This window comes from Balaenoptera ricei, chromosome 7, assembly GCF_028023285.1.
Source record: "Balaenoptera ricei isolate mBalRic1 chromosome 7, mBalRic1.hap2, whole genome shotgun sequence".
NCBI classification, from domain to species: domain Eukaryota; kingdom Metazoa; phylum Chordata; class Mammalia; order Artiodactyla; family Balaenopteridae; genus Balaenoptera; species Balaenoptera ricei.
In genome coordinates, this window is record NC_082645.1 from 110,660,317 (window position 1) to 110,804,495 (window position 144,179).

Sequence of the window (144,179 nt, forward strand, 5' to 3'; positions counted from 1 at the left end):
GAGATCCCAGATAAAACACAGTAAACACTAAAGGAGTAGGATTTTAAACAGCTAGAACTATGAAGACAATACAACACAGCCATTTCATGGAGAGTGACTTTCCAGGAACGTGGAAATATTCACAGGGAAATCCTGCACTTTCCAGGCTGCATGGCTGCATCATGGATGCCGTGGCCTTCCACGTGTAGCAGTGGTCCTCGGCCCCGTTGATTTCACTTCCCTCTATCATCGCTCCACATACGGCAACGTCAGGGGAGTTTTGGTTGCCACAGCTGTGGGAGGGATGGGGAGGTCGTTCTGGCATCTAGTGGATAAAGGCCAGGGATGACGCTCAATATCCTAACACCGCACAGGATAGCCTCCACACCAAAAAATTAACTAGTCCAAAACGTCAACAGTGGCATGGTTGAGAAACCCCGCTGTAGAGAGAACAGCAAGGATCAAGGGTCCTGAGTCAGGAGGGAGCTTGCTGGGTTCGGGATACATATGGAAATCCATTGAGGCTGAATAAACCAGGATGAAGTGAGAGAGGGAGGCTGGGCTAGATGATGGAGCGCTGTTTAGGGCACACGGTGAGGAACTTGGAATTATCCCCAAAGCAGTGGGCAGCCCTTGGAGAGCTTTAGGCAGCGGGGGAAGGCAACCCAAGTAATGCGCTTAGCCCTGTAAGCGTGGCCGCAGTAACTCCTCCTGGCCAGCAGAGGGCGCCGGCCGACACTTGGCCTCCGGCCGCCCGGGGCGGGCTTTCTCTTGCCGTCCTCCTTCCTCGTCTTTTCCCCTCAGGAGAAGTCGGGAAGGTGGCGGCGGCGGCGGAGGCGGCGGCGGTTGTCCCAGCCGGGCCGGTTGGTGTGGCCCGTCAGCCCACGCTCCGCAGCGTCCGCGCCGCGCCCAGCCCAGTCGAGTCCCGCCGCGGCGGCCGGGTCCGGCGCGGGCGGCGCGCGCTGACGGAAGGCGGCGGCCGCGGCCAGGGCGGCCGGTGGGACCGCGGGTCCCCGGCGCAGCGCCGCCCGGCTCCCGGCCCTGCCGGCCTCCTCTCTCAGCGCCGCAGCCATGGCGGCCAGCGCGAAGCGGAAGCAGGAGGAGAAGCACCTGAAGATGCTGCGGGACATGACCGGCCTCCCGCACAACCGAAAGTGCTTCGACTGCGACCAGCGCGGCCCCACCTACGTGAACATGACGGTCGGCTCCTTCGTCTGTACCTCCTGTTCCGGCAGCCTGTGAGTGCGGGGCCGCCGGGCGGGCGGGGGGCCCTTCCCCGGGCGTGGGGAGCGGGCGGCTGGGTGGGGGTCCTGCGGGGGTCCGGCCGGCGGCGGCGGTTGGGGCGCGGGCTCGCGGGGCGGGGCGGTTGAGGCCAGGGGCCGGGATGCGCTGGGCCCGGGCCGCCGGGCTGGGGATGCGCTTTCGATTTCGCCGGGCGAGGGTCCAGGCCTGGGGCAGCCTTTGTGGGTGGGGCGTGGGCGGGGTTGGGGTCCGGAGGGGGCGCCCGGCGTGAGCATCTCTGGTCCCCGCGGAGCCGGCGCCGCCTCCCTCGGGCCTCGGCTCTCCCGGGCGCTGACCCGACGGGGCTGCAGGGGAAAGACGGGAGGAGGCTGGGGAGGGCCGTGTGGGTCCTTTGTGTGCCCCGCCTCTCCGCCGGGGCGCGGCGGTCCCGAGCGATACACCTGCCGGGCGCCGTTGCGGGGTGGGGGGGCGAAGCTGGGGTGGGAGAGAGCAGGGACGCTTAGCTTGGGCTTTTTTCCCTCGGGTCGAGAGTACCTAGGTCAGTGCGAGGAAGCCGGCACTTAGGAATAGTAGCGGGATTAAAATGTCTTGATGGCAGAGATGCGATTCCCAAGGGAAAAGTTAGCTAAGCTTAATTGCGGGAGAGGGAGGCAGAGAAAGCAGACGTGAGGTTGCGGGGCTTTAGCTTTATGGTCCAAAGAGAGTCTTGAGGAGTTTGGGGGAAGTTTTAGTGGAAATAAGGTATTGACTCGGAGCTGTGTCATTGTAAATATGGTGGTGGTATCTGTGAGATTTCTCTGTCAATAGCTAAGTGTCCTGGCTGTGTACAGAAATGAGGAGACATGGAAAGACGCATTGTTTCAGAAAAAGGGAGACCACCGTCTTGAATTACTGGGATGGTTTGTATTTCTTCCTCTTTGCTCCATTAAGCTGCGTTTTCATAAGACTTTTGTTGCTGTGATTGAAGGTTTCTTTTGGAGAGTTTGCAGATGATTTTGGAACCGAATAAGTTGCTTTTATATGCTGAATTATTTTGTATTAAGTTATTGATGAAGTGGTAGTTAACTAAATGTTCGTAAAACCTTTGGTTTACCAAACATCTGCTTAAGTTCTTTCACTTGTACCATTCTTTGAAATAAAGTAATTTGGTACCCCACCTCTCCCCCCAAAAACTTTGTAAGAGTAATACTGAGGCAATGGATATATGAGAAAACTCATTCTTGGAAAATGCAAGGTATGCTTAGTAGTGTACGATTTGTTTTTGTTTTGTTTTCTTCTTAAGTTGGGCAAAGAAGCATTATTACTCTTCCATGACTACTATTTCTTCAACAGACATTTATTGGGTGCCTACTAGGTTCTTTGTAAAGCCTTGGGCTGTGCTGATGATTAGAGCAAAATCCTTGTTCTCTTGGTGCTTATGTTCGAGTGGAGGAGATGGGAACACATAATAAGTAATCAAATGAGAAAAATGTCAGGGGCAAGTATGCACTAAAATAGTATGATAGGAGAGACCTTCTCAGAGAGGTCACTTTTATTTTATATATATATATATTTTTTAAATTTATTTCATCTTATTTTTGGCTGCGTTGGGTCTTCGTTGCTGCACGCGGGCTTTCTTTAGTTGCGGCGAGCGGGGTCTACTCTTGGTTGCAGTTCGTGGGCTTCTCATTGCGGTGGCTTCTCTTGTTGCAGAGCACGGGCTCTAGGCCTGCGGGCTTCAGTAGTTGTGGCACGCGGGCTCAGTAGTGGCGCACAGGCTCAGGAGTTGTGGTGCACGGGCTTAGTTGCTCCGCGGCATGTGGGATCTTCCCGGACCAGGGCTTGAACCTGTTTCTCCTGCATTGGCAGGTGGATTCTTAACCACTGGGCCACCAGGGAAGCCGCAGAGGTTACTTTTAGATTGTAGAGTCAAGAAAGCACTCTGAGAAGTTGATAATTAGTGATGTTATTGAAGTACAACACAATCCTAGAGCTAGGTGGCATTTAGGAGATAGTCTGGTTCATTCTTTTCATTTACAAATAAAGACTTAGTTTGTGGGTAACTTTTGGTTTTAAAATGAAGCCAGTAGTCCAGTTTGTTTTGAGTATACTTTTATTATGTGCATAATAAGTATGCCAGTGTTTTTACTAAACACAAGGTCCTTTGATACATTTAAAGTATTTAGTTTGAAAAGTATGTATATATTTACTCTTCTGGATTTCTGACATTTCTGTGTAGCTATTTGCAAGTATAAATTTACTTTATTGCAGCAAATGTGTAGTATGAAAAATATTTACAAATTTCTTCCTAGAGGTCACATTTCCGAAACATTATATATGAAAGGATATCTCGTTATACATGACAATTGTTTATTTTATTGGAATTTAATCTGTAACAGATAGGACTCCATATCTCTGTTCAGTGGTGATTCTACAAATATTTATTGCTCACTTGGCGTCTGTCATGTACTGTGGGAGGCACTGGTCCTCCTTGGATCCCACTATCCTTAAGGAGCTTGCATTCTAAGTATGTAAACATAGTTATGATACACTGTAATATTTCATATCTTTGAGCTATCCCTGAAATATGTAAATGTATAGGGAAAGCTTCACAGAAGATTTGATGCCTGAGCAAAGACCTTTAAAGACAAGATCCACATGGCAGGTGGCTTCATGTAGTTGAAAGAACAAGTACTTATGAGTTAGATAAACCTCGTTTTGAATCCTGGCTCCAGTTATTAACTGTGTGGTACTGAGAATGTTAGTCTCTTTGAGTTTGAAGTTTCTCATCTATGAAAAGGTGAGGATAAGGTTTACCTTATACATTTGGGATGTAGATTAGTTTTCAATATTAGAGATATTGTATGTTTGACATCTCACATGATGCCTGGGATATATAATATCAATAGCTCCCCAGTATATGAGGGGCATTATTAACAAGGGGGACAGGATATTCCATGAGTAGGGAACAGTATGTGAAAGATGCTGAAATGAGAAGCAGCTTTATAAAAAAATCTATCAGTTTGGATTCTTTAGATGTAACTCAAAACCTGACTCAAGTTCGTTTAAAAATATGAGCGGAGGGACTTCCCTGGCGGTCCAGTGGTTAAGACTTCGCCTTCCGGTGTAGCGGGTGCACGTTCCATCACTGCTCAGGGAGCTAAGATCCCACATGCCTCCAGGCCAAAAAACCAAAAAGCGGAAGCAATATTGTAGCAGATTCAATAAAGACTTTAAAAAATGGTCCACATCAAAAAGTCTTTAAAAATATGAGGGGAATTTATTGTTTGTTTTAAAATAAGACTTTATCCAGCGGTTAATGATGTTGCCTCGATTTTCCCCATCCAAAGATGGCTGCTCCCAGCTCCTGGGGCTACGTACTGCCTTAATTTATTTCATTGTTACAACTTTTCCAGAAGTTGTGATTCCGTCTGGGTTAGCTTAGGTCATATGGCTAAGTAGAACCAGTGCCCTCATTGGATGCGTTCTATGATGACGTTATTGGACCAACAAGAATCTCCAAATAGAGTTCCCAAATCAGAAATCTGGGATCCTTGTGAAGGAAAGAATGGATCCTGGATCAAATGTCTGTTGCAGAAATATTGAAAGGACAGTAATTCCTGAGGAGTTTTTTCTTTGGAAAGCAATAATACAGGAAAATACTTTAAGAATAATATAACTATTGGATTTAATAATAACGTCTTTGCTATTTAGATGACATGGTATAATTGAAAGAATATGAATTTTGAAGCCACATTTTGACACTGCCACTAGCTTTGTGACTTAGGGCAAAGTATTAAGGCCACTATGTGTAGGTTGGCCTGGACCCATCCTCTCAGCCTCAGTTTCTTTATTTGTGATAAAAGATGATAATATATAGCTTAAGGTTGTTCTGAGGATTAAATGGTACAATTCATTGAATATTTATTGAACATATATTATTTTTGAGTATGGGGCTAAGCAGTGGATATACATATATGAACTGAGTCATGTTAGCTGCCGGTCAGAAACCTTGATGTGCCTAAAAAATGCTGATACACAGTAAAGAGTATCTACTATCATGAATTTAAAATTTTAGAGGATAGTCACATGCCTTTTATCATTTATTTAGCAGTATCTTTGTTTAAATAAATCGAACAAGTATCTTATTGTTAATGTTACTAGACTCAGCTGATCTTTTATTTCCTTTTTTTTTTTTCAGATGACTGCACTCTTTGCTTGTATGATGCTTATTTAGAATATGTAACTGAATTCCGATTGTGAAACTTTAAAATAGACTTGAGATAGATGTATTAAACTGTTTGTCACTGAGGTAGAATGGGGTTGTTCTAACAGATTGATTTGTCACTCTTTCTGCTTCTGTCTACAGAAATATTTAGAATTATGAATGGCATTCTGTTACAGCCAACATAAAATATTACCTTCATGTTAAAGAACTTACAGTTGATTTAAAGACTACGTTTAGACCAAATTATTTATTTTGTGGAGAGTTTTAGCATTTGTGTAATCAGTAAATAATATGAGAATTGTTCTATCCTTTAAAAATGATTCATAAACTTTTCAGAGAGAGTTTAGATAAAAATGAAAAATTTGAGAAACACCGTGTCCCACTTAATACCAGCCCTTTTATGTGAACAGTGCGTTTAAACTTGGAATTTCACCGGAGGATAAATGTAGACAGATAGTAACTTATACTCTATTAATTTTGTGTGCATTTTGAGTCTTTTGGTGAATCTTATAAGAATTTTGACTTTAAAGTTGGACAGATGAAAAGAGGCATTTGTTTTTATACACTCATTAGCATTTGAGTGGATTGCAATCAAATACCCTTTTGGAACTCTGTTTATAATATTCAGTACCACATGAGCTCACAGTTGGCGGTGATTTATATCCTTAATTCACTTTTCACTTTTTTTAGTACTCTAACCTGGCTACATTCAGTGAGATATTTTGACAACTTCCATTTAGTGTGAGTGGGAAAACTGATACTTTTTCAGTTGTGAAGGGCAGAGGTTTTTTTTCTTTTTTAAACAAATATTCATTAAGTCCAGGCACCAGTACATGTGTTGGGGATACAAAAATTAAAGAAATGAAAAATAAGATAATAATAACTACTAGTTAGAATTACTGAGTGCTCACTCTGTGTCAGGCATTATTCTAGTAACAATCATATAAGGAAAGTACTGTTATTCTCCACAACTTTAAATTGTAAAATGTAGCTTACACTCTTAATGTATAAGAACTTACAGTTGATTTAAATGTTCTTTAAATTTAAAGAACTTACAGCTTGATGTAAATTGTTGTGAATTCTATATTTGAGGGATTTAAATGGTGGATTTTACTTCATTGGATTTTAAAAGGCAGAACAGGTACTTTACGGATGTATCATGCATTTTTGTTTTATAGTTAGGTCATGCTTTTCTTTAAATAGTTTTAGTTAGCTTCAAATGTCTGTTCATTGACTTATTTAGAAACTGTTGCTGTGTATTGTGAGTGTAATGGGATATGGTGCTGCCTGGTTCTGATACTGAGTGTTTTGAGTTTGGCACATAGGTACCAAGGCACTTTTATATCAAGTTCGTATCTGTTCTTCTCTCATTTGTCTGTGAATTTGGATCAGTGTGATTGTAAACACTTTGACCTTTAGTCAGTTTCAAAGTAGTGGTTGTACAATTTATCTAGATTAAATCTATATTAAAATTTTGTGAGTTGGATTACAAATAAAAAGAATTAAAACATTCTTTTAAGGAACTTGCTGATCTCTGGACCTCAATTTAAAATTTATTGCCTCTTTAGAAACCTCTGTATCTAATTTCAGTACACTCTTTGGAAAATAAGCAAATCCCCAGGCTGATAATTTTCAGTCTTCTCTATGCAACATGCATAATGCTTACATTCTTGAGAAGCTTCTGTGGAGATATTCAGGACTAGGTGCCATTACCCTTCCTGTGTTTTCCTCCACTCAGTAATGCATTTCCCAGTCTACATGGTCAAATCGATGATTATCTAGGAATATAAACCTTGGATTCTTCTAATGTATATTAAAAAAGTAAATCATTCATAACTTTGGGTACTTTGTTGATAGGTTCCTCGTGACATTCTTTACAGCCTCACACATTAGAGCTGTTGCCCTAAAGACACCTGATTGGACATGATTAGAATGAAATTTATTAACTTATAGGAGGGATAGGAACCTTATTTGAATTGTTCTATGTATGGGGAATGAGTTTTTGTTTGTTTTTAAGTTAGAACATATTTTTCCAAAGACTCCTGAGTAAGACATGGTCTCTTTTTGATTGGTACCATAACTGCTTTTTAGAGGGAGGGAAGTCATAGTTACACTTTGCTTTTATTCTAGTTGCTTATTTTAAGAGATGAATTAACAAACTGGAGCATGGTGTAAGGAAGTTGATTAGGATAAGGAGATTTGAAATTCTGTATGAGAGGAATATTTGCAGGGACCAGAAGTGTTATTAGCTTAAAGAAGAAAAAACTAGAGAGTGAGGGTGGGGCGCTGTTCATGTAGTCACTGTCTTTGGGTAAATTAAGGCCTTTATGTGGAAAAGGTAATAGGTTTATTCTGTAGGGGGAGATACAAGACCAGGTATGGAAGTTACAGAGAAACATACATGTTTAGAAAAGGAAGAGGAATTTTCCTTGTAGTGTCAGATTCTAAAAATTCTTGTTCTTCCCCCATTTTTTGGTTAAATTTTGCAAGATCTTTGATGGGGGAAGTATGAAAATCAGCAGAACTAATAATGTGGGAAGATGTGAAAACTTCCTCATTTCTCTCTTCTAACCTTTATCTCTTACTCTGTGAATCTTGGTGGCTCTAACTTGGAACAGTTGTGTTCAGTAGGTACTTCTATAAAAAGATGGCTAGTGTCTAGTAAAGAGACCTGATATTTTTGAAATAGGAGGGATTTAAAATTTTAAAAATTCCTCATGTTTTCTAGGAATGTTTTTTCATCAAAGAAACCAGCCTACGTATATGTCAGTTAAATTTGATTTTGAAGGGAAAGAACCATTTATTTTCCATTCTTTTTTATGTTTAGTTTTTTTTTTTTAATTTTATTTATTTATTTATTTATTTATTTATTTTTGGCTGTGTTGGATCTTCGTTTCTGTGTGAGGGCTTTCTCTAGTTGCGGCAAGTGGGGGCCACTCTTCATCGCGGTGCGCGGGCCTCTCACTATCGCGGCCTCTCTTGTTGCGGAGCGCAGGCTCCAGACGCGCAGGCTTAGTAATTGTGGCTCACGGGCCTAGTTGCTCCGCGGCATGTGGGATCCTCCCAGACCAGGGCTCGAACCCGCGTCCCCCGCACCGACAGGCAGATTCTCAACCACTGCGCCACCAGGGAAGCCCCTATGTTTAGTTTTCAATTGAATTTTAATTTTTATCAGAAGAATATATGCACATAGTTTAAAAAGGCCAAGACTTACAGCGAGCAGCAGCAGTCGCCTCTTCCCTTTTCTCTGTTTCTGATTACCATAGACAGTCGGTTCTTTTGTTCTTTATTTACCTTGGTATTTCTAGCTAACATGCTTACAGCTATTTTTTGATTTTTCAATTTTTGCTTTTATCTGTTGACTTCTCTACTGTACAAGAGGGAAGATAAGGCTTTGGCCCTCTTAACACTCCTCTCACTCTCCACCTATACTCTGCATCTACTCCTTCAGTATAACATCACAATTTTTGGTTAAATCACTGTTTAGTATTTACCTTATTGCATCATGTACATACTGTTCTCAGCTAAGTCGTACAGTATATTACTACTGCATTTTCTTTCTTGTACAGCCTTTTCCCCCTGAAGTTTGTAATTGTCTAGGTTTCTTCGCTTGCATTGTTTTCCATGTGTGTATCATTAATATATCCCCAGATAAATTATCTCTGGCTGAGGTATATAACTGTTTTCAATATGACCAGATATGTCAGGTACTTTTTCTTTTTTTCCTGGGTACTTCTGTCATCCTCTGGTCTGGAAATGCTGCTCTCTAGGCCTGCTCCGCAGCTGTCATCCTGGGACTTTCTCCTGCCTTCATTGTGGAAATTCCCTTCATGCCTAACCTGTGTTGAAACCTCTTTTTCCAGGACCCCCGCATTTCCATCAGCCTCCTGATTCAAGGTTAATGCGAGATCAGTTCTGAGAGCTACATGGCTGAAAATGTCTTATTCTGCCCTCACATTCACAAAGGTGAAAATACTTTACCCTTGGAATTTTTAAGGCATCGCTTAATTGTCTTTAATTAATTAATTAATTAATTTTTGGCTGCATTGGGTCTTTGTTGCGGTGCGCAGGCTTCTCATTGCGGTGGCTTCTCTTGTTGTGGAGCACAGGCTCTAGAGCGCAGGCTCAGTAGCTGTGGCGCACGGGCTTAGTTGCTCCGCGGCATGTGGGATCTTCCCAGACCAGGACTCGAACCTGTGTCCCCTGCATTGGCAGGCGGATTGTTAACCACTGCTCTTAGCAGGGAAGTCCCGCTTAATTGTCTTTAATCCTTCAGTACTGCTATTGAGAAGTTTGATTCTATTCTTATTCCTCATTCTTTGTGCCCTATTTTCCACTCCCTCTTTGGGAGTATATATGATCTTTTTATCCCTGCTATTCTGAACCTATATTGAAGTATTTTGGTATAGGTCTTTCTGTTCAATGTCTTGGGCTTTATTTTGGACTTGTCGGATTGGAAACTTACGCTTGGCTAGTTTATAGATATTTTTTCTCCAGTCTTCTTACTGGGGAATAAAAAAAACCTGGCTGTCATTCTTCTAGGCGCAAGTTGAGGGAGGGAACTGGGGGCATAGAACCTATTATCATTCAGTGTGTAGAGTCTCAGATAAGCCTCCATTTTTTAGCATAGTACCCAGTAGTGATCCTCAGCTGTGCCTGAGTCCAGAGTCTGTTTGGTTTAGCCTCTCCAGATCAGATTTTCCTTCAGACTTCTGCCTAGGATTTCTTAGGGGTAGTCTTATGGAAGTAGGGAAACTGGGAATCTATTTTTGACCCTATGTAAATCCCCCAACTTGTGGCTTGATTCCTTTCATGAATCTTCCAGGGGTTCTGTGGTGGGAATCATCTTTAGTTGGCTTCTCCCGCCTCTACAGGAGCATCTGTTTTGGCTTTCTTTAGTTTGCACAGTCAGTTACTGCTGGTAATTTTCTAGATTTTGGTATGCCTTTGGGTTCCTTCTTTGTTCTCTGTTCTTCTCTTTGTGGGTTAATGCCTTTTTATTACTTTGCTATCATTTCAGTAGAGTTTAGAGAGGTAGTAAAGACATTCTTGGGTTTTGTCCACTTTTAGCAAGAATACCTTAATTAGGTTTAAATTGTTGCTTGGTATTATTTTTTAGGTGCTTGCCCTAAATGTTACAAGGACCTTACAGTGTAGTGTTTCTGGCTTTGAAAAACAAAAACCTGAAATAACAATTATAGTTTGCACCATGGGTGTGTGTGTGTGTGTGTGTGTGTGTGTGTGTGTATTTTCAGTGTTTTAAAGTTGGGTTCTGGATAAACTAATATTCTGGACTATCTAATACATACATATCTTGGTATCAAAAATCTGTAGATTTTTGATAACCTGTTAAAGGCATCTTCCATTTGTTGTAGATTTTAAATGTATAATTTTTATAATATGAAACATTGTATGTAATATTTTTACTAAATAACTAAGATTGGAATAGATTTAAATGTCAGATTAGCTTTATTACTTTATGCCAGCATTAACAACCACCTAAATTTCCACAGCCTAGTAAAATATTTTAACCAGCTTTTCCCTCAGCAGGAGAAAAACAATTAATAAAACTAGCTAAATAAGCTTTCTTACCTATTCATCTAGCACACATTGTAATTTGAGTTGAACAAATGGCTATTTGGAAGATTGTTTGAGGCGTAGTTAAGAGTAGCATACTGGTGGACATATGGAATGAGTCACACCATCTGGTTGCAGTCATACCTGGGTGGTGGTCGTTAAAACTAAAACTCCTGGGAATCTGCATATGACTTAATTATACTGCAGAAGCATATTGGGCTCCACCAGTAGATAACTTTGGAACTTCTTGAAACCAATTAAGTGACAAACATGCTTTCAAAATATTAATACTGCTGTTATTAAATGAGCCATTAAAAAAAATTTTTTTTGCACTAAACTGGAGACTTAAAACGTGTATTTTAGGATCCAGAATTGGTGGTACTTCAATATTGGCACAGTAAAAATGATGTGGTTTACTTGCCTAACACTTTCATCCAATAGTTATGACTAATGTCATTACAGTAAAGTGTTTTATAAACACTGGATTCACATGATAGCTAAACTTGGCTTAGCAAAAAAGGGGAAGTGGCACCAGCTTCCAGGAATATATCTTGAAAATAACTAGATAAATGAATAATTCAGTTTTTTTTTTTTTTAAATTATTTATTTTTAATTATTTATTTATTTATTTATGACTGTGTTGGGTCTTCGTTTCTGTGCGAGGGCTTTCTCCAGTTGCGGCAAGCAGGGGCCACTCTTCATCGCGGTGCGCGGGCCTCTCACTATCGCGGCCTCTCTTGTTGCGGAGCACAGGCTCCAGACGCGCAGGCTCAGTAGTTGTGGCGCACGGGCTTAGTTGCTCCGCGGCATGTGGGATCCTCCCAGACCAGGGCTCGAACCCGTGTCCCCTGCATTGGCAGGCAGATTCTCAACCACTGCACCACCAGGGAAGCCCGAATAATTCAGTTTTGATTGAGGATTTCATTCATTTAAGTGATCAAATTTGGTAGATGGAGAAGGTAGTCTGCCAATGAAAAAAATTTAGTTTGTGTAAAAATTGTGGTTCTATAGATAGTAACATGGACTCTTAAGTTGACATACGTTAAAACCAACTTTTTTGTTGTGTAGTTTTCGGAGTCTTAACATCTGTATAGATTCATGTAACTACTACCACAATCAGAACATGGAATGGACCTGTTCAGTTACCCCTCAAGACTCTCTAACCCTTGTCTTTCCTTAACCCCTGGCCTCTACTGATCTATTCTCCAACAACTATAGTTTTTCTTTCTGAGAATGTCATTTATACAGTATATAACCTTTTTAGATTGCCTTCTTCACTCAGCATAATACCTTTAAGATTAATTCAGGTTAGTTGTTATTGGATGGGCCAAAAGGTTTGTTCCATTTTTTCTGTAAGATGGCTTTAGTAGCACTTAGTTGTCTTTAACTTCATTTGAAACAATTTTGTTAGATTGTATGTGGCAGCTGTCATATCAGCATGCATTTAAAAAGACTTACCAAAATTGGCCATTTTAATATTGAAGATGGAAGAAAAAAAAGCAACATTTTCGGCATATTATGCTTTATTATTTTGAGAATGATAAAAATGCAACTGAAACACACGAAAAGATTTGTGCAGTGTATGGAGAAGGTGCTGTGACTGATCGAACGTGTCAAAAGTGGTTTGCAAAGTTTCATGCTGGAGATTTCTCCGTTGGATGATGCTCCATGGTCAGGTAGACCAGTTGAAGTTGATAGTGATCAAATCAAAACAATAAATGAGAACAGTCTACGTTATACCGTGCAGGAGATGGCTGACATACTCAAAATATCCACATCAAGCGTTGAAAATCATATGCACCAGCCTTGGTTATGTGAATCACTTTGATGTTTTGATTGCACATAAGTTAAGTGAAAAAAACCTTCTTGACCGTATTTCCGCATGCGATTCTCTACTGAAATGTAACGAAAACATTCCGTTTTTAAAACACATTGTGACTGGTGATTCTCTACTGAAATGTAACGAAAACATTCCGTTTTTAAAACACATTGTGACTGGTGATGAAAATTGGATACTGTACAACAATGTGGAATGGAAGAGATCGTGAGGCAAGCGAAATGAACCACCACCAACCACACCGAAGGCCGGTCTTCATTCCAGAGAAGGTGACGTTGTGTATACGGTGGGATTGGAAGGGAGTCCTCTGTTATGAGCTCCTTCTGGAAAACCAAACGGTTAATTCCAACAAGTACTGCTCCCAGTTAGACCAACTGAAAGCGGCACTCGACAAAAGGCGTCCAGAATTAGTCAACAGAAAACGCGTAATCTTTCATCAGGATAACACAAGACCGCATGTTTCTTTGATGACCAGGCAAAAACTGTTCTAGCTTGGCTGGGAAGTTCTGATTCATCCATCGTATTCAGCAGACATTGCACCTTCGGATTTCCATTTATTTCGGTCTTTACAAAATTATCTTAATGGAAAATATTTCAATTCCTTGGAAGACTGTAAAAGGCACCTGGAACAGTTCTTTGCTCAAAAAGATAAAAAGTTTTGGGAAGATGGAATTACGAAGTTGCCTGAAAAATGGCAGAAGGTAGTGGAACAAAAGGGTGAATACGTTGTTCAATAAAGTTCTTGGTGAAAATGAAAAATGTGTCTTCTATTTTTACTTAAAAAACTGAAGGCACTTTTTGGCCCACCCAATACATATTCCAGTAGTCAATTTCTCCTTATTGCTGAGTAGTATGTCATTGCTTGGGAGTTTACCCATTCCTCATTTGAGGGACACTTGGGTTGTTTCCAGTTTTTGATACATATGAAACAACCCAGTTGTTTCATACAGATATTTATATACAGATTTTTTGGTGAACACAAGTTTTCATTTCACCTGGGTAAATCTCTAGGAGTAGAATTGTTAGGTCTTATGGTAAGTGTATGTTTAATTTTTTTTAAAAAAAAGACTGTTTTTGTTTGTTTTGATTTGATTTCCCCTTTATACTGGTTAGGAAGCTGTAAATTCTATGTTATTTTATGTTCACTGTTGAAATTTTATTATCCATCCTAACATTCTAGAGTTAATCAGTATTTTAACCTTCCCCTAATAATACAAAGGCTTTAAAAATACAAAGTACTCTCACTTAGGTGTTATTTTTGGTAAAATGTTAAATTTGCCCCCTCCCCTCCACCATACATAGGACATTTTGAAATCAGATGCTATTTGTTTAGATTTGCCAATGTGTTTCCCAGTTGTTTTGCTCACCCCTTTGCATCCCACGACCTTCTTGGGGTTATTTTTCTTCTTAAAGTGTATACAGTCATCCCTTAGTATCCATGGGGGATTGGTTCCAGGATGCCCCACAGATACCAAAATCTGACGATGCTCAAGTCCTTTATATAAGATGCATATGACCTATACACATCCTCCTGTTTACTTTAAATCATCTCTAATTACTTATAATACCTAATAAAATGTAAACGCTATGTAAATGGTCGTAAGTACAATGTAAATGCTATGTAAATAGGTGTAAATACAATGTGAATACTGTGTAAATAGTTGCTGGGCACATGGCAAATTCCAATTTTGCTTTTTGGAACTTTCTGGAATTTTTTTCCCCCAGTGGTTCTGATCTGCAGTTGGTTGAATTCCTGGATGTAGAACCCAGGGACACAGAGAGCCAACTGTATGTTTCTTTCGTGAAGATCTCCTGGGGTAAACTCTGGTTTTTGTTTATCTGGAAATGTCATTTTGATCTTAGACTTCAAAGATATTTTTGCTGAGTTCACAACTTTTTTTTTTTAACTACTTAAAGATAATAATATTCCACTATTTTCTGGTTTCCATTGAAAAATCTTTCAGTCAGATTTTGTTTCCTTTGTCTTTTCTTTCTGAGTGCTTTTAAGATATGCTGTTTATCTTTGAAGTTTCACCCAAATGTTTCTAAGTGTGAATTTTATTTGTCCTGATTTTGATAAGCTGTGCTTCCTATATCTGTAGACGCATGACTTTCATTGGATTTTAAAAAATCTCAGCCATTAGCTCTTCAAATATTGCCTCTCCTTCATTCTTTCAATTCTGTCTCTCAAAAGCAAGAATAACCCCCCCACCCCCGTTTTTTTTTCCTTTTCTAAAAACGCTTGCTTTTTCTGTCTCCTTAAGTGTCTGTGCTGCCTTCTGGGTTATTTCTTATTTCTGTTTTCTAATTCACCAAATCTCTCTGGTGTGTCTTATCTGCTCTTTAACTAATCGGTTGAATTTTTAATTTCCACATTTATAATTTTTCATTTCTGAAAGTTCTGACTTTTAAATTTAATGGTTATTCTGATAATTACACATTTCCTCTTCATTTTTATTCCATCTTTTGTTCGTTTTAACGTTTCCTACATGCTATATTTACTTTGTATTTTGTATTTGATAAATCCAATGGCTAAAGTCTTGGGAAGAGGTGGCATAAAGCTTTTGTTTCTACTGACTCAAGCTCAGTGATTTGTTGTTGTGTGATGATTTTTATTATAATCTCATCTTTTATTGAAATTAATATTTCCAAATCCTGATAGCATAATTTATAAATTAGAAATGCATTTCTCCTGAGAGGATTTGTATATTCTTCTGCGATCTAGGGATACTGCCACCCTGAAGCTACTTAATTCTCCATCCAGGGTCTTGGGTTTAACAGGGATATCTCAGGTTTACCTCTCATCTTGTCTTAGTTATTGTTGGTATTTGCCTTCTGAGCAACACTGAATTTTCTTGTATGACATGGGCCATTCTTCTGGTTTCAGCTCACTCTTTTTTTTTTTTTTTTTTTGGTCTTTTTTTTTGGGGGGGAAGGGGGAATTCTTTGAGAGCCCCCTTACTTTCTAGAAATGTTAACAATTAGGGTTTTTTTTTTCTTTTAAATAATTTATGGGGTATCATGTTTTAGCAGAGGAACCTTTCAAAATATCTAGTCTGCTATACTATTGTAAGTAGAAATTAATGAGATTAGATATGCAAAGTGCCAGTCTAGGTTACTTTACAAATATTAATTTCTTTCTGTCTTATTAAATTATATTTTGTCTACCAATTTGTATAAGTGTGCTTGACATCATATGGTTACTTTTTGTGGACACTTTCTTTAATCTCTTCTAAGGGTTTCTATTTTCTTTTATTCTGGAAATAGTAAATTTATGGGAAAATTTAAGTTTTTTGTTGTATATGAGGTAAATGTGTAGAATGTTCTATAGAAGATTGAACCTAGGTAGAATTTATATCTCAGTAGTGATCCAAAGGAATTCTGCTTCTTTCTTCACTTGGTAGTTAACATATTTGGTATATTTAGAGCGGTGGTTCTCAAGTAGAAGGTCTCTGCTGTCCCACCCCACACCCCTGAGGGACATTTATCAGTATCTTGAAGCATTTTTCATTATTCCTACTGGGTTGGGCATGCTTCTGGCATTTAGTGGGTAGAGGCCAGGGATACTGCCCTATCTCCTGCAGTGCACAGGACAACCCCCTCATGGTAAAGAATTCTCTGGCCCAGTATGTCAGTAGTGCCTGATTTAGAGCAATGAGGTAAAGATAAATTGTTGATGCTGGTGGCTATATTTGGGAGGAAAGTTTTCCAGGTTTTTTAGAAAAACTGAAAGAAAGCCTTAAGAACTGTTCTTTCATTTTCTTTCTGTAATTCTTCAGCACAGACATTCACATCCATAAAGCCAGGACTAAAAGTTCAAATTTTTTGACTACTACTAGTTAATTGAATTGTTTATTATTTCTTGCAGTTTTTTTTTTCTGTTACAGAATAAGTAACAAGTTTTCATTGTGGAAAACTTGGAGAGAATAGAAAATTATAAGTAGAAAAAAAAATCAATCAGTTCCATAATCTATAAGCAAAGACTGTTAACATTTTGGGGTATTTAGTTTGTGTGTTTTCTTTGAAGATATTTTTAATATAGCTTTAGTATTTAGTATAAGCTTTAGCTTATAGTATAGAATACTATATAATTTTCGTCTTAAAAAAAAACAAGCGTAAGTATGCATAGTTGTACAGTTTTATTGTCACTTAACCACTTCCCCTTTCATAATGAAGTGTTTATGTTATTTATTTTTTTTTAGTATGAGTGATGTTTGATGAACAACTTGTACATAGTTAAGTTTCAGATTCCTCCTTTAGAATAGATTCCTAAAATGTTATTACTGGGTCAAAACGCATGAATAAGATTATTCAAATGTTAGTGAATTTATCCTACTGTCATCAGTGTATGAGACTACATTTTTTACTACAGCCTCATCAGTCTGCATTCTTCTTAAGAAATTGATAGAGTCAGCCTTCTATTTTTTTACCAAACTATTTTTTTTTAATTAATTAATTAATTTATTTTTGGCTGTGTTGGGTCTTTGTTTCTGTGCGAGGGCTTTCTCTAGTTGCCGCAAGCGGGGGCCACTCTTCATTGCGATGCGCGGGCCTCTCACTATCGCGGCCTCTCTTGTTGCGGAGCACAGGCTCCAGATGCGCAGGCTCAGTAGTTGTGGCTCACGGGCCCAGTTGCTGCACGGCATGTGGGATCCTCCCAGACCAGGGCTCGAACCCGTGTCCCCTGCATTGGCAGGCAGATTCTCAACTGCTGCACCACCAGGGAAGCCCACCAAACTATTTTATAGTCATGTTATATCCACATACAAAGCTTTTGGAAGCTAAAAAAGGAAAAATTTTTGCACTGAAAATACAGTTAATCTATCAGAATTAATGGAATATAAAAGTAACTAGAGAAACCAATATGAACAAATGTAAAATTTCCTTGGAGTTACTCAATTTATGTAAGTAATCTGGCCTTGCAAAATTGTGTCTACCAGTTTTGTAAATTGAATCTTACTTTAAATGCACTGAGAGAGCGCATTTAAAGAAGCTCTGTAATAGGTCTTCTTGTTAAATGGGAAAATGTCCTGTCATATTTTGGTTATGAGTATGTTATGGTTTTGTTTGTTTCATAAGTGAGAAATTTTGTTCACTTATTTAAGTAATATGAATACCTTCTTTATGCAAAAATGGACATTGTGGTATGGTAGGGCCTTGAGATGTATGAGAGAATAAGCTATACAGTTCAGTGCTTTCATGAGATTACATCTGTATGTAACTTTTAAGAGTCAGGGGGTTCCCTCATTTGATGATTTGAGAAGTAGAGGGATATAATTCATTGCTCCAACTTTCTTATTCAAAACATACACCCTTGTAGCAGTGTTTGACATTACCTTGTTAAAAGTTATTACTTTCCTTTTTTTATTGAAAGGATACTATAAGGGAGATGGAAGGGTAGAGGGTTGGCTGGAACAAGGAGGCAGTATTAGGGAATAAGGAGAGACAAAGATGCTAACTGAGGGAGGGAGCAGAGGAATTTGAGAGAACAATAATAAGTCAATTCCTTTTTAAATTGTTTTGGAACAAGATAGGACTTGTTAGGATAAATATCATAAATGAATAAGCTGTGAATATGATGAATTTAGTCTTATTCTCATAATACAGATGAATTTGTAAAACAAAATGTCCTGCTTTAAAGGAATAATAATGACTTTGCTAAATTTTCACTTTTGGAAATTTAGATGATATCGTTAAAGCCTTAATTTGTGATTGCTAGTTGTAAAGGTACTTGAAAGTAATTCATATGGTAGTTGTTTCTTCATAGTTAAGTTTGGAAGTTTTACTAGGGTGAAATTGCTGTGTTCAGTTTTTCCTACTGTGCAATCTTCATTTCTGTATTTTATGACTTACCAAGAGCTGGAAGGAAAGTAATTTATTAGTTTAAAACTTCAAGCAAAACAACAAAACCTAACTTAACGTTTCTCTACTTCGAAATGTGAAACAGATAACGTCCAAACCTGATATATCATTGTCATTTTCTTAGGAAATATGAAAATATTTAATAATTAATAACTGAATTCTTTACCATTTAGCCCGTTGTATATATATTATTCTCCTTCCATCAGATATACACTAAAGCAATATTTGTGTTTCCAAGAAGCTCATGTGTTACAGGTACTGTTTGCTTCTAACTAGGTGGTTACTTGAATTTATCTTTAAATATATTATTTAGTGTGGGTCTGACTAAATTTACATTGACATATCTATTGTGGGGATTAATAGTTTAAGATAATTTTTAAATATTTGTAGTTTATGGAATGAAAACACTGTTCCAAGTTTAAATGTGCTAATTAAAAATGTTTTGAATTATCTGATACATAATTTTTAAAATACTATAGTTTGTAATAGTAAATCTGTAAAATATTTTATCTTTCAGGCGAGGGTTAAATCCACCACACAGGGTGAAATCCATCTCCATGACAACATTCACACAACAGGAAATTGAATTCCTTCAAAAACATGGAAATGAAGTAAGTGTTTTTTACAATTTTCAACTTTTCTGTTGGTAGTCATTTTAATAAGATTTAATAAGTTGTTTAGAATGGTGAATTTTCACTGTCTAAAAAGTTATTTTTGTATCGTATATTTAGATGTTGTAGAAAGTACTCATTTAATAATGTGTTTAGAATTAATGTCTACTACATAAATACTTTGCCTTAAACCTGAGATGAAACCTGTGTGTAAACTTTGTCAGTATTGAATGTAAAAGGCATTTTTGGAGGACATCTAGTATTGGAGTAACTGTTAGTTTTTGCTTTAAAAGACAAAAAAAAGAGAGGGAGAAAGGGAATTCACATTATGGTATTGTAGTAAACTTTTGTTAGGCTGTTGTATGATCAGCTTTCACTTAAGGACCCCTGTTTCCTTTTTATGTTTTTAACTTTAGATGTATGTGTGATGTTTAATATTGAGCAGGTGCTCAGTAGGGAGGAGGTTAGTAGTCCTGAGGGGGCAGCCTAGCGTCGTGAGGAACTCAGTAGAGCAGGTGCTCAGTAGGGAGGAGGTTAGTAGTCCTGAGGGGGCAGCCGAGCGTCGTGAGGAACTCAGTAGAGCAGGTGCTCAGTAGGGAGGAGGTTAGTAGTTCTGAGGGGGCAGCCTAGCGTCGTGAGGGACTCAGTAGAGCAGGTGCTCAGTAGGGAGGAGGTTAGTAGTTCTGAGGGGGCAGCCTAGCGTCGTGAGGGACTCAGTAGAGCAGGTGCTCAGTAGGGAGGAGGTTAGTAGTCCTGAGGGGGCAGCCGAGCGTCGTGAGGGACTCAGTAGAGCAGGTGCTCAGTAGGGAGGAGGTTAGTAGTCCTGAGGGGGCAGCCGAGCGTCGTGAGGGACTCAGTAGAGCAGGTGCTCAGTAGGGAGGAGGTTAGTAGTCCTGAGGGGGCAGCCGAGCGTCGTGAGGAACTCAGTAGAGCAGGTGCTCAGTAGGGAGGAGGTTAGTAGCCCTGAGGGGGCAGCCGAGCGTCGTGAGGGACTCAGTAGAGCAGGTGCTCAGTAGGGAGGAGGTTAGTAGCCCTGAGGGGGCAGCCTAGCGTCGTGAGGGACTCAGTAGAGCAGGTGCTCAGTAGGGAGGAGGTTAGTAGCCCTGAGGGGGCAGCCGAGCGTCGTGAGGGACTCAGTAGAGCAGGTGCTCAGTAGGGAGGAGGTTAGTAGCCCTGAGGGGGCAGCCTAGCGTCGTGAGGGACTCAGTAGAGCAGGTGCTCAGTAGGGAGGAGGTTAGTAGTCCTGAGGGGGCAGCCGAGCGTCGTGAGGGACTCAGTAGAGCAGGTGCTCAGTAGGGAGGAGGTTAGTAGTTCTGAGGGGGCAGCCTAGCGTCGTGAGGAACTCAGTAGAGCAGGTGCTCAGTAGGGAGGAGGTTAGTAGCCCTGAGGGGGCAGCCGAGCGTCGTGAGGGACTCAGTAGAGCAGGTGCTCAGTAGGGAGGAGGTTAGTAGTTCTGAGGGGGGCAGCGGAGCGTCGTGAGGGACTCAGTAGAGCAGGTGCTCAGTAGGGAGGAGGTTAGTAGTCCTGAGGGGGCAGCCTAGCGTCGTGAGGGACTCAGTAGAGCAGGTGCTCAGTAGGGAGGAGGTTAGTAGTTCTGAGGGGGCAGCCTAGCGTCGTGAGGGACTCAGTAGAGCAGGTGCTCAGTAGGGAGGAGGTTAGTAGTCCTGAGGGGGCAGCCGAGCGTCGTGAGGGACTCAGTAGAGCAGGTGCTCAGTAGGGAGGAGGTTAGTAGTTCTGAGGGGGCAGCCTAGCGTCGTGAGGAACTCAGTAGAGCAGGTGCTCAGTAGGGAGGAGGTTAGTAGCCCTGAGGGGGCAGCCTAGCGTCGTGAGGGACTCAGTAGAGCAGGTGCTCAGTAGGGAGGAGGTTAGTAGTCCTGAGGGGGCAGCCTAGCGTCGTGAGGGACTCAGTAGAGCAGGTGCTCAGTAGGGAGGAGGTTAGTAGTTCTGAGGGGGGCAGCGGAGCGTCGTGAGGAACTCAGTAGAGTAAAGGTTTGCAGGGGAGCCTTTTCTTTCTACTCTGCTTTAATGGGCTTCCAGGAATTCCATTCTGTTTGTTTGCTTTCTTATTTTAGTTCCATGTTTTTTTATTAGTAAAAGTGGTGGTCTACTATTTTTTTAAAAATCTATAAAATTAACAGCGAAAGCAAGCATGTTTTATATTTTATAATCTTGGGGCAAGGATGAGCCAGTCAACCCAATTGATCAGTAATAGCCATTATTATTTAATAGACACTTTAATCACTTCCTAGAAAGGAAATATTACTTTAGTTGTACTACAGTGGTTGCATGTTTTTGTTTTTGGGGGGTTTTTTTGCACGTTTTTGATATGACACAGAAAAGAATTTAAGTCTTAAGATTTTATTAATTTCAATCTTCTTTTTCACCCTCAGAAGATATGTGCAAGCGTTTTGTACTCTTCCTCTTTTTTTCCCTAACACTTTGATAGTAGCGTCTTGAACTTGCTTGTCTACTTGTGATTCATGTGTGTATATGGTTCTAAAGTAGTAAAGAAGTGTAAATTTAAGATTATGAAATATTTTTAAATACACGATTTAGAGAATTGAGCACACACTTTGAAGTTTCCAGATTTTGCCGATAAAAAATTATCTTGAGTAATCAAGTTCCAGACTGATGTAGGTACATTACAGGAAAATCTAAAGCAAGATGAAAGGGCAGAAGGTGTGTAATGACAGTGAGTGTAGAAATGTATTTTTGGATTAAAGGACAATTTGAACTATTTGTATAAAGTTTGGGATTAGCCTAGCAGTGCATATTTTAAATTACTTTCTTAGAATTTTGGCCTTCTATACAAAATTTTGGACATCAGAATGGAGTCAGAAATGAAAAAATATTATCTGTTCTTAGATTAAAAATCTATTGACAGTAGATAAAGTCAGAGTAGTAGAACTGGAAAGGTAACAAACAATGCATTGGAGAAGTAAGTAAAAAACATTCAAACCTGTCAGTAGATAAGATTAGGTGGAGACTGGTTCCCGAATACTACGATTGAAGGACCTTTTTTTCCTGAAATTGTGGGAAGTACAGTTGACATGAGATTTACTCTCTTAAAAAATTTTTAAGTGTAAAATGTAGTATTGTTAACTATAGGCAAAGTGTTGTAAATGGATCTTTAGAACTTACTCATCTTGCATAACTAAACTTTATATACATTGAATAGCAACCACCATTCTATTTTCTGCTTCTGTGAGTTTGACTGTTTTAGTTGCCTCATTTAAGTGGAGTCACGTAGTACTGTTCTTCTGTGACTGGCTTATTTCACTTGGCATAATGTTCTCAAGGTTCAGCCATGCTGTTGCATATGACAGGATTTCTGAAGGAACAGTTATTAAGACTGTAATATCAAAATAAATTTAGAATATATGAAAAGAAATTTTAGGTAACTCATTATATCAAATAGTAGAAACAAAATACAAACAATAGAGATGACTGGAATGGATTTATGAATCTTAAATCCTAAAAGGAGTCATGCAAATTAATAGGCCATTTAAAGCCCTCACCATGGCAGTCACTGTACTAGGTACTTGGATACAGTTATAGAAATGTCACATAGGCTTAGCTGACATAGAGCTCATGGTCTAGTTAGGGAGACAGGTATGTAACAAATAATTACAACAATGTGTTAGATAATTAATGATAAAGAATAAGAAGTTTCAGAAGTAATGTGGAAGGAGGGACTCAATCTGTTGGTGAAAAGGAGAGGATTGGGAAAATCTCACAGAGGGGGCTGAACATTTGCTGGCTTTTGAGGGTGACTAGGACTTAGGCTGGCAGGAAAAGATATTGCAGGCAGAGCAAACACAGTGCACAAAGAAAAAGAGAAATTTGCAATGGTTCTTACTGCTAGAAAGTGTACCAACCATTTAATTACTTGTTAAGGGAGAAAAACATACTTTCTTGTGTCCCTAAGGACATCTTAGAACCAAAATATTGGACTAGGTATATTTGATTCTTTACAATATTAGCAACATCTGTGTTCTTAAAATTTCAAGAGATGTATAGAAGGTGAGGATTGATATCATGAAATGCAGGATAATTGGTACAACTTAATAAAAAACTATAGACTTGAAGTGCAAGCGCTTTATTATCAGTTTATCTTATTTAAACATTTAAATCTTAAGTATAACATGCATAGAGAAAAAATACAGTTCTTTATTTTTTGTTTCAAATTATGTTGCCATATTTGCACTGTGTGTTATCTCTCAGTAGTCTGGAAGGGACCATACTCAATCATATAAATTTTGGATTAAAAAGAAGGTACTGTCATACATCTTGTGCATGAATGGGTTCATGCCTGAAGTTAAAAGATCAAAAAGTATATTAACTGGCAGAAGTCTTGGATCTTCTACCCCCATGAGGAAGTTTTAACGTTGTGAGGGGCATGTTTGGTTTTCACGATTAGGAAATGTTGCTGGCTTAAGCAGGCAAGCACCATGGTTGCTGGATGATTCACAAGGTGTTGAATAGAGTTAACCTATATTCCACATGCTTTGGATGTTCCTCCAGACCTTTATAAGTGGGAAAAACCTTCTTACAGTCGGTCTGCATGTATAACTTAAATCTGTTTTATATGCTTTCATTAATAGTCGTGAACAACTTATTGCCAGAAGTCATGCTGCCAAGTCCAGAATCAAGTGTGGGAGGGGACTACCAAGTTACAGGGCAGAGGGCTTGGATACAGGAAGCCATTAATTGAGACCGTTGATGCAGTGACTTGACACATTTGTATATCTGGGAAAGATTTCACTTTTCATTGAGAACTTTACTAAGAATTGTTCACTGTTTTTGGCAAGTCACAAAACTGATGGCAGCACTACTCACGATATTTGAGTCATTAATAAAGTACATCTGAATTGGTCTGAGTTGGTAGCTGTGGTAAGCAGATGATGTTATTAGTATTTATAAATATGTATCACGGACACCCTTGATGTTTATAACATATCATTAGTATCTACAGATATAGTTTATAAGTTACTTGAATATTACTTTAGAATTCTTAGACTCCTACAGTGTGTTCATTGGAGGAGATATGTACATTATCAGGTTTTAGAACATACCTGCCAGATGTTAGTAAAATATTTTATAGCAAAGCACTTTGTGTTTATTGGTGTTGACATTTTTTCCAAAAGTCAAATATTTCACAAAAAATTTTCACGTATTTATCTTGTAATGTTTTCTTTTGTATCATGATGTTACTTTAAAAAAATCTTTAGTGGTTTGCTCCATATGTCCTCTTTTATGATGTTGTGGGTCAACCATGGTCCTCTAGTTGAAGGAATTTCACTATTGGGTTAACTTCTCATTATCAAACTTAATGGAAGGAAGGCTGGCTAACAGTGCTATAGATAATTCAGTAAAAGGAAAATGTAGAAGTAATTTTATTTTGAACCATACAGTTTTTCTTTTCTAGTAATAAATTAATCTTCCTAATTATGTTTCAGGACTGAGAGTAAAAGGGTTACTGCTGATGCTCTACAGGCATAAAATCTACATGTAGAAATAAAATCATGCATTGATTGACAGTATTTGATCATCTTTATGCTAGATGAAAAAAAATAAGCCCCAACCCAGAAGCTAAAGCTTTAAAAAAATCCTTCTTAAACAGTAGACCCATAAGGTAAGGTGTGCTTTTCCCTGGTTAACATTCATGATTGATTCATTCTTCATTCTTGAAGCAGAGATTTATTAATCATCTACCATGTGCCAGGGATTGTCCTTGGGTGCTAGGGATACTGTCCATGATTCGTGCCCTCAGGTAAAGCTTACAGTCTAGTAGGGGAGAGAGACAGTAAAAATCATTTTTTTCAGTTCCATTTTGGTATAAGAGTGAGAAAGGGCTTCAGTTTAGAGTTTGTAAATGCTTGGGATTATGCAGATAGTTTTTTTCAAGAAGTTATACTTATGGCTTAAATAGGCTTTATTTTATGAGACAGCTCTTTAGGGCTTTTGTGTAGTTAAATTGAATCTTCGGGAAGATTAGAGCTATTTTATAATCAGAAACAAGCATCGCCACAAAGAAAAATATTTTGATATCTAAAAAATTTAAAATTCCAAATCCACATGCTGTGACAGTTTTGCTGGAATATTCAGGTATCATTTTATGATATGTTATACTCAATCTATTATGCTGTTAAACAGGACACTAGTGGTTATTTCCTAAATCATCCTGTCTTATAAACTATAATAAGTGATGGTCATTCTCAGTACAGAACAGTGGACTCTGTAAAATAGAAGGCCAATATCAGAAAGAGCCCGTAGGCCATTATCATAGTAAAGACAATGAGCTTTTGAATTAATCCTGAATCAGGGCATGGAACTGTCAGGGAGTTTCGAAGTGTTGTATTCATTTCTTCTAAGTTTGATTAAAAACTAAACAATCTAACCCAAACTGCAGCTCTGTAGGGAAATTGATAAAATTTGGGCTGGGCCTATTAAAAGAGTCCTTGAAGTGCAGTGGTCTTGTGCAGAAAGGATTGGATTTGGACTTGGCAGGTTGAGAACAATGGACAAGATGCCTCTGAGCCTCAGTTTCTATAAGTGTAAAATAATAACAGTATCTTAACATAGAAAGGCTAGAATAATTTGAGCGCAAGCAACCTGTGAAAGTTCCCAGCATATTTCTTATAGAATAATATAGATATTCAGATTTTTGTTGAATCAGAATCTAAGATAGTAGAAGGTATAGAAGGATTATCAATATTATTTTTTTTTTGACTTTTTGCTCAGAGTGGTTTCATTAGGGGAATTTTTCACTTTTCTTAGACTACAGTAGCATTTACATTAATATTTAGGTTATGTATTTAAACTCTTGGAGCATTTTAATTATATGCTGAGCTTAAATAATATTAGTAAAATTTGGCAGTTATTTTAGTAACAGCATATTAAATGTCATTATTGAGTGGCAGAGTTAAGTTACATACTCATTACTCCAGGGTCTACAATTACCTTGCTGTCTGTACAGAGGTTGGCAAAACTGTTTCTGTAAATGGCCAGGTGGTAAATATTGAAGGCCACCTACGTACAGTCTCTGTTGTATATTCTTGTTAGAAAAAATCTTAAAAAAAGTAACCCTTTAAATATGCATAAACCAAATGATCAGGGGCAGTACAAAAATAGGCCAGTGACCCAAATTTGATCTGCAGGTGGTTGGTTATAGACTCCTGGTCTATGGAATTCCAAAGTTTTCAGTTCTCAATATAAATTCTTTTATAACCTTGCTTCTTTTCCTAGTTAATCTTTTTCTTGCTTCATTACCAATAGAAATGTTTGAACGCCAGTGGTTTCTGGTTTGTTTTCTCTATATGCTGTCTGTATCCCACTTTTCTTGCCATTTTGCTCAAGCTGAATCATTTATCCTGAATCTTTTTTTCAAGACCTATCAAAGTTTTTACCCTTCCATCAAGTCTTTCAGGAGTATTTTAGCCCACAGGGACTAACACCGCCCCCCCCCCCCATACTTTAAACTTTTTTTTTTTTAATATAGCATTGACTGTAAGATTTTACACAGATTTTTTTTATTGCTCTCATAGTTTCTTCTGTATTGGTCTTATTACCCTCAAAACATTATAGACATTTCCAAGGCATAATCTTGTATACTTCTTCATTATACCTAGAGCAGTGAGAATGATGAATGTGTGTTTGTGTTTGTGTGTGTGTGTACATATATGTATATGTAAATGTGTGTGTTTTTATTTTATTTTATTTTTAATTTTATTTTTAGTTTGTTTTATTTTATTTTATTTTATTTTATTATTATTATATTTGTAAAAATTCCTGGGCTTTACTCCTCAGAGATTCTGACCTTGGGTGTGGGGTGAGGCAGAGGAGTGTCTGTCTGCATTTTCAGCCAGAAGCCCCATGTGATTCTGTTGCTGATGGCTACAGACCACCTTTTGAGAGAACCAGTATGGTAACTAAAGGCTCCATCCAGTCTAGACTCAAAATAATCTGTGGTCTAGTTTCGGCACCACTAACTGATAAGCCTTGTTACCTTGGGGAAACTACTTTTCCCTGAGCTTCATTTTCCTTTGTACTCTATGGGAAGTACCTGTCCTGCCTCTATTTGATGAGGTTGATTTGAAGGTAGTATATGTGAAAACATTTTGAAAACTGATGTATTATGTAGATGTAAGATGTCAGTTTTAAGTGCAGATGTACTTTTTCATTGACTTCTAAGCTCAGGGGGAAAAAAGTATCATATAGGAAAATGGTGTGCTTTGAACTGAATTTAGTTTAGGGAGATTTTTGCAGAATTACAGTCAATATGATGGTATTAATCAGTATGAAAAGTTATTTCAATAATAATAGTAACATTTCAAAAAATTTTAACTAAAAATATGTAATTATTTGAGAGACTAGCTTCCTAGTGAGATATTTGAGGTTTAAAACCATCTAGCTAAAATATCGAAGCATGTTCTGTATTAAAGAGGCTATTTGTTCAACTTATGCATATTTATGAAGAAAGACATACTTTAAAGTCTGGCCTCTATTTTGAAAGAAAGGCGAGTGTTAAGAGTTTCTAAAAATTCTGCTGAATCAAATCAGTAATGACATAGTAATCTTTAAAATATTCAGAGTGCATTCTTTGATATTAGTTGTTGGCTTTCAGAGAAATATCTAATAATACTAATTAACAAAAAGAATGTTGGAAATGTTATCTTTGTTTTGTACATATTGTAGCATGTGGATCTTTCTGAATGATGACTGAAAACTCAAGAGTATTGTAGAAGGAGCTGGAAGGTAGTTTGTAACTACTCTGAGCATTTATTTAACTTTTTATTGCATTTGTATCCCAGGTCACATTATTTATTTCCTTCTAACTCCTTGCTTCAGCCATTCTAGCTTCCTCTTATCTGTCAGCTTTTGTTTCTTTCTTTCTTGCCATTAAGTATGTTATCTTTTTTTAAAAAAAAAAAAAATCTTACTTGAATCTAATTAAAAATAAAATTATTCATTCTTTTTGTTCTTCTTAAAACTTTTTGTTGTGGAGCTGCTCATATATCTACACAGTAGACAGAATAATGTACCAAACTCCTGTCCCTTTTTTATTATGTGAAGCAGATCTGAGACATACAATTTTCCTCTGTAAATTCAGGAACTAGATGTTATCTCTAAAAAAGGACTCTAAAAGAATATATAACTCCATATCATTTTCATATCCATAGAAATTAATAGTAATCTAATTACATAGCTAGTGTTCAAGTTTCCTTTTATTTCATAAATTTCCTTTTTTCTCTTCCCTTAAGCATATGTTTGAATACAGATGCAAGCAAGGCTCACATGTTATGAGTGGTTAATATGGGTTTTGAAACTCTGACAAAGGATTGGAGGCTAGATGGGTCAGACTTTGGCCTGCCTAGGCCTGGCTGGGACCAGGCAACTTCCTGGGGCCTGTACCACTTGGTCTATGGGATAGAGTCAGGTTTGTGCCAGGACAGTTGGGGGCCTCAGACCAGGTGGTTACTCTGGGGCTGGATAACCTGTAACTGGGGGCCCTGCCAGCTCAAGTCCCTGGGAAACATAGCAGTTGAGGTGAATTCCAAGCTTTGCAGTGAAACTCGTAGTACAAGTTCCCCCGGTACGTATCTGAGTTGTAGTCTTTCACGTGTGTCTTCCATTGCTCCAGCATCACCTGCTACTAGGCTGCTGAAAATCAATGTTGGGTTCTTATTATAGAGCAGGAATGCTAGTTGGTTGCTAGGACCAACCAACAACCAACAACTGGCATTCATCTTGGCAACAGAAGATTCCATCTGGATGCAGGGTGCTTTATGATCTGGTAAGAAGGAACTTAAGACAAGCTCTGGGGCCATAGATTTTTGAGGAATTGGTGATGATATCGAAGGTTTTTTGGTTCTGTTTCATGAAATTCAAGCCATCCTGCACAGGCAAGATAATCTTTGGGTAGTAGTAGCCATAGGCCATGCCTGGCAGGAACTTCTTAGAGATTTAGATGGTATCTTTTGTCAGTTTTCTCCTAGACGATGGGCTCCACCAGTTCGCCAGGGATGATCTCTTACTGGCCTGTGATGCTAGGATTTTTCCAAGGATGGGGTGGCTGTGAGCAGTCATCTTCTGGCACCAGAACCTGTCCTGCTTTGTGCCACCTAACTGCAGTATGGTGCCATAAGTCTTACTGAAGGTGAGCAAGGTCTCCTGGTAGTGTGAGTGCTGTAGCTGCTCTGCTTGAGGCGGGCCTGGTTGGGTTATCTGCTAAGTTGTCTCTACCCCCCTCTCATGGATGGCCATAGCTAGATCTTGTCCCCGGCGGAGGCTGCTCAAAGCCACAGCACAATGGCCACATTTGGCTGTCTTCTGCCCCGCACCTCTCAACATTTTATTATGAGAAATACATAAAACTTTAAAAATTATGCAGGTACATTAAACACGGTGCTGTATTTGCACTAGCAAATATCTGTGTGTGTCTGCATTTGATCATCCACCTTATATTTTTCTTGCATTTCAAAGTAATTTGCAAACATTAGTTCATATCACCCCTAAAATCTTTTGTATATCATTAATTAGAATTCGATATTTGTTAAGATTTTTTTGAGGTATAATTTATGCACAGTGAATGTAAAAGTCTTAAGTGTACCTGTGGAAGAGTTTTGATAAATGTATCCAGTTTGGTAACCCAGAGTCCTATAAAGATACAGAACATGACCATCATTCCCCCAGAGTCCCCCTAACATCTCTTCCTGTTCAATCCCTCCCCTTTCCAGAGGCAACCACTGTTTTGATTTTTATTCATACTCGTATAAAGAAAATAATTAAGAATGTGCTTTTTTTGTTCTACAAATAACAAATACTGGAAAGGGTATGGAGAAAAGGGACCCTTCCTACACTCTTGGTGGAAAGGTAAATTGGTGCAGCTACTATGGAAAACAGTATGGAGGTTCCTCAAAAAACTAAAAATAGAGTTGCCCTATGATCCAGCAATTCCTCTCCTCGACATATATCCGGACAAAACTATAATTCAGAAAGATAGATGCATCTCTGTGTTCATAGAAGCACTATTCACAATAGCAAAGACATGAAAACAACGTAAGTGTCCATCAGCAGATGAATGAATAAAGATGTGGTACATATACACAATGGAATACTACTCAGCCATAAAAAGGAATGAAATAATGCCATTTACAGCAAACATGGGGGACCTAGAGATTATTGTACTATGTGAAGTAAGTCAGAAGACTTATTGTATGATGTCAAGTATATGTAGAATCTAAAAAAATGTTACAAATGAATTTACTTACAAAGCAGAAACAGACTTAGAAAACAAATTTATGGTTACCAAAGGGGAAAGGTGAGGGGGAAGGATAAATTAGGAGCTTGGGATTAACACATACACACTGCAATATATAAAATAGATAATCAACAAGGACCTACAGATTGCCTTTTCTTTTGATTATGGATCACGCTCTCTTGTTTCTTTTTGTGTATCTAGTGATTTTGGATTATATCTAGAGCATCGGCAAATGGTAGGTTGTAGAGCCTCTGGGTTCTGTTTTGTTTGTCCAGAAAGTATTGATTTTGTTTGTTTGTTTTGTTCACTTTTTACTTTAGCAAACTCTGCCTCTCCTGGTGGGAGCCAGTTGAAATCTCTGTTCAGTTCTTTTAGTCCTTAATTGAACTGCTTTGAATTGTCCCTGTACACGCCTCGATCAAGGGTGAGCCAGAGATTTGTGCAAAGTTGTTATGCAAGTTTTGCAGCTCTCCCTTCTTGGACATACCCTTCACTTTCCAGTTGCTGTGGTTGTGAACTCTGTCTTTAAGCTTTTAGATTTGTGGATTTCTCTTTGAGTTTTGGCAGCTCTGCTTGGCAGAGGTCTGCTTTCAAATGATGATCCTTAAAAAAAGAGTAGATACTTAGTGCTGTTTCTTTCTTACAGGTGTTGACTCTTCCCCAGAATCTGTTTACCTTGTGGTTGCTTTCTAGTGTCTTCCGATAATTCTTATAATGTGTGCTGAGTTTATAGTTGTTAATTTCTGGGAGCTGGGTTTTAATTTGAGCTATACTGACGTTACTGGAAGTGGAACCTGCTCTGCTTGTCTTTTAAGTTTTTTTTTATTCTATAAGTTTCCCCTTCAGTTATTTACTCCTATTCTCTCTCCCCCTCCCTTTTTCCCTCTCTCAGCTCAGTCATTTTTCAGTAGTGTCCCACTATCACGATTTTGCTGATTCCATCCATGCAGTGTCAGTGTTCCTCTGTCATCTCAGTTCCCTATAAATTGATAGTCAGATCTAGTAGCTTCCTAAGATTCACATTTAATTGAGGGAAGAGGGAAGACTGAGTGTTTCATAGGGTGGGTGGTGTGTTCTTTTGTGGAGAAACACATTTTCGTGTTTCTGTCTGTGTTGAGAGGGGGCGGCTAATACTCTGTGCCTACGTCCATTAGTAGGGATTGTAAAAGGGTGATAACTTAGTCTGGGAACCTGTACGGGGATCCTTAAGGCCTTTACAGGGGTTCTCTGAGGTCAAAAAAATTTTTAATAATAATTCTAAGACTTGATTTGCTGTATTTACTCCCAGTCTCATGAGTATACAGTGGAGTTTTCCAGAAGCTACATAACATAATGCAGAAGCTGATCAGAAATCAGCTGTCTTCTATTTAAACAGGTATTAATGAAATTTGCAAAAATCTAAAGCAGTGCCACCCTTCTCACTAATTTTTGCTTTAGAAAATATAGCTATTTTTACGATTAAAAGTTAGTTACATTAACATACAACACTTTTATTGTGTTAAAAGTACATTAATATTGCCTAGGATGTGGGAGTAGGGGTAATGTAGAGCGACTGCTAATGGATATGGGATTTCTTTAGACTATAATAAAAATGTTCTAAAATTGAGCTGTGCTGGTGGCACAACTCTTGAATATACTAAAAACATTAAATTGTACACTTTAAATAGGTGAATTATATGTTATACAAATTATATCTCAATAAAGCTTCTAAAAAGTCAAAAAAAAGTACATTAAAACTGTTTTTCATAAATATCAGTAGATAGAGTGCACATAAACAAAGCCATTTATGATCCTCAACATTTAACTGTTTTCAAAATGAGTTAGTTCTGTAGCATCTCCCACAGTGACCAATCAGGGTGTGTGTATACAATAAATTGGTCATATATATATCATTGTGAAATTGTTTATTTGACTTATTTCAGTCAGTAGCAGTTATTCTTGTTGATGTTCAGTTGTCCCCTTTGGACAGTTAGATAATCTGTTTTGGAAACCTACTATAACTTACCACTTCTGCAAATCTCATTTTTACTTAGAAGAGCTTTCCCTAAATATTCCTTTTCCTCTTTTTATATTAACCTGTGAGCCATCTGTCTATTTGCAAATATTCAAAGAAAACTAAATGTTTCTTCTCATGATTGATTTATGTAGAATATGGTACAGATCACGTTTACTTCAGAGACTTGTTTTGCATTTGGGCCAGTTAATCTCTCTGTTCCTTTGCCAAGGGCTACATTCCCAACCTTAGTCAACTGCCTGGCAAATGCATGCCTTCAGTCACCAGGACAACCAGACAATAGAGTGTCAGTCCAAATCAATCACTATTATTGAGCCTTAGATGAAGCTAAACAGTGGATGAGTAGTGTTCATGCTGGAGGTGGTGCTCTGGTATTGATGCTATCCCTAAACATTGATAATCCACGAACAGTTCTTACTTCATATCAAGACAAGTAAATAAAACTTCTTAATATTCAGTTCTAAATGAAGTATCAGACCAACTTGCCCATTCTCCTCCCTTTCTCACCTCTGTGTTTATTCTTGTTATATTCTGAAAAATGTAAAAAATGTAAAACTTGCCCTGTAGGGAGAGAAACATAAACCTTTGGTAATTTTTCCTTCTTGGCAAGCTTGCTTATCAGATTCATACTGTCTTAGGGAATGAGAATGCTTTGCTTTAAGAGACTTCACAAATTAAGTTTAGAACAAATGGAACCAAAACGGTGGTGGGAATTTTTTTTTTTAATACCATTTTAGAAAATGGTTCTAAAGTTTATCCAAAAGCTCAAAAAAAGTAAAACTAGCTGGAAAGAATTTATAAAGCAAAGAGTAAATAGGATTGGCTCTGGTAGATACTAAATGTGTCTCTATGTTTATAGGCAATAATTTGCAATGCAAACTTGAAGTAATTAATTACAGTAATCTGAAGCTAGTGCAGGGCCTAGTAGACTAGATCTGTAGAATAGATCCTGAGATATACTATAATCCTTATGTATATTAAATATGTATATGAAGTTATTATAAAATAAATTAAGTTCAGCAGTCTGCTGTGGAAGGAATTTGTTATTCAGTAAATGGAGAGTCAATTAGAATGTTAACTGACATGGTATGCCAAAATAAATTTCAGAAAAATTTTAGAGTTAGGAAGCCATAAAAATATAGAAAATAGTCTCAAAGTATTTCCCTACAAGATACTTATTAATCTTAAGGGGAAAAATAGTGACTTTACTGTGGAGAAGTCTGGCCTGTATTGTTTTAACCAAGTGATTAAAGTTAACATCACCAGGAATGGGACAAACTGACATCATGTGCTTCCTGATATGATGCACTGGGAAGGATACAACATCACTTATGTGGTATTCCTTCCCAAAATGCATAACAAATTTAATTATGAGGAAACCTAAATTAAGGAACATACTATAAAATAACTGACTTGTACTCTTCAGAGATGTCAAGGTCATTAAAGACAAAAACAGACTAAGGAATGGTTCCCGATTAAAGGAGACAAGACAGTTATGGATACTGTACCAGGAGAACTTTTTCCATTTGCTGTTAAGGATACTGTTAAGATAATGGTTAGTCTGTAGATTAGATAGTAATAGTATAAAGTGTTAATTTCCTGATTTTGATAATTGTGTTACGGTTATAGGAAAGAATGTCCTCATTTTTAGGAGATACACATTTAGAGGTAAAAGGTTCATGTCTGTAATTTAAATGGTTCCAAAACTTTTTTTGGAGAGAGAATGATAAAGTAAATGTTAATCTTAGAGACTCTAGGTAAACAGTACATGGGACTTCTTTCCACTACAATTGCAACTTTTCTGTAAAACAGATTATTTCATAACTAAAAGGCAGGCAAAACTAAATGGTAATGTTTAAGGTTAGCTGGCTACATATTTAACATTTAAATGTGTGGAGACTTTATAGACTAAAAGCAATGGAAGAAATCACAAAAGTAAAAATTGGCAAATTTAGCTAAAACATGGAAACTTATTAAAGACATAGCATACAAAATTGAAAGAGCAATACAGGGTACAGGGTAATTTACATATGTCATCTTAGTTTGATAAAATAGGGCAGTTGATAATCTTTCTCCAAACTACTTGCCCCTTTGCTAATATACTAAATCTTACATTTATAAAGCTGTTTATAATTTATAAAGCACATTCATGAATAAACGTGTGTTTAGGAGGTGGGGGGGGCAGCTTACCAAGCTCATGCTCCTTACTGAAGAAAGGGGGGAAGGCCCCCTCTCCTGGGAAAACCACAAAACACACACAGAACACACAGAACACACAGCTGTTTGGAGTAAGAATGGATGCCTAACCCTAGGGGCCAGGGACTAATCAGATCCTCTCTCTTTTACGAAATTGAATTAAGGTTCACAGAGGCTGGACTGAAAAGATGAATCACTTAACCGAAAAGGCAGTCTGTAGTTGGGCCATGTGCAGTCTTAACAAGTAAACAGGAAAAAACAAATTGTACTAAGATAAGCAAGAGCAGGGATTAGACATAGTATGAGAAGCAAAAGCGATAAACTATGTGTTTGCAGGGGGTGGGTTGTGGAGAAGGGCTTTGGAAACAGGTTATCAGACTGCCTAGGTCCCAGATGGCTTCCTGTTTGCAGCACAGGTTCCCATGTTTTAAGTGTTACTGTTCACTTTGCATAGACTTGTTTTATCTGATCAAATGTGGCTGAGTTTTGGTTCTTTGCAGCCTACCTGGAATGCAATTCTGACATTAGAGACATTAAATGAAACAAGGCATGGGAGTGTGCTGTGAGTCGTATATACTGACTTTTACCGTAGGTGTCTGAATTAGATCTGCTGGTCTCCTTCACAACTCACAAACACTTGAAATTAAGATTTATTGCTATTTCCACTTCATTTAATTTCTGTCTAGTATCCTAAATATTTTCTTCTTTTATCTTTTCTATTTCTTTGTAATTATCAGTTATTTTGAAAAGTGTTACTCTCTCCCTGAAACTTAAACTCTGGTACTTTTCTCCTTTATTCTCAAGTGAATGGGTATGTATTATAAATTGGCCCTTAGATAGTCCTCACTCTTGGAAAGTTCTTCCTGCAGGGAAAGGCTTCTTTCATTTTATGTTCATCTCTCTGTTGTTATTCCCCATGCACATTATAACACACACCTCAAAAACAGGCTTTTATTTATTATACTATTTAAATCATTATTATTCTTGGATGCTGGGATGGTATCATAGTAAGTCCACGTTGCATGTAATTCAGGCATCAGCAAGCGTTTTCTATAAAGAGCCAGATAGTAAATATTAGGCTTTTGTATCATACAGTCTCTGTTGCAACTACCTAGCAAAGCAGCCCTAGACAATAGATAAACAAGCGGACATGGCTGTGTTCCAGTGAAACTTCAGCTATAAACACAGGCTGTAGGCCAGATTTAGCCTGGGAGGTATAATTTGCTAACCTCTGGCCTAAATTTGATTTGAGAATTTGGATCAGTGAATTTATTACTTCTGCGTAAGTTGGTAAGCTGAATGTTCTAGGTCAGCATGTATATTTTAGATGGAACGAAGGGGGAAAAAAGATAATTTCTACTGTACATATATTTCAGGGCTGTTAGGAAGTTGCTTCCACTCATGCACCAGATATTTATTTAGTGTCTGCTCTATGTTTGGCAGGCACTGAGAATACAGATAGTGGCGAATCGGAGAGAAGGTTCCTGCCACGTGAAATTTACATTTAGAAGTTGTGAGATAAAGGTCTGTGAAAATAAATAATACATTGTGATAACGTGTATATGAGTTTTGGTGTGGGGAATGTTACCCCTTTAGAATGGGTGGTCAGGGAAGACTTTATGAGGGGGCCTTTGTGGCTGGAAAGAGCGATGATGTAAGATGAGTTTGGAGAGTTAATCAGGCGTAAGATCCTATGGGGCCTAAACAGGTGGTGATGAAGAATTTGATTCTTAGGCTAAGGAAGCCATTATAAGGTAGTTTCCTGCTTAAATTAAAAAACAACAACAGCAAACTAGGATTAAATAAATTGGATTTGATGTCTCATAAATCTGATACTCCCTCACATACCCAAATTATCTGTCTGGTTCACAAAGGCTCTGGTGTCTCAGTGGTCTGCACATACAGCTTGTGCATGCCTGTTTTCAATGATTCAGTTGCATATGCTCTAATTCTTGCCAAAACATTTTTTAAAACCAAATTTTAAGATGGAATATACCATACAGTCCTAAAAAGATGTAAATAATTGCAAGACTGTCTGTTTCTTTGCATAAGGCACATGGATAGTGTTATTTCTTTAAGCATTATTAATGAGTATAAATCCTTTATAGATAGGTCATCACTGAGAAATAACCTGTCAGCTGTTGACCTAGAAATACTAGCATAGTCATGCTCATGTAGACTTCGGTGAGTGTAGAAAATTTTAATAATGTACTTGTTTTTTCAGTATTTAACTTAAATCATGACATATATATGAGATATTGTTTCTGATTGTTAGTTTTTAGGACAAAATAAGGCAAAAAAAAAAAAAACCTTGTTTTCCCTTTTAGGAAAAAATGTTATGTTGCTGATAGAATTTGCGTAGGTCTATCATAACTCTCCAGAGAGCTTCTAATGTTAATATTTATTTCTGTTAAATTTTTCTTTCTGCTTCCAAAAAGTGGATGTTAGTTACTTGCTCATGAATTTTTCAGTTCTTTAAGTCTCCTATTTGTTCCTATATTTTATGGGCAGTACTGTTAACTGCTGTAATTATATCTTACAGAAAAAGGCACTCCATCTCTCTACTGAGGAGAGAAAGGACAGAAAAGAGTCTGAACTCTAGTTGATGTGTATAGATTGGCTTAATGAAAAAAGTTTCTCTACTTCCAGAGCATCTTTCTGTCCTTTCCTTATTTTTATATCTTTGGACCTAGATGTTGCAAGCAGGGTCATGTCACATTGTTTATTCTTTGTATCTCTTTTATGAAAATAAGGGGTTGTCTGAATCTTAAAGGTAAGTATCTATTCCAGCAAGTTTCCACCACTCTATTTTGTTGTCCCTGAGAGGATTATAAAACTATAACATGTTATCTCTATTCATATCTATTTGTCTGATGCAACACTGTTTTCTTACTCTTCCTTTTATATGTGAGTAATTGAGAATTAGTATGGATGTTCCATATTTTTGGTGTTCATAATTGAGTTTGTTAAATTGCTTGCACTGCATGTATTTACTATCATGATTTAGGTTCAGTGCTGCATAGCTTTCAGCTGCCCTTCTAACTCTAGCTTTTATCCTGCTCTGTCTCCAAGCACCTGGTTTGTCTGGATACCCAAATGGCCTTTCTTGCCTCCTGGCTTCTGGGAGGGGGGGGTTCCGCTGATGGGAGAATGTTGTCAGCAGATCAAAGAAAGGAAGGAGGGAAAGGTTAAGATATTTACTTTCTAAACTTCTTTCATGTGGGATTTCTGTAGCCTAGCTGCCTCCTTTCATTGAAGGTCAGAACTCCCATCAAGTAGCCCTCTTAGTTTTAAGGTTGCCAACCACTTCCTCTCCTTCTGCCTTCACTGCCAGCGGGTGGTGGCAGGTCCTCCTGTTGCTAACCCTGGGACACTATACTCTCACTTGTGATTTCCTTACAGCTTACCTACGCTTTAAACAGTCTCTATTAGACTTCTCAAATTACCCAAATTGAGTGTGCCATCTGTTTCCTAAGTCAACCCTGACTGATAAATATACTTTAAAGTATTTTAGATTCTGTCAGTGGTTATTGTGATTGCAATTCTAAAGTGGATTAACACTAGAATAAGGGAAAAAATTATTCTGACAGTTTCATGAATTTATTCTGTTGGTTGATGTGTGATTTTATTTTTAATTCCTCCATAAGATCTGGTTTTGAGTAGTATCGGCCTAGTTACTGAACACTTAATATGGCACAACCCATTGTTTTCAGTATTGTGGGGAATTCAGAAGTAGGTGAGACACATGCTCAGTAATTCTAATAAAAAGCAGTTTGTGGTGAGTTTCATGTGAGAATTACAAAGTGCTATAGTAGTTCAGAGAGGGTGATTGTTCCATTAAGACCACTTTGATTCCATCTGCAGCAGGACTGAAGAGAGACCTACAGTTTCCTGTGTTTCTGGTAAGGCCTCTATTTCCCAGTCCTTGCTTACTTCATCACCCCATAACACACCAATGCAAACCACATAAGATACCAGGCCCCAAAGTAATAATAACTAATACTGTTTAAAATTCACTTACATATACCTGTTCTGAGTAGACAACATATTAACTCATTTAACCCTTCCAACATCTCAATGCAGCAGGTTCTCTTACCTGAGTTGGAATTCACATTAAGGCAGTCTGATTTCCTAGTCTAGGCTCATAACTACCATACCTACAATATTATTCTCTAATTAAAACTAATTATCCACCTCTCCAGAGAGATCATCAAAACGAATCCATCACATATGCAGCCCTTTCAAATGCTGGCTTTTTAGGTGTCCTCCTTGCTCCTCGGTGATGTTTCAAGGCCCGCAGCCCGGTGTTCCTCTTGCAGACTTGCTCTGTCATTTGTTGCAGTCATACCAGTTAGCCCCCCTCATTCAGTATAGATTTCAGCACTTCATGTAGTGAGTGTCTTTCTTCCAGTAGTGTTAATCATTTCTGCCAATCCCAGTGTCTACACAGATAACTCAGCCTCTGGAATTCTTTGACTTCTTATGTCCAGTAATCCTTCCTTCTGTTTTAGACTTTATTTAGCAGTAACTGTATTACTTCTCAGATTTCAGCATCCTGTTCTCTGACCATCACTGCTTCTCTCTTCCCAGCTCGTTACCTCTAATTTCTTACTCCAGCAGCTCTGGGTCAACCACAGGAGGCCTCCAGTCCTCTGACGCTGAATTTCTTTCTTGTGTAGCATCCTTACTGTGTTGTCATTTTTCTTAACCTAACTTTGATTCTGTGGTCTGTTGTTATATCCACTCACTTTAACTCCTGTTGTATTTTACCTGATTAAAGCCAATACTCTACCTACTTTGTACCTAAACAACCAGATGAGACTGGTGGAAAACACACCACTGTCTTGACTAGTTTGACTTTAAATACTCGTGACCTTAAAACCTTAGTGCTGCCTGCAGTTTTAGTTGGTTCACTCTCCCATTTTTCTTCAGCTCTGAAAAACCCTCCCTTTTCAGTTGGTGGTAATTTATTATTTTACTTTAAAAGAAAAAAAAAAAACCTAAAACAAACATGGAGAAAAGAGAACTTTATCCTTTCCTATCAGCAGATCTACAAACCTGAAAGAGCCGTTTCAGGAGAATGGTGGGAGCAGAAGCCAACTTTTCAGGGACTAAAATGTGAATGAATCAAAAGAGATAGAGACTGTGACGTTTTCCCAGATGTATCTCTGGAACACTGTCTTTATTTAATGAATCTTGCTCAAGAAGAGGTTTAGTGGCTAAGTAAATTGGAGAAGTGTGGAAAACTATGTATAGTATTTATATGGAAAGGAAGTTTCCATTTGCTGGCCTAGATTTTACTAAAGCATTGGTTTTCAAACTTTGGCCTATTTCACAGTCACCTGAAGGGCTTGATTGCTGGGTAGCACCTCCAGAGGTTCTGATTTCACAGGTCTTGGGTGGCTCCTAAAAATTTGCATTTACAACACGTTTTTAGGTGACACTGATGCCGCCAGTCCAGGAAATTGGGGAATCCCATTTTGAGAGTCACTTCACTTGAGTAAGAATTCAGCTGCCAAGAGTGGCAGGTAGAGTTAGGATTCTGAGCAATATAGCAAATAGCTATTGTGGGATAGCATAGTCAGAAGAAATAAGAGCTGGCTAACAACAGCATGGAACTTTGATAGTAGGATAGCAGGAATTTGTAGTGGACCCAAGCAGTGAGTTTTAATGATTTTCCCCAGCAGTTTGAGCTGTCAGAGAGAAGGATCAGAACCGCCAGCAGTTAGTACAGAATTTTGAGTGACTCGTCCAGGCTGCTAATGTCAGATAGCTATAAAATGTATCATCCAGCACTCCATCTTTGCTTTGTGTTCCCATGATGAGTGCCAAGACAGTAACTTTATGATCTGTCTTTAACCTATCTCCTTTTTATTTGTTTGTATCAATATGTTTATTATTTACTATTCATTAATTGTTTTTAGTTAAAAAAATTGTATATGTTAGTTAATAGGGGTTTTGGAATGCAAAGACTAAATGTCATGAAGGACTAAATGTCTGTCCTAAACTAATTCTGTCAATTACAGTTAATAAGTCTTTGAGCAAATTTCTCTTGTTTTCTCACTTGGGAATTTTTAAAATAAAAGAATTAGAAACTACCAGTTATCACTTTATGAATGTAATTGTAAAGCCACAGAATCTTTTCCTGAGGAGAGTCTCATGTGGTGTTTGGTTTTTTTTTTTTTTAATATTTTAATTTTATTGGAGTATAGTTGATTTACAATGTTGTGTTAGTTTCAGGTGTACAGCAAAGTGATTCAGTTATACATATGCGTATATTCATTCTTTTTTAGATTCTTTTCTCATATAGGTTATCATAGAATATTGAGTAGAGTTCCCTGTGCCGTACGGTAGGTCCTTGTTGGTTATCTATCTTACATATAGTAGTGTGTGTCTGTTTATCCCAAGCTCCTGATTTATCCCCCCTCTCCCCTTTAACCATAAGTTTGTTTTCAATATTTGTAAGTCTGTTTCTGTTTTGTAAATAACTTCATTTGCATATTTTAAAAGATTAGATTCCACATATGAGTGATATCATATGATATTTGTCTTTCTCTGTCTGACTTCACTTAGTATGATAATCTCTAGGTCCATCCATGTTGCTGCAAATGGCATTATTTCATTCTTTTTTATGGCTGAATAGTATTCCATTGTATATATATATATATATATATATATATATATATACCACATCTTGATCCATTCCTCTGTTGATGGACATTTAGGTTGCTTCCATATCTTAGCTATTGTAAATAGTGCTGCAGTGAACATTGGGGTACATGTATCCTTTTGGATCATGTGGTTTTTTAAAAGTAGCTAAATATTTATTGGAGAAGCTGGCCCTCTACAGGGTTTATATAGTATTTCTAGCATAAGTTGCATTACCATTCCTGGGTATCTGAACTTCTTGGGCTTTGCCACTGAAATGTTTTTATAATGAGATTGTGCCTTCACCTAGGCCTCACTTGTGTCACTTGTACTGCCTTAATGACTTTGTAGTATCTGTACTGAGCCTGGAGTAGGAAGGAACTACAAGAAATGCTGTTTTGAAACATGCTTGGGGTACATAATAAGAGAGGAAAAGGGTGAATCCTTTTTTCCTATCTTTATTTCTCTTACCCACTTCAGTGAGGAGATAAGCTTGAGAAGGGTGCTACCTTTCTGTCTCTGATTTCTCAAATCTTTGTCAGGCTTTTGAAGTTAGATACTGCCTTCTTTTCACAGTGTTACAACTGGTTATTCTTTAAAGTAATATAATTTTGGAAACTTGTGGATGTGTTTTTATAGCATTACTGAGGAATAATTATAATAAATTGTGTATATTTAAAGTGTACAATTTGAGTTTTGACATATGTTAAACCGTCATTACAGTAACAAGATAACATACATTTTCATCATCCCCGAGTTTTTTGTGCCCCTTTGTAAATCTTCTCCTGATCTGCTTTCCATCACCATAGATAAGTTTACATTTTCTAAGATTTTAAATGAATGGAATTACATAGTATGTACTTTGTAGAGGGTGGTTCTGAGGTCTCTCAATCAGCATAATTGTCTTGAGGTTTATGCATGTAGTTTCTTGTGTCAATAAGTTTGTTCATTTTTATTGCTGGATAGTATCTTACTTGGATATTCCACAATTAATCCATTTACCTGTTGATAGACATTTGGGTTGTTTTCCGTTTGGAGTTACTAGCAGTAAAGCTGCTGTGAACATTTGTGTACAAATCTGAGTATGGACATGTGCCTTTATATTTCTTGAGTAAATACTTAGAAGTAGGATGGCTGGGTCATATCGTAGGTATATGTTTAACTTTTAAGAAACTACCAACTGTCTTCCAAACTGGTTGTACCATTTTTACATTCTTGAGAGTTCTAGTTGTTCCACATTCTCACCAACATATGATATGGTCAGTCTTTTTTTCTTTTCCTGGCTAGAACCGTTATTATTTCAGAAATAACCGTCCAATGTAACTTGAGGTGGTTAGAATAGTTATTTCTGGATGACTGTAATAAATATTTGTCAGAACACCAAGTATCTCAATAATCATACATTTATTTCATTCATAAGAACTTCTAAAAGTTCTTATGTATCAAAAAAACTTACAAATGGCACAAGAGAGTTAATGGTCTATAGAAGAGAGAAGGAAAATTATTCTAGGGGAAATTCTAATGAAGCATTTTCTCCATTGCATTTTTGATTAACATAGTTCATGAAAAAATCCTTGCTTTGCCTTCCTTTAGTCTTTTTGTTTTTGGCCATTCTAGTGGTATGTATGGGTGTCTGTGTAGTGGGGTCTCAGTGTTTTTTAAATTTGCATTTTCTACATGACTAATGATGTTGGGATGCTTATTTGCCATTTGTATATCTTCTTTGGTGAAGTGGCCAACTTTTCTGCCCACTCTTTGAAAAAAATACTGATTTGGGGTCTGTTTTATCACTGAGTTTTAAGAATTCAAGGTTTTATACATTTTGTAACTACCTTTTTTCAGTTGGTGGCTTGCCTTTTCATTTAATTTTTTTGAAGAGCAACATTTTTAAATTTTGATGAAGCCCACCTTATAAATTTTTTCTTTACAGTTCTCTTTATGCTTTGTGTCTTATTTGAGTTCTGCATCATTTCATTTCTTTGATTTTACTGAAAACTTAAATCTCAGATTCTCATTTTTTAGCCATTAGGGAAAAAAAGCATAGGAGGTAATTATAAAGCTAGAATTGTATCTGCATTGTATTTGTGTTATGTTATATTTTAATAGCAAATTACTTATTTTTTTTTTTTTTTTTTTTTTTTTAGACAATTCTCTCTCTTTTTTTTTTTTATAAATTTATTTATTTATTTATTTATTTATTTATTTTTGGCTGTGTTGGGTCTTTGTTTCTGAGCAAGGGCTTTCTCTAGTTGCGGCAAGCGGGGACCACTCTTCATCGCAGTGTGCCGGCCTCTCACTGTCGCGGCCTCTCGTTGCAGAGCACAGGCTCCCGACGCGCAGGCTCAGTAGTTGTGGCTCACGGGCCCAGTTGCTCCGTGGCATGTGGGATCTTCCCAGACCAGGGCTCGAACCCGTATCCCCTGCATCGGCAGGCAGACTCTCAACCACTGCGCCACCAGGGAAGCCCAGCAAATTACTTATGATTCTAGTACTTTTTATTTGTTCTTTTTGGTTGATTTTTAAACTTGTCAAGGATTCAGGAAATTGCCACTCACTGGTCTAATTCCTCTGTTTTACGGGGTGAAGGAACTGAGGTTCATAAAGGTTGCATGACTTTGCTCATTGTTTACAGTGTATGATTATTTTAAGACCAAGCAATCTGAGGTCCTCTTAAATGCCATCTCACTGTTTGTTCCCCTGTGAGGGGCTGCTCTTTGTGATGCTGTTGGTAAGATTTTACTGCTGTAACATTAACATCAATTCAGTTCCTTCATTTGTTGCTTCTTCATTGCTCATTGTGATAAATATCCTCATTGAAAGCAACATTATTAAAATTAAGTAGGTTATCTTTCTGAGAGAATCTTAATTATCTCTTAAAATTTCATTAAGTTAAGATGTCGAATTTAACACTTCTGTTTTTTTAATTCTTTCCAAAGGTCTGTAAACAGATTTGGCTAGGATTATTTGATGATAGATCTTCAGCAATTCCAGACTTCAGGGATCCACAAAAAGTGAAAGAGTTCCTACAAGAAAAATATGAAAAGAAAAGATGGTGAGTGAATAGTTTGTATTTAGAGCAAAGCTGCCCCAAATCGCATTAATTATGGGTAAGATTAGTATAACAGGAAGGAAGGAAGGAAGGAAATAGGTAGGTAGGTAGATAGGGAATAAGGAAATAGGTAGATACTCATTATACTTTGGCTTTTTATTGAATTTGGTTTCCACAGACCTTTACTTCTGCTTTATCTTAACTCATCTGTGCCTAGCAGTAGCCTGTTTCTTATCATCAGGCCTCCTACCCTTTTTTGGGAAGTTAGGGATTCTTCCTTCTAAACCTTCTCTATCCCTGTTAGCTTCTCTGGACATTTTAGTCTTATAAAGTCTCCTTTCTTAAAATCTTCCTTCATTTAGCAAGTGTTTATTTAGTATCTTTTATATACTAGGCACTATGCTAAAGCACTCATGAAGCAATCTATTCATTCACTTAATTGCATGTTGTAGTAATTCTTTGCTCAAAATATCACTCACTGCCCAACCAAGAAGTCATTTTATTACCTGTTTAAGAAGGAAGATTTTATACCTTTTTAACTAAATCTGTCAGATGTTAATTTTTAAAAAGGAATTAAAACAGGTATATATTGGCTAGTAAGCCTTTTAAAGCAGAGCAGGGGGTATATTTGTAGAACTAGTAGTGTTCAGTTACTTTGAGCTCTTCATTTTTACCTGTATGAGTACAATTTAAGTCAGTTTACTAAGACTCATTAATGATGAATTCTTGGTTGTTTCTTTATCAATATTCATTAGTGTATATTTTCCTTCTTGGGACGTTAAGAAGATGAGAGAGAGAGTCACAAATAGAAGGACTAGGTAATGAGGAAGTACATGGCCTCTTGTTTCCCCGAGGAGCTGTATTTGAACCCAGAGAATGTCTTCAAGAGCTTGTTTTGGTTGAGGGAATACTTGCCGTGGTTATGAGTGAGGTATCTCTACCTTCATTAGGTGAGCATAGTAGAAAGAAGTGGCTCTGATTTGTATGTTCTGTGAACTTTGTATTCTTGCTGTTCCCTAGAGGAGACTAATTTTTGCCAGGGCTATATATTCAGCATTACTAGAAACATTAAGTATGAATATAGAAGAAAACATATCAGTAAGATTTTAGTTCAGGAAAGAAAAAACTTAGAAGATGCAGTGATAGTAAAAACATGGTGCCATAAATGATTCTCTTAAAATGAAGTGTATAATTATCTTTTTATCATTTTAGTTCTTAATTTCCTAGACCTTTTCCTAGACCCTTTCCTGTAGTTAAGACCTTTCTGCTTGATAGCCTTGGCCTAATTTTTGATTTTCCCAACAGTTTTACTTTTACCAGCTCAGAGTTAGTTTGAATAGGACTTAGCTGGGATTTCAGATAGTTTAGCTTCAACTAGTAAGAGAAAAGTGTGTGTGAATAAGATTTATAGAATTAAAACCAGGAACCCCCCCCCCACATGAATAATAATGACAACAAAATAAAAATAATAAAAATTATTCATTCAAACAGTAAGCAAATAATTGTAAACCTCAAATAATTGTAAACCTCCAATAATTATAATTTGTGTTATCTTTTCTGTCCTGAGAAACAGGATAGTTAATAAGAGTAATACAAATACAAACTTCAGTTGGTGGGTAGGCGAGAGGGAGTGACCAACATTCAGCTAGGCTGGGACCTGTGCATTTTAAACTCACGCTCCTGCATACCTGCATACCTGTGACATGTAACTAGAGTGGTGCAGTGGGTTTTTAACAGGACATAAGCACTATCCAAATGCAGTCTCCCTAAAAACCCTCACTATGGGCAACTACACTTCAAACATTGAGCCTGTTGCCATCATCTAAAGGGATTTTGAAATTGTTCTTTTAACCAGTTTTCAGACTCAATTCCTATGCTATACATGCTTAGCTGTTTTACTTTTAGTTAAGCAAGACTTTGAGCCAAAGACTATTATCTGATTTTATCCTTTAATAAGACTTGGCTATACTCAGAAATTGGCATTATCACTGATAGACCAAATTATGGGAAAGTGTGACTTACTGTTTTCTCCCATATACTGGAAAAAACAAAGCAGTTTTTACTGTTCGTGATTATTATATAATTTGATAATAGCCAACACTTGTGTAGCTAACACCTGTACCAGAAAACGGTTCTAAGTGCCATAAATGTTAACTTGTTTATACCTCATAGCAACCATATGTCAGTGTTTTAGAAGAAAATTTGGATGCACAGAGAGTTGAAGTAGTCTGCCCTGCGTTTCATAGCTATCGAGTGATGGAGCTGGGATTTGAACTCAGATTCTAGAACAGAGTAGAAAAACTCTGTTTTTCTACTTCTCCCACCTGTGTGATATGGGGAAGGAGGGTAGATAGAACAAAACCCAGAAATACAGAGAGGAAAAACTGTCACATAATCCCAGCTCTGGAGATTAGTGTTGCCAATATTTGGGCATTATATTCTTACTACCTCTCTTTCCTTCCTTTACTCCCTTGATCCCGTGAATTCTTACATGACTGAGATCAAATGTGAAAGACCTGTAAAGTCTTACGGACATCTTTCCATGTCAAGACAGAGTAGCTCTGTATTATTCTATTATATAGATGTTAGTATAATCCTTTTAAGCATTTTTCTCCTGGTGGATTTTGGTTTATTGTCCAATTTTTTGAAATTTTAAAGAGTGCTGTGATAACCTACGTATACATTTATTTGTGTACACTTAGTCAGTTATTTCCTAAGGATAAGTTACTGGAAATGGTACTTCTGGGGCACAGAGTATACCTATTTATGTATTGTAATAGAGAGTGACACAGTTTGTAAAGTTTATACTCAGATCAAATGCGACTGTCATTTTAATTTACATTTTTATTCGGTTACAAGTATTTTCATTTCTTTGTCTCCCTTGGTGAATTGCTTCTGTCCATTTAAAAATTGGGTTGTTAATCTTACAGATTTGTAATAGACCTTTATATTTTGGGCTACTAACTGTAATATAATAAATGTTTCTCCTTCCTTCTGCTCTGTTTTCAAACGTTATTTATGAGCTTACGGTACTTTGGTTTTTAAAAATTAGAGTTATTAACTATCATCATGATTAACTATGAGTCCTCTCTTTTTTTAAAAAAGCAGTTATTTAATATATTGTATTTATTAGAAAAACTGTAAGTAAATAATCGAAACAAGTTTTGTGTTTAGTCTTTATTACCCTTTCTCTGAATATTTTAATTAAGTGTGTAGTCTTAAGCTATCAATTCTAAGATGGTTTTGAAATAAGATTAATATCAAAACAGTCTTGTACAAAATTAGAACTAAGCTTATCATTTTGAGCTTAGTGTTCCCTACATCTTCCTTAGTTAACTGCCTGTTCAACTTTGCGTATGTTTTAGGTATGTCCCACCAGAACAAGCCAAAGTGGTGGCATCAGTTCATGCATCTATTTCAGGGTCTTCTGCCAGTAGCACAAGCAGCACACCTGAGGTCAAACCACTGAAATCTCTTTTAGGAGATTCAGCACCAGCACTGCATTTAAATAAGGGCACACCTAGTCAGGTGAGTAGTTTTTAAGTCTTTGCAGAGGCTTCTATTTAAGGAGGATTGAGTACCATGAATTTGGGAATTCATTAAGACAGTTGCATAACCTTGTATACCAGTAGCATTATGTCCTAATGGTTTATAATACATTAAAAGGTACTTGGTTAAGTGGTTAGAATGTGTCTATGTTTGTTCTTTTTGCTGTTGCGAATGCTATTGCGAATACGAGTTTGTAAAGCTGTACCGGAACATTGTTATAGCTATCTATCAACATATATGTATCATATGTATCATATAACATACAGTGGTAAAACATGAATCTGTGGTGACCATCAGAGTTAGAACAGTATGGCCTCTGTGATATTCTTTTACAGGAAAGGATTTCTCAAGCATAGAATTTTTTCTCCATCCTGATTGTGAAGCATGTTTATCGTTGAAACGCAGGTGGCTTTGCATTACATAGCTTATTCTAAAAAACTGAAGTCTTTTCAGCAGTTTGTGTCTAGAGTTTATGCTTCTATATGTACTTCATGATAGTCAGGGAGCTGTGACAGATCTGTTACTGTGTGGCGTTACAATGTCTGTCACACACAAGAATGATTCTGAGGCATGGTACTATTTGAATTAAATTCCACCTTTTTTAATAATGCGTATACTAGGGCATCTACATAAGTTGCTCCACTTTCATCAAAGGTTTGAGTAGAAAATGAAGAGAAGGGTAAAGTCAGTATATTGTAACTCTTCCCATGGATAAAAGATTTGTTCTGTGAAAGCCTTATCATCATACTGTCTTAGCAGTAAGTCTGTCTCGTGTCATGAGGTGTAACAACTGTTGTAATTGTATTTCATTGCTTTTGACTCTGTACTTAACATTGAAAGATAATATGGGAATAGATGTTGAAAATTTGTGCTTTTCAAAAAACATCAAAGAACTCAAAACTCTACAAATAGAAGATTATGTAATCTTTAAACTGTGTTTTAAGCTTGGTGAATTGGAAATAGTGTTATAAAAATTCAGCAGATCTGACTGGAAGCTCTTTATAGCTAATATGTGGTTTATAGTCCCCTGTTGTAGGTCGCTCTCAAGGGCAGCAGCAGGAAAAGAAGCAGTTTGACCTTTTAAGTGATCTTGGCTCAGACATCTTTGCTGCTCCAGCACCACAGTCAACAGCTACAGCCAATTTTGCAAACTTTGCACATTTCAACAGTCATGCAGGTAAGTTTTTTCCCAGCAGCTTTTGCCAGAGTGAGTGAATAATCATCACATTAAATGTTGTACACTAATTTAAGAATTGATTTGGTCATTTTGAAGCAATTTTATTTGATAATTTGAAACTTTGCTTTATGTTTTTTGCGTGTATATATTTCACTGTTTTATAAGCATAACAGAAGCCAGTGCTTACTGAATTAATTTCCTATTTGTATTTTGGGATTTATTTTACCTTCTTTTATTCACCTATGAAATTGTGATGCTATCCCACTTTTTTTTTTCCTTTCAATTTCATGTCCTGGCTTTATAGTTGGATAATAATGGTACAAAGTATGTCATGTATATATGCATCCAGAAATGTGCCTTTTGAGATAGTTTGGAAAATTATAGAAAACCTGCTCTTCAGCCACATTTCTTTCTATCAAGCATTGAAGGAATTTTTTGTTTTAAATACCAGTGGAAACATTTTGTAAGAATATGCTACAGAAGGAAGTTGTGGTGTGACTTATGTATGTTTGTGTCTGTGTGTGTTTGCTTTTTCAAAAGGGAGTCTAGGATGAGAATTTCAGGAGAGATTATACTAAGAAGGGTAAAAATCGGGAGGCTCACGCTGTTAGGGCTGTGGTAGGTTTCCATCTGCTTTACATTAGCTGAGCCCAGAAGTCCAGAAGGAGACTGAGGAGACTCTTTTCCCTTCATACTGTAGGTGGGAAGCCAGTTCCCTCTCTGAGTAGACAGGAGCTCTTGCTCTCTGTTCCCCCTCTTGCTTTTCGAATGGTGGCCAAAAGAGTTGGTGGAAGACTCAGTGAATAGAGAGTGAACCTTCTGTAATTTATAAGTATTCTGCATTTATCTCAGTTTTAGGTTTATGGAAATGTAATTTGAAATGATGGAAAAGTAACTGCCAAACTCTTTTGTAAATTTTCAGCTTATTTCATGACTTATTTCATGTTTCCCTTGTGTGTGTGTGTATGTGTGTTTTTGTTTTGTGTTTTTTGTCTCTAAATGCAATTTGTGAATATTTGCAAGTCAGGGAATTGATGTTACACTTTTCTGTGTAATCATATTAGCCAAAAATAGACAAGACAGTGCAGCTCCACAGGCTAATGTGTACCGTGATTACCCTCATACTTTCAAGAACTCCCTTAAAATGCTTTTTGAAAATAATTGTCATTATTTGATTGCAGAAAATGTTAAAAGAGAGAAATGTATGATTTTATCAGATTGATAGAAGGTAGTATATCTTAACTGTTTTGTCTCTTTTCCACATGTGGCAGAAATGGTAGGACAGATGCATCTGTGAGGAAGTAGTTGAATAACCATGTAGATTAGGTCAGGTTGCCTGAGAGTAATAGTTTTTTAGCCTGAAGTTCTTTTGTATTTACAGATGACTACTCACATCACTCTTTTCTTACTTCATTTGATTGATCCCAGGAGCAAAAAGTATATATGGATATTGCAAGAACAAGCTAATAAAATTACCCATTTATTTCCCTTCTAGTATAGTTGATACCATCTTTCACATTTTACCTTAAGTAAGTTTTAAATCGGTGTCACGGTTCAATCTGAAATGTCTTTCTCCGGAGCCTTTGCAAGCACTCTGAATTTTTACTTTTCCATACATGGTTCATAGATACAAAGTCATTGATAGCTGAGTTTTTGCCCTGAAATTATCATTTTTTAAAAAAAAACACATTGGGTGAAAATTTTCTCCTGAGCACGTTGATGTGACAAATGGAACTTTAAATAGCAAACAGTAATTATTCAGATACGCCAATCTGGCTGGCATTGTTTTAAAGGGAAAACTGTTCTTTTGCAGATAGTTCAATGGGTTAAAAGCCAGAAGTCTTGACCCTTCTTTATTTGAACATTCTGGCTGAGTTGGTGTGTGTGTGGATATGTGTCAGTGGTGGGGTCAGTATTGCGTTCAGGAAAAGTCATCTTCTACAGAAATAGGCGTGCAGTTAGAAACATAATTTACTACAGCATGTAATAGTTATTTTGCCTGGTAATAAATGTATCACAAAACCTGTGAACTGTAAACTGTAATTGATTTTGGCCACACCTTATATGAGGGATGTCAAACTCAATTGCCTTGCCACCCAGTTAACACAAATGAATAATATAATGCAGTGCCCCTTTCAAAGGGGGATGGTCTATAATCTCCTGTTGCCACATGAAAATACAGGCTCAGGATTACTAAATACACCGATTTTCTTTTAAGAGAAGTACGAAAACTTGTTAAGTAATGCGAAATGCTCTCTTTTTAAATGTTAGGAATTAATGAAGATAAACTATCATATAGGTGAAACAAAGTCTGTTGGTTAGCTGAATTTGATGAGGGTTGCCTGTTTCCATCCTCTGGTCTCTACATTTTTTTTTTCCTTTCTCATGAGTATCTGTTGCTCAACGAAGAGTAAAGACAACTCTTGGCAAGATTGAGGCTCATGAACTTGGTGCCTTAAGTTCTAAATTCTGAGTTGACTCCTTTGTACTTTTTGAATAAGACTATGTAAAAAGCATCTTTATTATTTTGTCACATTCTTTTTAGTTTGGATTTCTTTGTGTAGAGATTGATTGAGGTTCCAGATAGTAATTTTTGTTTATTGAATTTATTAGTGTTTAATTTCCAAAGTTGTGTTTATCAAACTTTCATTCCACAACACTTTAAAAATTTAGAAAGTTACTATAATCAGTTGTTGAAGACAGTAAATTCAGTGTCTACAAATAAAAACGGATAGTAGCATTACAAAGCCCTATCTTGCTGTAGTGAGTAGGTACTTGAGGAGGGTGTGTGGTGCTCTGGTTGGAAAACACTGGGAAAATATAAATGTGACGAAATAGGCTGGCCCAACAAAATGGATTGCATTGAACTGATTTTTTTCCCCGATGATGTTTGAAACATGTTAAATGCAAAATTTTCCCATATGATGTTCTAAATATAAGTTAAATGTAGAGTATGTTATTATTATAGGCTACATATATGTTCGAGGTTATAAGCCACAAACTAGCTTAGGGATCCAGTTCTTGTTTCTGCAAGGGACAGATGTTTCATTTGTTGTTCTCAACTGTACAGCTAAGTGTTCAAAAAACTTGGAAACTTGTGTTTTGGAATATAATCCACTCTAAATTTGAGAATTTCCTGTATCATGTTCTCTATTCATTTGGTTTATAGTTGTATATATTATCTATTTATTATCTATTTTGGCCTTAAACTCATTTTGTCTTTTAGTAGAATTTTCTTCTCTTTGGCTTAGTATTTCAAAGCTCTTAAGAAATTTATTTCTGTTGTTTCATAAGTTGTAGAATCATAGTGTTTGTTGGTTTGCTAGTAGAGACCATCTAGCAAATCTTCTCATTTTGTTAGTGAGAATATTGGTAGAGCCAGAACAATTGAGGGACTCGTCCAGCGGTTTACAGTTACTTATGTTAGGATGGAGTTCCCTGATTCTTATCTTAGATTCCCTTTTCACTAAACTGTACTTGCTTACTGGTGTTCTCAGCAATGCTAACTGGTAACTGTATTTAAGCTTATATTTAAACTGGTATAGATATTCCTTTCAAAATATTTTTTAGGAAATTAATTTTTTTAATTTATTATTTATCTATTAGTATTTCTTCCATTATATTTCTTTTGGGGAAAGTAAAATTTCAGCCTGTAAAGAAGTTGAATTTTATCATATTAAGTAAAAACAGACAAAATATTGTAGGGAGTCCAGAATACAGAATTTATATTGTTAAGCAGTAAGCAGCCTTTTAATTTAGGTTCTTCTGTATAGTGCTTAAGGGCCAGGTCAGATGTGTTTCAAAAAAGTTTTCAAGAACGCAGTGTGAGCAATGACATGTGGGGATAGCACTCCACTCGTCAGAAGTGGTGGGTTCGAAGACACTAGAAGGGAAGTGGCACAGGTGTGTAGGAAAAGGGGGTTACTCTAGGTACATTGCCCCCAGCCGCCCCCATCTTATCCATTTAGATAGATAAAACAGCAATTACATGAAATACTGTTAAGTTTTCCTGATTTTCTTCCTAGAATAATGTTTTACTTTGTTAATGGAAAATTATTTTGCTTAGTGACTTCTTTTGGTTTGTTTACAAGTAGAGTACATATTCATTGAAAAAGCTTGGCGAACTCAGGCAAACAAAGAAGGAAATGATACCTACATGAAATCTCACTACTTCGATTTAACTAAAATGCAGATTTTCTATGCACATGATGCCATGTTTAATGAAATTAGCAGATGAAAATGTATCTGGAATTTATTAATCTGTTTATCTTATTTACTTTGCTGTAAGTATTTTTGTATAGGGCTAAATATTCTTTTACATGAATTTTTTAAATGGCTGCATTATATTCCATTGTATGATGTTCCATAATATATTTAAGTGATCTCTTGTTGGCCATTTGAGTTTCTAAGTTTTTCATTATTATAAAAAACACATTGTTTAGCTGTTAGATTCAGCCATGCTCATTTGCAATATTATCTCTTTACAAAAACTACCTAGAAGTAGAATTGCCTGCAGAGGGTTTAAGTGGCTCACTCACTTTGTTGGTGACATACAACCTTTCTCCATCTTTTGGACATGCTTTTCGTTCTTACCACGTAGCATTCCCTTTCCTGCATACCAACCCCTTCTTCTTCTTATCTTATCCTCTATAAAAATCTTACCCAGCATCTGTTTTGGCCTTAAAAAGAGTCTTTTGAGTTATTTCGTTTTACTTACACATTTTAACTTTAGGGAAGCCTAGAATTTTGCTCTTAGGTTGGTGACCAGTTGGGAAATACCAGTTGGTCTTTTTCACTGGGTATGAGGTGCATTTATGCTATGATTTTTACGTTTCTATCGTTTCTTAAGTTTTACTATGTTTTTTAAAATGGCAGGCTCCTAATAAAATATGAGTATCTTCAATTTATTTGGTGATCATGTCCTTTTTATACACTCGAGTTTTCTTTTTTTAAATATGCTATGGTGTGACATAGTTATAAACTTAAAAAGCAACCAAAAGATTTAATGTAATTAAGCCATCTTTGTATCATTATTTTAGATTCACATAACTGATGAATCACTTATCACTATTTTAAATCTGAATTTTCCAAATGTATCCTGTATCCTGCATCTCTATCTGCTTTACTGTAACTAAATATTTAGTGCTCTTAATTCAGAGTTTCCTTTAATAGAGGCACTTTACAGTACTATTCCTGAGGTCACTCAAAGGCTATTGTGTACAAATTTATCATTGTACAAAGCGTTTTTGGAAATTCTTGGATACCCTTTAATAAATTGCTTGAAGTTGGGTGAAATAAACACTGGTAGAATTTAAAATCTGATTTCTAAATGAATCTTCTTTAAAGTAAGTTGTGAGACATAGAAACTTTCATAAAATTCTTAAATTCATTTATCATATTTTTCATTTATAATTTTCATATTCATTAACATATATTGTTCCTTACCATTTACAGCTCAGAATTCTGCAAATGCAGATTTTGCAAACTTTGATGCATTTGGACAGTCTAGTGGTTCGAGTAATTTTGGAGGTTTCCCCACAGCAAGCCACTCTTCTTTTCAGCCCCAATCTACAGGTAGAGCTCTCCAGCATTATGCTTAAATGTTTACTTCAAAAAATAAAAAACTCTCTAGAGGTAGTTTTGGAAATTTACTCTAAACTTAAATTCTGCGATTATCTGGTTCTAAAATAGTTCTGTCTTACAAAGCTCTGGGGAAACCTGAAATCTTTATATTTTTCTTTGTTCGTTTTTCTGAATGCTAGTATTTTGTCTAATTCACATCTATTCTCCTTTTCCTGCACATGAATCTTCCTTAAATTTCTTAGGCACAGAGGTATTAAAGTACTAAAAGTTTTTTAGGTTCACAAAACACATTACGATTTAGGCTCTGAATAAAGGAAGCTAGTTGATTGCTTCCATAGAACTAAAAACGTTAAGTAATTTTCAGGGCGACAGGCTTCAGAAAATAAATATTATTAGTTGAGTAGATTATTTAACAATCACTTCAATAAACTTTAAATAGTTTTCTGTGCAGGAATTGGTCTTTAAACATTGAATACTCTCCCATAAACTGTATTGTTTTCAGAAACTCATTGAACCTTTGTTTAGATCTTTTGGCTGATTATTTTTCATTCAACTTTTAACTCTGTATTGTCTTAAAGCCTTTTCTTTCAATTTTCTTTTTTTTTTTTCCTTTAAATTTCATCATTTACATAATATCTGGCTGTCCAGCATTTAGAATGCTTTCATCTAGCTGCAGTTTTGGTGAATTTACTTCAGCTTTTCCTCTCCAGGCTTCCAACAGTAAGTTCTGTTGTCAAGTAGGCATCTTTTACTAATTTGTATGTTTTGTGCTATATTTTATAGGTTTTTCAATTATAGAATGTTAATCATCTTTTAACGATAAGCCTTCAGAAATTCTCACTTTTACTCTCTCCACTATTGCTAAACTCAGAGAACACAGTAGTATACCATAACAGAGTTAGTTGATTTAATAATTCAGTTTTTATTAATTTGAAATAACTTTCTTCATACAGATTTTGAAAGCTCAGTATGTACTTTGTTCATCAGCTCCTTGTAACAGATCACAGTCTTTTAAATACAAACATTACTTAGTTTTAATCGAAAACAACTAGAGTTTAATTCCTGAAAGAAATATATTTGTTTTAGAATGCATAAAAAACTGATTGATGGAAAGTGTTTGTGGTTTTTTAAAAAATAGGGTGTAACCTTTCTGTTTCTGAAATACCTGTAAGTGTGCTTTGCTCTCACTTCAATATATAAATATCTATATCTATACCTACTATCTTGATTGCTGAGACTAATGTTTAGGCATAAAGAACCAACATCAAAAGTGTAGCACCAAAAGTGTAGAATGAATATATACTGGTCTTAGTATTTTAGTAGTACCTTAGGGAGTACTCTAGAATACAGAACAGTCTTTAAAATCTTAGCAGGATAAAGTTGATGTAATATTTATATTATTTATATATTATGTGCTATAATTTTTTCCTTGAACTATATATTAGGGCATAATTTTACTGAAGACATTGTGGTGTTGTGTGTACATTAAATTATTATGTGGCATTAAGTAATAGCTCTTCAAGTAAAAATAAGTCTAAAGCTCAAAAACCACCTTTTAAGAAATTTGGATCAAAATAGTACATTGTAAACATTTTAAATCTCTACCCTGGGATTTGTTTCAACCAGGTCTCCATTGTAACTACAAAAACTTCTGTAGTGTAAGATATTTTGCATCTTGCCTACAGAGTTTGTTTACGGAGAATTGGTAAAAAGTCATACATAGCTGAATGTTCTATGAAGTAACTGAATTTCAAATTAGGTAGCATGGAGACACTCTCCTGTGAATTATTTTCTTCATTCCAGGGTAGAAAATTACACACAGAAACTTGTTGCCCTATATGTTGCCAGGGCCTTTGAAAATCTAGTTTTGTAAATTACGAAAAGTCACGTGTAGATAATTAAAGTTGAATGCCACTTGCCAGTTTTTAATTTTAGGAATTTAGGATTGCTTCTAGAACACTTAATTTAGGAAGAAATGATCATATAATCTTTATCAAAGGATATTGGGAAAAGTCTAGCAATTTCAAGTTTTCTGTCTATTCTGTTACAGGTGGAAGTGCTGGATCAGTAAATGCTAATTTTGCTCATTTTGATAACTTCCCCAAATCCTCCAGTGCTGATTTTGGAACGTTCAATACTTCCCAGAGTCATCAGACAGCATCAGCTGTTAGTAAAGTTTCAGCGAACAAAGCTGGTCTACAGACTACAGACAAATATGCGGCACTTGCTAATTTAGACAATATCTTCAGTGCCGGGCAAGGTATCAAGCTTTAAACAAACGAATACAAATTTGTATATTAAACAGTCCTCTAAATTTGGTTGTATTTATTAAAATCTGAGGATGTGCTTTCCTTAGTTGTATAGCTGTTTAGTTTACACTAAATGTTCATGACTATTTGGCACATTTTGGATCTGAAATAACTACACAATGGAAGGCCTAGAAACTAATTTGTAAACGTCTAGATTTAAAAGAAAATAATTGACAAAAATTTAATTTTGTCTTAGAAAGCTTGCTTTATTGTTCTAAGGCCATAAAGGGCCAAGAAATCCTATTAATAGAGACGACTAGAGGATTATTTGGTAGTTTCTGTGATATATTTGTTTTGAACTATGTTCTATTAATATTTTAGTATTTATTAAAAAAAACAAGATATTTACAGTGTGTTTTTATACCTAGTTTTGGTCTTAAGGCTAGTTTTTTTGCCTCTCAAAGTGCGTAGCATAGTGGGGGAACAGCAGGGGGTCTCCTTTCAGACTGGGTTCCGCATCCTGATCTCTGAGCCTGATTTCTCATCCACCCTCCGAAACGAGGGCAGTAGTAATAGCATTGAACTTAAAAAGTTGTATTATATGTGTTATTGCATGCGAGGCATTTAGAACAGTGCCTGGCACATCGTTAAGTGCTCTGTGAATGTTTCCTCTTACTACTATCTCTAATTTTTTCATGAACAACCCTGGGAAAATGATATTATTAATAGACTGTTCACATAGTTCAAGCATTTTATGAGTGTATATGTTCACTTGAATGAGATGTCCCCATGTTGCAGATTTAATGTAGCACTTTGAGAATTTCTTCTTTATGTGTAATCTAGACATGTTATTGGTACTGGATCTTAGTTTTTGTTACAGAAACAGTATTTTGTCTTTATCAGAGTGGTATGTATAGCACTAATCTTGTCCAATATTTTCTGGATTATTTATTGGATAAGACTCTAGAATCATGTCCATTTATTTGCTAAGCTCCAGATCGGTTTTAAATTTACATGTGTTTCATGGCAAATGTGGTTGTAAGTTGAAAGCGTAAGTTAAGCATAAGTTAAAATTTTTGATGTAATATGTTTTTGTTTGTTCACAGGTGGTGATCAGGGTAGTGGGTTTGGGACCACAGGTAAAGCTCCTGTTGGTTCTGTGGTTTCAGTTCCCAGTCAGTCAAGTGCATCTTCAGACAAGTATGCAGCCCTGGCAGAACTGGACAGCGTTTTCAGCTCCGCGGCCACCTCCAGTAACGCATATTCTTCCACAAGTAATGCTAGCAGGTAGCTTGTCTTAGTCTGTGTTCCTGCTTTGTGTTTTATCTTTTAAACTTTTTTTCGACTCTGAATAATAATGCTGTTAAGTAATGATCATTTGGGGCTTAAAGATTCCTGAATATTTTTGTAAGTTTGAGGAAACTTTAAATTTTCTAATTAAAATATAATCCTTGAGTAAGTACCATAGTTTTATTTTTTTATTTAATCGAAGGCTTTGTTACTTTTTTCCTTTGAACACTAAAATGTAATTCAGAGTATATACACATCTTGAAATGGATAGTCATATACACATTTAATTGTACTCAGCAGAGAATCCATTTACAAAATTATTTGCTTTTAATGTACAGTTCTCAGTCATGAAGGTTAAACACTGAAAGTAGCATGTTATAGCCTTAGTTGTAAATAAGCAGTTTTAGAAATGTTTGCACCAGAACCCAAGACCAATTCTATATCTCTTTTGTCATACTGGTATTTATAAATAGACATATCTGTTACTGTGTTCAGATAGATCTGGTGTAAGAAATTCTTGGCAGCAGAAAGTCTACTGCATTTTAACAGTGTTCAGTCTTTAAAAACTCTTCTAGTTTTGACTTCTTCATCTTTGGGTCAAGGAAGCAGACCTAGAAGTACAGGTGACTTACCTGTACAGTGTCTTACCCATCTCTTAGTTTTCCATTCCTGCAGATTGTCTCTTCTTTTTTTGTTATCTGAGTAGCTTTTTATTTCCCTTTAGCACCTTTTCCAGAGAGAAATGGTAGGATTGTAACATTAACTAGTTTGGCTCACTCTCCAGTAACAAATTTTCTGTATGGCAGATGGGAAAAATTGAATCCAAAGAATAAAATTTAGAGTATTTATATATTTTTTGCTTTATTAATGTTGTCTACATTACACATATATAATAGTGGACTATAGCAAGGTGGTCGTAAAGTCTGGAAGCATAGACAGGTATATGTAATGAAATGGTTTATTGGTATTACATTATAATCATAAGTGGTCCCCAGAGTGTAACCCATGGAATGTTTGAAGTACCTGAGACCCATTCAAACGGTCTGTGAGGTTAAAACCTAAATTCATAATAATTCTGAGGGGTTATTTGTGTTTTCAGTAATTGACATTTGTATTGATGGTGCAAAAACTATGACAGGTAAAACGTGCTGGTGCCTTAGCATTGATTTACAGCTTTGGCACCAAGCCGTACAGTCATCTAATAGTCATTATATTCCTTACCACCACACATTCAGTTTTACTTAGGAATATTTTTGATGCAGTTTTTATTATGAATATGCTTTTTGAAGCAGTAAAGGAATTTAAGTCTTGACCCTTAAATATGTCTTCTTAATTTTCTGTGTGTTGAAGTAAGGTATGCATCAGGTAGTTCTGCTATATACTGAAATATAAAGCTGTCTTGAGTAAAAAATCAGTTTGTGTGGTTGTTTGAGTTGTGGAATGAACCAGCCACTTGTTTTATGGAACACCATTTTTCCTTGAAAGTATGATTGATAGACAAACCATGGTTATTCAGATTTGGATATTTGGTAGACATTTTCTCAAAAATGAAATTTTAAGTCTGTCACTTTAAGGAAAATAACTACTTAAAATACATACTCTCAAGCAAATAGTAGAGTTTTGGAAAATTTAGGGGCCACCGTGGGCTTAAAATTAAGCTTCCCATTACTTTTTTGATGAGATGGATGGTGATATTAATGATTGTAATTTTTTATTTTGCATAGGGATATATGTTGACATTTTGAAGGTTGGCATCAAGTATTTTCCAAATGATATAAAGTTAGTAAAAGATTCATTTAAAGTGTAAGATAGACTAGTGGATGTTACTTTACATAGAAGTTCATTGATACGGTTTCAACTTCCATATTGCAACTAACCTTTAGGAAACGATCCCTGGTGTTTTTTTGTATGATGTCAAGGAAAATATCCACAGTTATCTGGAAAAGGTGTTAAAATTCTCCTGTTTTGTTCAACTATGTTACCATGTGAGGCCAGTTTTTCTTCATATGCATCAACCTAAACAACATATCACAACAGATTGATCTTATATTAAGCCAGCCATTAAAGAGATTTGTAAAAGTATCAAACAGTGTTACTCTTCTCATTAGGTTCCTTTTGTTTTAGAAAATATATTTACTTATAAAAATGCTACTTAGGTTAGCATGTAATGGCTTTATTGTTATTTTTAAATGAATAAAATTATTTAAATTTGTTTTAATTGATGTACAATATATATTGGTAAATATAGCAACTTAAACTTCTTTGGGGTTCTCAGTAATTTTTTAGAATGTGAATGAGTTCTGAGACTTAAAGTTTGAGAACTGATGTGATACATGATATGTTCAATATTATTTGTTTCCATATTTTATGGCAACCTTGTAGATAGATTACCGTTGCTTTTTTTCCCCCTCAAAACATGAACTCTTTCAATACTTGTTTTCAGTAATGTTTTTGGAACAGTGCCAGTGGGTGCTTCTGCACAGACACAGCCTGCTTCTTCAAGTGTGCCTGCTCCATTTGGAGGTACGTGTTTCTGGTATATATATACTGGTTTTTATAAAGAACCCTAATACATATTGTATCGCATTTTCTTAGGGATACCAGAAGACAATCAAAGCACCAGTTTATTATCAGAAAGCTCTAGTTTTCTATCTTCATAAATATATGAACAAATACTTTAAATAATTGAATACAAATGCATTAGGATTTTATAGTGTATTTTATAATTTTTTAAAGCTACACCTTCCACAAATCCATTTGTTGCTGCTGCTGGTCCTTCTGTGGCATCTTCTACAAATCCATTTCAGACCAATGCCAGAGGAGCAACAGGTAAGAAATAAATATAAATTATAGAACAGTAAGCTTTGGAAAAGGTATATATTGCAAAGACATCATGTGAAGAACATCAGAAAATAAGGTTCCTTTCTTACTGAAGTGACTGTAAAGTGGATTAGTTTTGTCCGTAAAGACATATAGTACCTGAAAGTTTATAGAATCCTTGAATTTAATATTTGAAAATGGACCGGAGAAGTTATCTAGCACCCACCACTCAAAGCTTTCGTTTTTCAGGTGCGGAAGCCCTAGCATGGAGATGAGAGTTAAAGCCTTAAAAGCCCACAGCCAATATATGACAGAGATGGTACTTGAACATTGTAATTCTGGCTTATTTGTTGGTCTGGTTTCACAATTATTGGTTATAACTCAATCTTAACAGAAAAAATGTGTAAGTTTTTTTGCTTTTTTCCTTTTCATGGGATTGCAAGGAATGGATGGGCATTATTACATGAGATCTTAATAATGAGGTCTTTTTCTAGTACATATTTCTTTTAGGTGTTCACATTTTTTTAGGTTGTGGGAAACTGGTTTAATTTGTGGTATAACATTTGAATATTTTCTCTTCTGATAATTTTTTAAAAATCCTCTTTATTGCTCCCCCCTTTTTTCTTTTTGGTTCACAGTTGTAAGCCAGCTACATATTTCTTGTGTTGTACCTCTCTGATTTTTGTCTTATTACCCTGAACACCAGAGTTATTTGCCAGTACCTTGGAATATTAGCAAGTGGCTGTGGTATGGCCCAATACCCATTAAACTGAATTTGTCAGTTTTGTTTTTAGATTTAGATAATTTTAGAACTAAAGCCTTGAACTTCAGTTATAGCCTTTGTTGATGTGGTATTTTGAGAGATTAAGGTGTTTGTAACATCACAATAAATTTGCACCATTAAGAATTGGTAATTACTAGCATATCTTTTTGTCATTGGCAAGGTTGAGAATATGTGATATTGGGAGTTTGAACCATAACTTTCCTTTTCATATAAATGTATTCAGTCATAATCTGTTGATATCTCACATAATAGATGTTTAATAACCATTTGAATTTTGCACATAATTTGATTTTTTTAAATGGTTTATTTTAATTCAAATATACATAATCAGCGATTGTTTGAAATTTCTGTTGTGTTTTGGACAAAATATTTATACATCACTTGTGATATATGTAATATTTCTGTTTCTAAGCATATTATTTTGACTTCGTGGAATGAATTTATAAAATGTCTCATGACACAGGGTTTTCTACATTTTCTCATTTAGTCCTCTTAACTCTCATCTAATAAATGTTTTAATCACTCTTTGACAGCTGAGGTAACTGAGGCTCAGAAAAGTTAAGTGCGTATGTTTTGGGTACAGCCAGATTTGTGTTCAAATCCTGATTTAGATTTACTTGCTAGGTAATCCTAAAAATGCTTTCTGTATATTATTTTTTTAATGAATGGAGGAAAAGTGATAGGAAGATATATTATCTGCAAGATACTGTTGAGATGTTTATAGCTATTATAACCCCATTTGACAACTGAAGGATGGAAACTCAAGTTATACCTTGACCAAGGTTATGTTGATGTAACTCCTCAGAACCTTATTGTTGTCCTTTCCTGTAAAATGTGAACACTATTCTCTGGCAGGGATGTTTTGAGAATTAGGTGATGTAAATCACCATGCATGGTCTTTGCATTATTGTGTATACTTGGTAAATCATTCCTATTATTTTCCTTTCATGACTGTACCTCCAGACTGGTTCTGTTATTAGAGCTAAGGCCCCCCCCCACCCTAATTATTTGGAGTATGAAAGTCCTTTAAAGTTAAGGTTCTACATGGGATGTGAAATAATATAAAGTATACAAAGTATGTTCAGATGATATAAAGTAATTTTAATATTAGCCTAAGCAAAGTTTATTGAAAGGTAAATCTACTGTGTCCACAAATTTTTATTTCAAGGTAAAAAATTTTTTCCCCTTATAAACCATTTTGATTTATCACATTGATCATCTTTACTAGGTTATTATTGAATTGACTAAGTCAAAGTAAATGTTAACTATATAACATGTTTCTGTTGAAGCTGAAATATAAACAACACTGACAAATACACTGTGCTTAGGTATTTCCAGTGTTTTTATACCATCAAAATTAATATTAGTTCTTTAGGAAATATTTTGTGTTGTTCTCAAATATATTAGTATTGTTAAATTCCATTTGAGGTAGCTTTTGAAAGAGGGTATTGATAATAGTTCAATGTGAACTATTTAAAAAGTTTTACTGATGTATTTCATTCTTAAAATGCACATTTTAATAATAACTTTTTTCCTGCATTTACAAAGCTTTTGGGCTTTCTTTTACCATGTTATATAGAAACCTTCAGTAAACTAGCCATTGTGGCCTAAGACCTTTTTTATTTTAGGATTCTATAATATTTAGCATTCTTTTTCCAGAGCACTTGAGCCCTTAAATCTAATTAATAAAGTTAATATAATTTTCAGTTATTAGGAAATTCTCTTATAACTCTTAAATCTCTCCTTTGTCCCTGAATGAGTACCTTTATTTTCTAACATTCATTTAATGAAAAAATGATTTTAAAAGATTCCCCCCCCCCCCCACAAGGAGATAAACTTGTAGAAATGTAGAGCTGAAAGAATCATGGTAGCATTTAGCCAGGTGTCTTTGTTTTATTACTTAGGTGGAAACCAATTTGATGGATTTGCCTTAAGGGTCCACAATTAATCAATGACTAATCTAGTATTAGTACCCAGAGTGCTTCTAAACCAGCACTGTTTCCACTGGTTCTGCTCATTCCACTCATAGGAAAGTAAATGAAACGTATATCCACACAAAAACCTGTATACAGATGCTCACAGCAGCATCATTCCTAACAGCCAAAAAGGGGAAGCAACCCAGGTGTCCATCCACTGATGGATGAATAAACCAAATGTGGTATAGCCGTACAGTGGAATTTGTTTGATAATAAAAAGTAACGACGTGTACTGATACATGGTACAACATAGATGAACCTAGAAAACATTAGGCTAAATAAAGGAAGTTAGTCACAGAGTGACATATAATGTATGATTCCATTTATAATCTGTCCAGAATGGGCAAATCTATGAAAGTAGGTGGGGCAAAATGGAGAGCTGATAGGTATGGAATTTCTTTTAGTGAGGGGGGTATGAAATGTTCTAAAATTAGATTGTGATGATGGTTGTACACCTGGTGAATATGTTAAAAAAAAAAAAACACTGAATTCTACCCTTTAAGTGGACAAATTGTATGATATGTGAATTATATATCAAAAAGCTTGTTAAAACAAGTCTAAAATATTTTTATAGCAGCCCAGGACTAGGCATCATTGTTGCAGATTGAGGTACAGAAATTAATACTGGTTAACAATCACTGTTGACTAAAAGTCAGTTTTTGCCAAAGCCTATTTTGTAGAACATGTGTCCTGATATGGTGTTATCAGTGCTTCGTGGAAAGGGATTCTATGCCCAAATATATATGGGAAATGCTGAGTTAAACAAAATTTAACCAGTATTATTAATGCAGGATTTCTCAGAGCTTATAAAGTGCTCTAGGAAAGGAGATAAACATAAAGTGACCAAACTTGTTTCAGAACCCTTCCCCCTCAATCAACCTTTTGTTGAATTTAGAACACACTGTAAACATCTTTTTAAGTTAGCAAGAGAAAATAACACTCCTTGGATATTTACTCTGTAGCACTTTTAATCACAGCAGCTTTGTAAAGTAGATACGTATTATACTATCCCTGTCCCTCCACCCCCTGTTTGCAAATGAGGAAACTGAGGCTTAAAGAAGTTGTGGTATCCTGTAATTAGAATACTACAGAACCAAGACAGAACCACTCTAATCTCTCAATCGCTTTGTTTCCCCAAATTTAGTTGGTGTTAAGTATGTTAATTTAAAATACATGGCCGTATATTTTAGAAACAACCCCACTCCAGATGGTTAAAACAGCGGTTCTGGTACTTAACAACCTAAATTTGTTTTCTGTTAATTACATTTGTTTATATGTAACCTGTCTGACCTCAGTCATGCCAGGTAAGATCTGCACAAGATGTATTTTTCTTTTCTCTCTCTTTTTAGCCATCATATTTTAAACTGAAAGTGCTGCTCGCCTTTCTAATGAACTACATTGAATAATTTTCCCTACGTAATATTTAATTAGTTCACTTGAGTTATCGTTAGGCTTTTCTAGTTAATGTATGGAGTCATAAATAAAACAATCAAACATTATTCAAGTGCTTTCTCCAAGGTTTGAGTTTTTATTTTATTTTATTTTTTTAGATTTGACTTTTTAGATGCTAAAGGTAGATGCTAGATCATTTTAGATGATCCTATGAATAGCATTTTTGGGTGTAAGTGGTGAGGCCTAGAAAGTCTTTTTATGGATATTATTGTATCTTCACATGAAAAATTGTTATTTGTCTAAAAGATGGATTTCGTAAATGTTTCTTCATTTGATATTTGTTTTTCTGGTATTATTCTAATCTCCCCTTTATTTCAAACAGTGTAAATACCACTGTCATGAATATAGTTGAAATAAAAAGACTGTTGGATGTGTCTTTATTATGTATTCTGATGCTACCTACTTTGTAACAGTATATTCTAATTTTAGAACATTTTAATGAAACAAATTTACTTTTATTTTGCCAGTAGTTATTCATAAGTTAATTGACATTGGTCTCTTTATGGCTTTCCATAAGGCCTTTCTGGAGCAATGCATTCTCAAGTGTTTCCTCACGCTCATTTTGGTAGGTGGCCACAACTAATATCTAGATTTGTGTGGCAATTTGTCTACCTGCTTGTGGAAGCTTCTGCTGGTGTTCTGGATCCCTGCATGTGGAATTAAGTTTTTTCCATGTTTTAAAATGGAGTGGTCATGGATGTGTGGCATTGGGAATACATTATATTTAAAGTTACATGAAAATCTTCTGTGGCGTTTTAATACTGAAAAGCATATTGCTTACCTCCATGGTCACATTAGAATGTTAATAGCTTTCTCAATTATTTTTCTTAAGTTTGAATTCATAGTACTTTGAGTGACACACCTTTTCGATGTACCAAACCATTTTACCACATTATTCCATGGAGTTTGGTTTTGCTTAACTGTATCCAACTTTTGCTTTATACTGCTTTCTTAAAAGTGATTTGTCAAAGTTATGTCAGTGCATTGTTGTCTGTTCTGAAACCCTCCTGTTTCCCTTGCAGTGTGCTTATTATTCTTTAATTCACTTGCTTCCCAGTGGCTTAGTTCCCCTTTTTTCTTACCAGTAATAAAAAGTAATATTTAAAATTGGAAAATCTGATTAGGTCCATTGCAGAGAATTGCACTGTTGTAAAAATTAGGATTATGAGAATTACTTTGGGCAACATCTGTAACATGATTTTTAGTTTCTTTTTTAATAAAAGATAATTCTGTGTAGCACTTTTAGTATTAATTTCTTGTGCCTTAAATCAGCAATCAAGTTGGTAATTTTTTCTTAAAATCAGGAAATTCAGTGAGTTATGTTTTTTGATAGCATCATGCTGAAAATATTTCACTATGTAATTACTGGTGTTCTGTATTAAAAGCACCATTATCGGCTCTTATTTCACTGAGGCCTTTCCTACAACATATAGTTGGAAGGTTCTATTTTGAATCTTCACTAGCAAAAAGTAATATACTGTTCTGCTACTATGTGTGTTTATATAAATAATATAATAATATGATAATGTAATAATGTGAATTAGTTCATAAGTAATTCGTAAATGGGGGGAGTGATGGCAGCATACCATGTATATATATAGCTGTAGTTCACACACGAATTTCCCCAACTTGTGAATGAATGCTTTATTCCATCAAGTTATGGTGGCTGGACATGGCAAGCCATGGAGAAGTTATTGGACACAGTGTCATTCACCTTACATTCTTTGTCTCTTGTAAGAATGCTTATTTCACTTTCTGTTCAATTTTTATGTACTCTGCCCCAGTTTCTGTAACTCATCAGTCCTAACCTAACCTTCCTTATACCCCTTATCCAAAGCAGTGTTCATTTACTTTCCAAAAAAAGGAATGGGAGTCCATATGTTTTCAGTTTAATTGTGTTAGTGTTTTTATTAGGACCGCCCCCCGCCCCACCCCTTTTTTTGCCTTGGGTTAGAAAGCTGCATAGGTTTTGAGTGGCCTGCCTGTGACCCCATTTCTCCTGTCAGTTTTATTTATAGTGAACTGTTTTGCAGAGTTTTTAAATGTTTTTCCAGGAACACATGTATTACCTTATAGCAGACAATTCACTGGATACAGTTAAATGTTTGACTATTTTACTGCATATAGCAAAACAAAACTTAAAAAGTGTATATACTAGTATACATGTGAATTGCATGATGATGGACTTTAAAAGTAGACTGCTGTTTAGACTCAAACTATATAATTACTCTGAGAAGTTTTCTTGTGATTTCAAATGATAGCTTTATTAGTTTCATTCTGGTCATTGGTTTCAGGAGAACAGATATAGATTATGTTAAACTGGAGCTAAAACTTACTATTAAGTTTGTTGGGAGTTTTGGAATTTAAAATACATCGTGCTATTTTTAAGGTAAATGATGTCTGTTTCATAATGTTGAGTATGGGTATACGAAAACCTGTCCTTCGTTTGTAAGTGATCAGCCTGCCTTTTCTCCTGCCAGCGGCGACCTTTGGCACCGCATCCATGAGCATGCCTGCGGGGTTTGGGACTCCTGCTCCCTACAGTCTTCCCACCAGCTTCAGCGGCAGCTTCCAGCAGCCGGCCTTCCCAGCCCAAGCAGCTTTCCCTCAACAGACAGCTTTTTCTCAGCAGCCCAATGGTAAGATCTAACATTTGGCTAGCTGTAGGTCCACTGCAGGTATCCTTTATGTATCATAATGTGAATGTTTGGACAAAAAGACTTATCTGGAGAATGCTGTAGCATTATCTGTTGAATGTTTACTACGCAAATATAGAAGCCTTTGGTGATTTGGGCCACAGAAAATTGAGTGATTTAGTAAGTTTTTGTGACCAGGTTATAGGTTTAGGAGAAATCAGGAACTAAAGAGTACCTCTTCTTTCTCAGAATCACCAGTGTCTTTCTTATATCTTCTGTGTTCTAATATGCCTCTTGCTTTTAAAAGGAAACTTTATAGACCTAGAGTGTTTTTGTTTGTTTTGCATTGGAAGAACTGTTTTTGTTCCATTTTGTGTACGTTTTTTGTTGTTGTTTTGGGGTTTTTTTGTGACATAAACTCATTTTCTAAATAGGTAACTGTTGTGGTTGGAGTTTGTTACTTGTTTTCAGGAAGATTCACTAGAGACCAGTTTTTGTTTTTAGGGTTTTTTTTTGTTTGGGTTTTTTTTTGTGGGGGGGAGCCCATTTCACTCATTTGCTAAAGTTTGAAATCCCTGGATCACAGCCCCTCTCAAATAGTCACAAGCTTATCTCTTGATTAAATCCTTTGTCAGCAATTCACGTAGCTGAGACAAACTGGAATTAACCATTTCTGGAGAGTCAATGTAAGCTCTTTAAGACATGCCAGTGGAAGTTTAACTGCTGTTTGAAAGAGCATGAGACTCAACAGTTTAACATTGATTTTTTTATTATTGTTACTCTGGTAGGAATTTTTCTGAAACTCATTATGAAGCTTTATAAGCATCAGATTGTCTCAAAGGTATGGTTATAATTGGTGGGTTTTTTTAACAAGGTGCAGGTTTTGCAGCATTTGGACAAACAAAGCCAGTGGTAACCCCTTTTGGTCAAGTTGCAGCTGCTGGAGTATCTAGTAATCCTTTTATGGTAAGTGAGATGCAATTCAATTTTAAGCACTTTATAAGTTGTTGCATTGTTTTCAAATTGGGAAAAGCAGGATGTGATTCCGCCTAGATGCTCTTTGGTATTCTGCAAGATTATACAAATCGAGGTAGCCATTGTGCACGATCTCTTTTTGATTTAAGAAAACACATTAAAGGGGGGGAAGTGGCGGGCTGGGGGCGTGGTGTGATGAATTGGTTGGGAGATTGGGATTGACATATACACACTAATATGTATAAAATGGATAACTAATAAGAACCTGCTGTATTAAAAAAATAAAATTCAAAAAAAAACCCCCAGAAAACACATTAATCAGTTGCAAATCAAAGCACTGACAGTAAATAAGCTACTTTAGACATGAAACTTGTCTGCTTTCTTGTCAAAATAATGCTTTATGAGAGGCTGTAGATTTAGTGAACAATGTGAAAAAGGAATCCTGGAGCCAGGTTTGGTTTCAATCATAAATGCATTTTTTTAGGGCCAGGTCCCTTCTTAGACTCTATTATGAGAATTATATGAAATAATGGATATAAGAGGCACAACACAGTACCTGATAACCTATCGCTTTATTACAGTATATTGCTAATAACAATAATGAATAAATATGATTGCCAATAATTATGAAACAATTCCTAATCTAAATACTATTTAATTAAATCTAGTTTAATTAAATAACATTAAATATTTTCATATTTTCTACACACACACTTATTTGTTTGTTTATTTATTTTGTCTTATGTTTTCCTTTAGACTGGTGCACCGACAGGACAATTTCCAACAGGAAGCTCATCAACCAATCCTTTCTTATAGCCTTACATAGACACTTTACTGGAACGAACTTTTACATGGTCACATATTACATCTCTCTGCCTCTTGCACTGTTGTCTTGTTTCACTGATCTTAGCTTTAAACACAAGAGAAGTCTTTAAAAAGCCTGCATTGTGTATTAAACACCAGGAAATATGTGCGAAACAGAGGGCTCCAGTAACAACTTTTAACCTGTGAATTGGCAAAAAAAGTAGCGGTATCATGTATATTAAAAATTGGCTAATATTAAGTTATTGCAGATACCACATTCATTATGCTGCAGTACTGTACATATTTTTCTTAGAAATTAGCTATTTGTGCATATCAGTATTTGTAACTTTAACACATTGTTATGTGAGAAATGTTACTGGGGAAATGGATCAGCCACTTTTAAGGTGCTGTCATATATCTTGGAATGAATGACCTAAAATCACTTTAACCATTGCTTCTGGAAAGTTAGAGTCAAAATTGGAAGGTTTTATTCATTCTTGAATTTTTCCTTTCTAAAGAGCTCTTCTATTTATACAGGCCTAAATTCTTTAAAAATGTAGAGGGATACCTGTCTGCATAATAAAGCTGATCATGTTTTGCTACAGTTTGCAGGTGAAAAAAAATAAATACTAGAAAATATGCTATTGTTTTTGTGTTCTTGCTGCAATGCCTTTACCAAAGTGGCCTTAAATATCAGTAGTGAATTGAGAACATCTTGAATTCTTAAATTAGAATTTCAGAAGACTTCTAGTGACTAACTTTTATGTCTAAAAGAGAAAATTTTATAAAAAGGCCATGTAGAAAATTTATTAAAACTGCTATGTTCAGGAATATGTCGGTAAAGCATTTAAATGTAGCTTGTTAGATTCACCGTAATCCTTCTGATTTCTTTGCAACTTCTTAATTTTGTGAAAATTTGTATATATGAAGAATTTGCATGTATGTGTATTTACAAAATTTTTAAAGTATCTTGAATTCTCAGACTGCAAAAGGCTTATTTTAACTATTGATTTTTTTTTTTTTTAATACTGTCTTTGAATGTATTGGAAGCAGACATGCATTAACTGTGACATGATTGCACCTCAGTTTTTTTTTCTTTGTTTGGACAAACTGATATTAATAGGACATTTGTTTATGTTCATTTCTAGGGGGAAAGAAACTGGAACCCAGTGTTACCTTAAAGTTATAGAATACTTTGTTTTAAAAAGGCAACAATACTAATGTTTAGTTATAGCTTTATGTTAATATTCAAATGAACTTGTTTAAATATTTATATAATGCCTCATTCATCCAGTAATAATCTGGCAATCTCATCAAAACAGAACATAACTGAGAAACTTGTAATAGTTTTTTTAAAAAATGCCTTTGAGCAGCCCATATAAGTCACAATGTCTATACGTTAGAGCTCATGCATTTGTCTTTATGTGAAGTTTTGATTAATAGATTTCCCAGACCAAAAGAGCATATATTGTCAAAGACCAGTTAGTGTAGGAATAGCCAGCCCAGCTTAGAGGGCATCAGTATATTACATCTTCTTCTGATAATTGTCTATTACTGTGACTCTGTGTCATCAAGAAAAGGTGAGATTACGTATATAAATATGTGATACATGTTTGAAAAACTTTCTTGTAATGATTTAAATTGTTTTTAAAGCTTGGTATTAAAAGAGGTGAACATCAGTTTCCTCAAACATTATTTATTCATGTTGAATACCTTTTCGAATGGTGACTACAGGAGTTGTTTTCATACTATATTAAAATCTGTGTAGAGTTCCAGACTTCTTGAAACATTGCTGTCCAGTGCATATCTAGCTGAATGTATGGTTATCTGAACTATTTTGATAAGCAAGAAAGTTGGGAAATCGCTGCCCCTTTTCTGAGCAGTATGCCTCTTAGAATTAAATGAATGCTGCAAAGGTCTGGGTGTGTGTTGGTGTATACTTGAAATGTCTGCATTTTTTGGGGGTGTCCTTCCAGACCCCTTCTCATGGAGGGAATTCTTAAGAAATGTCTTTGAATTCCTATGTTTTAGATTGTATTGGGTCCCAATCAACTCATGTACAAAGTTATGCTATAAAATTGTAGGCCATTATTCCATTAACCTACCAGGCTTTCCATCTAAGAAACAAGTAAATTAAACAGTTGTTAATAAAATAATTTTAAAGACTATTTTTTTCTGGGTAAATCTTGAGATTTGTAGTTAAGTGGGAACTCTTGTTGACTTTAAATGAAAACTTGTGAAATTGAAATGCTTAGTGTAAGAAGTGATCCAGATTTGATGTGGATTAAAATCTTCAGTTAGACTTTCATATTCAGATTTGCTTCTGGTTTTGCACAGACCATCAGAATTGTGTTGAGAACTGAAGAGGAGAAAATACTCAGAGGTGGCAAGGATGAAGACTTGAGTTTCCTGACTTACCAGTTGAATCAGGTCTTCTCTGTTTGCTGAGGAAAGAAAATTTTCTTTTCTTTTAGGGTGACAAACTTTATTGTTAAGTTTAAAGGCATATTTTACTCTCATTTTTGTGAAAATAGAGATTAGGTAATCACTTTCTTCTGTAGAATAATTCTTTCTGTAAATTTGAAGAAGCATATCAGTGCTTTCTTTACTTGGGCGTTGCCCCTGCTCCCAGTACACATCCTCGTTGGTACAGTTCCTGTAAATTGGTAAAATGGAAGCAGTAACTGGCTGCTTTCCTGTCACAGTACCAAGAGTTCTGAAACAGTTTGGTCTCAGGACTGTTATTAACTCTTAAGTTATTGAAGATCCCCAAAGAGCTCTTGTTTATGTAACTTATATCGCTCAGAATTTGTTGTATTAGAAATTAATACTGAGATATTTTTAAAACATGTTTATTCATTTAAATATAACGATAATAAACCCATTACATGTTAACATAAATACCTTTTTTGATGACAAATTACTGTTTTCCACAAACAGTTATTTAGAAGACCATTGTTTTACATTTTGCACATCTCTTTAATATCTGGCCCAGTAGAAGCAGTGGGATTCTCATACTACTTCTGCATGACAGTTCTTTTTATATGACATGGCATGTGGGCACTGGAAAACTCCACTGTGCACTTGTGAAACCATGAGTGAAACAGACATGTAACATTTTAGTATTATGAAAATAGTTTTGACCTTGCGTTTTGGGGGGGACCCTCAAGGGTCCTGAGACCACACTACACTTTATGTTTGTATTTTCTGGAACAACAATGTTTAGTTTCAGGGTAAATATACTACTCCCTGAACTTCTAAGTGTTTTTGTTGGCTTGGTGGGAAGAATTGAAATTTCAGTTGAAATTGTAAACTTTTTAAACACTGTTTTCTGGGTTTTCTTTTATTTTTATTTGACTGTATTTCAGTAATGCTGCAATTAGTGAATAGCTCCTTTTTAAAAGGGATATTACAAGTTCTGACTCCTGGTTATGAGTGTTTATTTGGGAATTATTTACTATTCTGACCACTTTGAAATTGTTTAATTGTTTCGGGGGAGTATCAAATAGCTATTTAAAAATTAAAACACCTTGCTAAAGAAAGTTCAAAATGAAGAATAATTTCTTCTCTCTCCTGTGCTTATAGTTAACAAAGAATTTTAGCTTTGTTTGTATATGTATATATATGTTTTAAATGAAAATTGGATTTCTCTTAACAAATCACTACCCTCCAGGAAGTCGGCTACAATTAAAGGAATGTGTTTACTTCTTAAGAAAGAGGTTTGCTATGGTTTTCTCCCCAGTGGTTTTTTTATACCTTGTCCATTTTTAGAGAGAGCACTTGTTGCTTCTCATTTAAACAGAATGTTTTAAAATTCTTTTGAAGACAGAGTGACTTTGTAAAAGGTAGTTTACGGTAGGTACATAGTCACCACAAAAAGCTCTGGCTCTGTTGCTGCTGCTGTTGGCACACCGCAGAACACGCTGCCTGCCGTCCCCAGGCCGGCCTGAGCCTTCCTTCTGGGGCCTCTTTGTCCATATATTTGTGTTCCTCTGCTGAACTCACGTTCAGAGTGACTCACCTCATGTTTGGCCTCCACTTGTAGTCTCAGACTTATATCAGAAAATTAATCTCTAGGGGACTTTATAAAGATATATTTCTTCAAAAATAATGACTTGAAAAGAACCTGGTGGTGGTATTACAGAGTGTGGCTTATTAAGCCCTTTCAATGTATCAGAAACTTGCTAAATGCTTTTCATGTATTATCTCATACAGTCCTTAAAGTGCACTCATACTTTAAGGATGAAAGAAGCAAGGCACAGGCTAACGACAGAGCTTTTGCTCTGGGGAGCAAATATTTTATTGTTGGATTAAAATGCTGTCTACATTTACGTGTAAGTAGATTTTTTACAAAATCCTAGGAAATTCTGAGAGAATTGCTTTCTATATCCTATATACCTAAATAAGCTTAATCATTTTTAATTTGGGTTCTCTTCATAATTTGCTGAAATCAGTACGGTTTATTCTCTAGGGTTTTATTTAAACTTCACAAGTAAATTAATGGGATAATTAGTGGATCAGGTTTTAAACTAAAGAGACATCTGAAGTATCACAGGGACTCCTGTTTTGTGAAACATTTCAACTTTATTGATAAAGTCTGTGCCCTACACAGTAGTAAAATTTACTTTTGAAAGGATGCTGTTACTAACATTTGTGTTACATTAGCCTGTTGTATTGAATTTATCTTCATTAGTTAAAATTTTTTCTTTGTATATTTTAAAACATGTCATTCATTAAAATTTTTTATGTGATAAATTTGAACAAATGAAAATATGACCAAGATGTACTGGTCATATATTGTACTGGTGAATGCTCTTCTCTTACGAAAAAGTGCCCTGTTTTGCAGTGTTTACTGACATTTGTGGTTATAAATACTCTCACCATGGCTGATTTCACCTACCAGTCTGATATTAAATTTGGTGTTAGAAAGAGACACACACCAGCCTTTCTTTGCAGGCCAGCTCCAGCACACAGCACTGATGTGTAATCCCACAACCCAGTTCATTAAATATACTGGTTATTTGGTGATTGCATCCAATATTTGAAGAACCTTTTGTTTTATGTTGTTAATCCAGAAAACATTTGAACACTAGTTTACTTCTAGAAGTGTACTGGGCACTGAAGTATTTAATCTGGAAAGACCCAAGTATTGTGAATTCTGGTTTTAAAAAGTCCAGTTATTGTGCTAATGTAGAGGTTGCACATTCATGGCATATACTCTGAATTCTGTCTGCAGTTGTGTTTTGTTTGACCATCACAGTGTTTTAAAAACTCCAATTTTATATAGTTTGAAGGGTGTTCATACTCTCATGGTGGCCACTAGCCTACCACTCACAGTGTTCTGAGCCTCAAACGTTCAGACATGTTTTAAGGCCTTTGAATTGGCAAATCATTAGTGGACATAAAAGGGCTCTTCTTATGCCACCTCTTAACTGTTCTAATTTTGGAGTCCTGTAGGATTTGAATTTATGATGATATTTTCTGGTGAAGACTCTTGCCAAAAATGTATTTCCTTTCAAACTTGATAACCTCTATGTATTTTGCTTATTTTATGCCAATGGATAAAAATTCAATATATATTTAACTATATTTTTGAAATCTGTGCTTGTCCAACTCACAGGGCTATAGAGTTTAGCGAAAACAGAGTGCAGTGATTCAGGCTTTTGTAACAAGGAAAAGTGATCCTAGATAAAATATTTTAATTGGTGATTCAGATGTCCATTGATTAATTCTTTAATTACAGTTTAGGCAATGAGAGTTAAAACTTCAACTAAATTCTCAACATTTCCCTCAATCTTGAATGGAGGGACAGAGAAAGCAAACAATCCAAGGAGCCTTCTAATTTTGACTAAATGACCATTCAGTAAAAGGCAGCAAAGGATTGCAAATTGATGTTATACAGTGTTTCATAGAATGCTGTGGGTACAATCAGGTTTTTTAAAGACTTTAAAGGTTTTTTTATATGTTACCATAGAATAATACATGTTTATGATGTTTAAAAAGTATGCAATATACAAAGTGAAAAAGTACGTCTCCTTCCTGTGACTTGATTCCCACATCCCAGAGAAATACAGTTTCTTGTGTTTTTGTATAGTCTTTCAGAAATGTTAACATTTATTTTATATACCTCTTTCTCTAAATGCCTCTCACTGTCCTCCCTTATTTTAAATGTATGGTTTTATAACTTGGTTCTCTTTGTTTAACTTGGTTATTTTTCCGTATATTTCAGTGTTCTCGAAATCCATGTTGGTCTAGCTTGGCTTTAAGACAGTATTTTTTGTAATTGGATTTTAGTTACTCTACTACCTATTGAAATTTAAAAGGTAAATAGTGAACTATTTTTAGTTCTTCACACTCCTAATCTTATTTCCTGGTAGTAGTCACCATTATTTTTTGTATATCCGTCTCAGTTATTCTGTCATTTTTGTTGTTTAAATTATTTTCATTAATCATCACCAGAACCCAGAAGAAAATTTACTTTCCTTAGAATCAGTAATTCCACCACCACTACCACCACTCTTCCCTCCCCTCCCCCTAGGGGGAAGCTAATATTTATTTTAGTCTCACTTATTTAATGAGGAAAGATTCAAATTCTTACTTTTTTCTTAAGTAGTATGCTAATGGTTTTTTTTTTTTTTTAACTGAACTTTAGGATTGGGAGTCTGAAAAGTACTAGCCCAGAGTCAAGTTTCCTGTGTCTCAGTCTTAAATTCTGCCATTAACTGGCATTCAAGCAGGTAAGTTAGATGCCAGTTCCCCAGGTTTAAAGTGAGATCTCTTCCAAATGGTAAAACATGGTAGAACGTCAGTCGTTTGGTATACATGTTTAGAGAACAGTTAAGCTTTGGAAATTGGAATGAGACATTTCAGAATAAGAGCTGTTCGGTTGAACATAACAAACTTGTGTTTTTGTAGGTTGAAAGTACCAGGTATCAACAACATCATATAGTTTAATGTTATGGCCACTATTTGTTAATTACCAACTTTGTGAGGTGAACCTCATATAATTGATATCATTTAATGGCCACAACAACTTCCAGGCAGTATTTGTCACAAGAAAATTGGCATTTAGGTGTCTACTTCGCCGAGATTATACAGCTGTTTAGTAAGTGGCAGGACTAGAAGTCTGCCTGACTTTAAGATTCATCCTCTCAGATTGTATTCCTCCCTTGAAGCTCTTAGTTCCAGCAGTTTTAATAAGAAGACTGTGTGTTTAAAAGAAAACAAAAAACCTTTCACAAACATTTAATGGAACTCAAACTCAGAGTTCTTATCCCCAGTGATCTAATTTTGGTTTTTTTCTCTCCATATTTGCTTTTTGCCCATATGAAATTTTGCATTGTGATCATAGCTGGTTAATTTTTAATATTGTACTTTTCCCAGATAATTTTCTTCCAGATTGGAACAACATTTATTATTTTTCCTGACTGTAAAAATAATATATGCTCACTGTAAAGAATCTGAAAATACAGAAAATTATTTTTTAAAAAACTATAATCCTGTGCAGGTATATTGTAAGTACTTCTGGATTTTGTTCCATGTATAAGTGAATATAAAGACTTCTTCCAGAATGGAATCATGCTATGCTTACTACTTTGTAACATTTTCCTCAATATATCATGGGTTTCTTTCAGTTTCAAATATCTGTATTCTCTTACAGTGATGTTTCATCCCTATGATAAACATTTAGATTGTTTCCAATTTTTCAACATCAGAAATTTTACCTATACTTTTGCACACTTGGGGTTTGGCGTCGTGCTTCTTAGAAATGGAATTGCTGAGTGAAGAATGTACATCTTAAGAACTTGGGTATGTCTCAGATATTTTCTGTATTGCTATGTAGTCTCATGGTCATTTAACATTTTTCATAGTTTAATGTTAATTGAGTACCTTGCTGTATATAACCTTTCATTTATGTTATTTCTTGGAATAAATTCTGAAAAAAAAAATCACACTGATGGCTTATAAGGATTAGCATTTTATCCTCTCAACTAAATTACTGTTTAAAGGGATTATTTTAATATTTACAAATACGAAAAAGACATGTGGGCCATTCTTTCTTCAACCTCCAGTTGTCAGAGGGAATTCCTTTTAATGATTGCTAATTTAAGGCATATGAAATAATGCTTTATCTTTATTTATTGGTGGGGTTGATTTTACCATGGTTTACTAGTTGCATTTTCTCACTTACGAATTGTTCTAAAAGTTAACTTGGAAATATTAATTGGATCACCTAAATCTGTATTTTTATTTATTACATTCTATATTGTTTTGAAATTACAGAGGCACAATCAAGGACTTTTCTATTGTTAATAATGTCATTTAACTTTCAGGGTGAATAACGTCATCTGTAATGGAATTTGAAATCTAGAAATTTCCTTTTAGTTCCGTAATTTTTTCCCCCTTTAAACCAGTTAGAGAAGGATGAATGTATTCAGATATTCTAGTCGAACTGATCATTATTCAGGTTCAGAAGCTCATCTTTTCTCCCTACCCTGTATTTGCGATACATAGCAACCTAGAAATGGCTATTGGCCGGGGTGGGGGGGGGGGCGGGCGGGGAGAGGGGAGGGGCGGGTATCAGTTTCACTCCGATGTGTCTGTATGTGGGTGTTTATTTTTATTTTGTGCTTGGAATTTGATGTGCTTCTTGAGTCTGGCTCGCTCTTTTTACCAGTTCTGCAAGTTTCTTGACTGTTCTGTCTTCAAATGTTATCTCTGCAGTATGCTCTTCTTAAAAACCTTTAAGGTTTTTAAGAGAGAGAATTTTTGATGAGGGAACTAAATAAAATTTTGTGGAATCATAGAATTTCAAATATTGAAATGTTTATGGTTATAAATAACAATTCAGACTAAATTTCCATAAGGTTATCACCAAAGAATACTGTAAACTTACAGAATACAGTAGTTAACAATTTTAGAACCGTACAGTTCCTTTCAAGCCTTATTGTTCTTTCCAGTTACTAAATATATTTGGGTAGCTCCCTCAGAGAAGAGAGGAATTACCAAGCTTTCCAGATAAGATGTCCAGCATCCTAAACTGTGGGAATTTTAGATGAGAGGACCTTGCAAATCCTAGTGCGCCATGCAGAGACTTCCAGTATTTTGAGTTTCCCCTATTCAGAAATAATACCTTTTAAAATGCAGAACAAATTTGACTTTTTAAGTAACGTTTGAGAATTTCTCATGTGAAAGAAATTATACTGAATGCTGCATGTCATTGTCATAGTAGCTTCCATCTAGTCGGTGTTAATTTGGTGCCACTTTGCTAAATGTTTTTTAAACATTATTTCCTGTAATTCACAACCTTATATGACTTCTATTTTACCAGACAAAACAGGCTAATATGGCAGTTTACTTGCTCAAGGAAAGTTAAGTGGCAGAACTCTCCAAGCAGATGTTCAGAAGCTCTCCACCATAGTGCCCCAGAAGAACTGATCGTCTAGATGGGGGAAGGCTGATGTATACAAACACGCAAGCCAAGGGCAGGGAAAAGGGCTCTGGAGAGTAGGAGGGATCTCAGTCCTGCCTAAGGCAGACATATAAAGGAGTAGCCGCCTTGAAAGAATAGTAGAATTTAAGACTGAGGGCTAAGGCTGAGCAGGAGAGAGAGGAATTTATGTTGTGGGAACTCTGTATCAATGGAGAAGCCGCAATTTGCAGCACTTTGGACGGATTTGTCCTCCCAGCATTTGAATAAAGGATGGGGTATGTGTGTGTAGGAGTACTTGTTGCAAACACTTCCGGGTTCCTAGGGCATGAAGAACATGGAAAGCAGTGTAAGAGTCAATAATAATAATTGTATTTAAAGTTAGTGTAAAATAGTATTAGTTTGGAATTCTCTAAAGCAGGGGTCCCCAACCCCCAGGCTGTGGACCAGAACCAGGCCCACAGCAGGAGGTGAGCGGCGGACAAGCAAGCAAAGCTTCACCTGCCGCTCCCCATCGCTCCCATTACTGCCTGAACCATCCCCCCACCCCCGTCCGTGGAAAAAATGGCCTCCACGACACCCGTGTCTGGTGACAAAAAGGTTGGGGACCGCTGCTCTAAAGCATATATATTGCACCTATTGCATTAAAGATGATTATGGCCACTTGGTACTCAGTGTGTGATCTGAGGACCTACAGCCTGGACGTTGCCTGGGAGCTTGTTAGCCACGTAAATTCCCATCCCAGGATAGTAATCAGAATCTGCATTTTATGCAAGCTAGTCTGTATAGAATGGATAAACAACAAGGTCCTACTGTATAACATAGGGAACTATATTCACTATCTTGTGATAAACCATAATGGAAAAAGAATATAAAAAAATATAACAATCATTCTGTACAGAAATTAACAACATTGGAAATCAACTCTACGTCAATTAAAAAAAAACACCTCATTTAAAGAGAAAAAGATCTGCATTTTAATAAATCTTAGGTGACTTGTATGCATATTCAAGATCAAGAAGCACTGATTTAGGTACTATGTATTAGATAAATCATTTTTGTATTTAGCTTTTTAAATCTTTATAAGTGTCAGTTTATTACGCAAAAATTGCCCTAGAGAATTTTAAAAGGTAGGTTAAGAAAAACTCATTAAAAGATATTATGTAGAAGCACATTTGAATTAAGTTCCCTTTTAAGACTGTTCAGTCTTAAGTGTTTCTAGGAATTAAGAGTCAGCGCAGAGGCCATTTTATTTATTAAAAAGGATTAGTAAAGAAACATACCAGTACTGACCTCATAGCACATAAAGGCATTAGAAGGTTTGTGTGAAGAGGTGAATTCAAGGAGCACAGGTGTCACTGTCACCATGAAACCAGTCACTGGAAAAGGGGAGGAGGCTCTGCAGACAGAACAGAAGCACCAGGGACGCCCGAAGTATCTCTTGGTGGCAGTAGTTGAACCTTGCCGGTCCACCTTGGAGTGGTTGGCTCAGAGGACAAAGATACATGCGTGTCACATCCCCTGCTGGCCAAGGTATGGCCCAGGCGCGGGAAGCTGGCCAAAGAGGGCCAGTGTATGGTGATTTTAAAGAACTGGTGTTTAAAATTGTTTTTCTTACACCCTAACCATTTTGAAAGCAGTTACTTCACAGCTCATTCTCTTCCATTTTTACAAAAGTAAAGATATGTTTACTGAAGAAAACTTGTTCTTCCACTGAAGAAAACTTTTAAAGACAGCCCCCCCCCCCCCAATTATCTCAGATCACCAATATCAAAATTTTGGTGTAGAATTTTTCCTAGCTATAATTCTCTTTGTATACAATTTATGCAAATAGTATATTGACTGCTTTTAAATTTTAACAATTGACAAGTGCCTTTTAAATGGCGTGTAAAGTCATTTTTAATGGCTGTAACTGATACATATCTCTTTTTGGACAGATCATATATTTCTTTGCTAGTTCTATAGATTAGGAGTTTGTAAGCTTTTTCTTTAAATGACAGATAGTATTTATTTAAGACCTTGCAGGCCATGTGGTCTCTGTCCCAACTACTGGACACCACCTTGGTAGAACCAGAGCAGCCCTGAGGGATATGTAAATGAGCAGGCTCTGTTCTGTCCCAGTGAAACTGCAAAACCAGGCTTGCAGGCTGTAGGTTGTTTGCATTCTGTGTAATCATGAACCGTACTTTCAGCATCTTTGCACAATTGTAGTTCCATCAATTAATCCCTGGAATGGGTATTTCTGAGCCAAAGAGTATGCAAAACTTTAACTTGTCATGTTATAGTTCTCCAGTTTAGAGTTGCCACAAGTTTTCTAGTGTTTATTCCTGTGGAACATTGATAACACTGGTTATCTTTAAAAACCTGTCAACTTGATAAGCCAAAGATGTTATCTAATATTTCATTTTTTTCTTGGATTGCTAGTGAGGTTGATCATCTTTTCATGCTTTGTAAATTACTGTTTCATGAGATTTATCCCTCTATTCTAGTAGGCACATCTTTTAAAAATTGTTTTGTTAGACCTTTTTGTATATTGATGTTAAGTAAAGTCACTTAGGTATTTTGCAAATATTTTGAAGTTTTATGTCACTTAGGTATTTTGCAAATATTTCGAAGTTTTATGTTTTTATAAAGTCAAATCTGTCAATATTTTCTATCATTTCTAATTCTGAATTCTTACTCAAATTCTTAACCAAACCAATGTTATATAAATAATCATATGTCATTAAATACTGTGAAAACAAGATTTTTAATATCTACGTAGTGTTCTGTAACATAGATATGCAATAATTTATTAAACATTACCCCATTTAGTTTGTTTCCTATTTGCATTACTACAAATAATTTTTTAAAAATTCTTATAAATCTGTGTGTATATATTAATGTTACTATTTGAAAGATATATTTCCAGGAGTAGGCTTTTTGGGATTGATCTTTTCAAAGTATTTCATATTGCCGAATTGCATTCCAAAGAGATTTTACCAAGTTTATACTCCCACCGATCCTTACTGATGTGGGACTTTTAGGAATTAGGCATTATTATAAGCAAAAGACCGTATCTCATTTTCTAAATTGTAGTTAAATTGCTAGAGAAGCTGACTTTTCCCCAAGTGTTATTTGCTTGTTCTGCTTCCTTTTTTTTTTTTGATTGCCTGTTGATGTCCTTAGCCTGTTTCTTAATTGCTTAGTAAATGCAACATTTTTCCTGCTTGGAAACCATTCATCCTCCAAAGCTCATTCCAAATGTCACTTTATTACTGTCGGCAGTGTTTCTAATGCACCTTATGAATGCTTCTGCTTTAGCATGATACCTATAATTCATTTATTCACTTGCTTCCCCACTAGGCAGTGGACTCTTCCCTAGCAGTAGCTCTGTCTCAGTTACCTCTGGATAACTGTAACCACCACTGGGCTGGGCACGTGCTAAACATTCAATAAATGTTGCTTGGATCAACTTCTGGGAAAATAAGAGTTGGCACTGGTTGAGATAACAATCCTTTAGAAAGATACCTCTCCATACTTTTTGAAAATTTTGTTATCTTCATCAACATATATCAAGTATGGAGTATAAGCCAGGAACCAAGTTAGCTACTGGGAATTAACAGTAAATAACATACAGTGCCTGTCCTGAAAATTAGAGGGAAACTTAGAATTACAGTGTGATATAAATTACAGTGTAGTGGGGGTTATAGACACAAGTGCTCAATGAAATAAGAACTAGGATAAAGTCTAAGGTGCAATGGATACAGGTAGGAGATACACCTAACTCAAATTAGAGCCTTGAGAAAGGCTTTCTATAAAAATAAACATCCAGCTGAGACTTGAAGAGTGAGGAAGAGTTACCTAGTTTAGTGCCTAGAGAAATGCAGGCACTGATATCACTGAGTGCAAAAATCTGGGGCTATGGGAAACTCGAGGAGAATCTCAAAGTATAAGGAATACAGAGACTGGGGGCAAAATGGTGAGAGATCAGACTGAATAGACAGAAGCCAGGTCTTGAAGGGCTTCTTACTTATGCCATTTGAGGGGCTTTGACTTGTTTTAGGGTAGAAGTTGGTGACAAGAGTGATTAAGCATTAAGAGATTTAAGGAGATGAATGATATGATCAGACTTGCTTAGAAATATGGCTTAGTAAAAGTGACTTCCCCATGCTAAAAAAAGAAAAATATGGCTTAGGCGGCAGTGTGAAGAATGATTTACTGAAGAGACGAAAGTGGAAGCAGGGAGACGAGGTTTTTAGTAGTTTATGTGACAAATGATGGTGACTTGAGCCAGCATAATAGGGAGATGGAGTACGTTTTAGGGTTTAAGAGAAAGAGAACAATCTCACACATGACTTCTGACTCAGGTAGTTGGATGAATGGGAGTGACATCTGTTGATTTAGACACAGTTGGATGAAAAGGTGTTGAGTTCAGTTTTAGATTTGTTCCTGAGGGTCCTATATGCAGACATAACCAATAGGTTATTACAGAGATTCAAGTGAAAGGTCTCACCTGGAGATATGCACTTGAGTCTGGATACTCATAGCATTTAGAAGTAAATTAAATGTATGAGAGAACTTCCATCTTTCAGTAATTCCTGTGTGACCAACCCTCGCACAAATAACTGAATTCTGGAAAAATGCTGAAAACAGTTATCTGAAGGCAGTGGAGAGCAACCAATAGCAGGTAGAAACTGCTGCCTACTGAGAGGAGCTGACAGTTGGAAGAAGGGAACACAATTTCCTGCTTTTATAGCTCTTGGCCTGAGCACAGGCTCTAGTTGACTTCATGTGGAGCAGCTCAAACTTATTTTTAAAAGTACTTAAACATCTGATTGAATTATGTACACACAAGGCTGACAACAAGCATCCCAATTCTGCCCTGTAGCATAAAAGCAGCCATAGATAATATGTAAACAATGCATATAGCTATATTCCTATACAACTTTATTTATTAAAACAGGCTACATCCCAGATTTGACCAGCAGCTCATAGCTTGCCAACCCCTGAAATATATAAAGAAGTAGGGAAATTTGATCCATACTCAATGTTGACGACATGTCGACAGCAGGAGAACTGGCGGTTCTTTCAAATGTAGACTTGTGTTCAGTGATGAACTGTGGATGTCCCACTCATTATGGAGTTTCTACTTCCACAGATGTCAGCACACGCGGACTGGGCTCTTGGCCACTTCTCCCCTGGACCCTCAGTGCACACAGGGGGGAAATGTCTGTTCTTTCAGCCCACTCTCCGCCCCCAAAGTCCAGGCTCCTAACTTGACATTCATTCATTCATTTAGCAAATACTGTTTATCCACAATGTGCCTACATTGTGCTACACACGGAAGTAGACGAAAAGTAAGACCCCGGTCTTCCTGGAACTTATTCTAGTGAGAGAGGGGCTTTCTGTCCACTTTTAGTTGGGCACACGATGCATTCTTTCTTGGCTTTGATCTTGGCTTCCATCCAGATGTGTTGTCCTTGGTTTAGTGCATCTCTAAGAAATCTTGGGGCCACCTCTCTCCCATCTGACTGGACCCTGAAAAGAATCTCCCTGTTCACCCCAGTGGGCAGCCCCTGCCTTATATCTTATCTGGACTCACTTGGGAGCCAGGAGGTGAGTAGCAGATACGATGCAGAAAAACTCAAACATTTTGGGTAATTAAGAATTATCCATAGACTAAAATACAGGTATTAACCCTACTTGAGATGATTGAGAAAAAAGTACCATCTTAAAATTTTGAAATTATTTCTGCTAAGATTCCAAGATAGGACAATATTTCAAGTATTAGAAGGTTGAAAATTATATGGGAGGAAGATGTTCTATCTTCTTAGAAAGGAATTGTCACATCCCTGATGAGGCATTTTAATGGTATGAAATATAATAGACACACATGTCATTTGTCTTGGAATCTTGAGATAAGAAAGTGTTACTGAATTTGAACAACAGTTTGTAGTTCAAATTAGATGAAGACAGTAATCAATTATTGATGGACATCTCGCAACCATTGATAATTTTTCTTATCACTGGAAAAAGTCATGTGGCCAGTCTACAAATGAAGAGATGAATAGTGACTTAATAGTATATAAAATAGAGAAATTATTTTTGTATAATAAAATTAAATTTATTTGGCACTTTTTTTTTCTTTTTTTAAACATCTTTATTGGAGTATAATTGCTTTACAATGTTGTGTTAGTTTCTGTTGTATAACAAAGTGAATCAGCTATACGTATACATATATCCCCATATCCCCTCCTTCTTGCGTCTCCCTCCCACCCTATTTGGCACATTTTTATTGCTGTCTGTTCAAGAGTTGGTAGAGCTTTTAGCACTTCTTATATTTTCCTTTTTTATTATAACTGGATAGAACTTAATTTCCTAAATATTCATAAAAAATTATTTAAATTGCAAGACAAAATATTATGCTCATATAATAATGAGTTTTAAACATGTATTTCAAACTCGGTGTAACATAAGTGTAATACATTCCTTTCTGTACTTTTAACTGTTTGGAGCAACTCTTAACTAAACAAAAAGACAAATGACCCAACTGAAAAATGCACAAAGGATCTGAGTAGACATTTTTCTATTCAAAAAAAATATACAAATGGCCAATAAGCACATAAAAAAATGTTCAACATCATTAGTCATTAGCAATATACAAATCAAAACCACAGTGAGATATCACTTTACGCCTATTGGGATGGCTATAATAAAAAAGACAGACAATAACGAGCGTTAACGAGGATGTAGTTGGAACCCTCATACGTTGCTGGTGTGAATTTGAAATGATGCAGTTGCTTTGGAAAACAGTTTGGCAGTTCCTCAAGAAGTTCAGCATAGAGTTACCATATGATTCAGCAATTCCACTTCTAGGTATATACCCAAGAGAAAAACATATGTCTACACAAAAAGTTGTACACGAAATGTCCATTGCAGCATTATTCATAATAGATAAAAAGTGGAAACAACCCAAATGTCCATCAACTGGTAAATGGATAAATAAAATATGGTATTACCATACAATGGAACAATTTTCAGCCATAGAAAGGAATGAAGTACTGATTCATTCTGTAACATGGATGAACCTTGAAAACATGCTGAGTGAAATAAGCCAGATACAAAAGACCACATATGTATGATTCCATTTATATGGAATGTTCAAAACAGGCAAATCCATTGAGACAGAAAGTAGAAGAGTGGTTTCCAGGGCTTGTGGGGATGGAGGAATAGCAAATGACTGATAATGGGCACAGTGTTTCTTTCGGGGGTGATAAAAATGTTCTAAAATAGTGAATTTTGTGAATATCCTAAAAAACATTGATTTGTACACTTCTTAAAAATTTTTTAAATTAATTTTTTTGGCTGTGTTGGGTCTTCGTTGCTGCGCATGGGCTTTCTCTAGTTGTGGCGAGCGGGGGCTGCTCTTCGTTGCGGTGCGCGGGCTTCTCATTGCAGTGGCTTCTCTTGTGGAGCACGGGCTCTAGGCGCGCGGGCTTTCAGTAGTTGTGGCTTGCGGGCTCTAGAGCGCAGGCTCAGTAGTTGTGGCGCATGGACTTGGTTGCGCCACGGCATGTGGGATCTTCGCAGACCAGGGCTCGAACCCGTGTCCCCTGTATTGGCAGGTGGATTCTTAACCACTGCGCCACTAAGGAAGTCCTGAATTGTACACTTTAAAAAGGAAAAATGTACTAGGGTATGTGAATGATATCACAATTAAAAATGCAAAAATAAAACTGTATGCATGGGTAAGTCATTCAAATATTTAATCTCCCCTAACTGGACTATAGGGACTTCCTCTGTATCCCTAGCACCAAACCAGTGCTAGCAAGTAGTAGGCTCTCATTCTTTTTTTTTTTTTGGAGCAGTTCAACAAGTGAACTAAATACATATGTCATCCTAAATTGAATTCCTTTGACTCATTTCCCAGGGGTGATGAAATGGGTCCCTGTGACTCATTTCCCAATGATGATGTGGCTGGCGGTTCCACTGCTTCCCTTCCTGGAATGGCTTTTTTTTTTTTTTTTTTTTTCTTTTTTAAAATAATTTTTTAAATTAATTTATTTTTGGCTGTGTTGGGTCTTCGTTTCTGTGCGAGGGCTTTCTCTAGTTGCGGCGAGTGGGGGCCACTCTTCATCGCGGTGTGCAGGCCACTCACTATCGTGGCCTCTCGTTGCGGAGCACAGGCTCCAGACACGCAGGCTCAGTAGTTGTGGCTCACAGGCCCAGTTGCTCCGTGGCATGTGGGATCTTCCCAGACCAGGGCTCGAACCCGTGTTCCCTGCATCGGTAGGCAGACTCTCAACCACTGCGCCACCAGGGAAGCCCCTGGAATGGCTTTTGCCATCAGCCACGTACCAAATATTATCCACTTGTTCAAGTGATGTGATAAGCAGTCTGGTCATAACTGATTGTTTCAGCACTTTATTGACGAGTAGTCTCAGACTTCATATAAGATGCTCTGATAACATGGATGAAGACACCAGGTGGGTTGTGTCTGTGATGAAAGAATCTGACGACTTTTACCGGGTCACGTTTGGGTTGAGGTGGCATGGGACGCGAAAAGCTACAAGTGACAGTGAGAAAAGCAAGGGATGGACTAGCTAAGGTACAAAGGGAAAATCGTCCTGTCCACGGCTTGGAAAGAACCTGATATCTGTATGTTTCTTTGCTGCTTTTAATGTGATAGAGCACTGACACAGCTCAAATCAAGAAAGAATTTAGCTGGCCTCAAATATTTCCTGATAAATTGATTGTCCTTATCCAGAGAGAATGAACAGTGCTGGTAGTTACTGCTAAAATATATGGAGGCATCTGGTCTCCCCTACCCCACCATTTGCCTTAGTTTATCGAGCAACCCACTGTTTCTGTGACCCTGCTGGTGTTGGCAGTGCAGTAACTGAGAACATGGGCTATAAAAACTCTCAAATCTGGATCGAAATTCCAGCTCCACACCTCAGAAAGCCTTGCACCTTTGGCAGCTTATTTAATTTCCCTGAACGTTAGTTTTTCCCTTTGTAAAATGTAGATCATGATATTGGTCTTTCAGGATTATCATCAGAATTAAGTTAGATTGATGTATGTATGCCCTCCATAAGTGGTGACTATTATTATACCTTCATTATTATCATCGTGGGTTTTGTTTTCAAGTTTTTACTTGTTCAGAGTCTAAATTTCTTTTAGGTCTGGTCTAACTTTTAAGAATAAAATTTGGGTCTATATGCTTATATTAAATTACAATTCTAGCATCATCTGCTTAACCTCATCATATAAGTAAATTTGACTGAAATCATTTCACAATTACATAGTTGTATATACATTAAGTTAAAAAAATGAAACCATCAATCCAGATCAAATAAAAGTAACTTCTGCCCTCTTTAGATAAATCAGTAATTCCCTTTATGAGCCTATATCTAGAGAATAATTTTTAGTTAAAATGGATCATTCTGTATTATCATTAAACTCACTGAAGAATTAAGAGCTGGGCGGACCCTTGGGAGAGCCTGAGCCCAATGCTTACAAGGGAAGAAATGGCTGTTTAGAGAGGTTTAGTGACTTATTGACAGGCAGACAGCTGCACTGCGATACGGATGAAACCAGATGGCTCTGCCTGCCGTTCCCACTCAATACGTGTTGCAAGGCACCAATTCCTGTATTAACAAAAAGACAAATAGTGATACTGGTCACCTGCCCTTAAGGTCTTACTTTATGTTATCCCTTCTATTACCTATTTGAACTCCCCAATCAATGTACATCTTCCATCTCTCACAGCCTCCTGACCATACTAGCCCATCAGTCTTACAACACTCAGGTTCTTTTCTGACCTCAAGTTTAAAAGGCATCGTAGAGGCACCAGTGGTAATTATAGCCTCCCACCCTCTATTCCCAGAGTCTTACGAACAATTACAGAGCTGGTGATTTCTGGGTAAAAATACTCAGCCCCATATCCTATGATCTCGTTGAGAAGTGTTTGATGAAGATTTTGGTCCTATCTGCTGGCTCCTGGTGGGTTAGTGATGTGTCCCAGACACCCCTCTTTTGTTCCTTTCAGTGGCTCTTAGTTTCTAATTTCTTTATTCCGTCCTGTGTCAGAATAGCTCAAAGGGAAAAGAATATCCACGAATACTCTCCTTGAAAAATAGTCAAAAGTCATTTTGAAGATCTTGGGTCCCAGGGAATTAGGCGTATCTCTTTGGTCTTGCCTTGGTTCTGCTGGCAAGTCTTTTTACCCCAGGATGAAGAGGCTGGTGATGGAACTGAGCCGCGGCCCTGCCCCTGGGGCTAGGTGGGGCTGGGTGAAGCTCGGTCTGCAAGTGTGGAGCTGGTGGGAAGCACGGGGGGTAAGTCTTGTCTCTGGAAGCTGAGTTTCTGGCCTGTTGAGACACTTAGACGGAGGGTGTTAAGAAGAATCCACATAGATTAGACATTTTAGGTACCTCATTCCAAAGGTTTTCTTTTTATTGTCCAACTATGGGGCCTATATATATATATATATATTTTTTTTTTGGTAGCTCAGTTTTGGTTCTATCTAATTACTACACTTTTTTGTAACAAGCAACAAAAACCACAATAAAAACAAAAACTCTAGATGAATTGGGAGATCATCTTAATGTCTTTTTAAAAGGGCATTAGCATGATCTTGTGCTAGCATGGGTTTAAAAAAGGAATACTTGCTTTTAAGATGACTTTATTCTCTTGAGTTTCCATCATCTGCTCTGGTGACCTCCCAGAAGCAAGGTCACTTGGGCATCCCTTATGAAAATCACTGATTTAATTTTGAATGAAATTTGTTGTATGACTATTATAGGGCTTTCCTTTCCCTGCTGTTTTAGATGAGGTACCTTTTTAAAAAGCATTCCAGTTTAAGATCTTTCTAGAAGATGCAATTGTGCTTTTGGTTTTTAGCTTTGCTCCTTTATTTTGTGAGTTTTCTGTGAAGAATGTCTTTGGCCAGAAGCTTAAGGACATGGCTGAATTGCGTGCTTTAATGAGAAGGGAAGTGTCAGGTCGTCAGTGTCTGACCCTTATACCTCACGTGAGACACTGTTCAATACCCATCCTCGCTGGTCTTGTAAATGGCTTTAAATGGATTCCTGGGGACGTGATCACCTGGTGTCATCCCCTGGAAAGAGGATGGTCCTTCATTCATCAAATATTAATTGATGCCTCATACTGTGAAAGGACCTGGGAATTCAAAACCAAAACATGTGGCTCCTGCCCTCTAGAACTGCAAGGTCTTGTAAACAAGCACGTGCGTGCTTGTGTTGATGTACCAGTGAGATCATGTAAAAGGCAGCTGCTCGCACAGGTAAGGGAGTAATTGACTCTGTGAATGATGGAGAGGAGGACAGCTGGTCAGAGACAGCCTCCAGAGCTCCCTTTCTTTCTCTGAGTGGGTGTTTACTGAGGGTGTACCTGGCACTGTGGCGGGCACCAGGCACACAGCACTGATAGGCAGGTAGGACTCAACTCTCAAGGAGGGAGAGAGAAAAACAATAAATAAGGGCCAACGGAGAAGCAAAATTCTGGTGTTTACAAACACCATACCCTAAGGGCTACTTCAAAGTGAGTGATCAGAAAAGATCACTCTACAGAGGTGAGATTTAATTTTAGACCTGAAAGTTAAGCAGGAATCAATTGTGCAAAGATTTGGAAAACTTTTTTCCAGGCATAGAAAGCAGCTAGGGCAAAAGTGTGCAAGTTGGAACATGCTTTATGTATTTGAGAAATGGAAAGAAGGCAAGTGTGGCTGGTGGGTGGGGCTGATGAAGGGAAGGGGAGGGGTCAATCATGTAGAGCCTTGTGGGCTGGGGTAAGGGATTAAGACAAACCCAGAGCATGAAGGGAAGCCATTGGTGGGTTGTCAGCTCGGGCATGATGTGGTCCAAACTCTAGCTGCTGTGTGGAAAAGGGAATTCATCGGGGATAAGGGTGAAGCGTGGAGAGTAATTGGGAGATTACACCTGTAGCTCAGAAAAGAGACAGTGGCTAGTAGCGGGGTTGGTGGTACTGGAGAAAGAATTGGATGTTGTTGAAAGAGGAATTCACCCAGTATACATGGTGAAGGTAGGACAATCCAGACACAGGAGGAAGTGTGGGAGGATCATGATCTTCACAGTCTAGACTGAGAATGAGCAAATGGAGTCGCCAGAGAAGAGCTGGAAAGCAGGGCTTTGGGGGGTCTCAGTCAGCCTAGCTGCCACTTTGATCTAGACGTGTTCTTTGCAGCTTATTTTTTTTTTAAGCTTTTTATTTGGTGATAGTTGTAGATTCACATGCACTTGTAAGAAATAATGCAGAGAGGTCCTGCACACCCTTCACTCAGTTTCTCCCAATAGTAACATCCTGTGTAGCTGTAGTACAGAATCACAGCTGAGAAACTGACATTACATTGCGTTCGGATTTCACCAGTTTTACAGGCACTCATTTGCGTGTACTTACCTCTATGCAATTTTATTGCTTGTGTAGACGTGTGTGACCACCACAGTGAAGACACAACTGTCTGTCACCAGGACTCCTCCCATCACCCTTTTCCAGTCACATTCACTCCCTTCCCTTTCTTCCTCTCTAACCCCTAGTAACCACTAACCTGTTCTCCATCTCAGTACTTTTGTTATGGCAAGAATGTTAAACACATGGAATTATACACTATGTATCTTGTTGAGCTGGGCTTTTCCCTCAGCATCATTCCATCGAGGTCATCCACATTTTGCATGTAGCAGTAGTTTGTTCCTTTTTTATGACGGAGCGGTATTCCAGGGATGGATATACCATAGCTTGTTTAACCCTTCACCTGTTGAAAGACTTCTGAGCTGTTCCAGTTTGGGGCTATTATGAATAAAGCCGCCATAAGCATTTATGTGTAGTTTTTTTGTGAACATTAAGTTTTCATTTCTCTGGGATAAATGTCTGAGAGTACAATTGCTAAACTCTATTGTAAACGCATATTTCGTTTTGTAAGAAATTTCCATAAGCTTTTCCAGAACGCCTATAGCAGTTTTCATTCTTGCGAACAGTGTATGAGTGACTCACTTTCTCTGCATCCTTGCCAACTTTTGGGTTGTCACTATTTTTTATTTTGGTCATTCTGGTAGGTATATAGTGATACCTCATTGTGGTTTTAATTTGCATTCTTTAATGGCTAATGATGTAGAACACCTTTCCGTGTGCTTATTTGCCATCTGTATATCCTCTTCAGTGAATTGTCTGTTCACGACTTTCGCCCATTTTCTTTTTAATAAATTTATTTATTTATTTATTTATTTATTTATTTATTTTTGGCTGTGTTGGGTCTTCGTTTCTGTGCAAGGGCTTTCTCCAGTTGCGGCGAGTGGGGGCCACTCTTCATTGCGGTGCGCGGGCCTCTCACTGTCGCGGCCTCTCCCGTTGCGGAGCACAGGCTCCAGATGCGCAGGCTCAGTAGTTGTTCGCCCATTTTCTAATTGGTTGCTTGCTTTCTAACTGTGGAGTTTTGAGAGTTATTCATGTATTCTAGATATAAGTCCTTTCCCGGATATGTGGTATATATAAATATTTTCTCCAAGTCTATAGCTTGTCTTCTCATCCTCTCAACAAGGTCTTTAACAGAGCAAACATTTTTAATTTTGATGCAGTCCAATTTGTCAATTTTTAATTTTACTGTTCATGTTTTTGGTGTCAAATCTAAGAACTCTTCATCTAGCCTTAGTTTCCAAAGATTATCTTCTCTATTAAAAAAAAACTTCACTGGAAAAATGAGATAGAAATAGTTAACTAGACGCCTATTATAATGAGATGGTTCTCTAAATCTAAATGGAAAAAAGCTTCTTCTCCTATACTGATACAGTCCAAAGGTGTCAAATTCAAGCATGCATCAGAATCACCTGGAGGACTTGTTAGAACACATTACTGGCTTCACCTCCAGACTCTCTGAGAATTTGCATTTCTAACAAGTTCCCAGGATGCCAATGCTGCTGGCTCCAGGGGCTACACTTTGAGATAGACTAATGTATTCTAACTCTACTGAAGGTTAAAAATTTGAGGTTGTTGCTTTTTTTTTTTTTTTTTTAAGGAATGTGTTGGATTTGAGGCTGATGCTTTTTTTTTTTTAATTAATTAATTTTATTTTTACTTTTGGCTGTGTTGGGTCTTCGTTTCTGTGTGAGGACTTTCTCTAGTTGTGGCAAGCGGGGGCCACTCCTCATCACGGTGCGTGGGCCTCTCACTATCGCGGCCTCTCTTGTTGCGGAGCATAGGCTCCAGACGCGCAGGCTCAGTAGTTGTGACTCATGGGCTTAGTTGCTCCGCAGCATGTGGAATCCTCCCAGACCAGGGCTCGAACCCGTGTCCCCTGCATTAGCAGGCAGATTCTCAACCACTGCGCCACCAGGGAAGCCCGAGGTTGTTGCTTATTGGGGAAAAAAAAAAAGACTGAAGACTGTCCTCAGGTCTATAAAGAGTTATGATGAACAGACTCTCGTCTAGGTCTACAGTGGACCAGGGGAAACATGAAAGCAGGGAAGATTCCAGTTGTACCTCTGGAAGATGTGAAGTACCAGGGTGAGGGTGCATTGGGATGGACCAACAGTGGAGGACACGGATTTTCTATACCTGGAGTCCTTCTAAAGAAAATAGGCCAGAGGCCATCCTTTGCTCTGAATTGTTGAGAAAGTCTCTTGTTTAAAGGTAAATGATTAAGTTTCTAAAGATGTAGGAGATGGCACAAGTCTGCAGATGAATTCTTCCCAGTTTCTAAAACTACAAAGTATAGTAATTGAATCCTTCAATTTTGTAGATGTTTTCTCTCTATGTTAGACTTGCATTCACTTAGTTACACACAAGGAGAATTTTCCTGGGTCTTGACAGTCAGGTAATCATGGTATATTCCTGGCATTGCTTGGCTAAGAGTCATTGTAATCCTTATCCCCATATCACACAGAAATTTCAAAAATCTTCATCCTCTTGCACATTAATGTGCATAAATAGAGGTGGGGGGGGCCTTGATCAACATCTTAGATCTGTCTTGCTCATTTATTTGTTCTTCTCATAAGAATGGGATGGAGAATCTCTCTCAGAAACTGGCAAATGCAGAATTAAAACATTTTCACCATTTCTAAGAGTAGTACCAGAGTAAAAACAAAGAAATTAGGACCTAAATCTTCAGGTACAGGCCTAACCTTGGGTCAGTGAACTTTGATAGCACCTGCATACACCTCTTTCCTATCCATCGCAACACATCCTGGCACTGAGCCATTGCTATGTAGGAGCCAGAGGCCATCCATGGTCATGGCCTCTTACAAAAATCACTCTCTGTGATAAGCGTTTTGTGTCAGAGGCCATATACATCCAACTGAGATTTGAAAAGAAAAGATTTAAGGCAGATTTGGAAATGTATTACATTTGTCTTAAGAATATCCTTTTCAGAACGAAATTGAGTCATTTGTTGAGACGTGGATGGATCTAGAGACTGTCATACAGAGTGAAGTAAGTCAGAAAGAGAAAAACAAATATCGTATATTAACGCATGTATGTGGAACCTAGAAAAATGGTACAGATGAACCGGTTTGCAGGGCAGAAGTTGAGACACAGATGTAGAGAACAAACGTATGGACACCAAGGGGGGAAAACCGCGGTGGGGTGGGGATGGTGGTGTGCTGAATTGGGCGATTGGGATTGACATGTATACACTGATGTGTATAAAATTGATGACTGATTAAAAATATATATATATCCTTTTCAGGGATGGGGTAGGCTGATTTGGGGTAAAACGCCAGCTGTTATTCTGGAGTGGCAACAACTCAAGCTGGGTTCATGTTCTTTCAGACCAAGGTGAGATGTAGGAATTTTTGGAAAGAATAATAACATTCCCATTGACTTCAAAGAAATGAGTGTCACAATGAGATAAGGAGACGGAATGTGGGTAAATCAGGCTGCTCTGAGACCTGCTTGTGATTGTTCCATAACGCATCAGTGCAACTATGATCATAAAAGAAAAGAATCTTACAACTGGGGAAATCCTTCCCAACAAGAGTTTCTTTATTTAGCTTTCCTGAATTTAGAGACCACAGAAGGTCCTTTCATAGCAAGACAATTAATAAAAGTAAAAAAAAAAAAGATCTTTAGCCATCAATGTATGGTGCATTATTCTTTTTAAGATTTCATTTTTAGCAGTACAGCACTGCTGGGCAGAATAGGGAAGAAATGGCATGTAATGTACGGGCACAGTGAAAACAAGCGCGGGCGTTGAAGTTGTGTAAAAGAATTTCAGAAAAGCAAAAAAGTAACTATGATTCGACTTTCAAGTTTGTTCAATATGTGAATTGTCTCCAGCGGCTGGGCTGTCTTGTTTGCACAGTTATTATTCACCTCAATAGCAGGGTCTTTTGAAATTATCAATTTGTGATGTGGCAGAGATTACAACCCTTGAGTGCACTGACTTCCAGGTCACAGAAGGAGAGACGGGGGGTGGGGGGGGCGGGCTGGAGGAAAGACTTGCCAACAGACAAACCCAATCCCAGCAAATGCTGCCAGCAGCTGAGCTGGCCCACCTGGCAGCGGCTTTGCTTCCGGCAGCCGCTCTCGTGCTGGCAGCAGCCCTTCCGCAGCCGCAGCCACACGGGCTGCAGCTGCAGGTGCGGCGATGGCGGCAGACCGCGGGGACGCTGCAGCAGCTCCCAGGGCAGCCGTAGCAGCAGGGGCCGCAGCCGGGGCCGCAGCCGACCCGGGAGCGTCTGCACGGGGCGCAGCTGCCGCCACCCCAGCCGAGGCAGCCACCGCACCTTCCACAGCCACAGCTGCCCACGGCGTCAAGTAGGGAGGACGCGAGAGAGATGAGGAAGGAGACACAGGAGGGGAGGGAGGTCTGATGCTGCCTTCTGCTGGGGGAGGCCCTTATATACCGACTCTGTGGACAGGAGAGGGAAGACACATGACCATTTCCCTGTTGCTATTTGGCTTGATTTATATGGAAGAATCCATCATCTCTTATCACTTCCCTTTTAGATACCTTTGTCTTCATCACATTTTCAGTTTTGTTAATTTTTTCATAAAACTATATTCCAGTGCAATTTGAAAAGGCCTAAAAGTTCTAGGGAAGCATGCTGGGAACCAGGCTGTCAACAGAGATGGGCAGACTTCTTTATCATCCCTCACTGCCCAGGGAACATTACTGTGTGTGTGGGCTGTCAGGGGGTCTGCAGACCATACCCATCATTGGACAGCCCCTAGGCCAGGTGGTCTGTGAGCTTCCAAGGGGGTCAGTACAGTGAAGTTTAAGGTATAATCTCTGACCTCAAAGAGTTTGCAATAAAGTGACATTGGGAGATGGGGATGTGAAAATGGCAACACAGTCAAAGTCCACCGCCAAGGCCAGATGCCCTGATCATGCTTTGTAACCAGTGGGAACTGCTGAGACTAGAAGCTTTTATTCTTTACCTCTTCATTTGAAGCATACCATTGTGATTTGTCTTCTCACACCCAGGCTGTAATGATTATTTTAAAAACAGAAATACATCCTCCGACGAGTCTGAATTTTGATGATGTAGTTCTTGGTATGTTTAGCTTTGGATGAGGAACTAATTTTGTCTTTGATGATACGACATCAGTTGATGTCTGAGAGAAACACTTTGCTAAGTAGCCTGACTTAGGGGATTCTGACAGCAGGGCAGTTACCCTGAAGAGTGCGGGGGCAGAGGCCAGAGATGTAGGGGAAGTTGGGAAAAAAAGGAGTCTGTGGCTATGAGGTAAAGCATGTAGTTGTGGATCCTGGTGAGATTTGAGGATTGGTGACCAACATGGAGGCTGTAAAAATGTAGGAAAAATGAAAGTGCAAGTGGGCTATTCATCACACAAGCTGGTGTAGGAGCATCTCTAGCCATCACTGAGAGTTCAGAGACCTTGGTGGGGATGTTTGGTGGCTGACTTTCCCCCAAGCTTCATTTGCAACAGGCTTGCTGTTCAGAACCCATTTTGCCAATCTGGTAAGATTGTTCTTCAGGAATTTGAGTGAGAGGAAATGCTGTGTCGTCCCCAGGGCTGACTGTGGTGTTATCAGTGATCCCAAACCATTTCTGTGGTATGCGGACCAAAGAGCATTTCAGCTGCTCAGGGGGTGCTTGTACAGGCGTGAGCGGCACAGTGGAGCAGAGATATGTGAATAGGTGTGAGAGCTTTTAAAGAGGCAGAATCAACAGAATTTGGTGAGAGACTAGATATGGGCTGAGAGGAAGGATTCAAAGATGACTTTTGAAATAGATTGCCAATTTGATGGGTAAGGAACAGTGGAGAAATTTACTTTTTTGTGGGGGGTGGGCAGGGAAGATTAGGACTTGAGTCTGGGGCAATCGACACTGGAAGTGCCTCTGAGATACCCGCAGGGAGAAGGTAGACTGCGAGTTGGCTAAGTTCAGAGTCTGGAGAAGATTCCAAGCTGGACGTGCACACTGAAGGAACGAGTCCAGGCACATACATGTGGAAGTGGAAACCATGGGTGTGGATGTGAGCGCTAAGGGAAGGATTGCAGGGTGAGAGAGGAGAGCACTGGATCCAGGCTTTCAATAGACAACATTTGAGGTTAAAAAAGAAAAGAGGGTCATTTCATTTAAAAATTTTATTTGCATTTCATTCCAAAAATTTTGGAAATATCGCCGTGAACATGTAACTTCACAAGAACTAAAATGGCCAATTTAATGAGGTGGAAGGCACACAGTAGTAACAAATGGGAAAATTTTGAAAGAGAATGGCTTGTTCAATTTGTATATTCATATTTACTCATCTGCATCTCGAAGTTTCTGTTAAAACAGGGTGATTTCAACTGAATATTTGGAGAGAAAACCATTGAGGAGAAACAGAACAGGAGCTGGTAGTAATCAAGTGCCTTCTTAATTCAAAATCTCAAAGATTCAACTGTGTTTCTGTGAAAATGAAGATCCCTTCCAACATGTTAGCATCTCTTGGTTTGTTTCTAAAATGACTTTAAAGAGAAAAGCTAAAATTAGCAAATGTATTGGGTCAAATATAGTCCATAAGAATGTAAACAAGGAATAACCCCAGACAACCCCATTTGGAAACTGCAATGGCAGCAACGAGGGAGTGACCACTGGTCAGGAGTCTTGGGTTGCTTCCTCTCCCTTCTCCCAAGATGGTATATAAGGGCTTCGTAGAAGGCGGCATCAGACCTCCCTCCCTCCTGGGTCTCCCTCCTCACCTCCCCCGAGGCCTCTCTCCCGACGCCGTGGGCAGCTGTGGCTGTGGAAGGTGCGGTGGCTGCCTCGGCTGGGGTGGCGGCAGCTGCGCCCCGTGCAGACGCTCCCGGGTCGGCTGCGGCCCCGGCTGCGGCCCCTGCTGCTACGGCTGCCCTGGGAGCTGCTGCAGCGTCCCCGCGGTCTGCCGCCATCGCCGCACCTGCAGCTGCAGCCCGTGTGGCTGCGGCTGCGGAAGGGCTGCTGCCAGCACGAGAGCGGCTGCCGGAAGCAAAGCCGCTGCCAGGTGGGCTGGTCTGCAGGTGCTGCTGGTTCCCATTCTGCTTGTTTTTCCTCCGTTCTATGGTCCTGGACTCTCTTCCTGGCTTGCTTTTGTACCTCAAGTCTTCCCATCTGCAAAGTTTCCAGACTAATAGGAAACATCTAATGGAAAAAATATGTATGCAGCCCAGCACCTGAGTAACTGTGCAAATTAGTAAACTCAACTGAACAGAATAATGATTCCTAATGTTTGGTTTTATGGGTATGAATACATCCAATTGACTGCCATTCAGCTCCATCTTTGCTCCGTTTTTACCTGTCCTCATGCATGGTTTTCTTTTCTTTTTTTCCTTTTGTGTTCTTAGTTATCACAGAATATCGTCCAAACTTCCTAATAAAATAAAAACTAGATGCCCGTAAGAAAACATTCTTTTTGTTTTCGTTGTATCTGAGCACACTGAATCCTGGTTTGTCTGTCCTGAAACTTAAGAGAGAATTTATCTTTGAACAAAGCCTTTAAAACACTCACAGTGGCAGCCTCACAAGCAAAGGTCGGATAGGAAGCCCTGCCAGGTCTGGGGGGACTAATCTCTCCTCCCAGTGAAACAGCACTTTGCCTCAGTGACTCCTCTCTCCCTTATACCCAAGCTTGTAGCCTCTTCCCTGGTTCATTGATGCAACATGACATGGCTCATCAGCAGCTGGTCCGCAAGCTAAACAAGGCCATTCCCTTCAGGACCCAAATACAGAATTCATTGGCAGGACTAAGACCACTTGGGCTTTTGACGGGTTTCTTTTACTGGCATATTCAATCTTTTTTCTTCGCCTCTTCCTGTTCTTTGTGTATGAAGTTTTCTTTTCAATTTTTTCAGTACACTGCAATATTCAATAAAAGATATTGAAACATTTTAAAATAAAACACATTAGATTGCCACAAACTCTCCCAATGCCTCTGTCTTCTCAGCTATCTTTAGCAAAAGTAATAAGTGAAATGAAGCCCTGATGAAAGGAAGCCAAGGGGAAAGGGGGTTTTCAATGCATTTTTTCCAGGAGAAAGTCTTTTCTCCCACTCTTTCAATTTAATTAAAAGCAACAGGGTAACCGCTTCTTTTCTTTTTCCTTACCTTTCTATTCCCTTCTTTCCCTCTCCTCTTCTTTCCCCTCCTTTTCCTTTCCTTTTGTCTTTTTATGGTTATTCTCTACAACTTTCTCCAATTGTGGAGATTTTGCTGTTTTATAAGGAGTAGAGATGGTAGGCTGAGGAGATTTTGGGTAGCAATGGTTCAGTATTTTCACATTGATGCAACCTTTATGTTCAAAAAAGCGAAAAAAGATCTAGTGTGGATAACATATAAAAATAAAATAAGTTAATAGTATAGCTGGGCTCAAAATCAAGATAAATATCCCCATGGAGAAGACACAGAATGAGAATGCAGAATGCAAGGCTGTAGCCGTGGCCTTGTTGGGTTCTGGGCCTGAAAATGGGCTATTAAGAGAGTGGGGGGCTTCCCTGGTGGCGCAGTGATTGAGAATCTGCCTGCCAATGCAGGGGACACGGGTTCGAGCCCTGGTCTGGGAGGATCCCGCATGCCGCGGAGCGACTAAGCCCGTGAGCCACAATTGCTGAGCCTGCGCGTCTGGAGCCTGTGCTCCGCAACGGGAGAGGCCACGATGGTGAGAGGTCCGCGCACCGCGATGAAGAGTGGTCCCCACTTGCCGCAACTAGAGAAAGCCCTCACACAGAAACGAAGACCCAACACAGCCATAAATAAATAAATAAATAAATAAATAAATAAATAAATAAATAAATAAATAAAGAGAGTGGGGATATGATAGCAGAGACTAGATATCCCACATGGGATGGGAGACCAGAGCCACGCTCACTTTCAAGGTTAGGTGCCAAGGTGGGTCCTCTTGGGTCTTGAAAAATATCTACTGCTCTTTGCTGCCTGGGGCTATGGCTTCTAAACTATTGTCCACCAGAGAGACTGGAGGATGGACACAGTCCCGAGACGGCAAATCTTTTCCTCCTGCTTCTCCTCCTCTTCCCCTCCCCTCCCCTTCCCCCTCTTTCTTCTTTTAAATATGAAATGTTCCATGACTTTGCATGTCATCCTTGCACAGGGGCCATGCTAATCATCTCTGTATCATTCCGGTTTTAGTATATATGCCACATCTGAGACCACAGATTGACTTAAATCATCTGTGGTTTGAGAATAATCTATAATATCCCATGACTACTATGGGATGGGGCCTGGGGGTGGGGCAGGAAAGATAACTGCAAAACTTCTAGACAGGAAGAAGCAGGGTGTGGGGAGTTGGGGTGAGAAGAGAAAGAAATGAAAACAAAACCAAAACACCTTTCACTTTAAGTAAGTCTGCAAACAAGTTTCAAACACACTTTGTAGTAGGAGCCTCTAAGATGACGCCCAATGATCCTTGCCTCCTGGTGTTGACACACTTGTGAAATCACCTTCTCTTGAGTATTGGTTGGATCTAATGGCTAATGACCACAATGCCACACAAACGGTAGGATGTCACTTCCTTGATTAGGTCATAAAGTCTGTAACTTCCGTCTTCAAGCTGACTCTTGATTTCTTGGCTTGTACACTTTGATGAAGCAACCTGCCATGTTGCAGGGACCCACATGACATGGAATTGAGGATGGTCTTCAGTCAACAGCCAGCAAAGAATTGAAGGCCTCAGCTCAATGGCCCACAAAGAAATGAATTATGCCAACAGTCACATGAACTTGAAATGGATCCTGCCCCAGGCAGGCCTTGAGAGGACCACAGCCCAGTCAATACCTTGACTGCAGCCTGTAAGAGACTCTGAAGCAGAGGACCCAGTTAAGCTGTACCCAGATTCCTGACTCAGAAACTGTGAGATAATCAACATGTGCTTTTTAAGTCATAAAGTGTTGTAGTAATTTGTTATGCAGTAATAAATAACTAATGCACATTTGCAAACATCTAATGTTGAGAAAGAACAATGAAATAAAACTTCGGACGTGAATTCATTTCAGATGAAATTGACTTTATAAAACTGACAATGTCTTTTTTTTTTTTAACATCTTTATTGGAGTATAATTGCTTTACAATAGTGTGTTAGTTTCTGCTTTATAACAAAGTGGATCAGTTATGCATATACGTATGTCCCCATATCTCTTCCCTCTTGCATCTCCCTCCCTCCCACCCTCCCTATCTCACTCCTCTAGGTGGTCACAAAGCACCGAGCTGATCTCCCTGTGCTATGCGGATGATTCCCAATAGCTAGCTATTTTACGTTTGGTAGTGTATATATGCCCATGCCACTCTCTCACTTTTTTCCAGCTTACCCTTCCCCCTCCCCGTGTCCTCAAGTCCATTCTCTAGTAAGTCTGCGTCTTTATTCCCGTCTTGCCCCTAGGTTTTTCATGACCATTTTTTTAAAATTCCATATATATGTGTTAACATATGGTATTTGTTTTCCTCTTTCTGACTTATTTCACTCTGTATGACAGACTCTAGGTCCATCCACCTCACTACAAATAACTCAATTTCATTTCTTTTTATGGCTGAGTAATATTCCATTGTATATATGTGCCACATCTTCTTTATCCATTCATCCGATGATGGACACTTTGGTTGCTTCCATGTCCTGGTTATTGTAAATAGAGCTGCAATGAACATTGTGGTACATGACTCTTTTTAAATTATGGTTTTCTCAAGGTATATGCCCAGTAGTGGGATTGCTGGGTCGTATGGTAGTTCTATTTTTAGTTTTTTAAGGAACCTCCATAATGTTCTCCATAGTGGCTGTATCAATTTACATTCCCACCAACAGTGCAAGAGGGTTCCCTTTTCTCCACACCCTCTCCAGCATTTATTGTTTATAGATTTCTTGATGATGGCCATTCTGACTGGTGTGAGGTGATACCTCATTGTAGTTTTGATTTGCATTTCTCTAATGAGTAGTGATGTTGAGCATCCTTTCATGTGTTTGTTGGCAATCTGTATATCTTCTTTGGAGAAATGACTATGTAGGTCTTCTGCCCATTTTTGGATTGGGTTGTTTGTTTTTTTGATATTGAGCTGCATGAGCTACTTGTAAATTTTGGAGATTAATCCTTTGTCAGTTGCTTCCTTTGCAAATATTTTCTCCCATTCTGAGGGTTGTCTTTTTGTCTTGTTTATGGTTCCCTTTGCTGTGCAAAAGCTTTGAAGTTTCATTAGGTCCCATTTGTTTATTTTTGTTTTTGTTTCCATTTCTCTAGGAGGTGGGTCAAAAAGGATCTTGCTGTGATATATGTCATAGAGTGTTCTGCCTGTGTTTTCCTCTAAGAGTTTGATAGTGTCTGGCCTTACATTTAGGTCTTTAATCCATTTTGAGTTTATTTTTGTGTATGGTGTTAGGGAGTGTTCTAATTTCATTCTTTTACATGTAGCTGTCCAGTTTTCCCAGCACAACTTATTGAAGAGGCTGTCTTTTCTCCAATGTATATTCTTGCCTCCTTTATCAAAGATAAGGTGACCATATGTGCATGGGTTTATCTCTGGGCTTTCTATCCTGTTCCATTGATCTATATTTCTGTTTTTGTGCCAGTACCATATTGTCTTGATTACTGTAACTTTGTAGTATAGTTGGAAGTCGGGGAGCCTGATTCCTCCAGCTCCATTTTTCTTTCTCAAGATTGCTTTGGCTATTCGGGGTCTTTTGTGTTTCCATACAAATTGGGAAATTTCTTGTTCTAGTTCTATGAAAAATGCCAGTGGTAGTTTGATAGGGATTGCATTGAATCTGTAGATTGCTTTGGGTACTATAGTCATTTTCACAATGTTGATTCTTCCAATCCAAGAACATGGTATATCTCTCCATCTATTTGTATCATCTTTAATTTCTTTCATCAGTGTCTTATAGTTTTCTGCATACAGGTCTTTTGTCTCCTTAGGTAGGTTTATTCCTAGGTATTTTATTCTTTTTGTTGCAATGGTAAATGGGAGTGTTTTCTTAATTTCACTTTCAGATTTTTCATCATTAGTGTATAGGACTGCAAGAGATTTCTATGCATTAATTTTGTATCCTGCTGCTTTACCAAGTTCATTGATTAGCTCTGGTAGTTTTCTGGTAGCATCTTTAGGATTCTCTATGTATAGTATCATGTCATCTGCAAACAGTGACAGCTTTACTTCTTCTTTGACAATGTCTTTTAAGTAAGAATTTTTTGGGAATTTTCAAGGAGATAAATAAAGGGATGACTTCCATAAAAAAAGAATAAGAATTTAGAAGGCAAATACAGGTAGAAATGAAAGAAGAATAGATTGATATCAAAACAACCAATCTGAAATCTTGGGAATAAAAATATGCAAGTTGAAATAAAAACTCAAGCAACAAAATAAATGTGGGCACCATCAAAGAGAGAATTTGTGAATTGTAAAATAGATATGAGGTGTTTACTCAGCACACAGCAGGGAGAGAGATCAAGGCCCGTAGTAGAGAATAAAGTGGTTAGTCTCAACATTTTATCTAATCTGGGAAGAAACGTTTTGAAAACTTTCCCAGTGGAGCTGCCTCGTATGCCCAAACATTTCTTCCCACTACCCCTAAACTCATTCACCTTGGACTTAAATTCAAGACGCCTGGGTGGATTAAATTTCAGGCATCTTTTATCCTTGGGTGGATTAGTTTCCAGGCAGCTTTCACTCTACTAAAAACCTCAGACTCCAAATTATCACAAAGCAAATGTCAGTGTTTTCCATTAGAACTTTTAGTGAATATTGAGTTGCTTAAAATTAATTAGAACACCTCTGCTTAGACAGATCAAGTAAGAATTTAGTAGATTGTGCATCTGTTTCTTTTCTGGGGATGCTCACTAGCCAACACCACAGATCTCTGTGAGTTAGGCTATTCTGATCACTGTTTTGGCTCCACTGTGGTAACCATACCATCTTGTCTTTGGCTATTAAGTGACAGCACTTGGCCTCTGCTACCCCAGGACCCCATTATCTCCATTGCATTTAAGTATCTCATTTCAATGGTATCAGCTCCTACTGTAATTTCTGACCTGTAGAGAAAAGCAACCACAGAGTTCTTCAGGAATGCTGGGCTCCCCTCACAAATGTATTTCTCACAATCATGGTAGCATATTTTAGCAATAGTGTATTTTTTAGTTAAGCTTTGTACGTTATTTTTTAAAGATATAATGCTATTGCACATTTAATAGACTGCAGTATAACTTTTTTTAAACATCTTTATTGGAGTATAACTGCTTCACAATGGTGTGTTAGTTTCTGCTGTATAACAAAGTGAATCAGCTATACCTATACATATATCCCCATATCCCCTCCCTCTTGTGTCTCCCTCCCTCCCACCCTCCCTATCCCACCCCTCTAGGTGGTCACAAAGCACAGAGCTGGTCTCCCTGTGCAATGCGGCTGCTTCCCACTAGCTATTTTACATTTGGTAGTGTATATATGTCCATGCCACTCTCTCACTTCGTGTCAGCTTACCCTTCCCCCTCCCCGTGTCCTCAAGTCCATTCTCTACTTCTGCATCTTTATTCCTGTCGTGCCCCTAGCTTCATCAGAAACAATTTTTTTTTTTTTTTTTTTAGATTCCATATATATGTGTTAGCATACGGTATTTGTTTTCCTCTTTCTGACTTACTTCACTCTGTATGACAGACTCTGGGTCCATCCACCTCACTACAAATAACTCAATTTCGTTTCTTTTTATGGCTGAGTAATATTCCATTGTATATATGTGCCACATCTTCTTTATCCATTCATCTGTCAATGGACACTTATGTTGTTTCCATGTCCTGGCTATTGTAAATAGTGCTGCAATGAACATTGTGGTACATGACTCTTTTTGAATTATGGTTTTCTCAGGGTATATGCCCAGTAGTGGGATTGCTGGGTCATGTGGTAATTCTATTTTTAGTTTTTTAAGGAATTTCCATACTGTTCCCCATAGTGGCTGTATCAATTTACATTCCCACTAACAGTGCAATACAGTATAAATTTTATACACACTGGTAAACAAAAAATTCATGTGACTCACTTTATTTTGATGTTCACCTTACTGAAGTGGTTTAGAACCAAACCTGAAATATCTCTGAACTATGCCTATATACAATACTAGTATAATAATAATAATCACACATTGATCACTTAATATGTATTGGACCTGTGCTATGTATTTCTTTATCTATTATCCAAATCAAAACAAATCACACTTTTATGAGGTAAGGCACAGACAGCTAATATATATCATTCACTCTAGGATATTTCATCTTTCTGCTCTTGGATGATCCCAGTTGTCTGATTTCCATGCTATTTTGGGGACAGACTTGAAAGTATTGAAATAGTATTTTGGGTCCCAGTTGCTCACCGAGACCATACAGATGGTTTGTTTCAGTTTCATCAACTCCATCTTTTGGTTGTATCCTGTTTACTGCCCAATAGCTGAGGCTTTAATGTGATGTTGATGAGGTTCATGATGGTCCTGTCTTTCATGGTATCTTAGTCTAGGATAAAACACTAAAGAACCATGTATTTTAGCACCATATATATTCAGGAAGCCTGTCCTCTGAGTCCATGGTGGGAGAGACCAGACTAAAACTGTGTTACTGGACTCCTGTCAGGAGTTGAGTCCTCTGATTCGTTTAGTTTCCGACCCATAGTAGAACTACATTTTCCCTTTCTGTATTTGGCTGAATAGATTATGTAAATGCTTATTATTAGGAAAAGTCCAACAATGACAGAAAATTAACTCCCCTAAACTAAAAACTAAAAAAAAAAAAAAAGAGAAAGAAAAAGAAAAGGACATTAATGAGTCACATAAGTCTGACACTGAATATATATAATGATATTTTACTACAAGCTGAGAGAACTTCCGCAGGTCTGATTCTCTGTCTCGGTTTTCTCATTTGTAAAATTAGAATAATAACAATACCTACTCACACACTTGTTGTGAGGCTTAAATAAGTTGTTAAATGTAAGGCATATAGAAGGGTGCCTATATAGTATGAATTCAGTAAATTTTAACTTTGTATACTTCTGAAACTCTCCAAATATATACATATTCTAAAACTATAACTATATAGTTATATATACAGATATAGTACATATTTACTATATATGTATATATAGTTTATTCTTTTCCTATAATGTAGTATACTTGAAAAAATTGCAGTGTTTCCATCTAGAACCATTGAAATTATATTAATAGACCTATAAAAGTTTAGAATTAATGTATGTTTCTAATGAAATAATTGAACCCTTAATTGTTTTAATGACTCTCTTTATATGTCTAGATCAAGAGGCCTTAATTATATTTTATATTTTAAAATTTTAACTATAGTAACTTAAAAATTTTTTTGTTTGTTTGGTGTGAATTTTCTCTATCCCCCATCTCCCCCTTGAACTTTAGACGTCCTTGTATTTTAGATGTGTTTTCTATAAATAGAATATATTTGGAATCATTTGTAATGATTCCATTTATAATTGGAATCCTGTCTGGCAATACCTTTTAGTATTTTACTTTTTTTTACTGGGTAATTTAACTTAAAATTGTTTGAATTTAATTTTTAGAAAATTATGAACGTTCACAAAAGTGGACAGAATAGTTTACAAATGCCTATTTATCCATCACCAGGCTTCATCAATTACCAGCTCAGAGCCAATCTTGTCTCATCAATGCCCCAAGCACTTACTCTTTCCCCTCATAGATTAATTTGAATCCTGTATCATATAACTTAATAAATATTTGTGTGTATCTTTAAAAATAAGGACTCACGAAAGCATAACCACAAACTACTATCACATCTAAAAACATTAATAATTCTTTAATATCTCTAGTCAGTGTTCAGATTTCCCTGATTAGTTTCTTGGTATGAATCAGGATTCAAATAAAATTCACACATGGTAATTGATTGATAGATCCCCTAAGATACTATCAACTTCTTTTTCTTATCCCCTTGAATTTTCTTTGTTGAAAAGAACCATAGCTTCCCAGATTCTGGTGTTTTTGAGTGATATCCCTGGATGTTATTTAATGAGTCCTTGTATCTCCTCTATTTTCTGTAAATTGGTAGTTCAGTCTAGGAGCTTTTTATTATTTCTTACTACTATATTTTTCGTATTTTTTCATGCTCCTGAATTCCCCCCTCCTTTCTTGAATTCTTTAGTGTTATCATTTTTCCATAATATGTTGTATTCCTCTCTTCTGTATATAAATTATGTAATCTATTTCTAATTTTTTAGGAGTTACACTTGACATATTCACCCTTAAACAAAGCAGGGGTGTATAAGAATGCTGGTGGTGGGAGTTGTCTGTCCTGGGTACAGTCAGTAAGGGGGAGAATTGTCCGTAGAGAATTTAAAAGCAGTAATAAAACTGATTAAAACTCTGTTTGCATTTTATTATTGCCATGATCCAGCAATTCCGCACAGTGATGCTGATAATTCTTTTAAAACCTTTGTTGGTCTGATTATGCTGTTTATTATTTCAGTTGATTTGCTTATGATATTTTATATCCTTATATGATTTTGGAGTTTTTAATCATAAACTCATATTTGGTGGAATTTCATCTGTGGTAATATTTTGATTCTTGTGTTGAGGGACACTCTTCTAGAGAGCATCTGCTTTTAATACATATATGTGCCTGCAACCATTGCCAATCTGGACCACTTTAAACTAAATTCTCAGCTTAAAAAAAATTAGCTTGCAGGAATTGGGTTCTAGAATTACGTGAGTGCTGGCTTATGAAGACAAATTCTTAGAGTTAATTCTTCCAATTCCACCCAGATTAATCTTCTTTGTTAGGGTTTTTTTCCCCTGTTTTATTCTATTTCACCACTCACTGAGGATGTAGCCCTTTGGGGTGCCACTGAAGCCCAAACTCCAGGTCACTGGGGGAATCAGCAGATGCCTTGAGCACATGACAGACTCAGTGCTTCCTTGTCTATCTGGTTTCCTGTCCTGCTTTGACCTCTGAGGATTTTTTCTTACTTATTACCAATTCAGACATTTATTTTAAAAAGTTAAATTTATATCCACAAGTTTTAAATGTTTTGTAGTGTAAGGATTTTCCTGATATCTAGTCTGTTGTTGCTTTAATGGAAGTAAGCCTTTCTTATTTTAATATTTTTAAAAACACTTGTTGAAATTTGTTTAAATGTCAAACATCACTCTCTTCTTCTTCAAGTTCAATCCCTCAGTCTTATTCCCCTGAAGATAACTGCACTGAGGCCGTCTCCACGAGAATAGAAAGGTAAGAAAAGAAGTTGTCTGAATGATCAGGGCCCAAACACGTTGAAAATCCATATAAGTCGTTGTTTTGTTTGATATTCAAAATCTGGCTTTCAACTTCAGCTATTCTTTGAGTTGACTCCAAAATAGCTTATGAAATAGTGAAGCCTAAGGCTGAGCAACTGTACACATCACAGGTTTGGATTAATGGATGTGAAGTGAAAATACTCATCTGAGCTACCTGAGCTGGCAAATATTACATGCTTTAAACACATCTGAAAATTTTCAGTTTTGGTGTGTGTGAGGCTGCCCCAAATTTGAACACATCCCTATTTCATGCACTTAAAATAACAGCATCACTGCTCTACTTTCTGTGAGGTAATCTTTCTGTTTAGAGTGTCCCTCCCTTAACTAAGCCCTTTGGGGTTATAACTAAAAATCCATTTTGATGATCCTAATTTTATTTAATTTAGAGTAGACGAAAGCATCAGTTATCCTAGCTAGATAACCTAATGGAGTGTGTAATCAGGGTCCATCTGGCAGGTCCTAGAGTAGCTGAGTGCAATGGCTTTCTGCCAGGAGAGCTAGAAAGGATCACTTTGCATTCCCCAGGGAGGACAGGAAAGACAGAGCAGCACAGCACTGTGATTTTCATGACATCAAGTGGCCACTTTACACCACTACTCTTCTCTTTTCTTTTTCATGTGTACTTCCCAAACTTGGTGGTAATGGGGTTTAGGACATGCTACCCCCAAATATGCATCTTGGCATACTAAATATTTTTTTTAATAGGTTCTCATTAGTTATCTATTTTATACATAGTAGTGTATATATGTCAATCCCAATCTCCCAATTCATCCCACCCCCCATTTTCCCCCCTCGGTGTCCATATGTTTGTTCTCTATGTCTGTGTCTCTATTTCTGCTTTGCAAATAGGTTCATCTGTACCATTTTTCTAGATTCCACATATATGTGTTAATATACAATATTTGTTTTTCTCTAATATTTTTAATGGGAATTTGAGACACTACAGGTGCAGGAAGGACTTTCTGACCTTCCCCTGAAGCAGGTCATTAGACCCTCATGTGAGAGGTGCCCTCCGTATACCCAGAGGAAATGAGCATCCTTACCTCCAAAGACAAAGGGACACAGAGAGGAACCTGAATGCACAGGCTATGCTAAGTTTCCCCCAGTTTACTACTCTTAGCTCATATCCTTTCTGTCCTATCACATTTTTTTCATGACTTTCCAGTCTTCATCAAATCTAAGATAAAAACACACAGGTTTAAATATTTCTCTGGGTCTTCATTTCCTTATGAAGGCTCCTGTGGCCCATAAAACTTAGATCACATAAATTTGTATGCTTTTCTCTTGTTAATCTGTCTTTTGTTACAGAGACCCAGCTAAGAACCAAACACAGTAGGAAGAAAAAATATTCTTCTAAAATTGCAGAGTTGCTTTTCATATCTTAAGCCTCCAGACCATCCAGGGAGGAGGAGGGCGAAGGCAATGAGATTCATGAATGGGAGGAGGTCCTAACTGTCAACTCCCTTAATCGAGAAGAAAAGGATGTTCACCCAATCTGTTCCCCATTCAAAAGAGTATCTTTGCAAGTTGGAGGGTGGAAGGATGTGTGTGTGTGTGTGTGTGTGTGTGTGTGTGAGAGAGAGACAGAGAGAGACAGAGAGAGATGGAGAGATAGAGTAACAGGCAACCAATTTGTCAATAGCTGGGTGTTTGGTGTGAAACTAGTGAGGTGTTATTACTTCATTTACTTAACTAAAGGGTTATCTGAAGAAGTTAACCTTTATTGAGAGGTTGTGTGGTTATTCACCCCCTTCCTCTAACACCCCGTGCCCCACCCCCCATATTTTAGACTGAGGAATTTCATCTATCTTTTAAAAATAAGATTCCCCCCAGGAAATTATATCATCTATATATCACAACATATTCTTATGCTTTTAGTAAAGATAGAGACTTTATAGTTACCACTCCTTGCCTAATTGGCTGTGTATTTAAAGATTACTATTAAATTATTCCTTAACTCTTTCTAGATGAGGTAAAAAGATTCTTTTAGCTTTTCTCATGGGCCTTTTTCCCCCTAGCCTTTCAGTAATCTTTGAAGATGTGCTTGAATCATCTTTCTAAGCTCTTCATGGCTTTTTTTAAATTGCAAAATTCATAAGTAGCCCATGTTGTCATAACGGTTTGAGAAATGCTAAGAAAATAGAATTACTTTAGGATGTTTCAATGCAGTCTTCTCTCTGATAAATCTCTGTGTCATGTGGAAAATGCTGACATTGTACTTTCTAGTTTTTTAGATTCCAATCTTTTAAAATGGCATTACATTAAAGAGCTCATGGGATGTCATAAGTGCATAATCAATGATAAATGAACGTTTATGATGGAGATTAGGGAGTTATTAATCAATATATCTTTACAGTCTTGGCACTTAGAAGTTTAATTCAAGCATATTTAATTAGATTCCTACCAAAAATCAATTTTGAAGAAGTTTGCTTTTCAAAACCAGGGATTTGCAATAACACATTTTTGTCTAGGGAAATATTTTATTGAAATAGGATTTATCTTCTGTTATGCCTTTGGATTGTGTGTTTTTTTGCTTACTCTGCTCTGGCACCTGGGTAAACAAGTCCTTTCTTTGGGAGCTGAGGTTGAAAACAATTTTCAATGAAAGAACCTCAATGAAAGTTGTTCTTAGTGCTGAGGATGTTGGCAGAAACTAGAAGAGAAAATATAGAAATACAAAGAAAGATTTTGGAGAAGTTTCTTAAATCTAGATTTCCCTTGGTTGAGAAGTTAAAAAGATTAAAAATCTTGTATTATCAGGGGAAACAAGATGAAGCTTGACTTTTTCTGCCAAATTTAATTTTTTTCTGAGTCTTTGATATTTGCATGAACTCCCCAGAAAGGTCAAAATGATTTGCCAGCAAAGCAGACATTTAAATCAGGTTATACAAAATAGCAACAGAAGGAGGATAGACAGATTGATGGATAATTTTCATCTCAAGTTCTATTTTGCCTACTTCAGTCATAGGAATATATTCATTTCAAATTAAGACACAGTGGGTTTGTGTAAAAAAGAAGGAACTATCTGGAGATGATTAACGTAAAAGTCCTTAGAAAAAATAAGTACATCCTAACAGTGTGACTAATGTGAATATTTATTCCATTAGAAGAAGAGAGAAATGCACCCATGTATTGAATACACTATGGGCCAGAAATCATGTGTTTAACAGGCTGGTATTTCGTCTCTGTAAAACTTCATGAAGTAGGTGTTATATTCTCCATTTTATTGATGAGAAAACTGAAACATTAAAAAAGGTGAGGAATTGCATGAGGAGTACAGATGAAACAAGACTGACCACAAAATGATAATCGTTCAAGTTGGGTGAAGTTTCACTACACTATTCTACTTTTTAAAGTGTATTTGAAATTTTCCAAAATTAGAAGTTTTAAAATAATTACTAATAAACTTGAATATTCAAACCTATATTTTTCTGATTTCAAGCTTGTATTCTCTCCATCACACACTTAATAATTTCTGAAAAACGGGAGAAAATTGCAAGCCAGATAATAAATCGGGAAATCAAATTTAATTTTAGAGAGTAAAAACTGCTTGCTTTATTATCTCAAAAAGTATTGAATCTATATGAATCTTAGTTTTAATATTTACTAAATGCAGATATCCTTCCTTCTATTGAACAAGTGGGAGATTAAAATAGATTTTTAAAATATCCTGGTGTTATTTTATTTAATTGTGTTTTGTGAAATGATTTCTTTTTTTGTTGTCAAAGAAGATAGCTCAATATTCTAAATGTTTTGTATTACGTATTTATAGAGATATGTAAAATTGACCATTTTGTTCATGAGATTGAGTAGGCTTATGGAATTTGTGAACTAAGCTTTAATAAGAATGAACTTTAGCCAAGGCAAGGAAAAACCTTTAGCTGTGGGAAATGGGAACCACTTAAACGGGAATGACTTTATGGTTCTATTTTAGGTAGTTATTTTAGGTAACCAGGACATGGAAGAAACCTAGGTGTCCATTGACAGATGAATGGATAAAGAAGATGTGGCACATATATACAATGGAATATTACTCAGCCATAAAAAGAAACAAAATTGAGTTATTTGTAGTGAGGTGGATGGACCTAGAGTCTGTGATACAGAGTGAAATAAGTCAGAAAGAGGAAAACAAATAGTGTATGCTAACGCATATATATGGAATCTAAAAAAAAAAAAAAAATGGTTCTGATGAACCTAGGGGCAGGACAGGAATAAAGACGTAGACGTAGAGAACAGACTTGAGGACACGAGGAGGGGGAAGGGTAAGCTGAGACGAAGTGAGAGAGTAGCACTGACATATATACACTACCAAATGTAAAATAGATAGCTAATGGGAAGCAGCTGCATAGCACAGGGAGATCAGCTTGGTGCTTTGTGACCACCTAGAGGGGTGGGATAGGGAGGGTGGGAGGGAGATGCAAGAGGGAGGGGATATGGGGATATATGTATACATATAGCTGATTCACTTCGTTATACAGCAGAAACTAACACACCATTGTAAAGCAATTACACTCCAATAAAGATGTTTAAATATATATATATATATTTAAAAAAAAACAACAAATGCAAGCATTTAAAAATTATGTGATTCAGTGAAAATGCACTACTTCAGGGCAAAGAATTACCAACTAAACATAACTAAAACCAAAAATAACCCTGGGTCCCACAAAGAGAACAGAACAGGTGGTCCAAATGAGCCTTATAATTTCAGGTATTTCTTGTTAAGCTAAAAATTTTTCCCTTGAACTAATGTTATACTAGATTAATGTTTTGAAACCTAGATTAAATCAAATGGCAGATTCCCATTTAGTATGTAAATTATTCCAGGCTGGAATCTTGATTTAATTTGTACAGATGCTTAAACAGCTTGTCAGTGATGACTTGGTTTTGGATAAGACCTATGCACATGGTGGTTTCGGATGAAACCACAATTCTGATGGCAGGCTGAGACTGGCATTGACTACTAAGATTTCTCAGTCTAAACCCAGAAAATACTTTCCCAGGTACCTGAAATTACATGTAATCATATTATCTAAGACCTTATTTCAGAATTCCTGCTGGGTCATTTCTCAGTGGCACCCACTTGTTCACTGTGGAGCCATAAAGCTACCATGCAGAGTACACGGCCCCAGCTAGTAAGTTCTTGGAAAAAGAACTGTATTCATGTTCTTCTGTTAGGCATTTAACACTAAATACAAGTGAGCCTTTGTGATAGTCTATAATTTAAAAGATAGAACCACCTTGAAATTTTATTTAATTGTTTATGCCCCATGTATTATGGAATCATGGGATTGGCATTTACCAGCTTACCCTGTAACTTAAAGGAAAGTAATAGGAACACTTTGTAAAGCCTTAAAGAACATTAATTTGTACCTATATGAAAATAGAATGGTTAAATTAAAAAAAATTCAATAGCCCAAAGTTTTTTTAATATTTTATTCATTCTTTTTTTTTCTCTAGAAAGGCTGGTCACGTGCTCGCCATGGAGCGAGAACCAGGATAAACACCGGGTGTATAATCATGAACAATCTTGACACTATCCTCACAGAGCTTGCACTCCATCAGAGAATAAGTAATTGGTACTAGACAACTGTTTTGTCTAATATTTAATTAAATTTATCAGTTTTTGTATCATGAAAAAGAAATAGGAAGTAAATATATTTTTATAGAAGAATCACAGTCATTTTATATGAACTTTTTATATCACATGATGGTTGAAACCATGGTCAATAATTTTTAGAATTTCTTCCAAACCTGAACACTAACCTTTTGCATTATAGATACATTTACCCCACACTTGTTAAGTTTATTTTAAAATTTGCCTAGAAGTTAGAGTAGTAATTAGATATGAGTGAATTTACAGAGATTGGATCTTGAAGAGATATTAGCACTCCCATGTTCATTATAGCACTATTCACAATAACCAAAATATGGGAACAACCTAAATGTCCATTGATGGATTAATGGATAAAAAAATGTAGTACATACATACACTGGGATATTATTCAGCCTTTAAAAAAGAAAGAAATTCTGCAATATTGGACAACATGGATGAACCTTGAGGACATTACACTAAGTGAAATAAGCCACTGACAGAGGACAAATACTGCCTGATTCCATTATTATAAGGTATCTAAAATATAAAATTCATAGAAACAAAGAATATAGTGGTGGATTCTAAGGGCTGGGTAGAGAGGAAAATGAGGAATTGCTAATCAACCTGTATAATTGTGTATATTTCAGTAATGCAACATGAATAAGTTCTAGAGATCAGAGGTACAACATTGTGCCTATAGGTAACCATACTGTATTGTACACTGAAAAATCTGTTAAGAGGATAGATCTCATGTTATGTGTTCATACCAAGAAAGAAAAGGGGGACACTATGAATGAAAAAAATCAATAAAATGATTCTGTTAAATAAATAAATGGAATACCAAAAAGATAAAAAATCAAAACCTGAAAAATATATCACTGTTTATTAATTGTGAGGTTTTGTCTGATTTTTTTTGCCTGATTACTAATTTTAAGTCCCAAGAGAAAGTTGGTTAAAATAGAAATATAGTTCCATTGTCTCTTATATGAAGCATTAAATATAACAATGCAAAATGCTATTTAGAGGAACTGGAAGAATAAAGAAAGAAACATATTTTGTTGCTTGAGATTTAGATGGCTAAAGAAAGAAATGATACATACATAAGCTGCTATAGTTATAAGAAGCATGTAACTTGACTTGAATATCAAAGACCAGCAGAGCACACCCAGCTATTAGCTGTGGATGCAAGAGAAACAGAGAACGTGCATCAGCTGCAGAGAAGATTCCCAAAGCCAAGATTCCCAAAGCCACTCTCCCAGAAGATTCTAGTTGACGTTTACATGGCCCACTGCCATGTACCCCTGAAAAGAGAGGAAACCCCAATCATCCTGTTATTCTATGCATAATAAAGTAGTGTACTGTTTTGCTAAAATCTACATTGCATAAGCACTGAAGCATTTCCAGGCTATGGTAAATAAGGTTGACTTATTGTGAACTTTGATTGAATGAAAAATCACTTGATCCAGCTCTGCAAACTGTACATATCTTTTTTCTCTCAGCGTTTGAAATAGACCAACTATGTTTGGGTTTCCATAAATCAGACTGGAAAGGACCCATAGAGGTCACTTTTTCTTTCCTCTTCCCTTTGCAGAAGGTAAAATTTAGGCTCAGAAAAAGCCTGGTGTCAAACAAAAGCAAATCCAGACTTCGACAGGGAGAGGCTTATTTAAAAGAAAAACGATTGGAATCTGGAGAATGCTGCAGTTGCCAAAATCTGAAAGTATCTTAAAATCAAACCGAAAAAGGTTTTTCTTTTAAAAGATAATCCTTTGCTATTGGGCAAGCGGAGATACACAGGATCTTTGGAGGGGAAGTTGGACAAGCAAGGGGAAGTGACCAATAGAGTCTGACAGGAAAGTGTCCCTCTGTGGTCAGCCAAGTCCCCGGAGAAACAGATAAGGCAGGGGGTGGAGGCCTGTAGGAAAGAGAGGAGCCTGATTAAAGTTTGGTCAAGACAAAGCAATAGGTAAGAAATGGGCAATTGTTAACCCTTGGTGACCGACTGAGGTACCAAGTTCTTCAGCGCAAACACTAGCTCTTTCTAGCACACCCTTTCTCTGTGCCATGTAAGGATGCTCTAGTAAGAACGGCCTCTCTCTTTGTCCTTGTCTCTGTTTTTCTCTTTCTTCTCTGTAACATTGTTTAAAAATTTTTTCAAGGTCCCTGACAGATACCAAACTTCCTTTCCAGAATCCTCTCTACACACTTCTTCCCCATTTGTGTGTTTGTACATTCCCTTCTTTATTTGGTCATTCATTCACTTACTTGCCCACCAAGCATTTTTGAGCTTCTCTGTGGGAAAACATGGTAGTAAACTATGGATCCTTGCTCTTGAAAATAATACACCCTACTGAAGAAATGAGACAAATAAGTTTGTAGTTTTTTACAGAAAAATGTCTTATTGAAGTATAGTTGAATTACAATGTTGTGTTAATTTCTGCTGTACAACAAAGTGACTCAAATATACATATAAATATTCTTTTTCATATTCTTTTCCATTATGGTTTATTACAGGATATAGAATATAGTTCCCTGTGCTATACAGCAGGACATTGTTGTTTATCCATTCTATATATAATAGTTTGCATCTGCTAATCCCAAACTCCCCAATCCATCCCTCCCCCACCTTCCCTCCCCCTTGGCAACCACAAGTCTGTTCTCTGTGTCTGCGAGTTTGTTTCTGTTTTGTAGATAAGTTCATTTGTGTCATATTTTAGACTCCACATATAAGTGATATAATATGGCAATAAATTTGTAGTTTTAACAGAGTGTGACAAAGATTGTAAAAGTTCTGATCCTAACTCAAATCGAATGTAACCCTAACCCAGTGGTTCTCACCAGGGGTGTTTTTGCCTCCAGGGGACAGATGGCAATATTTGAAGACATTTTTGGTTGTCATGACTGGGGGAGGGGCTGGCTACTGGGATCTAGTGGGCTGGAGACTGGAGATTCTGCTGAACATCCTACAATGCACAGGACAGGCCCCATGACAAAGAATTACCCCGCCCAAAATGTCAATAGTGTGAGGATGAGAAACCCTGACCCAAGCCCTGACCCAACTAATGGAGTGCTTAGGAGCATATGTGGCCACAGGACAATCCATTTTATAATGTGCATAATATAGACAAACTTCCAGTGTGTTCCCACAATGTGCTGGGAGCTAAGTAGCCAGTTGTCAGATTTCTTACTACCCTCAGCTTTCTTTCTTAAAGACATAGTTTAATTTGCGTGAGTCCTTAGGTCAGCAACCCAATCCTACCTTACATGGTTTTGCCTAAAAATTTGACACTAAGTAAGGTCTTCACTATCACCAAGACACTAAAGACTATTTGTGTTTAAAGGGCTTGTCAAGAATACATTTTATGAAAATTTTATCTTTTCTACACATTACCTGGAGAAAAGAGGAATTTTTCCTGCTTCTCCCCAGGAGCAAGTACTTACAGAGGAAATAAGTGAAGGGGAACCAATTCCTAGAACAGTTTTCTAGGAGTCAAAATAGAATTTCCAGAAAGGGAAACGAGAAGAATATGAGCTCAACAATGGACCCTGGTATGGTCAATAAATACATGGGTGTGGAACACCCCAACTTCAAAAATAAGTATCTTCAAAGTCTTATTTGATGTGAAGGCTTTGTTTCATCAGGAAGATCCGTGTGCATTGTTGGGCTAACTTCAAAGACGGCTCTGGGCTCTGCCTTCTGACTGTAGAGTATTAACTTCTGCATCAGCCCATCTTCCCTCTCTCTCTGCAGTCCCCTCCTTTTGGAAAAGTGTTTCAAATTTCACAAAATATGTTCTGGGAAAAAGGAAGAGTGCTTGGACATGCATCTAAAAAACCCCAAAAACTGTAGCTTCGCAGCTGGGAGGGAAGTTTTGCTAAAACAGAAAGCCCAGGAAGGGTTGAAGGGTGACTCCAGTAGCAGAAGCTGGACACCTTCCATCCCCTAGAGACCTTCTCAAGGCTTCTCCAGCCCACTCAGTCTCCCTGCCTTCTTCCTACGGGACAAGATGCAATATCAGAAATCTGTAGTAAATAAGGATGAAACAGACACGTACCAGCCAACTCACGGAAAAGCCATAAATGCTCAGGTACACCATATCCTCTCGGAGGGCCTTTCCCTTTCCAGAAGGCTCTTTGTCCTCTGCTGCCATTTTCACCAAAATCAAGGATTACTGTTTATTTGTTAAGGGTGACTATGTCCTCAGTTCTTTTTTTTTTTTTTTTTTAAAGAACTATTGGCATAAGTGCATTCTTTTTTTTTTTTTAATTTTTATTTATTCATTTATTTATTTTGGCTGTGTTGGTTCTTCGTTTCTGTGTGAGGGCTTTCTCCAGTTGTGGCAAGCGGGGGCCACTCTTTATCGCGGCGCGCAGGCCTCTCACTGTTGCGGCCTCTCGTTGCGGAGCACAGCTCCAGACGCGCAGGCTCAGTAGTTGTGGCGCACGGGCTTAGTTGCTCCACGGCATGTGGGATCTTCCCGGACCAGGGCTCGAACCCGTGTCCCCTGCATCGGCAGGCAGACTCTCAACCACTGCGCCACCAGGGAAGCCCCCTGTCCTCAGTTCTTATTAATGACAATTGAATGAAAGTATTATATGCATGAAAGGCCAGAGAGCAAATTATATGGGATAATGCAGTAACTTGGTTGTGGAGAGAAGATTGGATGGAGGGTTGTTAGAATCCAGTCTGAATGCACTTTTATTCTAGCAGATAATTGGATATGGTAGGGAATGGGGTAAATGGGTATGGAAAATAGTCTTAATAGAAGGCAACAAACTTTGGCAAATCCCCACATGTATAGTTAAGGAAAGATACAGATATTTAAGTTGTCTCAACTGGAAAACTTTGAAGTGATAAGACAGATCCTAGAGCAGTAATTTTCAAACATCTTTGACTAAAGCTTGAGAAAGAAATATCTTCTATATGTTGACCAGTACATATATATGTGTGTGTAAACTAGTTTTCACAGAACAGAATTTATCCTTACAAGCTGATGCGCTCTCTATTCTATTCTGGTTAGAAATCCACTAAGTTGATTTCAAGATCTGTATGTTATAAAGGGCCAGATAGTAAATATTTCAGGCTCGTGGGCCACATATCTTTCTTTGTTTTTATTTGGTTGTTTGGCGGGATCTAGTTATTTATTTTTTACAACCCTTGTCATATATTCTTTTTTTCCCCCTTACAATGTTTTAAAAATGTAAAAACTATTAGCTATGGTAGCCCATGGGCCATCATTTGCCCACCTCATATTAATGGTTTGCAAATCACAGTTTAAAGACTAGAGTTACTAAAAGGTTAGAGAGAGGAAAGAGCTTTGATAGTTTGACCTTGAACCACCCAACTCGTGGCCAAACCATGTTTGACCAGTGGGACAGCAATTTGCACCCCCTGTTTTTAGGGATGAGTGAAAGTCTATCTTCCATGTATAGCTTCATCAAAGCCTTTTGTTATATTGTTTCTTTTAAATTTTGTGACAATAACTCGTTTCTTTTTCAAAGTAGTTGGTATTCAATGTCGAAATCACTACAACAAGATTATCCAAGAATACTATTTGAAAGAATACATTTCTTGCACAATGATAAGATATAACTACATGTACCCCTAAAGATAAACTATAGCTACCCCCAAAGTTTGCAAGGGCTTCTACTGCTCCATTATATATTGTGGAACTCTGGGACAATGCCTTGTAATCTCACAGGATTTGAACATAGTTTAAAACCTGGTTAAAACCTGCTGTGGAAAAAGCCCACCATAGGGACCAGTAAAAAATATGTGTGGAGGAGTAGCACTCCTTCAAATCTTAGAACTACTGCAGAAACTCTCAAAGCTACACTTTCTGGCTTTGGGCTGCTCAACTAGCCATCATCCAGGTCCCCTGAAACAGTGATTTGTTCTTGGCAGACTGGTTCGTGATCCTTTTGAGGTTCCTCTAAGACAGAATCCTTTCCTGGTAGCTTTGGAGGAGCTTCTTTGCTGGGTTTTGCATGAAAAAACATGCTCTTCTTAGGCATTGGTAGGAAAAGTGAGAAAAGGAAGGTCATGGAGACAGAGGCCAAGGATATGACGTTGAGGTAAAAGTATAATAGGTTGGCCAGGGATACCAAGAGTTGGGCCAGCACTGAGGCCGCCTTGTAGGCCACCAGCGTGGCACTCCTGCAGTAGCCACTCACTTTCTGATAGTGCTCTGGGCTGACCACGCTGTAAATGTAGGCATAGTAGGCCACCTTGGTGGCAGTGACCATCCCATAGAAGAACTCTACAACCTGCATGGTCTTCACTCCTTGGCCAAACAACAGCAGCAGCCAGGTAATGATGAAGCTAATCCCTTGTAGGATGTTGACTGGCTTGTAGTGGACGTGATCGGTGAGGATAAACACGGGGAACAGCACCAGGTAAGAATACAAAGTGAAAGACATCTTTTGTGATCTATAAGAATAAATGGGCAGGGCGTGCGGACAAAACCCCAGGAAGAGAAATGTGCCACGGCTCTCTGACATATGCATTATCTGGATGGAATGTATCAATCCGAGGACACATTGCTTGGCCCTTGCCAAAGTGGGTCCACTTTGATACTTCACATGCGTTTCTGACAGTATAATGAAAAACAAAGGAAAACTGAAATTCAAGGAAATAAACTGCAATGATGATAGATGTTCATCACATGTGGATTTATTCTTCCAGGTGTAAAGAAAGAGCAGCTATTGCTCTTAGTTGTTATCTGCTTCTTACATGTTAACATGTAATTTGATCTGCATAAGCTATGGAGGCTGGGAAAAGAGTCCACGATGCATACATTCATCTTTCACACTGCATGGTATTTCCAGGGCAATTCAGGGCTGCTCAGGTACTGTTGCCTGTGAGCACTTAATAGTTTACTCTTCTTCAAAGTCAGAACCACAAGGGTAAAAAGGATGTTTCAGTCCTGAAGAACCTGAACATCTTCACCTTTGATCTGCATCAGTGTGCAAGGACAGACCATCGAGATACCATCATGGTGATCACGCAAATTTAAAGCAAATGGTCAGTTCAAGATTGAGAGTCAAAGAAAGAAATATGTTTGTGTATCTTGCTGTTCCACATTCTTGGCCTTATTTTATTGGGCTGTGATGGAGGAGCCATGAGAAATTGCTTAGTACCTCTCTTGCTTAAGTCAATTTGGGTCACAGTTTCCCACAGAACACTGGCTGTATTAGCAAATTATCTGACCCCCATCAATAGCACATGATTATTTCAATTTCCATAAGAGTAATGTATAGTGGAGGGGAGATGACATAGAGGAGGTTGGGGTAGACCATCTCGAATCTCAGTGTCTCTCAGACCTCTGAAATAAACCCACTGATTTACTGAGCCTGAGAATGTCCTTTGTTTTGACAGAACCTGTGTCCTCACCTCTTGATTTCCCCAGTGGACTTTTTTTTTTTTTAATTTATTAATTTAATTTATTTATTTTTGGCTGCGTTGGGTTTTCGTTGCTGTGCGTGGGCTTCCTCTAGTTGTGGTGCACGGGCTTCTCATTTTGGTGGCTTCTCCTGTGGCGGAGCACAGGCTCTAAATGCGCGGGCTTCGGTAGTTGTGGCTCGTGGGCTCTAGAGCGCAGGCTCAGTAGTTGCGGCGCAGGGGCTTAGTTGCTCCGCGGCACGTGGGATCTTCCCAGGATCGAACCCCTGTCCCCTGCATTGGCAGGCAGATTCTCAACCACTGTGCCGCCAGGGAAGCCCTCCCCGGTAGACTTTTATCTAAGTGTTCTTAAAGTTTGGTAGAACATTATTCTTGCTCTTCCTGGCCTTTAGGTCTAATTACCAACCTGGGAAAAGCTGCATTCCAGATCTGCTTTTTATGACAGTCTGGAGTCTAAGTCTGGAATCTAAATTTAGCTGGGGTATCTCCCAGCTAAACCAGTTTGCACTTAACGGCATTCAAGGTTGACATGTACTTGTGTTTAGTGTGAGGAAAAAATGGTGGATTGGTTTAGGGGGCGAGGTTTCCTTGGTGTGGGGTGGGGGGATGTGGATGGTGGCCAGGCAGGGCAAGGAAGCAAAGGGAGATAAAACTGTCATGCCCCATTTGCTGAACCACCAGGATGTAGATCAGATGGTAGTGATTTTTTTTTTCCCTAAAGAAAAGTGAACTGATTGAGTTCCTTGTCTGATCTTTTTATTGCTCAATGGTTCAAAGTAGTGGTTCTCAAATTTTAGCATATCTCAGATTTACCTGGAGGGATGGCTAAAAATAGATATTCAGATTCAACAGATCTTGGGTGGGGCCTGAGAACTTCTATTTCCAACAACTTGCCAAATGATGTTGATGCACTGGTCCGAGGACGATACTTTGAGATTCACTGACTAATGGGCTTCTTGAGATTAGATCCTATCACCTAACAGTTAAAACTGCCTTAATATTTACAAATAAAGAGGGGAAAATCTTCAGAGGATTTTTCACATGGTTTTCCAGTAACTTTTCCCCCTCCAAATCTTACACTATCTTCTAAGACTTGCGCTCATAACTGGGAATGACTTTATTCTAGGTTAATGATAATAAGCAATGAAGTCCTCAAGTATTATTTTTGTATAACTGAAAGATTAAAGTTGTTTTGCACCCACCCTATTTTTGTTGTAGCTTGAGTTTATAGTCTTACATGACAAATACATGAAAATCATTCAGGCCCATTTGTTCACATTTGAGATGTAGGAAGTACTGATATTTTGCTCCTACCCAAGGCTTTAGACATTGGTTCTAACTAGACTTAAATCTAAGATCAGCATGGTAACTAACTTACCACACTGAGGCATATATTTTCTTCTGGTCCTGCTAAGTAAAATATGACAAATGGCTCTGATAGTGTCATCATTGAGAAAAATCCAAATAAGCAGAGAATGATTGGGGGAAAAACCCAGGAATGGCTTGGTGAAGTTTGGCACCAATTCAAGGATGGTTAAACCACTGCAGAAAGAAGAGAAAAGCAGGTAAGAAGAGTGGTCATCAATCCAACTGACTTCTTTTCATAAAACTTGCATTCTCTTCCCCATGCTCCATTGTGACAGTGAGAATGTATCACAGGTCAAAACACAAAGCTTGAATCTTTTCTTTTGGATTTCTTGATCTAAGGGAAAACTAATGATTATTGAAAGACACTGTAGTAAGGGATTAAATTTCATCTCAGATAGAATGATGGGGTCGCTGATAGAAAAGTACTCTCAAGCTTTGCCTGAGTAAGTCAGTCACACCCTCCTTTTGTCTTTTATGGTAGAAAACAATCAGGAAATTGCTCCTGAGGCAGAAATCATGGACAGAAGATAAGATTGGTAGAATTTAGGTAGAGAAGAGAGTTTCCAACAGACGTAATTGCTAAGCAAAAACATCTACTTTGTGCCCCCCCCATCAAGAGCTTACTAACATGTAGCTGTTGATAAACTGGAAATTCATTTTACTGAGTATTTAGAAGTGGTGAATAAAATGGCCTTTGGGAAGTAAGGATTTATAAAGCAGTTAGACCCCTTGCTTTTTCTAAGTACAGTCATCCCTCGGTATCCCTGGGGCATTGGTTCGGGGTGGGGGGCAGGGTGGGACGCGGGTACCGGTGCTCAAGTCCCTTATATAAAATGGTACAGTTCAGTCATCCCTCGGTATGGATCTGAGGTTAGTTGAATTCAGGGATGTGGAACCCGCGGATGCCGAGGGCTGACTGTATCAAACTCAAAGTGAACATTGATTTAGTGTAAGAAGCCTGAATTAATTTCAACTGTCATCCATCGAGGTGATTTGATCTGTTTTTAATACATATTTTCAGAAGAAGAATTATCATGCCATCTAGATAATATCATGTCATGGGTAAAATTAAAACACAACACTTAGGGGCTTCCCTGGTGGCGCAGTGGTTGAGAATCTGCCTGCCAATGCAGGGGACACGGGTTCGAGCCCTGGTCTGGGAAGATCCCACATGCCGCAGAGCGGCTAGGCCCGTGAGCCACGACTACTGAGCCTGCGCGTCTGGAGCCTGTGCTCCGCAATGGGAGAGGCCGCGACAGTGAGAGGCCCGCGCACCGCGATGAAGAGTGGCCCCCCCTCGCCACAACTAGAGAGAGCCCTTGGGCAGAAACAAAGACCCAACACAGCCATAAATAAATAAAGAAATAAATTTTAAAAAAAAACAAAAAAAACCACAACACTTAGAAGTATTTTTGGGAGTTGATATTTAGCCTGTGCCCTGTTCCTATTTTTTTCCATGTATGTTGCTACTACTGAAAAGTGAGAACTTATGTGCTGGATGATAAGCCTTAAGGTTGGCTGACAAAAAGGAAAGACGTGGGTATCCTTTAGAAAGGCAATACACAGCTCCAGGCGAAATCTCACTCACTTGGTCATTGACTGGGTTTTCCTCTCTGAAGCCTTCTGGCTCTCTCCTGCTTCTCTCCCTCCTTACTCTTGTGTCTCATCTCTATTACAGCCCTGGGCAGGACATTATGACACAGCAGTCAAAGACAGAGCTCTAGAGTCAATTAGATCCAAATCCTTCTCTGCTACATACAGCCATGTGACCTTAGGCAAGTTCCTGGACCTCTTTGCACAGATTTCTCACGTGTAAAATGAGGACGATAATAACTACCTTATATGGTGAGGATTACATGCATTAGTACGTGGTAGAACAATGCCAGTTCATAAGCACGAGCTATACAGTCTGTAATATTGATAGCTTTGAAAGGTACTGATGTGCGGACGTGCAGTTCTGCTCCTTAGCCTGGGAGCTCCTCGGGAGCAGGAATTCATCTTTGTCACCCAGAGTCTAGCACAGGACCTGACACACTGAAGGTCTCCTGGAAAGTTGTTGTAAGTACAGCCATTGGACCAAATGGAGTTTCTAACTGACCAGAAAATTCGAAATAATAAGAACAAGAAGTTTTCCAAGTGTTCAGTTATTTAAAGTTGTTCTCTGGAGTGGGAACTACACGCCATTTGATTTTCAAAAATATGTAGGTTACTCTTAGAGCAGTTTTGGAATAAGGAAAAGGGAATTTCCTGGTGGGAAGACGTCGGCTTTGTGGTTGAGCAAATTCAAATCTCTAATCTGCCCTCTCAAGTCGTGTGACTCTGGACAAGTTTCTTAGTGTGTTGGGACCTCAGTTTTCTTCACCTGCACAGGTGTATTGTAATGTCCATCACATGAGTGTAGTTGTGGGGAGATTTCCTGGCATAATGCCTGTCATTGTTGCAGGTACATAACATGGACTAGATTCCTGCCTCTACCTGGAGAATCCACATCCAACTTCTGTGGCAATGGATAGGGAAAATACTAGAGAGTGGTGGCATTTGGCACCATTGTGCTGGTTTCTGTTGGAGCATGACATGCTTAATCTGCGGGTAGGTTCTAGAACCTGGGACAGTTAGGTTTTAAGTGAGTGAATTTAGCAATTGAGATGGTTTTTACACAGATCAGTCCTGCTGGCAGTTAAGGGGAACAGCCAGGGGAGTTTTCTATTCATCAGAGAGTAATCCCCTAAAGAGCAACATACTGAATAATTGCATACTTTATAAAAATTCATAATTTCTCACTGTCAGACCCATTGGAGTTTTTGAAAGTGTTTTTGAGAGAGTAGTAATTCTTGGGATACTACTAATAAAATGCAGAGTAGCATCAGATAGTTTCTAATAGAGGTTGTATCGAGGAAATCTCAAATCCCCCTCCTGAATCTATGCCTCGGTTGTTGGCAGGGATGAAATAGCGTCATTTTTGAGACCAGGGACTTTGGTTCCAAAGAGACCATGTCTCAGGTTTTTATGTTGAAAATAACTTCCGATTCTACCCCTAATGTCGGCAGCCAGTTGGTAAAAGCAGAATATTGGACTCAAAATGTGTGGATTGGTTTGACTAGATTATGGAATCCATTACCACCACCATGAAAAGACTCCTATAACAAGTGATCGCATGGAGAAATAGTACAACAAATCCTCTCAAATGTGAGATTTCCACTACAGTACTCCAGTTAGGACAGGCTCCAAGTTTGCCCCTTGCTGTTATCTTTATTTATTGCAAAAACATGGTGTGTTTTTATTTTACCTATCGATGTTCTGCCTGCACAACCCCTCTGAATTGAATGACTTTCCTATGGTGTACGGAAACCTAATGGCTCCCTAGGAAGAACTTTGAAAACATGAGGAGTACGGTAGTCCTTGATCTGTTGTCTCTGCTAAGATTGAAGGGAGCAGAAAAACTCAACCTGAAAGATGAAACACACCTTTCTTCAAGCTCTTTTTCTAATTCCAAGGCTTTTTTTTTTTTTAATTTTAAAAATTAGGGGTGGAGTTGTAACTTTAAAAAAGGCCAGATACTGAATTTACAATCCCAGATTGCCTTAGTGGTATAATTTTTAATACTTCAAGCAGGTGATAATTTTTAGTTAATTTTTAACCCGTTGCTTCAAAGGTTACTGGTAATCAGTTAAAATGTTACCAAACAAATGCCTTGATATGCTCCTAATTATATTAAAATGCAAAGTTGGGTGCACTGAAAGCAAGGGGCTTCTGTTTCAGGACACTGATCTATCCTAGCGTCATTTCAGCTCTGGAGTCCGGGAACCCAGGGGCCCTGGCTGGTTGCGTAGCTGGCTCACTCCATGAGTGGGTGGGAATTAAATAAATATCCCAGCTATTATGTGATGTGGGCCATCAGACACATATATATTTTTTTCTGTTGTACTTAATCATAGTTGGCTGAAATTACTCAAATTCTTAGTCTTTCTGAGTCCCACTGATTAAAAGAAGATAAAAAATTATCTACTTTACCATTTGTGAGGAGTAAATGAGGTCAACAGGAGAGGACTCAGAGCAGTGCCTAACACAGTAAATACCAGTGTCTTTCCCTTGCCTTTCTTTGAGAATCTGCTCTAGTCTCAGTGACCCAGGAAATCGCAAGGGCCAAAGAATTGCTAATACATTAAAAGCTCATAATATCAGCGCCAGCTAATTTGGATTGTGGATCATTAGTACAAAATGTATAATTAATGTCAAGGTTATTTTAAGACAATAAGGAGAGATTGAAAAAGTAAATTGACAGTTTAAATAAGGTTGCAAGGAAAACTATTTCTTGAAGGAATTACCTTGTCTGAAAACCCCTTATAAATACTAACTTACATTACAAAATCATAAGTCATACTTATCTGCCCTTTAATCAAATCTTTATGGTCTTTCACTACAAGAACACTTGGTCAGTTTAGTTAGGTTCTGCTCAAAATACATGTTGTCCACACACATACTTCTCCATTCAGATGTTTTACTAGTTCATTTAGATTCTTCTCCTTATAGTCTAAATTAATGAACATTTACTGTATGTACTTTTTAAAGAATTGAAAGGAAATGATCTCTATATTCCAGCTCATCATGACTCAGTGCTAAAAATATTTTTTACCCAGATTACGTATATCAGCATTCCATAACAACATTCTCCGTCTGGACACTGCCTTGCCCTTTTTTTTTTTAAATTCAAATAGGAATTATTTATTTATTTATTTATTTATTTATTTTTGACTGTGTTGGGTCTTCGTTTCTGTGCGAGGGCTTTCTCCAGTTGTGGCAAGTGGGGGCCACTCTTCATCGCGGTTCACGGGCCTCTCACCATCGCGGCCTCTCTTGTTGTGGAGCACAGGCTCCAGACGCGCAGGCTCAGTAGTTGTGGCTCACGGGCCCAGTTGCTCCGCGGCATGTGGGATCCTCCCAGACCGGGGCTCGAACCCGTGTCCCCTGCATTGGCAGGCAGATTCTCAACCACTGCGCCACCAGGGAAGCCCTGCCTTGCCCTTTTTAACCAGTAGTGTTGGTTAATACACACTATGTAGCTTCATCATTTTTTAATGGTGATTAGACAGATTTTCTCCTAGTTCACTTTCAATGCTCACTTAACTCATCTCACTATTTCCATGCTATGAGCTAGCTGTAGGGACTCATTTCAATAGCATGTTTCCTTCGCACCCAGGAAATCACAAGGATTGATGAATTGTTGATACCAGTTTTGGTACTGGGAAGTGGGAGGCTGCTGTGACAAACACCTAGAAATGTGGAAGTGGCTTTGGAACTGGGTAATGGGCAGAGGCTAGAAAAGTGTTGAGGTACTTGATAGAAGAAACTTAGAATACGTTAAAGAGATTGTTGGTAGAAATATGGACATTAAAGACATTTCTTGATGAGGCCTTGGAAGAAGAGAGAGGGGCTATAGAGAAAGGGTCTACTGTCTTAGAGAATACATATATCATCAGGAACAGAATATTGTTAGAAATATGCATGGTAAAGGTGCTTCTGGAGAGGTCTTAGATGGAAAGGAGGACCGTGTTATTGGACGCTGGAGGAAAGGTGATCTTTGTTATAAAATGGCAGAGAACATGTTTGAATTCTGTTCTATTGTTGAAAGTATAATAGAACTTGTAAGCAATGAACTTGGATATTTTGCTTGGAGATTTCCAAGCAGTGTGGAAGGTATAGTTTGGCTTCTTGAATTTTTGATAATTTGGACAAAATGTAAGATGTATTTCACATTAAAAAATTTTCACTGAATATACTCTATCCTGGATTTCCATGTATACATACTTTCATTATTGTTAAATATAAATAGGACAAATGAGTCTTTATTTATATGTGGAGTAAAATTTCCCAGTTTGTTTTTGCAGCTATGGATAAATATCTTTAGCTAGGTAATGAACATCAGTTACACCCCATATGGTGGTTGTTTGAAAACTTAAGTATTCTCATAAAAGACTGAAATGTTAGTTTTTAAAATTTAATGTTATATGAATTGCAGAAATGATACTGCCTCACCCTTTTAGGTGACCTGCCTTTTTAAGCAAACTGTAATTTTCATATAAAAAAATTATAAATTTACTTATAGCTTAGTCATTACTCCACTTGTAAAGTTATCTTATACTGATTTTCTGCTTGTGAGACTAATGTGTATAACCATTGCTCTGCTTTTTACTGGCTCTGTTGTCTTTGTCAGGTTATCAAGTCTTGGAAACAAGTGTGCCATGGTGGCAATGAAGTTCCTCTTGTATGGGAGGCTGGTGCTCCCAGAGCATTTAGTGAATTCATGCTTTCAGCCAACGGCGCCCTCATCCATCCTAAGTATTCAGGCAGCCTCTGGGGCAAGGAAGAAGGAAGAAAGACATTTTTTACTGTCGTTGTAGTGAAATTGCTTTAATCCATTCATGCACCTTTATCTGGTTTCCCTGGTCATGAACAGAACATAAATTCACGATGGCTGGACAAAAAAAAAAACTTATGCTGGAAATACCATCCTTTATTCGTCTTATCATAGGTCAGCTTTACAGGGTTTTCACCACTACTTCACAATGCAAACCCTGTTTTTTTACAATGGGTGTTATCACGACAGAAATTTTCTTTCAAAGTAAAGTCGATCAGGTCCATTCTAGAATGTTCTTTTGTCATTCATGGCAGTGCAACAAAAAAATTGGGTCCAGTGATTTGTTGGAATAGATGTAACTCTTATGGCATGAAGTGAAAACTGCTGAACAAATGCTAAGTATGGAAACTCTTCTGTTTATGAGCTTTTGGGTTTTCAACAGGCTGTTCCCAAGTTCATTTTTTCTTAATTAAAGGCAACATGGTATAAAAAATTGCTGTCCACCTGTGAGTGATAGGCTGAATTGTGATTTTGCTCCTCATCTGGGAGGCGTGTTTAAATACTGATTTTTGGGTCCCTCCCCCATTAACTGACACAGTGGGTCTTGGGGAGGGAGATGTGGGTTCATACTGAATATTTTCATTTCTAACAAGTTCCCAGGTAATGCTGATGTTACTGCTTGGGGACTTCACTTTGAGAGTCACTGCTTAGCAGGCAGTCATCTTGGTCAACTCTTAGGTTGAAAGTTTGAAAGAAGAGATTTCTGTAGTAATTTTAGCTTTACTTTCTTTGAAGATTAGACACTAGAGGGCGGTGTGACCACAGCACACACACTAAATCGAGCCTAGTGATTTCCAACTAGTCTAAACTACTGCTTCAGCCCAGGCGTCTTTGATTTTAACTGTTTTGTTTATTGATGTTTCACATTGGAATATATATGTAAGAAAGGTTCTGCTGTTAAAAATAACTTTAAAAGCTGCACTCTCTCCAGTCCCTTCTTTGTAAAGTCATAGATCCTGTTATCTGGAGAGCTGGGGCTCTGCGGGGAGTGTGTGTGATTTTATGTCCCATTGTTCAGACAATTTTATTTTATTTTTTTAATTTTTAAAGAATTTTTTTAAAATTAATTTTTATTGGAGTAGAGTTGACTTACAATGTTGTGTTTCTGCTGTACGGCAAAGTGAATCAGTTATACATATACATATATCCACTTTTTTTTGGATTCTATTCCCATACAGAGTATTGAGTAGAGTTCCCTGTGCTATACAGCAGGCAGGCCCTTATTAGTTATCTATCTTATATATAGTAGTGTACATATGTCAATCCCAATCTCCCAGTTTATCCCTCCCTGGCACCTTTCCCTCTTGGTAACCATAAGTTTGTTTTCTACATCTGTGACTCTATTTCTGTTTTGTAAATAAGTTCATTTGTACCATTTTTTTAGATTCCACATGTAAGTGATATCATATGATATCTAATTCAGACAACTTTAGAATTGAAAGATGAGTTAGCTCTTTGAGGCTCGCATTTCTAAAAGTGCTTTCAATGAACCCAAGTTCAATTAATAATGGAAATAGGGTTTTGAGACCAAGTAAGTTCGGAAACATTGGGTTAAATAAAGTTATACAGGTTCCTTTACTGTAATGTTCCTCAGAGCCTTTATTTGTCAACTGGAAACCACTGGGAGGGGGTTGTAGAATGCAGGGTGACTGTGGGTATTTTGGACAGGAATCAATGATCTGGCCCTAATCCTTCATGTTTTCCAGAAGGAATCAGAGACCAGTAGATAAAATGACTGCTGGGCAGGGACTTTCCACAGGATCAAACACCTACGGGACTGCATGCAGTGACAATGCCCAGCCCAGTCACATGCAACTCCCTACGGGCCCTTGGGTCTTCATTTCCACTTGTTTGAATATCCTTCCTCCAGGTACCTGCAGGCTGTGCCCCATCACTTGGTACAGACTGTGCTCAAATGCCCCTTATCAGAGACAACTTCTCAGACCACCCTGTTCAATACGGCCCTTCTGATGTCATCCTCTGTTTCCTTGCCTTGCTTTGTCACCACCTGTTATATATTAACATGCTTTATCGTTTTTATCTGTTTATTCCTTCTAAAATAGAAGTGCCGTAATGGAAGGGATTTTTTTAAATTGAAGTATAGTTGATTTATAATATGTGTTAATTTCAGGTGTACAGCTAATGACTCAGTTTATATACATAAATGTATATTCTTTTTCAGATTCTTTCCCATTATAGGTTATTATAAGATGTTGAATATAGTTCCCTGTGCTATACAGTAAATCCTTGTTGTTTAACAGAAGGGACTTTATCCATCTTGGTGTCTGCTATATTCCTAAGTAGATGCTCGTTAACCTTTTTTGGATAAATTAACTAATGCTATCCAAGTATATAAGATTGATTATTGTATCAGTCAGGGTTCTCCAGAGAAACAGAACCAATAGGAGTTTTATATTCAATATTATGTGTTAAATGTGTTAAAATGGTAAAAACTGGAGTGCTTTATGAAATAGTTCTAACAGGATCCAGATAATCTGAACACTCTTTAAATTTATAGGAAAATTTCCACTTGCATTTCTGGAGTTAAAAGTCCGATATCTAACACTTTTTAGTTTAATGGTATTTTATTTTTATACCCTCTGGTTATGTTAGAGAATATTCTTACAGGCTTCAGGAAGTTTGAATTTAAATATTTTTAAGATAATGGGTACTTACATTTATGCAAAGGCATTTCTGAGAAGGAAATCTACACCAGGTTTGACTGCGATTAAATATAATGTTATAAACCAGTGTTACTTCAATGAAAATAAAATAAAAATCAAAATAGCAGGATGAACGTAAGGAAAGTATACAGTTGGAAATAATTGAAAGCAGAAGTTAACCAACAGAAAATAAAGAGATGACAAAGGATTAAGAACTCATTGTGACTTAATGGGTGACCTTAAAAGACAATGTGTTCAAGAAAATCTGCACCAAATTTTTCAATAAATGTACAGCTTTCTTAAAAGAAAAGATAACTGCCTTGGAGAATACCGGTCATTTAAAAACCTTCCCCTCTCCGAACCTCACAGGAGTGCCTCCAATGGGCAGACTGACCTACAGCCATACAGGGAAGTGAATCCAGGCAAATGTCTTTCCAGGCTTCTTCGATGCAGGAGGGAGGGGGCCCCCGGAAGGTGGTGGTGGTGGTGGTAGTGATGATGTTGAGTTGCCAACAAACAAGGAAGCACAGGATCTTTCAAAGTTGTTTTTGAGGTTAACTGCCTTACAGTGATAAGGTCTACCTTGCCCGCCATGCTGAGTCTCAAAGGGCTTTATCTTTTCTCCTTGAATCACAAGACCCCTCCCACACTTCTCCTGCTGACCATGAGGTAATAGGGTAATAGAATTGAGGAATGGAGGGGTGTGTGTGTGTGTGTGTGTGGTCTCCGAAATAAAAGAAAGCTTGAAAATAGATGTGGTGTGTCAAAGAACTCACCTGTTAAATACCTGGCTTTTGGTATTAGCTGGAGCAATCCTGTCTACATGAGAGATGAAATTATCTTTATAAATGCATTTACACTAACTTGCTAGTGACAGTCGATTAGTCCTCTGGTAATTTTGCTTTGAAAGGAGGTTAGAGATAATGCTCACCATGAAAGATGATACTCACCTGAAAAAAGAATGAGGGTGGTTCCAGGTCTCAACAGGAGAAGAGCTTTGGGAGGGATGGACCTTCCAGGTCACCCTGTATTGTTCACCACCCACTCTATCCTTTCACAAGCTGGGTCCACATGAAGATGCCTTATTTGTGGACCTATTAGATGAACTGACCTCTTCTTTGAGGTAAACTAAATACTGATGCAATTTATATCAACAAAGCTCTTACTTAGAGTAGGTGGTGATGACAACCAGAAACAGGATTATGTCACTAGAGAACAATAATGACAATGAAAAAAAATTTGCCAATGATTAAGTGGAGGTGACTGCTTTCCATCTACCTCTACTTCACAGAAAGTAGGGAGTTGCTCTTCTACGCAGGATGCTTCTGGGGTTTTCCAGGTCTTTCTTGTGTAAGTAACTGATGAGTCATTGATGAGCCTTACTGGGGTCATCTCTTTTCTGTGCTTCTGGAAGCCCAGTCTCTTCTTTTGTCCATTATATTTCTATCTATTCTGATCATGAGTTGTTTGCACAAGTCCAAGGTTGAACTTTGAGCTGAACTTCTTGTCTTTTCTTCTCCATGTCTCTCATGGACCTATGACTATTTCTGCTGTCCTGGAGATGCTGAAATTCTGTCTTTTCTCATCTTTTTGTCAATTCTAGCATTCTTGCCCTCTGAATTTGGCTTGAGAAAATCAGAAATAAACCTAATAGAAAAAACATAATCTCCCACTTGATGGGGATGGGAGAGGACCAGAGCCTCCTTGAAGAGAGGAGAGGATGAATAGGAAAAGCTGCCAGGATCAGGCAGAAATAGAGGAAGATGATCTTGAGGAAGAAGGGAGATGGAAGTTATTTTGCCCAATTGATAAGGAGACCAATAATGTTGACAGGGTTGTTCAGGTTCTTGAATTCAAATACCAGCTTTATCCTTTTCCAGCTGTGATTTTGGGCTTTTAACATGTGGTAACTGATATTATCCTTGCTACTCATTGCTGCTTCAGACAGTTATTCCCAACCTCCTTAAGAAAATATCAACAAGCTCATTTTTTGGTAACTCATTTAGCTTGACCACTTTCTCCTAGTTGCTGGTATCTGTTGACCTCCTGATCACTTTTCCTTAGTCATCAACCTCTTTGGCATCAACTCTTCATCCCAAGTCCTGCTATTATCTTGCAGTTCTTCAATAGCCACATGAAAATATATCTTGTCTTTCCAGTTCCTTGATCTTCTTATTTCCAAAGAACTCTTTCTTCATTCTACTTCAGCTGTCCATCCTCATGTCCACACCCTAATCCCCCTGAATTAGAGAATTCGGTCATCTGGCTCTGACTACAATCATCTCTTCTGGCTTATTACTCGATCAACTAGTTCCACTGCACCATTCTTCATCAAGATACCTCTATTTTCCTTCCAATCTCCCAGGCTTCTCCTTTCTTTCTTTTCCTTATTATTTCTATAATAATCATACCAATGCCCTAAATTCCCTTGCCTGTAAATGTTTTAATCACACCTGTGTGGAAAAACCCCAATTCTGGGGTTTTTACAGAGGCCATTTCTTAGTTGGTGATTTTACATTCATTATTGTGTCTATTGGATTAATAGCTGAGTTCTCCCTTAGGCTGTAAACTCCATGACATCAGGGATTAAGTGTGTTATTTTATTTGCAAGTTTATTCGCAGTGCCTAAGAAATGGTCTGGTACAGTATGGGCTTAATAAATATTTTTTAAATGAATGGAAAATCTACTGAGCCCCAGTTGCCTCATTTTTTAAAGTAGGGATCATAATATCGGCTTCAGAGTAAGGCTGGTGAAGATTAACTGAGATCTGTGCATGGAAGGAACCCAACACAGTATCTGGCATAAAGTTACTGCTCAATATAGTTTTGGTTCAATTTTTTTCCTTCTTCCCCCTTTTCCTTCCTCCCATTTTATAACTAGCAACTGTTTACCTGCCTGCATGAGTGTGTGGGTGTTCAGTGGTCCAGACCCTGGTCTCGGCGGACGGAAACAATGAGTAGTGGCCTAGGGACGGGTGGAGGGCTCATTGCTGACCTCTGGGGGGGTTCAGAGGCTCCCTTAGCCTATATTTCTCCAGACCCTTGACCACGTCCACTGTGCCTGGAGCAGGTGTTTCTGCCAGAAGGAAGTGACAGGAAGACCATCTGCTCAGAACAGCCAACAGACCTTTGATCTTGGGAGGATGGGCAGAGAGGCCAGGGTCCAGGACTGCAGAGGAGAGCTGAGGTTTTCAGCGGTCATCAGAGGATTCCTTGGTAAGAAGCAATTTTATGGGCTTTGACCTTCGACCTCAGCTCTGAGATCTGCTGGGAGGCTTCTGAGCCTGAATCCTGCCTCTCAAATGCTCAGATATGGGCACTCCTCCAATTCTATCTTTATTCCAATGTTTGGGTGACTGTCGCAGTTGATTCATTTATGTGCCGGCCTTATCCTTTGATTCTCTCACACACAGGCCATTTACCAGGACTATAATGAGTAGCTTTTAGCATTGTACTCACTTGGGGAACTTGGTAAAAATACAAAGGTCCTGGTCTTATCTCTATAGCTTCTGATTGAATAGATAAAGTTTGAAGCCCAAGAATCTGCACATTTACAAATCAGTAGTTTTACTGATGGAATGGTCACAGTTTGTAGCGGCAGACCAAGGGACACTGCATTTCATGCTCTCCATTGGCCCAGGTTTCCCAAAGACAACCCCCTGAGGTATGTACAAGGATGGCCATTCACAAAGGTAGGAGGTGAGTTTATTACAACTATTGTACTTCGCGTTTTCCGCATCTCTCATGGAGATCCTGGAGTGCCCTTCCAAGAAGAGGTACTAGAATCTCCTGTGTGCAATTTACAGCTTCTACTCTGTGATTCTTCTGTTTCTGACGTGCTCCACCCCTAAGCTGAGGACCACTCTGGCGTCCCTGCCCAGATCGCTTCCCCAGAAAGGGATCACCTGAGTGTCAGGTCTGCATGCTGTCCTGGTTTAGTGCTGTACAAAGTGGTATGGCAGGGCTACACTGGCTAAAGGAGACATGCACATAAATATCTGACACTCTTCAGCCCACAAAAGACTTCTACCACCTACACACCTCCTGGAAGTCCCACAAGTAAAATATGACTTGTCTTCTTCTAAAACCTCTTTAATTTTAATAACCGCCTATAAATATGGCTTCTAGCAACCTAATTCGGTCCGCTTGTCCCTGTCTGTCCACATTTCCTGAGTTTCTGAGCGTTCAGCTTGTTTTCCAAGTATGCAATTCTCCATCAAAACCAAATCAATTCTGGGAATTCCCTGGCGGTCCAGTGGTTAGGACTTGGTGCTTTCGCTGCCGTGGGCCCGGGTTCGATCCCTAGTTGGGGAACTAACCTGCAAGCCGTGAGGTGTGGCAAAAAACAAAACAAAACAAAACAAAAAAAACCAAAAACCAAAACCCAGAAAAAACCCTAAATCAATTCTTCCTAACAAATGCTATCAACAAGCTCATAAAAGTAACACTGCTGGTAATTGCCGTTTTTGGTTTTTTTTACTTAATTCCTACTTGGACAGCTATTTATACCACTTGCTTTCCATGCCTTGTCTCTAATCCTTTGAAAAATTTGCAAAGTAGCTATTATCTCCATTTGGTGGATGAGAAAACAGAAATTCAGAGACAGATAATGTGGCTTGCCCAGGGTCATAGAATTTTAGAATCCAGTTCTGTAAGGATGTAAAGCCTGAACTCTTTTTTTTTTTTTTTTTTCCTACGGGGTTAGGACATGATAATCTCGGTTTCTTTCTCTTATTCCTTTCAGGCTGGTCCACAAGCTTGTTTACTTCCTCTGTCCTTGCTGTCTACTCCTAGAGATTGAACCTGGGATGAGTTCCCAATTTAAGATTGTCACCTAAAATGGTGAGTATCATAAATATTCATGTGTCACCCCAACTGATAAGAAGTGGAGCGTGCGTTCTTGAGATTATTTCAGTGGACATTTATAGAAGATCTCCTTTGACTAGTTTAAGCACCCCATCCCCAAAAGCTGTTCCTTATACCAAAGTGATCCTTGACTATACTGCTGGTGACATCTACCAGTTGTCAGGCTTTTAGTGGTAAGACACTTAATTACCATCTGGAAAGGTTCCTAAACTGAAAGTTCAGATGAAAGGGAAGGAGCATTTACACTGAGAGCCGCCTGTGTCTGTGAGGCCTGGGGATGCAGGAAGGGGGAAGACCCCTTTTCTTCCCTTCCCCCAGGACCCCTGTTCCTGTCTGCTGCTGGTGCTACTAACAGAGTTTTGGAGGTTGCTTCGAAGATGTTTTGCCTTTATTATTGCACCTAATAGTATATAATTTTGAGTATATGTTGCAGACCCTCTCCAACCTATGGCAAATTACAAGATCATTGACATTTAAATCATTATTTGACTCATGTAAAGACCTTCTCCATAACAAACCCAATGAGGAGTAGAAATAAGAATTCATACAAATTGCTGTTTTGCTATTGCCCTCTCTGTTCTGATGTAACATTTTTTCTTCCCTCTGGGATGAATAATTTTTCCGTACTATACTTTACCATATTAAGATCAAGCAAGAGTGGTTTGATATTTGGTGAAACCAATGTCTGAAGCAAAAACTAGAAGGATGTCTTTCATCAGCTGCCTCTTCCAGCAGATTAAGTCAAGCTTGTCTGGGCTTACCTTTGTGGTCTTGGAAGAGAAGGCTCTACACAAAGGGAGAGTGTTAGCCAACAAAAAAACAGAATTAACAAGATGAATGTGGAGTTCTGTACTCTGCTCCATTGGAACACAAAGGCCAGCCGCAATCAGTCACAATCTCAAAGTTCCCATCTATAGGGCAGATGGGATAACACTTGCCACAAATCTTTATTGAGCAATGAAGCACATCATGGAATGCCACCATCCGCAGCAAACAGGAAGGACCACGTCAGAGTTCCATTACCACAGGTTAATGAAACGTCTGCTGTTGCGTTGGAGAGAATTGATTTTTCCTTGTATTAAAAATAAATTACTACTATTATATCAACAACTTCTTGAAGAAGTTAAGTTTTTGGATTTTCTCAGCACCTAATTTTGTTAGTGACCAGAAGAACAGTCCCATTCTTACTATTTCACTAGCTTCATATGTTAATCTTATGCCATAGGGCTTTTCTAAAGTCACAGTTTTCTTCCTGGAACATTTAATTGGGTTGAACTTTTAGAAGTCTGCACACTTGTCCTTTTTCTCTATGACATTTTATTAATTCCTATCTCCAAAGTTGGTTGTGTTTTTTCCTCTACCATTTTCTTTGGTAAAGTCTTCCTTCCAGGATCGCAAAAGCATTTTGGTCTTTTAGGATTAAAATTTAGACACCTACCTCCTTTTATTGCAATTATTAGTGTGCTGCCTCAGTTTTCCTGTTATAACACTTGCAACCTGTTCTTGAATCACCTCCTTTAAGACATTTGCATTGTCTCCAGGCCAGCATTCCTCTGTCTGTACATGGGTATAGCTCACAGAGCTAGATGTTTGCCTGTCAGCACTATGGATTTTATATAATGGCCCTGAAGCCCACAAACATTCTTAGGTTAAGTCAGCTGTCTTTATACAGCCATCCCTTGGTACCTGTAGGGAATTGATTCCAGGACCCCCTTGGATACCAAAATCCACAGATGCTCAAGTCCCTATATAAAATGGCATAACTTTTGCATAGAACCTACAAACATCCTCCTGTATGCTTTAAATCATCTCTAGAGTACTTATATATCTAATACAATGTAAATGCTATATTAATAGTGACCAAGGAGTGGCAAATTCAGGTTTTGCTTTTTGGAACGTTTTGGAATTTTTTTTTTGGCCTCGCCACATGGCATGTGGGATCTTTTTTTTTTCTTTTTGGAATTTTTTCCAAATATTTTCGCTCTGAGGTTGGTTGAATCTGTGGATGTGAATCCCTCAGATACGAAGGATCGACTGTAATTATTTTGAAAGATCTGAAAGAGAAATGACATGCATGAAGAAAACAAAAAGGAACAACAGTGTTGCCAAGATTCCAATTTGTGCAAAGTAGAAGGGAACAGGATGTGGGATGTACATTCCGCCAAATACACTTAAGAATTTGCTTTGGGGAATTTTAGCCTCCCCTTGCCCTTCAAGATTCATCCCTTATCTTTCTGGGTCATCCTGGGAGAGAAACTCAAACGCAGTACCTCTAATAATAGTGTCTGTGGACACAGCCAAATGCCCCAGTATTTTTTCACTCCTCCCCTCCTTTTTAATTCCAATGGTCTAGAAGAGCTAAGCTGGGGATAAGAAATTTGTAAATGATTGATTTTCATTGTCCCAAATGCCCACATTATTTTGGCAACAATGTTTTACATCCTTCTTCATAACCCACTATTTCCTTATACTGTCCCCAGAATAAACTCTGACAATAAAGTTATAGATTGGGGGCTAGGGGTAGGGACTACAAAAATTGAATACCTAAAAATGGAAATTGAAGGATTTAGTTGAATTTCATATACATTCAAATAAAATAAATTTCTAATTTACTCCTAGTGTTAAAGCAAGGAAAATCCCCTATCCATTTAGATAAAGCCATCATATGATGTCCTAATCTGGGCCAAGATCTAATCTGGTCCAGTTGAAGCAGAAGAGGATGCTAAGGGAAGAGAAGAGAGCTGTTTGATTTCTATTTCTCTGCTGAAAATAGGAAAATGGAAGGTGGTTTTTTTAAGCCTTCTGATTAATGCAGGACCTAGAACAATGACTGGTTCATATCAAGCACTCCATTAATTACTAGTACATAAAAGGTCTTACTTTCGATGGGATCTTCTCCAGGGCAATTCAGTATTTTTGACCTCAAGCAGACCGTCTCCCTTCAAGACCTCTAATTTTCCTATTAGTGCAGTGACAGTAGTTTCCAAAACCCAAACTACTGCTCTGCTACGTAATTACTCAGTACAGTGAGATATTTGAAACTTTGTCCTAGAAAAATGCTAACAATGTGGTCTCTGAGTCAAAACTTGGGTAGCTCGAGAAAACATGTATGCCTGAACATCTCACATTTAGAGAAATATCATTAACAGTAATATTAAGCCAAGACTTACCCAGGGCTTACTGTGTCCTGGGCCCTCTTGGGTACATGGCATGTATGTCTTAACCCATTTAATCCTCACAAAAAATCTTATGATGTAAGATCATTCTTGTCCCCATTTTGTAGGTGAGAAAACTGAGGTACAAAAATGGTAAGCATCTTTCCCCAAGTCATTCGGTGCACAGGGATGGGAAGCTGGGCAGCTTGACTGCACAAATAAAACAAATCCCCCTGAAGCCCCATCAGAATACCGTATCAGATCACCCGATTCCCTCTTCTGTCGTCAAGCAAGACAGGAGGTGGGCAAATGGATGGAGTTACCTTTTCTCATTTCTGCCTGTTTTGATTCCTTTCTGGATGAGTTCTTATTTCTGCTTCTCCTGCTCCCAGTATCTGTGATCGCCCAGCTTCTGAGACCCCCACAGCCACCCCCCCCTTCACTGCTAAACTGTAAGGGCATAGTCTGGACACTGAGGCGTACACCCGGCTGAAGTCAACTTCTTTTGTAAAGTCACACAAAAACTCGATCCTTGGGTCCAGTTCTTTCTGGAAATAGGGGTAGCTGGGGAAAAAAGCATAAACCAAGATTTTCCCCAGACTGATATGATCAAAGAAACCTAATTCAGAATTTCTTTAGAATTTTGTGTTCAGCGGCCTAAAGTCCTAGAACCTCAGATTTAGAAAAGTCTCCCAGGGTAGCTTCCCGCCCAGAGTCACTGCCACCAGAATACTCCCCCCACCTCCCCGTCCCCCCGTGATGTTTTTCCAGCCTCTGCAGAAGCAAAGGGACACGGAATGGTGGGGTTAGAATGTTGTTGCTTTTATCTGGCTTTTAACTTTTCAGTTGAATATGAGATGTTTGGATATATAGGGAAGAATTTGTGCATCCATGGAGAGCTAGACATTAACTAGACTCTAGAGCAGGGGTCCCCAACCCCCGGGCCGCAGACCGGTACCGGTCCACGGCCTGTTAGGAACCAGGCCGCACAGCAGGAGGTGAGTGGCGGACGAGCGAGAGAGCGAAGCTTCATCTGCTGCTTCCCATCCCTCCCCATCGCTCGCATTACTACCTGAACCATCCCCCCACCTCCATGCTCCGTGGAAAAATTGTCTTCCACAAAACCGGTCCCTGGTGCCAAAAAGGTTGGGGACCGCTGCTCTAGAGCACATGCTTTCCAGTTACCTGATTCTAGCCTTTCACTGCCAAATGGGTTATTTCACAGAGCTGTATATTGTAGATAACTAAAAGCAACAGGAAATAATTCTCATCTGTACACGTGCAAATGAATTCTGTCCAGTAGAGGGACCGTCCTTCTTCCTTGCGGTAAAAACATTTGAAAGGGAGTTTCTTTTGGATACAATTCTTGGTTGACTTTTATCTTCTACTGTCTCCTGACTTTCATTGTGTTGAAATATCTGCCTTTGATTTAGTAATCATTTCTTTGTAGGTAATTTTCCCTTTTTTTTTAAAAAACTGGTTATGTTTAGATTTTATTTTTGTGTGTTCTTCAGTTTCACTCTGATGTGTAAAGTGTGGATTTCTTTGATTTTCTCCAACTTGGTATTTGTTGAGATACTTGAATTTGAGGATTGGTATCTTACATCACTTTGGAAAATGATGAGCCACTACCTTTGAATATTAAGTCTTCTCCAACTTCAGTTAGATATTTATTAAACTAATGTTTCTCAACAAAAGTACTATTGTAAATTTGGATAGGAGATTCTTTATTGTGTGAGACTATTCCTTGCATTATAGGACATTTTACATTCTTGGTTCCCAGACACTAAATGTTATTATTGTGATGAAAGTGCCTTCAGACATACCCAAATACCCCTAAAACTAAGTATCTCTGCTTGGGGACCACTGTATAAATCTTCACTCTTTCATCTAAGTCTTTTCACCTTCATATTTTTAATCTTTATGCCTCTCTGTGCTGAATTGTAAGTAATTTATTAAGCTGTGTTTTCTGTCTCTGGTTTTCTCTTCAGCTGTGTCTAATGATATGTTTAACCTTTCTATTGGGTTTTAAAAGTCAGTTATTTTTCATTTCTAGACATTCTAGAAATTTGCTTCTTTTGTAAATGTATTTAGTAATTGTTGATAACCTTGTGTTCCTTTGTCATATTTATATTGGCTTCTTTTATTTCTTTATACATATATTAACCTTTTTATATTTCTATACATAATTGAACCCAAGATATCATTGATTGTAAGAAATACCACTCATTCACGTATCACTAAGAAAGATAAAAGACTCTGTGTGATGACAAGTATCCTTACAGTACCCCTCTGTAAAGAAATATATTTTCTTCTTCATTCAATATCTTGAGGGCATGGACAGACTCTTACCCATTTTTGGAAACCGATCAAACATCTAGCACTTTTTCTTCAGATTCCCCTGTAATCTGAATTAAGGCTTACATTTTAAGACTGTAGTGGGAGAAACCAGAGAGATGAAGACTCTCATAGAATTCAAAATTCAAAGGAAAACTTGGTTCAGATACAAAATAAGATTTCAATTGCACAAGTTATTTTCATAATTTCTTTAATTCTATTTTGTCCATCCATGATCATCTTTATGTTTGCAAGTCAACACATCAGATATGGATGACAGGATGAATGACATTGCCATGTTATTGTCAGAAGGATATGTACTTTCAATTGTGTGTCTAGAGGTGGTAATGATTTGCTCTGAGTAATACACATTTCCTCACCTAAGTCAACCTGCCAACCCATGGTGTACGTTTATAGGACGATAGGGAGATTTAGATATAGTCTGTGGTTATGATGATGGAATAAAGGTAAGTGGGCTACATACGAGTAAAACCTGTTCTCTGGCCCCAGTCAAGACCCAGTGGTCCTTCCTTGATGACACAGCCCCAAGTGGGCTCTCTCTGATGCTGCCGGAAGCCTGGAAGATGGGCTGTATCTCCCATTTGATCCTAATCCTGGATGTCTGCCCTCAAGTCCTTACTTCCGGGATCATTTTACTCCTGCCCAACCTCAGGACCCCTGGCAACCTCAGCAGCTGGCACAACCAGCTCTCCTCCTGGTACTTCCTCAGTGCCAGGGGACACTCAGGATTACTCTCTCAAGGTGAACAGAGTTCCCCAGGGAGAAGGTAAGATACACGTCCACTCATTCCTTCCACCGCCGTTTTTCTTTCTTTTCTTCTCCCTGCAGCGCCCCTGTGGTCTGCTGCCGCCATCGCCGCACCTGTAGCTGCAACTGGTATGGCTGCGGGTTTGGGAAGGGCTGTTGCCAGCAGAAGAGCTGCTGCCAGAAGCAATGCTGCTGCCAGGTGGCCTGGCCCGGCCCTGCTTCTGGGGTAAGAGATGCTGGAAGCTGTTCTCTGCAGTTAAGGAGACTTCCCTTCCTCTTCCCACTTGCTGTCACCTGGATCTCCTGGGACTTACTCTTTTGGACAATATCTCTGGTTTTTGAACTCTGTGCCCCTCTCTTTCAAAATGATGGTCTTAAACCTTTTTATCTGAAAAACATTCCAAACAAACAAGAAACGGTTTGAAAAAAAATTCCAAACAAACAAGAAATGGCCATTACAGAGCTGTAAACCCAGCCAAAGGGATCACAGTTCTGAGTGTTCTACCTGATGGGTGTTTTGCAGCCTTGCAGCTTGGTACTTCTACCTCTCTGTGTGCGCACTATGCCTATTACTCTCACCTGCTCTAGTCCTATTACTATTGTTTCCAGTCATCACATAGCTCCTGCCTAAATTTCCTAATAAAACATGAAAACCGAC

The 144,179-nt window shown here is 37.8% G+C and overlaps 1 protein-coding gene, 1 non-coding gene and 1 pseudogene across 12 annotated transcripts; 1 reads left to right on the forward strand and 2 right to left on the reverse strand.

Annotated features, from left to right (window-relative positions):
• The first annotated feature begins 968 nt into the window (after positions 1–968).
• AGFG1 (ArfGAP with FG repeats 1) lies at positions 969–71,936 on the forward strand. Of its 11 annotated transcripts, none has more exons than XM_059928848.1 (15): positions 969–1,217; positions 19,222–19,315; positions 44,373–44,488; positions 47,851–48,013; positions 49,058–49,211; positions 54,666–54,785; positions 55,443–55,514; positions 56,845–57,054; positions 58,150–58,330; positions 60,777–60,856; positions 61,070–61,162; positions 65,883–65,930; positions 67,846–68,004; positions 68,876–68,967; positions 69,733–71,936. In XM_059928848.1, exons 1-15 carry the CDS (start codon positions 1,051–1,053, stop codon positions 69,790–69,792), a joined length of 1,809 nt encoding a protein of 602 aa, XP_059784831.1. In that variant the 5' UTR covers positions 969–1,050; the 3' UTR covers positions 69,793–71,936. The 11 variants fall into 11 exon arrangements, with proteins under 11 accessions (XP_059784831.1, XP_059784832.1, XP_059784834.1 ...); XM_059928849.1 differs by having other exon boundaries at positions 68,882–68,967; XM_059928851.1 differs by lacking the exon at positions 65,883–65,930.
• Positions 71,937–97,104: 25,168 nt separating this feature from the next.
• Positions 97,105–120,967, reverse strand: LOC132368828 (thiamine transporter 2-like; annotated as a pseudogene).
• Positions 100,711–100,814, reverse strand: LOC132369447 (U6 spliceosomal RNA). The gene has a single exon (XR_009504420.1). It is a non-coding gene; the product is annotated as a U6 spliceosomal RNA (small nuclear RNA).
• Positions 120,968–144,179: the final 23,212 nt, after the last annotated feature.

Bases quoted from the DNA above. Each gene is read 5' to 3' on its own strand.
- AGFG1 (XM_059928848.1), top strand. From the start codon at position 1,051: ATGGCGGCCAGCGCGAAGCGGAAGCAGGAGGAGAAGCACCTGAAGATG. The intron at 58,331-60,776 runs GTAGCTTGTCTT...ACTTGTTTTCAG, and splicing joins TCCACAAGTAATGCTAGCAG to TAATGTTTTTGGAACAGTGC. The intron at 61,163-65,882 runs GTAAGAAATAAA...GCTTTCCATAAG, and splicing joins CAATGCCAGAGGAGCAACAG to GCCTTTCTGGAGCAATGCAT.